Source organism: Myxocyprinus asiaticus, chromosome 5 (genome assembly GCF_019703515.2).
Source record: "Myxocyprinus asiaticus isolate MX2 ecotype Aquarium Trade chromosome 5, UBuf_Myxa_2, whole genome shotgun sequence".
Lineage (NCBI taxonomy): Eukaryota > Metazoa > Chordata > Actinopteri > Cypriniformes > Catostomidae > Myxocyprinus > Myxocyprinus asiaticus.
This window is the reverse complement of record NC_059348.1, coordinates 11,099,696-11,243,874: the sequence shown is the minus strand read 5'-3', so window position 1 is coordinate 11,243,874 and position 144,179 is coordinate 11,099,696. Positions and strand designations below refer to the sequence as shown.

The 144,179-nt window shown below is 39.5% G+C and overlaps 4 protein-coding genes across 4 annotated transcripts; 3 read left to right on the top strand and 1 right to left on the bottom strand.

Annotated features, from left to right (window-relative positions):
* The first annotated feature begins 69,957 nt into the window (after positions 1-69,957).
* LOC127440915 (cAMP-dependent protein kinase catalytic subunit beta) lies at positions 69,958-87,065 on the top strand. The gene is made up of 10 exons (XM_051698017.1): positions 69,958-70,276; positions 75,375-75,436; positions 78,238-78,366; positions 78,689-78,787; positions 78,893-78,975; positions 82,573-82,699; positions 82,876-82,971; positions 83,258-83,380; positions 83,483-83,647; positions 85,421-87,065. The coding sequence occupies exons 1-10, from the start codon at positions 70,231-70,233 to the stop codon at positions 85,544-85,546; spliced, it is 1,056 nt and encodes a 351-aa protein (XP_051553977.1). The 5' UTR covers positions 69,958-70,230; the 3' UTR covers positions 85,547-87,065.
* A 12,937-nt stretch (positions 87,066-100,002) lies between these two features.
* Positions 100,003-102,384, top strand: exosc4 (exosome component 4). The gene is made up of 3 exons (XM_051697999.1): positions 100,003-100,250; positions 101,192-101,398; positions 101,579-102,384. Exons 1-3 carry the CDS (start codon positions 100,080-100,082, stop codon positions 101,936-101,938), a joined length of 738 nt encoding a protein of 245 aa, XP_051553959.1. The 5' UTR covers positions 100,003-100,079; the 3' UTR covers positions 101,939-102,384.
* A 1,074-nt stretch (positions 102,385-103,458) lies between these two features.
* gpaa1 (glycosylphosphatidylinositol anchor attachment 1) lies at positions 103,459-120,431 on the top strand. The gene is made up of 14 exons (XM_051697549.1): positions 103,459-103,524; positions 103,630-103,699; positions 104,415-104,519; positions 104,627-104,806; positions 107,577-107,688; positions 108,000-108,147; positions 111,559-111,660; positions 112,829-113,025; positions 113,111-113,307; positions 114,798-114,951; positions 115,283-115,354; positions 115,634-115,830; positions 116,496-116,666; positions 118,901-120,431. The coding sequence occupies exons 3-14, from the start codon at positions 104,446-104,448 to the stop codon at positions 119,142-119,144; spliced, it is 1,848 nt and encodes a 615-aa protein (XP_051553509.1). The 5' UTR covers positions 103,459-103,524; positions 103,630-103,699; positions 104,415-104,445; the 3' UTR covers positions 119,145-120,431.
* Positions 120,432-120,567: 136 nt separating this feature from the next.
* Positions 120,568-132,019, bottom strand: LOC127440864 (gastrula zinc finger protein XlCGF8.2DB-like). Its single transcript, XM_051697897.1, has 2 exons — positions 131,717-132,019; positions 120,568-126,899 (listed from the first exon to the last, which is right to left on the bottom strand). The coding sequence occupies exons 1-2, from the start codon at positions 131,781-131,783 to the stop codon at positions 125,986-125,988; spliced, it is 981 nt and encodes a 326-aa protein (XP_051553857.1). The 5' UTR covers positions 131,784-132,019; the 3' UTR covers positions 120,568-125,985.
* Between the last annotated feature and the right edge of the window lie 12,160 nt (positions 132,020-144,179).

The following is a 144,179-nucleotide window of genomic DNA, read 5'->3' as shown; positions in this document are numbered from 1 at the left end:
ATGGTGTAGTGTATGTGATGTGCATATGCTGTGACATTTCTATAGATGTCATAACCAAGATGCATCACTGGAGCTGTTACCGCTGTTCTAAGTGCTATGGTTAATTATAAACCTGGAAACTATTTCAGTCATGACACGTTTTTGTTATGTCAGGTATGTCTCCATTCAAATATCTCCCTGTGTTGGCCGGGCAGCTGGCTTGCTCTCTGACAGTACATAATCATACTGACAGCGCCAGAGACATATTCATACAGCTGACAGAAAACATAATGTTCTGTAACTGTGGCATTTCTGTATGCCACACATTTTCTTGTCATTGTCATTGTCTGACCTACTAACAGTATATAGTGCATGTGTTGAATACATAAGAGTCCAACAGGTTGTTTGACAGACAGACAAACACAGACAGACAGACAGACAGACAGGTAGACAGGCAGGCAGGCAGGCAGACAGACAGACAGACAGACAGACAGATAGATAGATAGATAGATAGATAGATAGATAGAAGAATTCAACTGAAGAATTTTCTTCTGGTCACAAGGTTTAAACAAGTGAATAATATTTGCAACAAAAATAATGTAATTAAACAAAAACAGAAGTCACTGTTCATTTTTGATGCTGATGAAAATGAAATGTTGACTTCTATTCCAGTGTAATTCACATTGACTTGAGCGGTGTTAAATATGAATTTAGTTTGCTAAATATGTTTGTTTGTTTGTTTGTTTGTTTGTTTGTTTGTTTAATCGCCAAAAAATAAGACAGTAGAACGTTTCCTTGTCATTGCTAAATCTTAAAAAAATAAAATAAAAATAGATCAAATTTAGAAAGTAGTCCTTAGCCAAAAGTCAACTCCAAACTCCAGTCCGATGAAGTCACAATCTGATCATCACATCTTTTGATTAAACGATCAAGCTCAAGTAATTAGACTTAATTCAATTAATAGCTGTGTATGGTTGGGTAACACTGGGTAACAGGCCAGTTGTGTTTTCTATAACGCTGTAAAATGTTTCGCAAATGAGCTTCAGAAGATCTCATAACAGATGATTGCAGCTTGATTAGGGAACACAAGGGGCCTTTTCAGGATAACTGGATAAAATGCACCACTCTTAGACTTTGTTTATGCAGAACTGCCTCAGCTTAAGAACAAAATATAATTTGCATCACTGTTTGTAACTCAAGAACCCATTTAAAGCATTAAAAAGAGAAGATTTTTCCAAACATTCATGTACAGCTAGCAAGTGCCTAGTTGTCTTTAGAGACAACATGAAAAACATCACACTTTCAAAGGGCTTCAGTACACAAAACAATGAATCATTAAAATGCCTTTCCTTTATTCACAGACATATATTGGATTGGACTGGAATGGAATGCAGTACATTGTTTTGTTCAATATGTTAATTCAATCAGTTCAATCAGTTAATGTCCCCAAGAGAGAGAAAAATAACATTCAATATGTAATTAGTGTCGTTTCTGACAGCTGATGAATTCGTATAATGACTCATAAATGGATTTCGCATTGGTAGAAATCCCTTTCATTTTTCTATTGTCGAGCAATGGTGTCCGTGTTAGCGTAAACAAATCCTCCAACAAGCACAACTGTATTATGTGTGAAATATTCTCGGCTACAAACAGATGTTAGGGATATTAGCGCAAAATCCAATTCTCTTAATATCTAATATGTTGTATTAAGCCCAAGTGGTTCTTCACGTATTCAAACGGGAGATGTGATATTGTACAATTCATCAGAACATCGCATTATCCCCCGAGTCATGCGCACATGAAAGCCGGCCACTTCTAAAAGCTGAGCAATGCATTCTAAGTGTGAGGGTGAGAAACTAATATCGCTTGCCACAATTTATTTCTGCATCATTATATTCAGAGAAATCACTGTCAGAGATTGCTATGAGAATTTGTGGTGTGTGTCAATTTCAGGAAGGCGATGTTCCTTGTACATTAAATTACAGGGCACATACACACACATCTTTGTTGTAGATTATAATGCTGCCTTTATGGGTACATAGTGGAGTTGAAATACAAAGAAATGGAAAGGGAACAAGTTTTGTTTATTATAGTCATAAAATTAACAAAATAAAACTGTCTGCTTGACAGAATGTTGCTGAGTAATTGCGCTTTCTCTCTGTTTCTTTCTGTAAAAGGTCACAGAAAGGCCAGGATAACATCCAATGGAAAAATTATTTCAATGAATTATCATGTAATGTTATTGTATTGTGACTGAAGGAATCATATTACATGCATTCAATCAGCAAGCGCTCGTAGCAGGAATTTCGCATGTGCATGGCCTCTAATACCTTATTGCATAAATGTATTATTATTTAAGCATTAGATTGATCTCACAGTGAAATCAGAAACAGTAGGTTCATTTTTCTTTAGCTAAAATTGGTCTGTGCTTACTGAAATTCGAAACACTGCCCCCAGTGGCCAATTCGTTAAATGTTGTTGGGTGTATTGCTGGGTTTCCTTTAGCTGGTAATTACCGGATTTTGACCGTTAAAACGTCCCATTGTTCAACAAATAAAAAAATGGTCTGACACAATGTCTGGTGAAAATATCAACACGATGCATCAGCAACCCCTTTAGTTGATTCCACAAGTGTACAGCGTGACATCCAAGGGCGAAGCCAGGAAATTACTTTTGGGTGGGCCTCAATAAAAATAGGCACACATTTTTTTAAACCAAATTTTCCTTAACAACAGAGAAGCAGCGCATTAAAACAGTTCTTTCACACTTTCAGAAATCAGAATTTATGCATTTTTAAAACTATTTTACAAATATAGTTGAAGTCAAAGAATGAACTCTAATATTCTGGGTAGGTCTGTGTCTAATCTGGGTGGCCCAGGCCCACCCCGGCCCACCCTAGGCTACACCACTGGTGATGTCATCCCAGTGATGACAGCGCTTTGCTGCCACTGAGGTTTAAACTTTCCCGACAGCTTGCGAAGTCCTAATCCACAACTACAGTGGGTAAAAAGCAGCCTTCTCACTTCAGAATCGCATTAAAACAGCCTTGCATTGCCGTCTTCTGGAGGAGAAGGACACCAAGCCAAAATGTGCATCTCAAGCTGTAGAGAAACACTGCACACATTTGACTTCACATCGGCAGCAAACTGCTTCTGTGCTATGTCAAATCGGAGGAAAATATTCATAAAAAATAAAGAAAGAAATTAGCCAAGGTGAGAAATTTTGTAACGTAACCTATTTTTTTTTTTTGTGAATGAAAAGATATTTGGCAAAATGCAGTTTAGCTTTATGATTTGTTCTCTGTTTTGGTTTTGAATGTTTTTTAGACGCTAATTCCATGACTGCCAGTTTTTTTTTTAAAGGAAAAGCTATAATTAACTTGATTATATTTGACTTGATTGTGTCATTATTTTAGTGCATATTATTCATAGTCACGTTACAGCACAAAATAAACACCGAAATGTGATTACCGGCTTTTTTCCAATTTGCCTGGTAAACTTTATAATTCCCGGACACGTTGGTAGGCACCAACATTTCTTAGTGGAAACTCTGGTACATGGGCAATTGTGAGCTCCATTTTCTGGGTGAAATATCCATGGAGGGGCGCCAAAAGCGAGTTGTGTACAGTGAAAAGGAATGTCTATTTTATATAATTTACCCCCCCAAACCTAAGCCTAACCATCAGTGGAGTAAAAATTGAACATTAGATGGAAAAATGCAACCTTCGAATCACTGATTATGCATACACGATTACTTCCTTGTTTCAAAGTGGGATTCAAACCGGGGTCTCCCATGCTGTTGACGCAACATGCTTCCGGACACCCCACAATATAAGGTAAACATACTGCAGCCAATACAAAAAATATCTGATTGGAGATGGTGCTTGTAAGTGAGTCGGCATAATGTGACCGATCCTAGGGTGCCAGAACTCTCGGATCAACATGCCAACTTCCCATGTGATTGTGTTGGAAGCGTAGAGCGCCTTACTGATTTTATATAATGGTTATTTGATAACAAGAAATATTAAGGACACAAACTGTTGTTAAGTTTTAAGCAAATTAATTCAGTTGGAAGATCTAGTCCCTGACAAGTAAACTAAGGTTAGTATGTGCTGCGCTGTGAAATACACAGTAGCTGGTGAACAGGTTTCTTGCGTCATTGCTGTTACTGTATTTTGTATTTTAGCACAGCTGGAATGTTATTGTCCAATCAGCATCCAGGACCGCAACTTTTTGTAAGAACTTGCAAGATCTGCACTATCCATACGGCCATATAACCTCATAGAAATGTTTGAGGTTCAACTAACAAGAAAATGTGAAACATTTATATATTAAATATTATACCTCCATTTCTCAAACTTTATTCTTTCACAAATTGTGTTTAAGTGTATTTTGAACTTTTGAGTGATAAAACATGGTGTCATCTACTGTATATGTAAATTCAGCATGATAAAAACATATGTGATAATTGTTTTACAATAGCTGATATTACATTAACATCAAAAGTTCCCCGACTACCCTTGAACTCTCTGTTACCAATGAAAAGTTCAGCCCAGCGATGCTTTTCATGAAACTCTACCGTGCACCGTTCTTTCAAAGATTCTGACCTTTTTAGTGGATGTGTTTACATTCGTTCTATATAAAGGCTTTAACAGTGCTCGCAGGGCACCACTCCATTGATATTCCTCAAACATTTTGGTTTGAGTTTATTTGAAACCCCTAACCCAGGGCTCCTTAACTACATTCTCGCAGGGAACAGATTATCCAGATGAAAACTTGGCAGGGGCCAAACATTGTTTCAGTAATCATCTTAGCAAACACTTTCACCTTTTCAGCTGCGATTTCTCAGAATAGGCAAGGGAGGTATTGTCTCCTCAAAAATTCAGGTGAGCAAAATAAACGACTGTACATAAATAAAACAATTAAAATACTACGAAATGTGAACTTCAACAGTGCGTTTAGCAGTCATCTTTCTGCAGTCATTCTGTCAAACAGCGACACCCAGTGGATAACGTTTCAGTGGGAGGCAGCGTCTCTCACGCCTCCCTTCAGCTGATTGCAATAGGCCAATTTCACACTTCCGGGTTTGTTGCTTCCGGGGTTGCCCCTCGCAGGTTAACTTACTTCCGGTATCAACAACGGCCATTGACGACCATCCAAATTAAATAGCGTGTAAATGTTTGATCTGACTTTTTGCTTTGTTGCCGACTCTTAATTAGGATCTTGATTGTGGTAAAAGAAGATTCTGACAACTTTGAGGAAGGCATAATGTGACTGAACCCAGCATATTCAGTGAGAAATTCGAGCTGCTACTAGCCCTAGACTACACCGGTAATAAATAACTTGTGAATTCGCTGTCATTTCATTCTCCATCTCTACATTATCACAGGTGATAACAGCACACTGTGTGTGTGGAGAAAATCATCGGCAGCCAGTTCCCCTCCCTGTACAGCTGACTGCTCGCACCATGGACACTTTCATTAACAGGGACACTTCTGTCATCTCTCTCCTGATATTTTATCTCATTCACATGCTTCTGACACCATTGAAATTAATGTTCAAATTGACAATCGGGATAAAATTCATTTTCACATCATGCAGCCAAACCAACTCAGATATAGAACTACATCTGCCTTTTTATAGCACACGGCTCAAATGTCAAAATAAGATATATATTTTTATTGTAATTTTATCATCCTTAAAAATAAAAGAATGGAACCTTGACTGAAATGTTCAGGAAAATCATCCATTTCTTCATGAGAAGTTTTTTATTTCTTTTAATTTTTTTATCATTTTTGATAAATGTAGCTAATATTCTTACTCTGTTAAACTGTAATGGCTCTTCTGGTTGCTCATCATCATCTTAAAGTCTGTAAACCTGCTCTGTAATATTCAATGTAGTGCTTATGCCACGCTGTGTACACGTTGTTATAATTAGTATAAAATACAGTGTTTATTGCGCAGTTCCTTATTGCTGTCTGTTGTTCTTTTACTGGGATGGCAGGGTTAATGTACATTGTATATAATTGATGAAAATAGGTAAATACGTTTTAAACGGGACAAGATGACTAACAAAATCTTATTATTTATACTTTTAAAAACTGCATTTAATATTTTTGGGAGATTCATACAAAGTTCAGACATATCGAATTGTATTTGTATTTTTGCATCTGTGCTGGGAGTATATATAGCATTTTATTATTTATTTTCTGTGATACGGTGAATAGAGGAGGGAAATGGTTGAATGAATATTCCTGCTGAGACGGGAGCTGGAAAAGAAACCATCGCAGCACAGCGTTTGAGCACATAAACTCAAAAGAGACTGCGGCCTGAATAGACAAATCAGTTGGGAAAAGATTATAAATAATTTGTGTATAACAGACCATGCAGAAGAGCTAAGAAGCATTATTAGAGGCAAATATAAACTACAGCAAATCGCCAAAAACCTGTAGGGGAAGTAGCTTTACCCTGCGGTGATGTAGTTTGCGATTTTTGGGAAATTGGCATATTTAACTGAAGGTGTGCACACTTCTGCACTATTCTACATTATTTTGTATATTTAAGTACCCATAATCCATTTTTATGCATTTGGCAGATGCTTTTATACAAAGTGACTTACAGTGTACTTATTACAGGGACAATCCCCCTGGAGCAACCTGGAGTTAAGTGTCTTGCTCAAGGACACAATGGTGGTGGCTGTGGGGATCAAACCAGCAACCTTCTAATTACCAGTTATGTGCTTTAGCCCACTACGCCACCACCACTCCATAATCCTTTGAAACATGAAGAGCCAATCAGAACTCAGAACAAAGTTTAGCTGGGACACTACAGTACTTTAAGTACCCGGATAATGATGCACTTTTTCAACCGTCAAAATTGAGAGTGGAATGTTGGACACTTCGTGCACTCAGCACACGCAGCTTGCCGTACATAGCGGAAGGGGCGGAGTTACCTGGCTGTGCTCCTGGTCTGACAAAACATTTGTTGGTGGGGGGGGGTGTCCTCCACAGTTTTAGCAATAAATGCATTGAGTTAATATGTGTTATTAATAAAAAAATGTATATCCTTTCTTATATAACCACTAAATAGGCCTTTTTAACAGACTGTGATGAAGCGTTTATGCCTTATTTAACTTTTTTATCATTTTTTTAAAAGTTGAGTGTACGTTTATAACATAATGCTTTGTGTTATATTACCCTTGAATTAGTAAAACAAATTTAAAAAAATTAATTACCACAGCTGCAAGGGGTGTTTCGATTACAGCTGCTGAGAGAGTGACAGTAAATTTGACAATTTTCTTAATTCACCGCTCTCTATTTTTTGTTTCTTCTGGAAAGTCATTCAAACGTAATAGTGGATGGATACTTAATGCACTATTATCACCATCACCAGCCCACTGACTGATCTCACTAAAAAGGGGGCACCAGATCCGGTCCAGTGGACGGAGCCGTGTCAGCAGGCGTTCAGGCGGGTGAAGGCTGCACTTTGCAGCCGGCCGTTATTGCACTCACCTGACTTCACTCTCCCCATTATCTTGCAGACGGACGCATCGGACAGGGGGTTGGGAGTGGTACTGTCCCAGATGGTGGAGGGGGAGGAGCGCCCCGTGCTGTACATTTGTCGCAAACTCTCGCTGAGGGAGACTAGGTACAGCACAATTGAGAAGGAGTGTTTGGCCATCAAGTGGGCAGTCCTCACCCTCCAATTCTATCTTTTGGGGTGTGCTTTCACCCTCTGTTCAGACCACACCCAGCTCCAGTGGCTCCATTGCCTGAAGGAAACCAACACACAGATCACCCGTTGGTATCTAGCTCTCCAGCCTTTTAAGTCTGAGGTGGTCCAGAGGCCAGGGGTGCAGATGGCTGTGGCGGATATATGACTATGGTCAAATAGAAATGTGATGTTTGCTTAAGAATGCATTTTATTAAATTTTCTTTTTGTAAAAAAAAAAAAAAGAGATAAAATACCTGTTCTTCCATTTTCTCTATAAAGTATCATCCTATTCAGTGAGTAAAAAATGTGTCCTGCAGATATTGTGAATTTGCACACAATAGCCAAATAATTGTGCAGATAATCATTGGCAAAAGAAGAACAAGCTGAGTTGATTTTGTTCGTAATTGAGAGAGCTGACTCACAGCTGTATAGAGCCAAATATAATCAGGATATTTGCAGGTTCCATTTCACATTATCACTTGTTTTTCAAGCCCTACAGACTCTGAACAGATGAGGCATGCCAGTTTGACACTTCAAGAATAGTCAATAAAAGTAATCTTTTCAGCGCATTTTCATTGAACGATTTCTCTTTTGTTGCCTATGTGCATTTGTGCTGCTGACAACATTTCTGTAACAACTGCGGTGATAATTTTTTACATCAGTATGTTTGACCGCACTCCATACAACTAAGCAATTTATATAAATACAAATTATATACAAATTTAATAAACATAAATTTTATTGAAAAAGACGCGATCAAATGCTTACCTAAATGGTGTGATCCATGTTTAGCAAAGCAGTGGTGTAACTAAACTATCGGCAGAAAAGCTTAAACACGCGCTCTGGTCTGGTCAACTGATGATGGCTCAATGCTGTTGCATGCGCCATTGAGCATTGTTAAACTCACCGCTGATTGCTGAGGCTTGCGCCTATTAATGCTGAGTTTTGCACAGACAGCGCTCTGGTATTTCAGATGGTGAAGCAATTTTATAAAAATCAGTCAGAGGGCCAGACAAAGATGATTGGCGGGCCGAATTTGGCCCATGGGCCACCAGTTTACTAGCCCTGCCCTAACCTACCATATTGAACTGCAAATAATTGAGACGAGACAATTAAAAGTGCTATAAGCGAAATACACTCACCGAGCACTTTCATGGGAACACATATGCACCTTCTTATTCATGAGATTTTCTAATCAGCCAATCATGTGGCAGCAATGCAATGCTTAAAATCAAGCAGATACAGATCAGGAGCTTCAGTTAATGTTCACATCATCCCTTAGAACGGGAGGGGGGGGTGTGATCTCAGTGATTTCGATCGTGGCATGATTGTTGGTGCTAGATGGGCTGGTTTGAGTATTTCTGTAACTGCTGATCTCCTGGGATTTTCACACACAACAGTCTCTAGAATTTACTCGGAATGGTGCCAAAAACCAAAAACATCTAGTGAGTGGCAGTTCTGCGGATGGAAATGCCTTGTTGATGAGAGAGGTCAACAGAGAATGGCCAGACTGGTTCGAGCTGACAGAAAGGCTATGGTAACTCAGATAACCACTCTGTACAATTGTAGTGAGCAGAATAGCATCTCAGAATGCACAACACATTGAACATTGAGGTGGATGGGCTACAACAGCAGAAGACCACGTCGTGTGCTTTATTAGGACCTTAGAGTTCCTAATAAAGTGCTCAGTGAGTGTATAAGCGATATACCACACATAAAATGTTCATACGACCTGACAGATATCACTTGTCATTGTGAGAAATCAGTGTTACCAGAAGGACATTTTGTCACTACAACAACAATTTGGGAGTTGGGAAAATGATGGTATTGTGTGTTTTGCATTGCAGTATTGTATATGTTATTTGTGGTGCTCCCTAATGACACTGCCCTGCTTTACTGCTAAAAACTGGCAACATCTATATATGATTTCAGAATAATAAAAATGCTTAGTAGTTGACATTACATTAACATCAAATAAACATCTGACTACCCTTGAACTGTGTTTTGCCAATCAAATGTCACACTATTTAAATTAACACTGCTGCCTTGCAAGCACCAGTATTTCTTTCATGAAATGGAAATCTAGTTATATTCTAAATGTGCATTTCATATAGCAGCACAGTGTGCTAGCTGCTTCCTCCCTGTCATGCCTGTATTTCAAATGATTCTTCAGCTCTAAAGAGGCTAGCAATGATGAACAGTTTTTTTTTTTCTCCCTGGCAAATACTCTTTCCACAAGTAACTGCTGCATTCAGAAGATGCCAACAATTTACATAAACACATGAATAATTCTGGTCTGAGAGATGTTCCCCAGAATGTCACAGCTGTGGCCTTTACAGCACGATACATGAGCTTATGAGTGTGAAGAGACCCCACATCCACTACCACATGTGAAACGTCCAAAGCGCATATGTTATTTCTGACTGTCGCTGAATGCCGATAAATAAATTGAAATGATGTGAGTATATTTGGGCTAGAAAATTTTTTTGGGAATTGGTTATAACAGATTTTACATTGAACTCCAAGTGGAGACCCATAAGTTAACAAAAATCAAACACTGAAATGTATTGAAATGATCATTTTCGAGCATATAGGCATGTCAGGCAAACCTGTCCATGTTGGAATGTGGATATTAAGAACCACTGATACCTGTAGTATTGTGTGTGATTTGAGTTCAGGCATAAATGGCTTGAAATACTTTATAATGCTCAACGCGCAGGCCTTTTGAGATGCAAACCCCTTTATATGGGGATAAAATAAAAAATGACTTGAATCAATACACTCATGCAGCTCATATCATGCAGTGCTGCATTGCACATCTGTCTCATTGTTTTTGTCACAGTGAATATAAACAATGCCATATTCTCATAATGTGTTTAAACCATGTTTTGTCCAACACATATGAAAATCGCATTTAAAATGCATGCCACGCACATTGTGTTAAATATTACACTGTACAGGGAATGTGGCAGGCTAGTTTTAGTCTATTTATGAATCCATTTACATGTGTGTCTGACTGAGGAATTTAAACATGGTTTTCTCTTGTATGTGGGCTATAAGTAGTTTTGCTGGTATGTGCTGTGCATGTTTGCATGAGTGTGTTTGGAATTCTGTATGCCTTCATCAGTGTATCATGGCCTCTGTGGGAGCTATTATCACTATTCACTGTTAAGAGCAGAAGCCGAAAGGCCACAGAGAGCGTCCAGCAAATGATTTCAGCTGACAAAGACTAACACTTCCCCCAACTGGCTTATACTGAAACTACAGCACATCTTTCCCCATTGGACGCTTCATGCCTTTTACTTTCTTTCTTTCTTTTTTTTTTTTTTTTTTTCAGAAAACTGTGTATGAAAGTGCACATGAAGTATTAAATAATTTGTTAATTTTGGAATTAAAATGCAACTGATTGCACTTTTGGACACTATTTTACTAGGGAGCTATTACTATTGTTGTCTTTCCTTATCTCATAGCTCAGTGGTGCTTGAGTTGGATGAGTTTTGAGTTTAAGTTTTTGCTGTTTTAGGGAAGCATAAGGAATTAGGATGGCATTATTAACAAAAAATTAAAAGATAAAAAAATATAAACTGCCTATTTTGAGACTGTTATGGTGCGAAACAGTACAGAAAAATATAGGTACGAATAATACAATATGTAGGAAATTAAAAAACAAAATAAATATAAATAGCGCTGCAAATATTATCAAATAATAGCTTAAAGTAATAGTTAATTAGCTGCATTGTAATAGTTGACAAAAACAATTAAGAATTAAGAAAAAAATTGTAAGTACAAATACAAGTACAAAATAACTATATTTTCAAGTGTTTAAAGCAGAGCTCACATGCCTGATTCACCCTCCTGTGAGTTCGGGTCATTTTGACCCGTTTAAGATTTGTTAAAAATATGCAAATCTATAAACAGTATCTACTAATCCTAATATTGTATTTGGTCAAAATGCCTTTCTCAACAACAATAGAGGGAGAGTTGTAACAATGCTATTTACTCCAGTCAGGAACAAGTGATGCAACTGCACATGCACATCCACAATATGCTGAAGATCAGCAGCCCCTTCACACCAAAGCACATTTTATAATAATAAGTCTGTTTTGGGGTTACGAAAGTAAAGTTAAAAATCTGCAGAACATTTTTTAATGTGTCTTCAGTTTTCTTGCAAACGAAACAGAAATAGCTTTGTTTTGATCACTGTTGACTATTAGTTTGCATAAAAAGTAACATTTAGTTATAGTGAACGTACAGTAAATGCTGATTAAGCTTGGATTAATCTGATTAAGCGTTGCTATTTATATTCTTTCATTTCCATTATTTGTCATTTTGTATTGTGTGCATGAGAGCAACACTCATCCTGTGAGCAGTGTTGATGTTCCAAACAACGAACACACAAATGATATATTAATGCCAGTGCAATATATGCATGTAAAAAAAAAAGAAAAAAATGATCGAATATTTATTCAAAAAATCTCTCTCTATTTTGTTTTCATAAATTGGCCAACAATTCACTCCTGTTGGAAACATTGGTCATTGAGTTAATCCATGAAAATAATTTGATTGAAAATGCACCTTTTTTATGATTGAAAATCACAGCTTGCAGCGTTCATGACATTTAACTCGAGCTATTAAAGGACATTGATGTTAGCAGGTCTGCAACTCTGAATCATTCAAAAGCAGCCCCTCAGTGTGACATCTGTTAAGAACATCCACTTGAGTAAGAGTGGACTGAAGCAGAGAAATCCCTGTGGGAATGTTCACATCGGACTTTTCCTTCGCTTCCGCCCTTTGAGTCTAGAGTGGTTTTATATCCACCTGTCATTCTTGCAGTACTCATTTCCAACAATGATTACGGGGTTAGTGATATACTGTATGCATGAGAACACTTTTCTTATTGGTGATTTTGGGAAGAAGAAATGGTAACACTTTATTTTGATGGTCCCATATAGATATTTAACTGACTATAAGTGACTTATCAACTGGCTTGCTATAGCTAGTAAACAGTGTTTCAACAAACATTCAGTAGACTTTCAGTAGCCTGTATATACTGTAGATCTCTATTAATGACCTACTTACATTATTGTTGAGAACATCAGTTCATCAAAAGGTCATAAATATGTTTATTAGCTATAGCAAGTCAGTTGATAAGTCACTTATAGTCAGTTAAATATCTATTTGGGACCATCAAAATAAAATGTTACCAAAGAAATGGTTAGTGGTTAAGAACTGTAAATTTCTGCAGTGTTTTACATTTTTCCAAAATTCAGTTATGTTAATCAATCTTTAAGGCAACATGAAATCAAAATGGACCCTTTTCGTAGAGGTTCATGTATATTTCTGTTTATGGCATGCTGACATCTACCATTGAAGAAGCAGCATCACACAAAAACAAAAGTTCTTACTGTATGTTGTTGTACAAATTTGGTATCCAAAGATTTCTGAGTACTGATTATGTACATTACATGTCAATACAGCCCTGCAGTTTCTGGACTCTTTAGGGGCCATCAGTCTGTTATAGCCAGCTAACAGTGTATAGAAACAAGACAGATTAAGTGTGTAAGACATCAGAGCTTTGTCTGGACCAGACGGCCTCTGATCTCAGTCTGCAAATACGTCTGGTTAATTAAAATGACTCTGTGGACCACAAACTTCCCTGGACAGACATTCAGTCACAAAAGCCAGGGAACAATGAGAGAGGAAAATCATTCAAATCTAATGTGGCATCCAAAAGCCTGAGACCACATTGAAAATCTAGGCATTAAGCAAAGATTGGGTATTTTGAAACATTTAAAAATGAAAAAGAAATATTTATGATTCTGCACTCACGAGTAAAACAGCAGATTTTCAATTCATAAACACTTTCTTTTCACCCTGTTCCTCACACAATGCTATCTTATGACATCTAAACATTTTTACAATAGCACATGCCTTGAATTTACTATAGCGCAAGATGGCGCATATGTTTGGAGACAGCACCATATATTTTTCAAAAGAAAATGTCTGGTTAGAATGGTTAGCATGCCACCCACATGCTATGAAAGCTTAGCATGCTACACTTTAAAATTTAATAAGTGAGGAAACCAATTGTCTTAAAAAAAATCAAGTAAATATACTTATTTGGCTCAAGTAAAGTGGACTATTCCTAGTTCACTTTACTTGAGCCAAATAAGTACATTTACTGCCAATTTACTTAGATTTTTAAGGCAATCCGTTTACATGCTTTTGTAAGTAAGGTTAACCAATAGATTTTACAGTATAATCGGTTAGCATGCTAACAATAGAGTAGCAGATTTTTAAGGCTAATTGTTTACCATGCGATCCGTAGGAAATGTTAGCTTAGCATGCTAATCAATTAGCATGCTAACCAACACGTTTGTGTGTTGACGCTTGGCATGTCTCTTTGCCATTGCTTAGACATGTCAATAGAGTGGTGCAGTGTGTTAATCTCAGGACTAGCATCCTAAAGGATGGGTGTTCGAAACCCATTAAATGTAGTTTTCAAAATTGTACTTCTGTTGACCACTGAGTCTTCAGATTGGACTAACTACAATGTCGGCCATTCTTCACTGCATAATTCCTGATTCAATTCAAAACCACTTAGCTGTTCCAATAATATTTCTCAGCAATAATTTTGTACTCTCAACATGGTATCTTTTTAGCACCTTTTAGACTTGTCAATTGTGTGGCACATTAGATAAGGCTCTGGACTATGACACCAATGTTTGGGAGTTTGGACCCTGCCTCGTGTTTAGTGAATGATAGCAGGCCCTGATTATTGCTGTATAACAATATGTTTTCATAATACATCGAAACTTTTTATTTCAAGGAAAATTTTATTTCTCATGATATGACCCCTTCCAGAAATATCTGGTGACTTCTGGAATACATCACTTCACATCCACAAACTCAATGGTGTGTTCTGTGAGCAGTATTTATGTTCTACAATCTTTCAATACTTTCTCCATTGATACTAGACGATAGCAGGGAAACTCTATTTTATGACTTGCCACAGATGAATATAATTTACTTAGATGCCGTCCTATATGGTTCCCTAACGACTCAGTACACTTGACATTGCATCACTAAGCTGACGCATCTGGGGAGTGTCCTTCTACATTACCTAGTTGAAACCTTTCTACAATAACGGCAATTCTAATATTGGCTATGGTGTTTGAGCCCTGGCCTTTTAGGCGCGAAGCTGTCCACTCTAAAAGCAGGCGTGCAAACGCCATTCCTCAGAATTTTCTTCTTTCACCACAGCGATTCATCTCTCGTCTAGAAGCCCTCTACTACTTCGTCGTCGACATACACGAGTCAGCGGCACATCTCTGCCCATCGAGTATCAGGGCGTGGAACTCACGCCCCATTCATCTTTCTAAGCAGTGTCGACTAATGTCCGCAATGGCTGGAAAAGCATACTCATCGGTGGGCCAAACTGATTCAGCACTCACGCGACGACGGTGCTCCAAGTTTTCCAAGCTAAACTCCTCAAACAAATGGACTGCTCATCCATTTGTTTGAGGAGTTTAGCTTGGAAAACTTGGAGCACTGTCATCGCGTGGAGTCCAGAGATGTTCAAGGCTACGATCCAGAGATGTTCAAAGAGCTCCGCACTGCTACGGACTTAGCGCTGCAAGCCACAAAAAGTCACTGCACAGGCCATTGGCTAGTCAATGAGCAACCTGGTGTTTTTGGATCGTCACATCTGGCTGACCCTCACGGAAATGTGTGATGTGGGAAAAGCCACTCTATTTGATGTTCTGGTGTCTCCAGCTGGCCTTTTCGGAGGTTCTGTGAATAGATTTGCTGAGCACTACGTCACGACTCATTAACACTCAAGCTATGAGACATTTTACACAGAATGGAGCAGTGCTTCGTCTCAACCGTCTTGCTCCCGCTCTGTCTCGGGCAAGCACCTGGCTAAAAACCCCACACCAGCTGCCTCAGCATCGCCAAATGTCGCTGCCGAGCCACTGGTAAAGCCACGTGAGCCGTGACCCAAAGGAAGGCAGCCACCTCATCGAAAGCCCCGCACTAACGCAGCCAAAGCGCTCCTGACATAAATTATGTTACCTTCTTTCCCACTGCTGTTTGTCAGGAAAGGAATATTGTTGTTCAAAATGTTGTTCAATATGTTGTTTTCTGTGTCTCATATTAATCGCATGCAATAAAGTTTGCAAAAAAGATCTAGTTGCACATGCACGAGACGCTCACACTTTTACAATAAGGGCTTTCCCCACTTCAAAGCCCACAAATTATGCACAACCGCTTCCCAGTGGTGAGCGGCGCATTATATCATGCAATGAACATACAAAGGTTGAAAAAAGAGTACAGCACTCATTGCACATGCATGAGACGCTAACGCTTTTTCAATAAAGGGCTTTTCCACTTCAAATCCCACATATTATGCACAACTGCTTCCCAATGGTGAGTGGCGCATTATATCATGTATGAACATACAAAGATTGCAAAAAGAGTTACAGGCCTTGCATGAGATGCTCACACTTTTTCAGTAAAGGGCTTTCCCACTTCAAAGCCCACACATTTTGCACAACCACTTTCCAATGGTGAGCGGCGCATTATATCTTGTAATGAATATACAAAGATTGCAAAAAGAGTACAGCGCTCATTGCATTTGCACGAGATGCTCACACTTTTTCAATAAAGAGCTTTCCCACTTCAAAGCCCACACATTTTGTGCAACCACTTCCCAATGGTGAGCGGCGCATTATATTATGTTATGTCCCGTTACCATGTTATGTCCCGTTACGCAGACACTTTTCCCTAGAAAGTAAATCTCCTTTTTAGGAGTTCATGCGTGAATACATCATGAACGAGCACATACAGACCATTCTTCGGTGTCTGTTTCAGTTCAAACTGAAAAAACATTACCACTGAAGTCATTTCATTTTCATGAGTATCGCTGTGACTCAGCACTGTCTGGCTCCTCTAGCACCATGGACAGCGCCAGCCTTCTACCAACAGGGTGTTATGCTGGGTCAAGTTTTCAGAAGGAAATTGCTAACCACAAATGCATCCAACAGGTTGGGCCACGGTGTATGATGGATGCCTGACTTTCGACACCTGGACATGTGCACCTAGAGCTGCTGGCTGTCTTTTTAGCTTTGAGAGCTTTTGTCTTTGTCTTTCTAGCTTTGAGAGACGGGCTTCCGTGGGAAATACCGCTGATGAAAGATCTTCTCTCTCAAACACAAGGAATGGTTTGGCATCCTCAGTTAGAGCTGTGAAGCCTACACGTATGCCCTTCGAATGGAGCACAGCAGACGAGCCAGAATTGGCTCGGTCATTTATGAACACCATATTACAGGCTAGAGCACTGTCCACGAGATGCCTTTACGCATTGAAATGGAATGTGTTCACTAATTGGTGCTTTTCACACGGCAAAGACCCACTGAACTGCCCCGTACCTGAAATTCGTACATTTCTTAAGAGCAATTGGATGCAGGGCTCACTCGGTCTATGCTCAAAGTTTATGTGGCAATTATATCTTCACCGAAACCTGTACCTCTATAGGAAAAAATTATTTAATCATAATTCCTTGGGGGTGGGGCAGCTAAATCCCCCTCGCCTGGCTACAGCCCCGACTTGGGACCTAACTTGGTCCTAAAAGTGCTTGCAGGGCCTCCCTTCGAGCCTCTAGACTATGTTGAATTGCGTGTGCTTTCTCTTAATACCGCAATACAGCTGGCTTTGGCCTCAGTAATACGGGTTGGTGATTTGCAAGCACTGTCAGTTGACAATTCATGTCTGGAGTTTGGTCCGGGTCTTTCAAAACCACTGTCAAACCCGGAAAAGGCTGTGTGCCTATGGTTATAACCACACCCTTCAGAGCGTAGGTGATTCACCTTCAAGACCTTATCCCTCCTCCATTTAATTTGGATGAAGAACAGTCGTTGCATTTGTTATGCCCTTTGCAAGCGCACCACACATGCACATGCAAGTGCACACGCTAGTTCAGACTGTTTGACCAACTCTTTGTGTGCTATGGAGGACTCACAAAAAGAATGTCCATCTCCAAGCAAAGACTTTCTCACTGGATCGTTGATACGGTCACACTGGCTTATGAGTCGCAGGGTGCGAATTGCCCAATTGGTGTTAAAACACACTCAACTAGAGGCGTGGCCTCTTCATGGGCATGGACAAACAGTGTGTCCTTACAAGACATATGTTTTGCAGCAGGATGGTCTTCTCAAATCACATTTGCAAGGTTTTACAAACTAGACATAACGTCTCTCTCAAAACAAGTCCTCTCTGTCTATAGCGCTTGCTATTTTATTGGCCAAATATATACTTTTGCCCCTCTTTTTAAGTACGGGCTCCCTGTCAACCGCCTGCATTCAGACCGTTGTGTTCCCAAAGTTACAGGCACTTCATTATAAATAAACGTTCTTTCTGAATGGGTTCGTGAAGGGGTTAATCCATACTATATGACCATAGTTCATATATATATTCAGAGTGTTCCCCTCCTGGATGACCATGAGGGTCATTCACTTGCGGCATACTCATGTCGTTGCTGTCCCATGGGACTGCGGCATCATGTTTCCTCTTTGGAAGGTTATGTCGTGTAGTGCAGCGTGATGGAACTCTGTTCCCCATATGCATCAGCTTAGTGATGCAATGTAAAGTGTACTGAGTCGTAAGGGAACGTCTCGGTTACGTACGTAACCTTGGTTCCCTGAGATGAGAGAAACGAGACATTGCATAAGCTGGCTGCACTACAAGACTCAGAGTTCTTTGAGGTGCGAGCGATGCGCTCTTTGTCCCTCAGTCAGAAATTTCTGAGGAATGGTGTTTGCGCACCTGTTTTATAGCAGACAGCTTCGCACCTATAAGGGTGGGGCTCAAACACCATAGCCAATATTAGACTTGGCGTTATTGTAGAAAGGTTTCAACTAGGTCGTGTAGAAGGACACTCCCCATATGCATCAGCTTAGTGACGAAATGTCTCATTCCCCTCACCTCAGGGAACCAAAGTTACGTACGTAACTGAGATGTTTTGCTGACCTGCTGCCATTGAACAATTTCTGCTGTGCAGTAGATTGATCGAAGACAAAACCCCAGTCATACTGTACCAGACATGGAGACAACTGGGGCCATAATATAAAACAGCTGATTTAAAATGGATGAAACAGAATGATGGAACAGCAGAGATAAAAATGCATTTTTCCACTTGGAAGTGGGAAAGTAGATGTTTATCTTGAAGGTTCAGATGCACTTGCAGGCCACCAGAGGCAGATAAATAATGTTGAATGGAAAGCCTTCATTAAAGCCATCAAAACGTACTCCAATATCAGATTTCAGCCTCAGGTCGCACAGGAATGCGTAGCACAATATTATTTAATATTCTACTAGAAAACAACTTCCTGCATTCTACTAGTACCAATTTGTACTATCATATCATCAACGATATCAATCATCGTGAGACCAGCTTGTGCAGTTTCAAAATGGCTCAAAAAAGTTGGTAACTTTTCTTTGAAAATATTTATTACATGTTGAAATGATTATTAACCAAGATTCATGTGTACTGTAAAAGCATCTTTCATTTTTAATTCATGTTAATGAATACAACCTTATTGTAAAGTGTTATCGAAAAGTTAGTTACCGAGGAAAGCTCTAGCATCATTTGTTTGCAGACACCACCTGGTTTGATCTTTTGTTCTCTAATACAATGAAATTCATGCATTTTTAAGAGTAATTTAAGTGTCATAAAGTGTCCAAATACTTTTTGGGGCCACTGTGTTTACACTCTGAGGCTAACATCTTAGTTCATTCATCTGAATGTAGTGTCTGTGGCCAATAAAACAATATATATATATATGAAGCAACACATCTTCCCAAGTGAGTTGAAGAGAAGCGTGTGAAATATTGATTGAGAATATTCGTGTCATGCTCAGCATGTAATTGAAGCACTGTAGAGTTCATCACATGTGTTTGGCAGTGAGGTGATGTTGTGTAACGATCTTTGTAATTGCAGACGCTCAGAGGCCAAAAAAGTGAATTTGCTGCAAGCCAAGCAAAACTGTATGGAGGGCCTGACTTCAAAGGTCTTGATGAAATGTATGATCATCAAAGAGCAGAACTCCCCAGAGAACACTTCTCCTCTCTTGCAGCTTTACCACAACACCAGCCTCAGCTTTTCCAACACGATTCGCCTCTAATAGCAGAAGTTTAGCAGGTGTTTCAGAAAGCTTTAAAGGGATAGTTCACCCAAAAATGAAAATTCATGTCATTCCAATATCCCGCAGGAAGTCAACAGGTTGTTTCAGAGAGTTCCAGTAACCTTAGATTGGCCACATTATGCAAACTAACCGACAACCGCCATCTCCTATCAGACATTTTTGCATCAGCTCCATTATGTTCACCTGTGGCACAACCAGAAGCATGTTGCATCAGCAGCATAGAAGACCTGGGTTCAGATCCTGTGTTAAACCTGCTTTCCATTTTTCCCTCTAGGTTTGGGGTTTGGGGTACAGTTTATAAAATAGGCATTCCTTTTCAATGTATTACAGCTTGTACAGCTGAAAACAATTTGCTTCACAACTCGCTTTTGGCACCCCTCCATGGACATTTCACGCAGAAAATGGAGCTCACACGTACCATACACCCTCCAACACTGCTTTGGCCACTGGGGGCAGTCATTTAGAATTTTGGTTGGCACAGTCCAATTTTAGCTAAAGAAAAGTAAGTCTACCATTTCTGATTTCAATATGTGATCAGCCTGGTGATTCCAAACCATTTGATTTTCTTAAAGAAATAATTCATGCGTGTGTGTTTTCAAACTAAGATCTTTTTTATTACAGTAACAATTCATGGTAATGGCAAATGTCAAGCTTAAGCACCATAGAAGTTGTTGATATAAGACATACGCTATATCCAAGTCTTCAGAAGTCATATAACAGCTTTATGTGAGGAACACACCGACATTTAATTTCAGAAAATCTTCCCTTAGTATTGCAAAATAATAATAATAATAATAAGGGATAATATTAAAGGATAAACATAGTTTGTGCGGACCACAATTTGTTTACTGCCATTAATTACTGACTTTAATGAAATCATTTCAATTTAAGAGACATTTTGAGAACAAAATTGAAAAAACCTATTGTCTTGTTAATAGTTTTGGGTCTATCAAGTTAATGATTGAGCACATTTATGTTTACTTTTGTATGATAAACAATTCTGAGTCACCATTTAAAATCCAGCCCCTTAAGCAATGCTAGTTGAGAACCACTGATCTGGAGGACATTGGCAGTATAGGTAGAACTGAATGGTCTGGAGTGGATTTGCATGGACATCTGGTATAAAAATTTTGTTTTGGTTCCTCGCTCTCTTTTATTGATCACCTGTTCCATAGAGATGAGAAACTTTGAGGAGAAAGTTTTAGATGTTTTAAAGATGTTCTGGGCAGTAGTTGTGGCTCTCTGTGGACCTTTGATTGCAAAAGCTTAAATCAGACTGTCTGCCTGAGTCAGACAACAATGTCATGCAAAATTATCTCCCTTTCTTCTATGCTAGCGATTGCAGAGGATGGCGGCTGCACACTGAACCTTTTCGTTGTTAAGCAGTATAACATTTTGTCTACACTATATGGCCAAAGGTTTGTGGACGTTAGGCATCAATTTCCCCCTTTGCTGTAATAACAGCTTCCACTCTTTTGGGAAGGCTTTTCACTATACTGTATGTAGTAACATGGGTGCAGGGATTTGCTCTCATTCAGACACAAGGCTATCAGTGAGGTCAGGAACTGATGTTGGTCGATGGGGCCTGACTTACTGTTGCTGTTCCAGTTCACCCCAAAAGTGATCAGTGGGGTTCAGGTCTGGGCTTTGTTCAAGTTCAAGTGTTCACGTTCAAGTGGTTTTTTATTGTCGTTCAACCATATACAGTTAGTACAGTACACAGCGAAACGAGACAACATTCCTCCAGGACCATGGTGCTACATAAAACAACATAGGACAAACACAGAACCACATGAGACTACACAGACTGAATAAGACCTACACATTCCTACATATAGTGCACGTGCAAACGTGTGCAAAACGTACAGGACAGTACAATAATTACTAAAAAGGAAACAGGACAATAGGCACAGTAAGAGTCAGTGAGAGACAGTGCAGTGCCGGCCAGTACACATTTCTAATCTGAGTAGTGCAAAAAGATGACACTTTCTAAAAATGCAGAATGTAAACATAACATACTATGAAATAATGTTCTATGGACATAGCAGTTATTGAGGTAGCAGCCAGGTATAAAGTGACAATGAATTAAGTGCAACTCTGGACATGTGCAAAAGTGGGGGGTGGGAGATGTGCTTTTCTCAGCCTTCGAAGAAAGTAGAGATGCTTTGTGCAGGCAAGTCAATTTCTTCCACGCCAGACACAGTAAACCATTTCTTTATGGACCTCACTTTGTTCACATTGTCATGCTGGAACAGAAAAGGTCTATCCCCAAACAGTTGCCACAAATTTTGAAGCACACAAAGCCCAAGCCATTACATAAAGAAACATTAAGATTTTCCTTTACTGGATTTAATGGAGTAACCAAATTCGTTAATTAGAAGGGGGTGTTCACAAACTTTTGGCCATATAGTATATATAAAGGTGCATAGTGATTTGTGCAATCAGCAACAGTAGCTCTGTTCTGAAAGCCTAAAGGAGAGTTCTATTGGCAGCATCCTAACATTATGGAACCTGATTGATTTAGAACAGTCTACATAGGCAGCAACTTTAAGTGCCACACACACAGGTTTGTGGAGTAACGGAATACATGTAACGGGATTACGTATTTAAAATACAAAATATAAATAACTGTATTCCACTACAGTTATAATTTAAATCATTGGTATTTAGAATACATTTACATTCAAAAAGTATTTTGATTACTGAAGAGATTACTTTGCATTTTATTGTCATTTGTTTCATTTAATATTTAGTCCTTTCATAAATGATGTGATCCAAAGTGCATTTGAACAGCAGTGAAACACTTTCTTATGATATGTTACATTCATACGAGCAGACAGAGAAGTAAGTCTGAAGTAAGTTTGGAGCAGAAGAAATAGAAATAAACCTTGTGTAAATTGTCAGCTTTACGCTAAGCTAAAATGCTATTTCTAGCCATTTTACATGCACATGTTACAAGGCACGATCATATTTTTTTATCAAGAAAATTCACGTTGGATCATAATTTCTTTTTTTCTAGTAAGACCTTTGATATTAGGGCAAATATTATATTTTTGCAAAAATCATATTCTTGATAATAATTTTTGTTCTGTTTTCCTGTAAAAATATCTAAAAATCCTTAAAACAAGATCAATTTGATTTATCTTGTTTTAGAAACAACACTGCAGAAGATATTTAGATATTTCAGAGAATGTATTTTTAACATGTGTATTTTGTCTTACTGTACTGGCAGAGTTTTTATAGTCAAAACAAGTGAAAAAATCTACCAGTGCTGAAGAAGTAATCCAAAGTATTTAGATACGTTACTGACCTTGAGTAATCTAATGGAATACATTACAAATTAAATTTTACAGCATGTATTCTGTAATCTGTAGTGGAATACATTTCAAAAGTAACCCTTCCAACCCTGCACACACTTAATGCTCTGTACTGGACTGGCATCTGATTTCAATGGAATTTGACATTAGCATTTTGATAAGCTAAATAGCATTCTTAAATGAAAGTTCAGGAGGAGCTTGTTTATAATCTACCACTCAACCTGCAGGCTGCAGAGTAAATAAGTCACCGCTTACATCACTAGCAATAGTGTTTCCAGCATTTAGCCCCACCCACTTACCCACGACAGATCTATGCAACAGACTTGGATGTCTTACTACTCTGTGCGAAGCATTTGCCCTCATCAGATAAGCTCTTTCATCACAGTTATCATGTTATTCAACAGAAGCTGCCACAGCGGCTGCCACTTTAACTGTTGTTCTCTGCCCTGTCTTTCCTTCGTTCTAATCTCACCTCAATGAAGCAGACCGTGGCGTCATAGCTGCCAAATCCACTTATTATAAGCGACTTTGGGCATGTTTCTTCAGAAAGTTGCTTGCAAATATGCGTTTTTTTTGGGCTTAATTCCAGTATTTAGTCGGTGGTTATTAGGCTTGCTGGGGCTTAACACGTAGCACAATAAAGTATAAACCACCACTAAATAGCAGCTGTCAAACATCCCCACCTACTATTCAAGCCGCACTCTACATCAGGTGTGTCAATCATACGGCTAGTAGAAGAGTCCAAACCTTGTCCAAACCAACACGCGCAGCACTTGTGGCCTTGCGGAAAACGCGCATATTCACGTTTTACACCGAAAAACTGGATCAGTGAGTGACACTGACAACATGATAGGAAAAAATAAAGGTAAAAGGTTCGTTTCTCCATTGTTTCCAAATGTTCACAATTGATATGATACTGCTGGAGTTTGACTGAAAGACCTGTAATTCAAATTACCCATACAATTTACGTTTATTTAGGCCTTACGTTGTGTTAATGTTCACTTAAAGTCCCTCTCCAGTCATTGGTTTAACCCCTAAAAAGTCATCTTGGCTTTACATCAAGAAGATATGATATGCCAGTATTATTTTTCTATGGTATAATATCAATAATGTATTCATTGAATAGACTGAATGACCTAATATTTTCAAAATTACAGTAAGGCAGCGTTTAAAGCTGTAAAGATAATTATTAAATTGCAAGATTATAGATTAGGAGTCTTTGTAGTCCATCCAAAAATTAATGTAGGGATGCAGGCATCTCACTATGAAGCTCCACTAATCATGCAACAAGCGTTTTTGTCAAGAAACTTTTATTCAGATGTGTAACAATATGGATTGTCGTATGACTTTCTCTCCTCCCGTCGCCCAGGACAAACGCTTCACACAGGTCAAATCAAACCATCTCATTTCAGTCTTGCAGACAAGGCTTCTCTATTTTCTGTTTGCCACATGTTATTGGTTATTGCATTTTGCTTTCATCCTCAGAATATTTCAGTTATTTAGTTGTAGGGCTGTCATGCACGATTATAAAATTTGGCTGACGATAAATTATCAGACAAATAATTGCGATTATGACGATTAATTGTCTCTTTTAGGGCTTTCACTATTAAGTCAAACAAATTGTCATATTCCTTAGGGTGTGCTTGTGCTTCATACACCTTAAAAAGTCATTTTTTTATATATTAACTTCAAATATATAAATCAAATAATAAAATGGGGATATTTGATTTCCTTTTAAGGCCTTTGTGACGAGGAGGAGGGCATGGCCGGGCCGTGATGGAGCACGGCTGGTGCTGAATCAGCTGATCAACGGGAGAGCGAGATAAGGGGCAGCTGGAGACACCGGTTGGTGAGAGAGTGACACGTTGCATGTGTGTGTGTGTGTGTGTGTGTCTGTGTCTGTGTCCTTATGGTATGTTATTTTAAGGCTCTTTGATGAAACCCACAAGCCCTTATTGCTCTTGAAGCAAAACCTTTGAGATTTCATTTAATCATTTTATCACTCCACAGAAATAGTGTAACTGTGCGTCTCCTCCTTTGTCTCTGCATCTTATTAACACTGCATGTATGAACCCCTTATGACCAGGAACATTTGCCAATACATGATCATTAAATTAAAGTGAAACCAGAGCACTTTACGTTCACTATCAAAGTTATATTTCTTTGTTTAAATTTTCACGGGAGTTTGCAAATGCAGTGTGGACTCTCCCTTTCCAAAGTGCAGTGAGATACTTCATGTTCTTCACCATGGGGATCTCCCATTCGGATGGCAGTGTGAGCTCTCCCGTCCGAACACCTCGCGACTGGAGGTGCCAGGATTTCGTCACCTGGAGGCAGCGGGCCCTAACATCCTTCCGTGGTTCGGGGGGGGGGGGGGGGGGGTTTGCTTGGGTGTCATCGGGTCCATTCCTTCCAGGGTTAAAAGCTTTCGCCCCTACTGCATCATTTGCGAGCCTCATGTTCTATGATTCACAGGCTCCATGTCGTGGATGCAGTGGAGGGAAATGCTTCATCTTCAAGTGCAAAAATTTTCCAGTCTGATTACAGCTCCAGCAGGAGCTTGATACTGCGGCTGCAATGCCCCGCCCTTGCCCCACAGGATCCATGCCACCCCCATTCCTTTGATCTAACCTATTCTAATCTGCTTCTGCATGCCAAGCCTAATCATTCCTACCAATTACATGCTGTAAAATGTAATTTGTAACGTATTCCATAAGATTACTCAAGGTCAGTAACGTATTCTAAATACTTTGGATTACTTCTTCAGCACTGGTAGATTTTTTCACTTGTTTTGATTATAAAAACTCTGCCAGTACAGTAAGACAAATTACACATGTTAAAAATACATTCTCTGAAAAACCTTTTTAGATATTTTTAGATATTTTTACAGGAAAACAGAACAAAAATTATTATCAAAAATATAATTTTTGCCCTAATATCAAAGGTCTTACTAGAAAAAAGGAATTATGATCCAACATGAATTTTCTTGATAAAAAAATATGATTGTTCCTGGTAACACGTGCATGTAAAATGGCTAGAAATAGCATTTTAGCTTAGCATAAAACTGACAATTTACACAAGGTTTATTTCTATTTCTTCTGCTCCAAATTTACTTCAAACTTACTTCTCTGTCTGCTCATATGAATGTAACACATCATAAGAAAGTGTTTCACCGCTGTTCAAATGCAGTTTGGATCGCATCATTTATATGTAGAAATGTTTTCCATTTGAAAGGACTAAATATTAAATGAAACAAATGACAATAAAATGCAAAGTAATCTCTTCAGTAATCAAAATACTTTTTGAATGTAACTGTATTCTAATTACTAATGATTTAAATTGTAATTGTAGTGGAATACAGTTACTTATATTTTGTATTTTAAATACGTAATCCTGTTACATGTATTCCATTACTCCCCAACCCTGTTCAATCCCCTGTGTTATTAACACTCTTGGTGTCTCCACGAGACCACTCTACAGGAGTTAAAAACTAACACTGAGCATTGTTGAATCTACCCTGTGTTGTGTTAAATGTTCAGTTAGCCAAACAGTTAATGAGATCGAGTAGATACACTCTCTGAGTGATGATGAGCAGAGTCTACTGAAGGAAAGAGGAACAACAAGAACAGAAAAACAAGAGAACAGACCAGCAAACTTTTACATCTGCCTAACTGTACATCAGCTGTAAATAAAATAGATTATTGGACAACAATCTCTTAATATATTGTGTAAGGATGCATAAGAAATGTGGGTTATTTTGTTTTTCATATGTGTACAAAAGTTCTTTATTGAGAATTAATAGAGGTTTGTCTCTATTTAGTGTTGCTGATTATTACTCAAATGATCCAGAGATTCTATCCAACATCAAAATTAAAACATTTCTCTAGCTTAACTTCTCCATGCCAGCTTTAAAACGTAAGCAAACAAGGACTATTTTCCACAAACGCAATTAAGCTTCTCCCTTCTGTGTCGACCCAGTGGCCACAATGGTGGCTGTGCCATACTTTTTGTCACTTGTATTCCTTGTCATCTGCAGTTTGAATGCAGTATGGGCCCTCCCATTCGAATTGTAATGTTTTCCACTTTCATTTACTTATTAAAATTCTAGGGTGCCAGACAGGAATTCTGTCATTTATATTAAGTTTCAGTTTCTCCGTAGTTTAGTCAAGTAAATTAAAGGAAAACACACAAAGGTTGCATGCATGAAATACCATCAATACTTTCAAATAAACATCAACAATATACATGAACCTTAAAGTAGGTAAAGTAGGCTGTTTACATGTTCATGGAATATTTATTTTATTAAAGTTTATTTTAGAATAATATTTTGAGATGACCGTCACAGAATGCAGTGAGCTTTTGCACATTTGGTCGCAAGCTCCCCCGTTCAAATCACAATGCAGGCTCTCCTATTCAAATGCAGTAAAAGCTTTCATGTTGTTCATTTCGTAGGCTCTCCCGTTCAAACGCAGCGGTGGTGCAGTTGTCTTAGGAGCCTTGGTCCCACTTTAGCACTTCCCGTTAGCCTTAACATTGGCATTTCTTTCTCTCATTTGGGGGGGTTTAAATATTACGTCTAATAACTATCTCTTATTAGATTACACTGGGACTACACTGATTTTTCCTTCCAGCATTTTACGTCATGTCCGCATACACGTTTAAGTATATAATATCTTAAATATTTATCTAAAGCACTTATGATCCATTTAAGTGCTTGCTGTCCTTTAATTCATTTAATAATTTTTTTAACTTAAGTCGAGCTCTTCCTTGACCTCCTACTTTATGGACAGCAAGCCACATACGTTTACCCTTTATCACTCAAAGTTTATATGGACGGGCAAACTCGTGAAATGGAGTACTTAAACAAAAGTTTGGGAGGAGTTTGCTCATCTAATCTGCCAATCAACCTGCAGGCTGCAGGATATATAAGCCACTTACCTCACTCTAGCGACAGTCTTTCCCTCCACCTCCCCATTTCCATCCTCAATCTAAGAGTTCCTGTCATATAGCTTCCTCCATATATAAAGTAAATTTACAACTCAAGCCCAGCCTCTTCCTTGAGCTCCTCCTTTGCAGATAGCAAGCCACATGCATTTACCTTTCATCATTCAAAGGTTATATGGGCAGGCGAACTTGTGAAAGGCACTCTCTCTGAAAACCCAATTAAGTTGACTCGAATTGATTGAGTAAACTTGTTCCCTCAGTTGAACTGTGCAATTAACATAGCTGTCGAAATTAATGTATGCGATTCATTTAAAAAACATTTAATGCGTACATTTTTCTTAATCGCGATTAACCCATAAACTGATTTGACATTTCATTCAGCTCCATGTGAGTTCTGAACATTGGTTGGAATAGGGCGGAACCTTTGCGATGTGTCCGCCCGGTGTCATTACACTGACGCACACACACCACAACCGTGGCAGTGATCAATTGATAGATAAAGCACCTCTTAACTGTATGTTTTTGTTGTTGTTGTTGTTGTGCAAAACAAACCCAGATGTGACCTGTGAAAAGACGCATCAGTGTCTCCTGGGGCCGTGTTGCGCTTCCGTCTTAACGGACATTTTGAATAAAGTATCATTTATGTGCACAGTGCTGGTATGTTCTCTGCAGTGCTTTTCATGTGGAGTTCAAAACGGAGCAAATCATACACATGCTGCTTCTCAATTAGTGTAGCCAAGTGGATAGCCTTGATTAATATTGTGGGGCAAGACAGTTTAAGAGATTTAATGCCGACTGCAATCAATACTTAATCTTTTTTTTTTTTTTTTTTGTCAACTTCCCTAAGAACGTTTAATGTTATTTGAATTGGTGCTGTTTTAGTGCATTTCTAAAAAAAAAAATAATAATTTTTTCAAAATTCCCCAAAAAATGAAAATTCATCATTTACTCACCCACATGCTATCCAAAATGTGTATGACTATCTCTCTTCTGCTGAACACAAATTAAGATTTTTAGCTCTGTAGGTTCAAACAATGCAAGTGAATGGTGACCAAAACTTTAAAGCTCAAAAAGCATATAAAGGAGCATAAAAGTAATCCATAAGACTCCAGTGGTTAAATCAATTTATTCAGAAGTGATATTATAGGTGTGGGTGAGAATTAGATCATTATTTAAGTCCTTTTTACTATAAATCTCCACTTTCACTTTCACTTCCACATTTTTCTTCTTTTGTTTTTTTATCGATTCGCATTCTTTGTGCATATCGCCACCTACTGGTCAGCGCTGGACATTTATAGTAAAAAAGGACTTAAATATTGATCTGTTTTTCAGGACTCCAGGCTGATTAACCCGGTTTTGTCTTTGTCTGTCCTCATGTTTCCCCTGCCTCATGTGTTTTTGTGTTTTTGTTTGACCATGCCATATGCTGACTGTGATCTTAAGTCTAGACTAAAGACTCATCTCTTCAGCCAGGCACACACCTATTTTAAGCATAAGCATTCTTCCACAGAGCGGTGAATGCAATTTTGTCTGGACGGACGATAAGGTTGCTTTTTTTACTACAAGTGACCCTGGACTATAAAGCACGCCACTTTTTTAAGGACTCCAACTGGTGATCTCATGTTGGTCTGTTTGCCCTGGAGGTAAGGACTAAGTTCTCGAAGTTCATGCCTATAGACTGAACACATAATACGTGTGCGCATGACGTCATCGTTTTCACAAATTCGCGTTTTTGTATGTTTACATGGAGACGATAACCGACATCGTTTTCAAAAACTTGCACTTTGAAACTCGTTTTCAAAAGTTTGCGTTTTCAGGCCCCAAAGCGCCATTGTCATGTAAACAAACAGCCAATGCATTAAAAGTTTTCAGTTGAAAAACTCTGTGTTTAATTGAAAACATTGTCGTGTAAACAGCCCCTAAGTTAGGTTCTCATATTATATAATAAATGTATTTGTTTCCCTGTCTCAACCTTGGGATACATATCCTGACATTAACAAAAACCTGCCAGATCCAGCTCTGGACCTATTTACATTTACACATTTGGCAGATGCTTTTATTCAAAGCAACTTACAGTGCACTTATTACAGGAACAATCCCCCTAGAGCAACCTGGAGTTAAGTGCTTTGCTCAAGGACACAGTGGTGATGGCTGTGGGGATTGAACCAACAACATTCTTATTACCAGTTATGTGCTTTAGTCCACTACGCCACCACCACTCATTATTTAATGTCTGACTCCCACTGCTACGTGACATATGCCTTAAACCTGGTCAGGCTCAGGACCCTCCCTCAATGTTAATCTATTGTATTTTTTCCCCCTTTTACTATCCAGATTGCAAAAATCACAAGTCTATTCAAATAGGAAAGTAATAGCACACCACTCCTCAAGAAGCCACATGATTTGAGGTAAAACACATGTCTGTAGCACAAATGTTACTTCTTAAGTTAAACAATTAGGGGTAAGGGGTTTGATTAAATCCCTAACTCTAAGTATAAGCAATAATATCAAGGATACTTGCCTTAGTTATTATTATTCATGGGGATTTTAACAAAGCAAATCTCACACGTGAACTGCCCAAATACAAACAGCACATCACATGCCCCAGCAGAGACTGGAACATACTGGATCATTGCTACACAGCAATAAAGGATGCATATCGCTCTGTCCCTAGAGCAGTTTTGGGACTCTTTGATCACTGTCTGGTTCAGCTTCTTCCAACCTACAGGCAGAAAATAAAATCAGCTAAGCCAGTAGTAAGGACTATAAAGAGATGGACACAATGAAGCAGAGCAGAAACTACAAGCCTGCTTCGACTGCATGGATTGGAGTGTTTTTGAGGCTGCAGCCACAGACCTGGACGGGCTCACAGATACTGTTACATCATATATCAGTTTCTGTGAGGATATGTGCATTCCTACTAGGACTTATTTAAAGTTCAACATCGACAAACCGTGGTTTACAGCAGAGCTCAGGCAGCTTCGTCAGGCCAAAGAGGATGCTTACAGGGGTGGGGATAAAGTCTTGTACAATCAGGCCAGGAACACACTGAATAAGGGAATCAGAGTGGCTAAAATGAGATACTCTGAGAAGCTGAAAAACAAGTTTTCAGCTAACGACCCTGCATCAATGTGGAGTGGCATGAAACAACTCACAAATTACAGGACTCCTACCCCCCACCCTGTGGTGGACCAACAACTGGCTGACAACCTGAATGTGTTCTATTGCAGATTTGAAAGGCCCAATCTCACACCCCACACCCACTCTGACCTTCACTTCACACAAACACCAACACCTCCTGCAACCCCCCTCCTCCCCCCTCCTGCTACTCAACCTGCACTTAAGATCTGTGAAGATGATGTGAGCTGCGTCTTTCGGAAACAAAAGACGAGGAAGGCTTCAGGACCAGATTGCGTCTTACCAGCGTGTCTTCGATCCTGTGCTAACCAGCTGGCCCCCATCTTCACACATATCTTCAATAGATCACTGGAGCAGTGTGAAGTCCCATGCTGCTTCAAACGCAAAATCATTATTCCTGTCCCAAAGAAACCAAAAATCACAGGATTAATGACCACAGACTTGTCACCCTGACATCTGTCGTCATGAAATCATTTGAGAGACTGGTGTTGGCCCACCTGAAGAACATCACTGGACACTTTCTAGATCCCCTTCAATTTGCTTATTGAGCAAACAGGTCTGTGGATGATGCAGTCAACATAGGATTGCATCATATCCTACAACATCTGGACAGACCAGGGACATATGCAAGGATCCTTTTTGTGGACTTCAGTTCAGCTTTCCACACCATCATCCCAGCTATACTCCAGAATAAACTGCACCAACTCTCCGTTCCCATGTCTATCTGTCAGTGGATTACCAGCTTTCTGATGGACAGGCAGCAGCTTGTGAGATGGGAAACTCACATCTAGCACCTGTACAATCAGCACTGGTGCCCCCCAGCGATGTGTGCTCTCCCCACTACTCTCTCCCTCAACACCAATGACTGCATCACCAAGGACCCCTCTAGTCAAGCTCCTGAAGTTGGCAGACAACACCACTGTCATCGGCCTCATCCGAGATGACGATGAGTCTGCATACAGAAGGGAGGTTGAACAGCTGGCTGTCTGGTGCAGTCAAAACAACCTTGAGCTGAACACGCTCAAAACGGTGGAGATCACTGTGGACATTAGGAGAAACACCCCAACACTGACCCCCCTCACCATTCTAAACAGCACTGTGGCAGCAGTGGAGTCATTCAGGTTCCTGGGCACTACCATCTCACAGGACCTGAAGTGGGAGACCCACATTGACTCCATTGTGAAAAAGGCCCAGCAGAGGTTGTACTTCCTTCACCAGCTGAGGAAATTCAACCTGCCACAGGCGCTGCTGATACAGTTTTACTCAGCAGTCGTTGAGTCTGTCCTCTGCACTTCAATAACTGTCTGGTTTGGTTCAGCTATGAAATCAGACATCAGAAGACTACAAAGGACAGTTCAGACTGCTGAGAGGATTATTGGTTGCCACCCCCCCCCCCCTTCAAGAACTATACACTTCCAGAGGAAAAAGGCTGGGAAAATCACTCTGGACCCCACTCACCCTGCCCACTACCTTTTCGAACTGTTGCCTTCTGGCCGATGCTTCAGAGCTCTGAGCACCAGAACCATAAGTCACATGAACAGTTTTTTCCCTCAGGCTATCCATCTCATGAACAGTTAAATTGCCCCATTGAGCAATAACCATGTGCAATACACAGTTTAGTCTTTTTTATATTTATCCAACACATCCAACCTCATCTGCCATTTCATTGCTCTGAAAAAAAACAAAAAAAACATTTGCACTGTACATAACAGATTTGTATTTGCACTGTACATAACAGATTGTATTAGATTTGCACTACCCATGTGTATGTGTGTATGTATATGTGTGTGTCTGCACGTATGTGTATAATTAGTTTTATTTTTTATTATTATCTATGTCTTGCTGCTGTTTTTTTATTGTTTTTGTATTGTTGTACACTGGAAGCTCCTGTCACCAAGACAAATTCCTTGTATGTGTAAGCATACTTGGCAATAAAGCTGATTCTGATTCTGATTCTTAACAAACCTCACAAATAAGATCTACAGCTGGGAATGTGTTTTATATATATATATATATATATATATATATATATATATATATATATATATATATATATATATACATATCAGTTTGAAGATGCACCACTTTTAAGTTCCCACTTTACACCAGCCCAACCCAAACATAAAACCTTACACAACCCTTGAAGCTCCCACATATTTCAGATCAGCGTCAAGGAGTTCGTCCACAGTGGGAGACTATCGGAATGAGGGGCTGGTAAGTTTATACCCCAGGAGGGGATTTACAGCTATTTTGGTATCATGTAAAGTACTTAACCTCTTTTGCCTCTGTAAAATATCCAGCTGAGACTGAAAATGTATGGACGTGACTTCAGAGTGTCTGTAGAATGAGTAATGGCTCGAGAGCACTGGGAAAAGTACACAGAGATTAAAGTGTAAACCTCAGCACGGAAAGAAATCTGAAAAAAAAAGAACACTTTCTTGATTTGCTGTTGATAAGCCTTGAAATTTATTACCCCTTTGTGTTTGAATACAATGTGTATGTGTGTGTAAAAGGCAAAATGAGAAAGTGAGCAGTCTAAAACTTTATTTTCATGTTTATAATTCAGTCTGTTTGACGGGACAGCGCTGGTCTTAATTCTCAACAGAAAATAACATTTGGTGAATTAAAGCATCAAACTGCTGTTGATAAAGGCCAAAACATCTCTATGTAAGTACGTGAACACAGATGCTTCTAGCTACACAAGTTCGATTTTGTAGTTTGCATTTCAAATGTCTCAAACCGCAATTCATACACAACGCAAGTTTGCGTTGCATTCTCAACATCCTGCCTAGGGTGCCAAATGGGGCAGGACTGGCACTGAATATGCTTGTTGCTGTATTATTGTATTGAAACAATGTAAAAGGGTTAAACATTTTTAGACTTGATAAGGCTTAGATTATAATAAACTGAGGGCCCCTGCACACCTCTTATGAAATTTAATAATGAACTTGTGTGATGTCATTTAAAACCAAATCTGGGCAAAAAGAAGCTGTTTTTGCATGCGTTTCAGTGGTTCATAACAGCTTGCCTGGTCGAACTTTCAGGAAAACTTCTTACCGGCTGTAAAACACCTTCTTATTGCCATTGGTCCACATCATTAGTAGGTGTGACCTGGAGCTCCACCTACTTTGAGACCGACAGCTTCCTGTACAGTAAGTTAAGATCAGTCAAGTTGAACACACCGGCATTTAGAGTGAGCTGGTGCAAACTTACCTACATCTGTACAGTCGTTCACGAAGAGACATCTTCCAAAAACATGTCATGCGATTTGTTTTGTTTAATTAGTCAACAAAAGGAATCAAATCTACTCAAATATTCTAAAGTGTCCATTCACTCTTTTGTTTTTTATGCTGTTTTACTCATGTGCTGTCTGCAGACGAAAGCTAAGTAAGATATGCCTATCATTCTTTTGTCTGTATTCTACCCATTAACACTTTATACACCCATATTTGCAGTAGTAACAGTGTCATCATCAAATTACTATAACAGAGTGTTATCAGTGTATATATTATAGTGTGTTAGTGTATTAGCGCCATGAATTCACAAGGTAAAAATAACAAATGACACATTTTCTACTGCATATATATTACTTTAAATCATCAGTGAATAGTACTACAGCTTCTTATACTTACCTTGTGTGAATTCTAACGAGGCATGCAGTCATTGACAACACATTTTAATGTCATATTAGTTTATTTTTTACATGTATGTCTTGAGTGTCTTCATATTTAAATGTACCTCTAAACGCCATCCCCAAGCAGCATTAGGGATGGGAAGTCAGATTCTTTTCTGCGAACCAATTCTTTCAGATGGTTTGGTTCAATGAACCAGTTCAAAAAAACGATTGACCAGTTCATTTACGTCATCGCTTAATGACGTAAATTAACTGGTGAATCTTTTTTTTAACCACGTGTTGACTCAAGAGTTGCTGCAAATGACTCGATGTACTGCTGACTCAAGAGCTGCTGTCCCGGGATCAGTGTACTGTTGACTCGAGAGCTGCTGTCCCAGGATCAGTGCACTGTTGACTCGAGAGCTGCTGCGAGCAACTCACTGTACTGTTGACTCAAGAGCTGCTGTCCCGGGATCAGTGTACAGTTGACTCAAGAGCTGCTGTCCCTGGATCAGTGTACGGTTGACTCAAGAGCTGCTGTCCCTGGATCAATGTACTGTTGACTCGAGAGCTGCTGCGAGCGACTCAATGTACTGTTGACTCGAGAGCTGCTGTCCCGGGATCAGTGTACTGTTGTCTCGAGAGCTGTTGTCCCCAGATCAGCGTACTGTTGTCTTGAGAACTGTTGCGACCGGATCATCATCATACATTGATAAAACGGTAATACAATCAAGTCATAAACTTATTTCCAGTATATTATATTTGTTATACTTTCTGCTGTTCAGCAAAATACACCAGAAACACACATTTCTTTCCTTAATCACACATGATAAGAATCAACAGCTCATCAGTTCTCAGTATGACGGACACCTCCGAAAGAGGTGATTCTCAGTTCAGTGTACCGTTGACTCAAAAACTGTTACGAGCGACTCATTGTACTGTTGATTCGAGAACTGTTGCAACTAGAGCATTCAGTCCGATATGCGAACTAGTTGAAGCGGTTCATTGCAAAGAAGATTTAGGAAAAGCTGATATCACCAGTTCTAAGATCATATTACTCCCAGTTATTGGCTCATTTCAAGTCATAGAGTCATGCACGTGCAAGAGACAGGTTAAGATAGAGTAACTTTGGATCAGTGTTGACTCGAGACACAAGCTGTTTCAAACAATTCAGTCCGATTTGGTGAACTGGTTCAACTCGTTCACTAAAAAGAACAGGTTCAAAAGAATATTTCATTCACGAACACGGTATATGAATGTTCGCAAACAGTATGTAATTGCTCAGCTGTTTCAAACTTCTTAATGGCTCTGAGCAAAGAACGAAGGAGCACTTCACCCTGAGTGTGCTTGGGCCTTTAATAAAGACTTGGTTCAGGTCTTAACTGAGTGGGACATTAATTTCAGAAATCCACCACAGGTATACACCTCTGTCTATTTAGTTACATTTTGATTTTGACCAAATTCTCCAGCATGCAGAACTGAATAACCAACAGCAGGCCATGAAGATCCTCCAATCTTCCTCCAGTTTAACAAGAAAACCAAATGTGTCACTGAGTGTCAGCACTTCACAGCGAGACCCAGCAGCTGCTGAGAGCCTTCAAGGCCACAGCTGTATACATGTCTCTCTGTACACTAACTCAAAAGTTTCCTTGTGCTCATCTGGAAGCCATCAGGACAGCATTCACTGGTGAAGGGTAGCTTTGATATAAAGCAGAGGAAATGGGTTATGTCCTGCATCCACTTCCAACATCATAATCCAATGTGTTAATTGATTACGAAGCCATTGCCAGATCATCTTTCAGATCACACTGTATCTGTGATGATATCTTTCCTGTCACACATACACACACAAATGTGTGTTGATGCATGTGTATTAAAGCTCACATTGTGTTTTGGGCATGTCTGCTGTGTGGAGCAGCTGGTGCACTGTTTTGTTATGCTTGTGTTTATTTGATCTGCTTTTAATAAAAAGCTCAGCACTGATAAACAGTTTCAACCGTCTATATGGTCTTTTTCAACACATGCTGTATAATGGCTTTCTATGGGAAGAAAAGTGAAAGTAAACAGTATACATAAACACATTGTAAGGTTAACTAATTGTGGATGGACATAAAACAAAACACAACAGATGATAAAAATGACATTTCGAAAGAATGTGCTCAACTGGAAATCAATCAGCATGCTAAAAATTATCTTGGCTAAAAATAGTTTCACCAATTCTTATATAAATATTATATATGCCACATCTACAGTTGTTATACATTCCTGGTTTCTAATCATTATACGTTGGTCATGTTTTTGACCTCTGGAAAACTTAATTCTGATTAGTCAATTGCGCCATCTAGCGGTCATAATAACAACCCTTAATATTAATATAGCCTTCTAACACTATTAGGTTTAGAGATTTTTTAGGTTTAGGGTAAGGGGTTAGACTTTAGGGTTAGGTTTAGGTTTGGATTAGGGGTTAAACTTGGTTTATTTTTCTCAATGGGAGTAAAAGTTGTAAATTTTTGTACAAGCCAGCTTTTTACGATTTCGTACAATTTTGTTATCTCTTTCTGATTATTATGACTTCGCTTCTTACATAGTAGTCATGAAGATGCAACAGACATCAAGAATTTCACTGAAAAATTACATTTCGGGTTGTTTCTTACCAAAAACTATTATATGCCTTTGGAAGACTTGGAATACAGTATGACGCACAAGCCACATGGACTACTTTTAGTAGTCCATGAACTGATGTCACTTTGCTTAAATTAGTTCACATTTACTATATAGTCTAGTCAAAAAAGAGTTAATAATGTTGACAAATTATAAAGATGTATAATTTGTCAACATTATGAACAATTTTGAACAGCACACTATATAGTAAATGTGAACTAATTTAAGCAAATTTAAGTCAAGCTCATGGGTGGGGTCAATGAGCATCAACAGGTTAAAGTGAGTCACTATCAACTGTCCTTGTACTGAAAAGACCGGGGCTGTGATATTCATTAAAACATCTATTGTGTTCTGCTTGAGAAAGAAAGCCAGATTTTTCATTTTTGGTGAACTATTTTAACAATTTTCTACAGTTGCATGATATACCACCATACCATTTAGCCCAACTTATTATCTGTATTTTTAAAAAGAGTGATATTGAATATATGAAGAGTATCCCAACCACAGATTCAGCCTTAAAAAGAAATGCTCCTCTATGAAAAAGAACGTTTCTTAGTAGGTATTACTGTTTACAGTGCAATTAAATCTTGGACATGAACCAGCTTTGTGTTTGGATGCATATGTCACAGAGCAGTGCAGATATGCTTCATAATTTGATGTCATGTCAGTCACTGGCGTGCTGTAGATGAATTTGTGCAGAAACACAGATGCGAGTGAATCAAAACAACATACTGCGCCCAACAATTTGTGTGCCTGGGACAGAAAGCCAACTGGCCCGCAGGCATACCGACCCCATCCTTCATTCTACTCCATCAATCAGTGGCTTTGAAGCAGGCCTGCCTCACACTGTGTGAAGCATAAGAATGCCAATATGAGAGGCAGCTGGACAGAAAGGTTGGATACAGTGTTTATTGGTGGAAGGAAGAGGCAGGCAGTTCTTACTCTATCAAATTCGTGCCCATTGGTGATCGTATGGAGGGCATCTTGGAGTTTTCATTGAAGTTGGCAGTAGTTAGAGTATATATACATACAAGTTTTGGCATAGTCAGCAAACTATTGTAAAAATGTAAACATTGGCTCCTTGAGCTAAAAGCTTGATCTATGGTGTGCTTTAGTTTACATCTCACCATGGAGCTGACATGGCATCCGGCCTGAAAGTTTCCCAGCTGAACAACCCATTCAGAATTACAGTGGCTTTTCAAGATATGCCATGTAATTTGGATTTGACACAGAGCAGAGCAATTTCAGTGGTGTTTGCCTAGACAAGCATCAGTATTTCTTATACTTAAGTTTAGTAATGTGAACAAATCCTTTAACCCGAAGCATTAAATTCTGGCACATAGCTTGTGTGCTATTACATTTCTAAGCAAATAAAACTTCCCATTAGGTAGATTTCCATTAAAAAAATCCCATTACATGACTGTGGCGTCTTTGCTAAATGATATAACATGGATCAGAGGTGAAATTTCCACTGTGTGGTGCTAAAAGCTAGTTAAATGTTCTTCCAAAAAGAGAGTTTTAAGTTTTTAATGTTAATGCTCTATCAAGTTTTTCATCAACAAAACCTTTCTCCTTACCCTAAACTGTAAACCTAACCAATAGTGTCATAAAAGCAAATGTGAGATGAAAAATAATATTTCTGAAGCAACCACATCATTTGGCACTCCTATGACACTTTCGCCTCACATGTCGGCTCACATGCTCTTCAGGACTCGTATCCCGGTCCTTTGTAATTCCAAATGCAATGCTTTATCTGTTGAGCTATGTGTAATTTGATCACACTCAAACAAGCTTGAAAATGAGGTTGGTTATGCTGTGCCAACATGATCACACAGGAAGTCGGTATGTTGTTTCTGAGAGTTTCAGTACCTAGGATCGGCCACATTATGCCGACTCACCAACAAGTGGCATCTCTTTTCAGACATTTTTGCTTCAGCTCCAATGAGTTTACCTTCCCTTGTGGCGTGACCGGAAGCATGTTGTGTCAGCAGTGTGGGAGATTTGGATTCTGATCCACTGTTCAAACCACTGACGGTTAAGTTTAGGTTTGGGGTTTAGGTTAAGGGTTACAGTTCATAAAATATTAGGCATAGCAATATGTATCACATATATCTGAGCAAACTTATAGAAAATAACCTGAACAATCCTAGGTGTTTATTCATATAGCATATAGCATATTTTAGCCAACTCATAGAAAATAACCACAACAATCCTAGGTGTTTATTCAGTACTGTGACTAAATTGGTTAGGAATAAAGCCTCGACTGAACCAGAAATTCCATCGCAGCACAATAGTAATGACTTCGTGAATTTATTTACTGATAAAATTGAAATCATCAGAAATAAAATTGGAATTATGCAACCGTCTGCCACAGCACCACAGAAAACAGTGTCTCGTAATTTTCCCCACGGACAACTTCACCCCTTCACTGTCATAAGTCAGGAAGAGCTAACAAAACTAATCGAAACACCAAAAGTACCAACGTGTATGTTAGATCCAGTACAGACTAAGCTGTTAAAAGAGATGTTTCCTGTGAGCTCAGAACCTCTCCTTAATATTATTAACTCATCATTATCCTTGGGCATGTCCCAAGAAACTTTAAGCTGGCAGTTACTAAACCACTTATCAAGAAACCACAGCTTGATTCTGGAGAGTTGGCTAATTATAGACCGATCTCAAATCTCCCATTTATGTTGAAATTACTAGAAAAGGTAGTGTCCTCCCAACTATGTTCATTTCTACAGAGAAATGGTATATATGAAGAATTTCAGTCAGGATTTAAGCCCCATCGTTATACAGAGACTGCACTTATCAGAGTTACAAATGACTTGCTCTTATCATCTCATCGCAGCTACATTTCTCTTCTAGTGCTGCCTTCGACACCATAGATCACAACATTCTCTTGGATAGGCTTGAGAATTATGTTGGCATTCGTGGACAGGCATTAGCATGGTTTATGTCCTATTTACCACTTAGTTTTGTGTAAACTATGAATTGTCAGATCAAACTAAAGTTAAGTATGGAGTGCCAGAGGGATAATTTTTAGGGCCTCTGCTTTTCTCCTTATATATGCTTCCCCTGGAAGACATTACCAGGAATCGTGGAATTAGTTTTCACTGTTATGCTGACGATACCCAACTTTATATTTTCACTGAATTAAATTTCTGTGTTTTCAAATACAATGAAATTTCATAATTCTCCAAATTAGCAGAGTGTATCAGTGACATCAAAGATTGGATTGCTATGAATTTCCTTCTACTCAATGCTGAAAATACCTCTAAAAATAAGCTGCTAAAATAATTTTGATGCATGTACTGTTACGTCGTCTTCTACAGTGAAGAATTTAGGTGTTATATTTGATACCAATCTGTCCTCTGAAAATCACAATTCCAATGTTTTTAGAACAGCATTCTTCCACCTCAGGAATATTGGCAAGTTACGTCACATGCCCTCTGTTTCTTATGTCAAAAAACTAATTCATTTATTCATACCTCAAGACTAGATTATTGTAATGCATTACTGGGAGGATGTCCTGCAGGTTCAGTAAATAAACTTCAATTGGTTCAAAATGCAGCAGCTAGAGTGCTGACTACAACCAAGACAAATGATCATATTAGCCCCATTTTATCGTCGTTACATTGGCTACCTGTTAAATTTCAAATTAATTTTAAAATACTGTTAACTATACAAAGCTTTGAATGGTCTATCTCCACAGTACGTAAGTGACCTTCTATCTTGCTATAATCCATCACGTTCACTATGCTCACAAAATTCTGGCCTGTTAATAATACATAGAATGTCAAAATCCGCTAAAGGTGGTAGATAATTTTCCTATTTGGCTCCTAAACTACAGAATAGTCTTCCTAATACTGTTTGGGTCTCAGACTTATCTATTCAGCCCAGCATACACCTAATTTATCCCTTAACTCATAGTTATGCTGCTTTAGTTAGGTCTGCCGGAACTGGAAACAATTCTCTTATTCTATAACCCTGCTTTAAAGTGAATGGCATCTATGCTAATACTATTCTGTCTGTTTTCTTGTCTCAACCATACATATTAAGAGGTTACCAGAGCCTGCCTGATCCAGCTCTGGTCCTGCTTGATGTCCGACTCCCACTGCTACGTGTTTCTGAGTGATGACGACTAACTGCAGCCTGTGCCAGCCATATATCCCTTCAGTCTACTACGATGGACTACACAGAGGATGAACTGATGCCAACTCCAACTGTAAGATATAGGATACTTCATGTGCCATGGACCTCACCAAAATGACCTGCCAGTTGAACTGCGATGCACCTCACTGATCTCTGCCTGCATCACCTTGGTCTTATGATGGACTACACTCTTAAAATGGAATACATAGACTGTCAATGAATTGCCAACAAAAGCTTTCAACAGCCAATTAAAAAAATTACAATGCATCAGTGTGAACTTTTGCAGTTAATCCAGGATGAACTTCAAAGATATTAGTCATTAATCTTACAGTTTATACAAACACTTTTTGTTTAAACATTGGCCATTAACACTTACTTAGTTTACACATTTTAAACCATGACTTGCACTACACATTAATAACTAATATTGGCATTATATTCATGCTGTTTAGCCAGAGGGGAACTGGCCCCCACAGTGAGTCTGGTTTCCCCCAAGGTTATTTTTCTCCATTAATAAATCATCTTATGGAGTTTTGCGTTCCTTGTCACAGTCACCTTCGGTTTGCTCACTGGGGTTCTAAATACAATTATTATTTACTTATTTAATTCATTATATATTTTAGGACATAATTTACAATCACATTTTTATCAAACTGCACAATGATGACTCTAAGACATTACAGATATTACTGCTTCATTTTCTGTTAAAGCGTGATTTCTGTAAAGCTGCTTTGAAATGATGTGTGTTGTGAAATGTGCTATACAAATAAAAACGATGACTTTGCTGTGAATCGATTATGTTTGTACTAATGAAACACAGTTTTCTGTGATTAATCGCAATTAATATCAATTAAATTATGATACATGATACATTTAAAAAATCATCATAAATATATTTACTTTATACTTTGTCTCAAAGAACTTTCAAGAAATTGGTTAATGTAATGAATGAAGCTGGTATCCCTTCAGCCAACCACCAGAGGGAGCCCTCTCCCGAATACTGACACTGTACCGTTTCTTTTAGGGTGACTTCCTGTTTGCATCATATAAATAGCCATGCTTTTCCATTGTTACTTTGTGAAGTATTGCCAGTTTCACTGCTTTACCAAGCGTTATTCCCACTGCCTGTTTATTGCCTTCTTGTTCCCAATCTGTCACTCACTCGACGTTGTGTCGATGTAGTGACACTAGGGGTCACTCTTGGTAGCTGAAACACCTCTGATCTTTGAAAAAAGGCCAATGAGAATTGGCAAGTGGAATTTGCATGCCACTCCCCAGGACATACGGGTATAAAAGGAGCTGGTATGCAACCACTCATTCAGATTTTCTCTTCGGAGCCGAGCGGTTGCATTCAGTGCACTGAATACAATTCCTCTTGAACAACTCACCTCACTAAAGACTGCTGGATTTGACGGCGCATTTCAGCGGCTTCTCCCCCTCTGTGCCTGTGCAGTGCAGAGAACGCCCCTGGGCGCTTCGGCAGAGCAAAAAAAAAAGAGTATATTCTAAAAAGAGTATATTTTCCATTCATAAAAGAACGGCACACACGGAATGTCTTTTTAAAGATGCCTTTCCGTTTATGTGTTATTCCTGGTTGCGGTCGCTATCTCTCCCCTTCCGATGGCCACAATCGCTGTCTTACGTGTCTGGGCGCTGCCCACACGAAGACATCATTCGTGGATGGATCACGTCGTCATTGCGAGAACATGACCATGGCAACGTTGCGGTCGTGGCTTGCATTCGTAAGAAAGCAAGCCACCCCAGCAGCTCCCCGCCTCGGCCCTTCTACCTACGGGTATGAGGCTGTGCCGGTTAGCGCTGGGGCGGTTTGGTTCTGTTCAGCTGCTTCATGTACACCAGGGTTCACATTCTGCAGCTGACTTTGCCATACACTTCAGGACATTAGCAGCCCAAAGCGGATGGAATGAGATCGTACTCAGGACTGTGTTCAGAGAGGGACTGAACTACAAAATGAAGGCCGAACTTGCATGCAAGGGTGAGGATTCAACGCTCACTGAATTCATTTCATTGGCTGTGAAGATTGATCATTTACTGCGCAATTCACCACACTCAAGGATTAGCTCCAAGTCACAACCATCAGTCCATAGTCAAGTCCAGGCATGCCCCGAAGCTCCTGAACCAATGCAGATCGCCTATGCTAGAGTTTCAGATGAAGAATGTGATTGTCGTCATAAGGAGGGACTGTGTTACTACTGTGGTGAAAGGAGCCATCGAAACTCTGCATGCCCTCACAAAGGCAAGAAATACCAAAACTCTAGAACAAATATGAGTACCAAGAATATCTCCTCTCCCATACACCACAGTTTTTCTCTTCCCATCAAACTCTCCTTTGATGTTAAAGTAAATGTGTTTCTGCACTCGTCGACTCGGGCTGCTGTAAATTTGATTTATCAAGATCTTGACAAGAACTCAATATCCCTACAGTAACGTGCATACCCACTATTAACATCACTGCTGTGAATAATGCACCCATAGGCACAGGCATCACTCACCAAACTGTTCCAGTGACACTACGAGTTGGATTATTTCACACAGAAACAATCTCTCTTTATGTCATCAACTCACCCAAGCATATCCTCATCCTGGGTCATCCATGGCTGGCTATCCATGATCCCATCATCTCCTGGAACCAGGGTGAGCTAAAATAATGGTCAGACTATTGTCAGTCAAATTGTCTTCATGTTACTGTCACCATACCATGTTTAACCACTAGCATTGAGAGTCCTGATATTCTAACCCAAATCAAAATCCCCAAGGAATATTCAGAGTTTTCTGAAGACTTCAGCAAGATCAAGGCAACACAGCTACCTCCTCATCGTCCATGGGACTGCGCTATTGAGTTACTGTCCAACATGGCACACCCCAGGAGCAAAGCCTATCCATTATCAAGACCTGAGACCATGGCCATGGAGACCTACATCGAGGAGGCACTAGGATCAGGTTTCATTCGTCCATCCACCTTGCCAGCTGCAGCAGGCTTTTTCTTCGTTGAGAAAAAATATGGAGGGCTTTGTCCATGTATTGACTACCGAGGGCTGAATACAGTAACAATCAAATACAGGTACCCACTCCCTCTTGTTCCATCTGCCTTTGAACATCTCCATGAAGCACGCATCTACACTAAGCTTGACTTGAGAAGTGCTTACAATCTAATTCGTATTAGAGGAGACGAGTGGAAAACCGCTTTCATCACCACTAGGGGGCACTATGAATACTAGGTGATGCCTTATGGCCTGGCCAACGCACCAGCTGTGTTCCAATCATTCATTAACGAGATTTTCAGACAACTCCTCAACAAGTGTGTCATCGCCTACATCGACAACATAGTCCTCTACTCCCAAGATAAAGCACAGCACATCAAGGATGTCAAGATGGTCCTCTCATGCCTACAGAAACACCAACTCTACGTGAAAGCAGAAAAATGTGAGTTCCACACTACCCATACAACATTCTTGGGGTATATAATCAGTAATAGAGGTGACGAGATGGATAACTCCAAGATCCAGGCAGTCACGGAATGGCCAAGACCCAATACTGTTAAGGAGCTACAACGTTTCCTGGGCTTTGCTAACTTCTACAGGATGTTTATCCGCAACTACAGTCTCATCTCTGCCCCTTTAATGTCATTGCTCAAAGGTAAACCATCCTAAATACCATGGAGTAACTCTGCTCAAAAAGCCTTCAAATCCCTCAAGACAAGTTTCACGACCGCCCCCGTTCTCAAGCACTCCGATCCTAACCAACCATTCATCATGGAAGTGGATGCATCAGACTGTGGCATCGGGGCGTTTCTATCTCAATGCCATGGTAACCCTGGAAAACATTATCCTTGTGCTTTTCACGTAAAGTGAACTCAGTTGAAAGAAACTATGATGTTGGAAACAAAGAGCTACTCTCCATGAAGGCTGCGTTAGAGTGGCGCCACTGGCTTGAAGGATCTGTTCATCCATTTCAAGTAATCACCGAACATAAGAACCTTGAATACATCAAGGGAGCAAAATGACTCAATCCACGACAAGCCCGATGGTCACTCTTCTTCACAAGATTTCTATTTACTGTCACCTACCACCCTGGCAGTAAGAACTGCAAAGCCGATGCTCTTTCCCATCGTCATGATCCTCCTCACAACATACCTCAAAATGTATCCATATTACCAACTTCAGTCATCATCACACCCATAAGCTGGGACATCATGGAAGAAATCCAAAAAGCCCAACAGACAGACCCTGCACCATCAGAATGCCCTGAATACTGTTTTGCTCTGTTTGCCTGGTTGGACTGATTACCTGTTAATGACTACTTTGCCTGCATCAACGATTATATCTCTGCCTTGTGTCTTGGATTTGTTTGCTGTTTGTTCATAAACTTCCTGCATATGGATTCTACCTTCGCCTCCATGTTGACTCCCTCACAGTTAATCATTTAATTTATTTAAATATGTACATGTTAATGTTCAGAGTTTTTATTTTTGGCTGATAGTTAATTAGACACATTTTTACAAGTATTAATCTTTGATACAAGTATATGTATGCATGCCATAAAATCAGCAGACATGTAATTAAGATTTGGGCAAATTCTTCCAGTGGAATTTTTTTAATAATAGGATCAAATGGGAAGATTCAATTCATATTAAACTTTACTGGCAAGAGAAACTTAAATGTACATTGCCGATGTATTACAACACACATACAGATTTTAAAATTACTGAATGCTTAAGTTAAATATGTAGAAAGTTTAAAATCTCAAAACTATTATTCTCTCTGGCTGCCGTTCAGTCACTTAGGTATACCTGTGTGCAGCTTGCTGAACAGCCAGGTCTTTCTCAGTCTCTGTCGTGCATACGCTGGGTCTCTCTTTCACGGTTTTGCTTTTGACAGTGGTACGGATGAAAGTTAGCGTTTTCAGGCGACGTGAAGAGATACATCAGCTTACCTGTATCTCTCGAACGCACGTAATAAGCGTGTACTGCTCCACACAGTCAGTTTCTGTGAAAGGATGTGCAGTCGAGTCAAGCGTGTACCTCCTGAAAATGCACAGTACTGTGCAAACCTTTTAGGCACTTAAGATGTTTCACAAAAACATTTGTCTTAAGATGGTTATTTATATCTTCAGCTTTAGTGTGTCAATAGGTAAAATACATTTTAGACTCCCAAACATTACTTTTGCAAATAGAAAAGATTAGAATAGAAGAACAGAGCGCTCTGCAAGAGATGGCATTGCCCCCACAAAGCCCCCCACTAAACATTGTGTCAGTCTGAGATTACATATAGAGACAGAAGCAATTGAGACAGCCTAAATAGAAGAACTGTGGTGAATTCTCCAAGAAGCTTGGTACATCCTATCTGCCAACAACCAAGAAAAACTGTGTCCAGGTGTACCTAGGAGAATTGGGGCTGTTTTAAATGCAAAGATGGTCACACCAAATATTGATTTCGCTATTTTTTATTTTATTTTATTTTTTTTTTATGTTTATTGGACTTTGTATAACATTAAGTGATAAATGAAAATTATTTATGTCATTATTTTTGAAGACATCCTCACTATGCAACATTTTTTACAAGTGCCTAAAACTTCTGCACAGTACTGTTTATATGCCAATTTTAGCCACAGAAAGTGAGGAAAAACATTAGTGAAGTTACACCCATTGTACAAAGGTGCCTGTGTTTGTTCCTGGCAGGCAGTGGATGCCCTAACCCCGCCCCACCCTAATCCTAACCATATGGTGCCTGTGGCTAAGCAGCCTGCCAGGAAAACTCAAGACACTTTTCTGCCATTGCTTGAAATTTCAGGAATTAAAAAAGAAAAAAAAAAGAAAAACGGTTCTGCGTTAATTGCGTTCATTTTTCATTGAACCAAACCGTTTGAATGAACTGATTCTCTAAAATCAATTGCACTTCTCAATACTTGTCAATCAATTGCACTTCTTTCTTTAGAAGACTTTTAAACAAAGATGCATACAAGCCTTCAAGTTGACCTATAAAAAACAAACAAATAATATATCAGTCTATTCTGCTCTGTTACCATGATTATATTTCAGAGGCCAGAACAGAGGGTTTCAGTCATCAGCCTTGAATATAAAAGCATCAAAATGCCACAAGCAAGAAGACTGGATAAAGAACAAACACTACCACATTTCTGTTCACATTATTTGTTTGATTCACAGTTTTTATTTCCCAACAGTCAACAGGATATTCAAATATAAACAGAGAAATAAACAATTAAAATGTTGCATCCCACCCATCATCTTTCATCATTTCAAGACGTTTTTTGACAAGCTGCTTATCCCGTTCCGTATGTTGGTTGCTCAAACTTTATGCCTGTTCATCCATGTTTACAATCATGTTTTCCTTAAATATGTTTGTGTCATGATATATTTTGCAGAATAAACCATATCTGAGCTACAGTAATTAAGCTAATATAAACAAATACATTGCTATGCTATGAAAGCCAGACCAATGCATTTTGAAATATTATTTACTCTTCCAGTTTCAATGCAGAAGCCTGCTTGCCATCTTGTACAGTTTTTTATTTTTCTTTTTATTTTTTTAACTCAAAGTGTATTGGTTTAATCTTGTTGGGGTGGTTAAACTAGAAGAGAGAGTGGGGATGATCTTCCTGGATCAAATAGAGCTCTTATCAACCCCAATGAACTACAACTACTGCCAACACCCAGTCCAGAAAAGCAAAGACGCTTAAAGACAATGTTGTATCGCATAGGTAATGCAAGTCTCTAAAAACGCATATACTTTTCTTTCGTTTTTTATTTTAACTTAAAAGTAGGCTGTACAATTACTGCAATTGCTGCACAGCTAAATAATAAAGTTAGAATTGATAAAGAACAATCCAGATGAAATTAGCCCTTGAACTGTTGCTGAACGTCCTGGTTACTTGCGTAACCTCCGTTCCCTGATGGAGGGAACGAGACGTTGTGTCGATGTAGTGACACTAGGGGTCACTCTTGGGAGCCCGAAACACCTCTGGTCTTTGAAAAAAGGCCAATGAAAATTGGCGAGTGGTATTTGCATACCACTCCCCCGAACATACGGGTATAAAAGGAGCTGGTATGCAACCACTCATTCAGGTTTTGTGCTGAGGAGCCAAGACCAGGTCCCGGCCATTTCAGCGGGTAGTCCAGCGTTGTGGCAGGAGGGACACAACATCTCGTTCCCTCCATCAGGGAACGGAGGTTACGCAAGTAACCAGGACGTTCCCTATCTGTCACTCACTCAATGTGGTGTCGATGTAGTGACACTAGGGGTCCCTATACGAAATGCCACAACTGGCTGAACTGTGTTACGTGAACTGGCGGTGTGTGACGGGCAGACCACTGTGTGCCTCGTAGCCAGCGCACCAGGCCGACACGTAACTTCTCCCAACGTGTGTCGAACAGCCCTTCGGGGACAAGTCGACTGCCCAAAAGATAGAGACAGGCTAGCCCAGTCGTGGCCTCTTATCCTCTCTTTTTTTTTTCCTCTCCCGAAAAAAAAAGAGTGAAATTTGTTAACCGACTGGAGCCACCAGGTCTACGTGGGGGGGTGTGTCCTTCCCAAGGGGAAGATACCGCAGAGACCACACCCCGCCCAGAGAGGAGGGGGTATTTTGAGTGGAAATACGTCACATGGTATTGCCGAGCTTTGTCGGAAGTATGTCATGTGGAGAAGTCCCATGGTAGGTCCTACCCTACGGGGGAGGAGTTTCTACAAACATGGTGACTGGGGCAGAAGGGCCTCTGCCCAAGGAAGACGCAGTTTACCAACAGGGAAACGAATTAGCGGAAGATATACGTCGCATGGGGTTACCTATGGGGAACCAACACATGCAGAGCACCTACCCCAGTACAGGGCTTAGTGTACTGAGCCGGCAGCGAGTTTCTCCGCAAAATCATCTGCCACAGGGCTCGGAGGAAATCATCCAGGGAACACAGTTTGTGAACACTACTGGGAGTCAACAGCATACGTCTTTAGCTCAAGGGAGGTGAAAGGTGCTATGCGCAAGCGATACACCCGGCCAGCTGTCCCGGACTTACCTGCTTGTGCCTGCCACTACACGGGATGAAACCGGTTCCACCTGGAGATTGTAGAACCTTGCAAAGGTGTTGGGTGTTTCCCAGCCCGCTACTCAGCAAATGTCTGTAAAAGAGGCGCCACTGGTGAAGGCCCAGGAGGCCACCACACTCCTGGTAGAATGGGCTTGTAGCCCTGCTGGAGGCAGCACGTCCTGGGCGTGATATGCCATTGTTATGGTGTCAATGACCCAGTGGGCGATCCTCTGCTTGGAGACAGCACTTTCTTTCCGCTGTCCACCAAAGCAGACAAAGAGCTGCTCAGAGACTCTAAAGCTCTGCGTGCGATCCAAATAGATGCGTAAAGTGCGCACCGGACACAGCAATGTCAGGGCTGGGTCTGCCTCCTCCTGGGGCAGCGCTTGCAGGTTCACCACCTGGTCCCTAAAAGGGGTCATGGGAACCTTGGGCACATAGCCCGGTCGGGGTCTCAGGATCACGTGAGAGTAGCCCAGACTGAACTCCAGGCACATTTTGCTGACAGAGAACACTTGCAGGTCTCCTACCCGCTTGATGGAAGTGAGCACAGTCAGGAGGGCAGTCTTTAAAGAGAGTGCCTTAAGCTCAGCTGACTGCAGGGGCTCAAAGGGGGCTCTCTGTAGACCCTGAAGAACTACAGAGAGGTTCCATGAGGGCATGAGGTGCGGTCTGAAGGTATTCAACCTCCTGGAGCCTCTCAGGAACCTGATGATCAGGTCGTGCTTCCCTAAGGACTTACCGTCCACTGTATCATGCCGCCATAGCGGCTACATACACCTTCAAGGTGGAGGGGGACAGCCGCCCTTCCAACCTCTCCTGCAGGAAGGAAAGCACTGATCCGACTGCACATCTCTGGGGGTCTTCGTGTCGGGAAGAACACCACTTAGCGAACTAACGCCACCTCAGGGCATACAGGCACCTCATAGAAGGGGCCCTTGCCTGAGTGATCGTGTCAACCACCACAGGTGGTAGGCCACTCAAGTCTTCCATGTCCCGTCCAGGGGCCAGACATGGAGATTCCAGAAGTCTGGTCATGGGTGCCAGATGGTGCCCTGTCCCTGAGACAGTGCGTCCGATGCAGTGTTGAGGTTGCCCGGGATGTGAGTGGCTCGCAGCGACTTGAAGTGCTGCTGACTCCAGAGGAGGAGACGGCGGGTGAGTTGTGACATACAATGGGAGCGTAAACCGCATTGACGGTTGATGTATGCCACTGTTGCCATGTAATCTGTCCGAACTAACACATGCTTGCCCTGGATCAACAGCCAAAACCTCCGCAGGGCGAGCAGAATTGCCAACAACTCCAGGCAGTTGATGTGCCAACGTGGCCGCGGGCCCGTCCAGGAGCCGGCGGCTGCATGCCCATTGCATGCAGCACCCCAGTCCGATTTGGAGGCGTCTGTTGTAACCACGACACCTGGAGACCTGCTCTAGGGGAACGCCTGCCCATAGAAATGTGAGGTCGGTCCAAGGGCTGAAGAGGCGGTGACAGACCGGCGTGATGGCCACGCGATGTGTCCTGCGGCGCCATTCCCATCTCGGGACTCGAGTCTGGAGCCAGTGCAGCAGGAGAGCAGCTTGCTCTTTCCCCAGTTGACCCGAAGCCCTATTCGGCTGAGGTGCGAGAGCACCAAGTCCCTGTGTGCACACAACACATCCCGAGAGTGAGCTAGGATTAGCCAATCATCAAGATAGTTGAGGATGTGAATGCCCACTTCCCTTAACGGGGCAAGGGCTACCTCTGCGACCTTCGTGAAGACGCGAGGGGGCAAGGACAGGCCGAAAGGGAGGACCCTCGAATGCAAACTGCAGGAAGGGTCTGTGTCGAGGTAGAATCGAGACGTGGAAGTACGCGTCCTTCAGGTCTACCACTGCGAACCAATCTTGATGCCGGATGCTCGCTTCAATAACACACAAACGGAAAGGCATCTTTAAAAAGACGTGTCTTTAAAAAGACGTTCCGTGTGTGCCGCTCTTTTAGAGAAATATACTCTTTTATTTCTGCCGAAGCGCCCAGGGGTGTTCTCTACAGTGCACCAGTGCAGAGGAGGGAGAAGCCGCTGAAATGCACTGTCAGATCCAGCAGAGGTGAATTAACAGCCGTGGGAATTCAGCTCAGTGAACATCGACCGTTCGGCTCCGAAGAGAAAATCTGAATGAGTGGTTGCATACCAGCTCCTTTTATACCCGTATGTTCGGGGGAGTGGTATGCAAATATCACTCGCCAATTTTCATTGGCCTTTTTTCAAAGACCAGAGGTGTTTCGGGCTCCCAAGAGTGACCCCTAGTGTCACTACATCGACACAACCTCGAGTGAGTGACAGATAGGGAACTGAAATTATGAAGCAAGCTGTCTGCTACAATTTACTGTGTATTAAAAGTATATTTACATATACATAAAGCCTATGTCAGTCCAATATGTATAAATAACAGTGGACACAGTGATGATAATAACAACTAAGTAACCATTGTATTTAACTGCATAATGATAAATAGCAAGGTCATATTAGGCATCACTGATTGCTGTGCATACAGTGTGTTCAAGTTGTGTGTTGCACACCAGTACAACGCCTTCACTAAAAAGAAGATCGGAGAGAGGCTGTTAAAGGGAGTGTTTCTTTGCAAAGCTGGATTCAAAGCACTTGCAAGCAAGCCTGTAATTCATGATGAAAATATATAGCAAAAGATCCTTCACATTGTGTCTGCAGTAAAGTAGTTTTTCCTCAAAATCAGAGAAAGATTTCCATGTGAGAATGTAATTCATAACTTTGTGAGGGAGAGTGAGGGAGAGGGAGGGAGGGTCCTCTGAGCATCAGGAGTCAGGTACTAATGAGAGGATTTTAGTGACTCACTGTAAAGGCACATAATACTAAGAGTTTGATAAGGAGTAAGATAGACATGGGAATCTTTAAATGGGACACTATAACAGCAACAACAACAGTAGTACAGTAGTATTAGCATGATGCCTAATTATTAACAATATGACTTTTACAAAGTTTGTAAATCATTATCTGTAAATGTATTTAGGGGCTGGAAAAAAGAGAAAGGGGGTGCCCGTTTTCTCAGTTTTAGCCGCTGCCCCTTAAAATGTCTGTGCACGGCCCTGGACTACATAATAAACAGTACTTACAGTAAGTCCTGTTTTACTATAAATTGTTCTCCCTGCCCAGTAGGTGACGATATGCTCTAAGAATGTGAATTTCCAAAAACAAAAGAAGAAGAACTCTTAGGAGAAAAGAGCACTTAGGCGTGCAGTTTGAAGGTGGAGATTTATAGTAAAGAATGACTTAAATATTGATCTGTTTCTCACTCACACCTATCATATCACTCCTGAAGACATGGATTAAACCACTGGAGTCATATGGATTACTTTTATGCTCCCTTTATGTGCTTTTTGGAGCTTCAAAATTCTGCCCAGGCTTTACTTGCATTTTATGGAACAACATAAAAAGCTAAGATATTTTTCTAAAAATCTTCATTTGTGTTCTGCAGAAGAAAGAAAGTCTTACACATCTGGGAGGGCATGGGGATGAGTAAATGATGAGAGAATTTTCATTTTTGGGTGAACTATTCCTTTAATACTATTGATAAAAACTGAAATTGAAATAATTTTGCAAAACCATTGCTTTCTACTATGTTAACATGCCCCTTCCAACATCACAACTTGGCAACTCGGGTCTCATCTAGAATTCTGAGTTTCCCACTTGTAAATACAACTTTGCTTAGTCATTCATGTGCTTGGAACTTATAATTACAATATTTCCAACTCCAGTTGACTTGCTGAGCTTCATTCATTATAATGGGAGCTATAGTCACTTTTAGAGCTCTACCTATCAAACTTTGAACAAACTCAAACAATTATTTGGCTCAAATATCACTCACCTACCAGAGATGTGTGTTACAGTTGTTATTACTGCACATATCAAGCTCTCAATTCACTGCTGCAGTTCATGCGTCCATTTGTGGTTGTTATTTTGGAGATCTAAACACTTTAATTTCCGTTAGTTCCAGGCATCCAGCCAATGAACAACATGGTCCACATTTTAATAATGACATTTTATGACAATCATGCTAAAGTCATTATGAATAAAGCGCCTCCTGCTTTTGTTTTGATTGAGGGTGCGTTATGTTTAGAAGTGATCATCCCTATGTCCTATTCGCTTTGAAGAATTTACAATACACTGCGAGAGCTTTGAAAGGCTAAAAGGTGTGGGGCTCAAAAATAAGTGGCATTCGTAACTCACTTTTTAAGTCACTTTTATTGGAAATTCTGACTGAAGCGATCTTACAGCATGACTATCATAATTGTTCTCCCTTCAAAGTGCCCTTCAGAGGGTGATTTATCCCGTATGGAGCACAGTCTGAGTTCGACAAATAGCAGGAAATGTTTAAGGAACAAAAAGATGTCACTTCCTTAAACCATCTTAAAATGGTCTATATTGATTTGTCAAGAAATATCCTCTGTAGCCATTGCTTAAAAACAGCAGTAATACTGTCGCCAGGCTAAAACACACACACACACAAAGAGTAGATATTAAACCACTACACAAAGTAAACATTAAACTAGTGAACTTAACACTTAACATATTCCACTCCACTAATCCCGACATACCTGCATAAAGTCATTCTCAAATGCCAGCTGCAGCAGCTGAGCCTGTGATCGTAGCATTACAGGCACCAAATGCAACACTGAGTTTTGGTGCCATCAAAACTTTTTTTCCCGCATTTTCCATTTCCCTTTTTGATTTGTAACTAGTAGCACCTAATAAACAAGCAAAAAATAATAATTCTAGAGCAAATAGTTTTCCTAAAAATGTATGTCCACATATGTGGACAGTAGGACAAAGATGTGAAATTTTAAATAAAACCAAGCTTTTTATAAATTTTTATCATGTTTCCAGGAGTGTTGGTGATTCATGTTTTTGAGACGTTACAAACATTACAGCTGATTTTCTATAAAGCTGAATAAACAATTCTTATTCAAAGTAATGACCAGCATCATCAAATCACCGCCAACCATGTTAAAATAAAATTTAGCATTATAAATTCTGAATCTATGTACTGTTGACCATTGTCCCATGTCTACCAAACATGTTGAGTGGTCCAAACATCATCTGCAGCCTGAAACTGAACTTGTAGTCTGATTTTTGGAGTGAATGCACTTAGCTGCTTAGAAAGCTATAGGATGTTCCCTTGCTCCCTGTTTAGTGAATGACTTAATCTCCAGTGTGCTGTCTGTCTGCACTGGTCTCAGAACAGTTCGAAATGCACTTTATTTTCATCCTAAGTCCATATAAAGCCTCTGAAAGCATTTTTATTTGTTTTTTTCAGCTTTTGGATGAACCCATTGATTCTCAATGTGAAAATGCACAGCAAATATACAGTAGGAATGCACTTACTAATGTTAATGAATAGAACAGTATTGTACAATGATAATAAAATAAAATATAACAAAATTTATATTAAAATGAAGCGAAATGACAGATGTTTTAATGTTGAAAGTTATTAAAAATAACGAGCAGGGCGTGGCCGAGCGATAAGGATGGACAGCTGGGGGAGAATTATTGCAATCAGCCCAGAGAGAGATAAGGAGGAGCCAGAGCCGCAGTTCCAGAGAGGGAGAGAGCCCAGCTGACAAGCTGTTCGTGTGTTACTGAAAGCTGCCCTGATTTGTTTCCACCTTTGATTTATTTATATTCCCATTGGTTTTCTTTATCACTGTTAAGCAAACGTTTTTGTTTGAATAAACAAATGTTTCTGCATTGGAATCGCCGTCTCCCACTTCCTCATACCCTGGAGCTAAAGGTCTTGCCACATTGGTGCCGAAACACGGGAATTGGAGGAAGAAAGCACTGTCATGGAGTCCTCACTGCTGGCTGAAGATTGCAACGCTGAGGAGTTGGTGCTGGAGATCTGGTGGTGCTGGAGCAGTTCGTTAGCTGGTGACCAAAAGGGATGGCTGAGTGGGTCCAGTGCCATCGCCCGGCATCGCTGACGGAGGCAGTCCAGCTGGCTGAGGACTGTTTGGCAGTGTATTCGGGGGCCGGCAAACCCTCTTCTCTCTCTCTCTCTCTCTGCTTTCTCCCACAACCCCCCCCCCACATCCTGTTCCTGTTCCCTGGAAACAGAGAGTTGTGACCCCGGAGGCCATCCTGCAGCTGGTCGGCCAAAACGGCAATGCCTTTTTGGAGGGGGGATTAGGTGACAGGTCGGATGGGGGTATGTGGCAAGCAGGGCATGGTTGAGCGACAAGGATGGATGGCTGGGGGAGAATTATCGCAATCAGCCGGGAGAGAGATAAGGAGGAGCCAGAGACACAGTTCCAGAGAGAGAGAGTGAGACGCACAAAGCTGTGTCAATATGTTTCCATGCTGCTGAACAGCAGTGTTTTTGAATGTGAGTTGTGACACTGAAAAGTGTTGTGTGAAATAAATGTTTTATGTTTGGATTGTCCACCCAGCTCCCGCTTCCTCCTTCATAAAAAAGGCAGAGGCCTGCCACACTCACGTTGATTCAACTTTTAAGGGAATAAGGTCCCATTTTCCACATATGTGGACTTCATCTTTATCAGTGCGCTGACGTGAATGAATGGATTTTTTAAAGTGGCATATCAAATGAAACTAGAGTCGCTACTCTTTACAAACAAATAGGTTTCAATAAAAAAACCTAGAGGTTTTTTTACCAGAGGCACTTTTGTTGGCACTGTGCCCGTAGGAGCACTTCACAAAAACCGATGTCATGCTGTTGTGTCACGTGATTATAATAAAATATAAGCAATAGTGCTTATTTCAGGACACATAGTCTGACATTGTAGGGCACAACTGCTCAAAATTAGGTTTTCCATCTAATTTCAAGATGTTTTTTTTTTTTTTTATCTAAGTATTTGTTTTCAAAATCTTAAAGGAATATTCCAGGTTCAACAAAAGTCAAGCTTTAATCTTAATTACAGTGAGGCACTTACAATGCAAGTGAATGGGGCCAGTCCGTAAATGTTAAAATACTCACTGTGTTTGAGAAGTATAGCCACAAGGTGTAAACAATATGCATGTTAACATGATTTTACTGTGATAAAATCACTTACTAATGTTTTCTGTGTGAAGTTACATCCAATTTTACAACTTTTGTTGCCATAAACCCGAAAACCCGAAAATGACCATAAAACAGCGATTTAAACAACTTTGCATCTCTAATAATACACAAGTTTTAACAGAAGAATTAATGTAAGTGCTTTTATTAAATATTAAGCTTCTCAGTTCTGCCTTTAAACACTTCAAAAACTGGCCCCATTCACTTCCATTTTAAGTGCCTCACTGTAACCTCGATGTTTTGGATATTTTTTACTTGTTTTAAGCATACTTCAAACCTCACAAAATGTTTAATTAATTATAATTTTCTATTCTTCTTTCTTCTAACTTTTTTTTTTTTTTTGCAGTGTAGACAGTATATGAGCAATAAAATAATTCTGCAATTATGTTTAAGCTTGTGGTGCCTGGGGAAATTTACAAGAGCAATCTTAAAGGGATAGTTCACCCAAAGATTTAAATTCTTTTAAATTCATTCATTCATGTACTCACCCTCCTGGCATCCCAGATGTGTTTGACTTTCCTCTGCAGAACACTGTAGAGGGTTCGAGTAGGAAGGACATGGGAGCCGGTTTCACAGTCCACGTGAGTCAACTTTTAATGCAATTGATTTCAGCTTCACAACAAAGTATTGGCTTTTCAGCATCATAACAATGTATTGGCTTTTTAGCGCCACAACAAAGTATTGGCCTTTCAGCGTCATAATAAAATATTGCACAGAATACTCATTGCGTCTCTGGTCTCTCTCCCAGTATGTCGCTCAGGTGGCCTTTTAAAGCCCATCTCCATCGTCCCTGAAACAAGACACAGGTGTTTAATATCAATAATCACCAGGTGATGGCCCTTACCGCTTCCTCTCTCCCCAGTGACATACACACGATCACGTCCCATACCACATACCCCCACCGCCCGACTCAGGTACGGCCCTGTCCGGCCTGCTAACCCATTCCTGCCGAAGAAATCAGCTACAACCATCTGCGGCCCCGGCCTGTGGACCACCTTAAATTTGAAGGGCTGAAGTGCCAGGTACCAACGAGTGATCCGCGCACTGGTATCCTGGTAGCCACTGAAGCGGGGCATGATCCGAGCAGAGGATGAAGGCCCGCCCCAGCAGGTAATAGTGGAGGGTTAGGACCACCCACTTGATGGCAAGGCACACTTTCTCAATCATGCTGTACTTTGTCTCCCTCAAAGAGAGCTTGCAACTGATGTACAGCACAGGTTGCTCCACCCCCTCCACCTCCTGCAAGAGCATGGCCCCCAACCCCCTCTCTGATGCATGTGTTTACAAAATGAAGGGGAGGGAAAAGTTAGGAGCATATAGGAGCGGCCCGCCACAGAGTGCAGATTTCACTCTCGTGAAAGCCTGTTGGCATGCCTCTGTCCACTGGACGGGATCTGGCACCCCCTTTTTAGTGAGATCATTCAAGGGGCTGGTGACAACAGAAAAATTTGGCACAAACCTTCTGTAATAACCAGCCAGCCCCATGAACTGTCTCACCTCCTTTTTGGACTTGGGAAGTGGGCAGGCCGCTATCGTTGCGGTCTTATCAATTTGGGGCCGTACCTGCCCATGACCCAAGTGGAAGCCCAGATACCGAACTTCCACCCGTCCAATTGCACACTTTTTCGGGTTTTCCGTGAGTCTCGCCTGTCTCAGCGACCTCAGAACGGCTCTTAGATGCTGCATATGCCTCTTCCAGTCATTACTATATATAATAATGTCGTCCAAGTAGGCAGCGGCATATGCGGCGTGTTGCCGGAGAATCTTATCCATTAGGCGCTGGAATGTGGCAGGAGCCCCGAACAAACCGAACGGAAGAGTGACGAATTGGTGTAATCCAAAGGTGTGGAAAAGGCCGTTTTCTCTCGGGATAATGTAGTTAAGGGGATCTGCCAATATCCCTTTGTTAAATCCAGTGTCGAGTGAAATTGAGCCACACCCAACCAATCGAGCAGTTCGTCAATTCGGGGCATAGGGTATGTGTCGAATTTAGATACCGTGTTGACTTTCCGGTAATCTACACAGAACCGGACTGACCCGTCACTCTTAGGTACAAGAACAACCGGGCTGGCCCAATCACTGTGCGATTCTTCTATTACCCTCATTTCGAGCATTGCCTCTAATTTGTCCCGAATCACTTTTTTCTTATGTTCGGGTATGCGGTATGGCCAACTATGCACAACCACTCCCGGTGGGGTCTCGATATGGTTTTGTATGAGATTAGTATGACCGGGAAGAGGAGAGAACACGTCCGCAAATTATTTTTGCAACTTGGCCACCTCCATGAGCTGGGATGGTGAGAGGTGGTCTCCACAAGGGACCGGGGTGAATGGAACGACTTTGAGCTTCACCTCCGGCCCGAGCTACGCCTTCTCTGGAACTACCGTCACCATGGCATGGGGACTGCCTCTCTCCATAATTTAAGGAGGTTGAGGTGGTAAATTTGACATGCTCCGCATCTATCCGTTCGTTTAACCTCATAATCGAGATCCCCGACTTGCCGTGTAACCTCAAAGGGCCCTTGCCACTTATTTGATTTGTAATTTTGAGCTCGATGTGGGGAGTAATACGAGTACTTTGTCTCCCGGTGCAAATTCCCATAGCTGGGCACCGCTGTTATAGAGCTGGTTTTGTGTCTCTTGAGCTTGGAGCAAATTTTGTTGTGACAAATGACCCAGAGTGTGTAGCTTTGCTCGAAGATCAAGGACATATTACATTTCATTTTTGCTTTGGGAAGGTTCCTCCCACGCCTCCCATATGACGTCAAGCACCCCACGGGTCTGGTGTCCATACAGGAGCTCGAAGGGAGAAAAACCCGTGGAGGCTTGCGGGACCTCCCTGACTGCAAATAATAGGGGTTCCAGCCATTTATCCTAATTTCTAGCATCTTCATGCATGAACTTGCAAATCATGTTTTTCAGGGTTCTATTAAATCGTTCCACCAGCTCGTCAGTTTGCGGGTGATAAACGCTGGTGCGAATCGATTTAATCCCCAGCAATTCATAAAGTGAATGAATGACCGGCCAATAAAAGCGGGCCATTAACCGGTGTAGTGTTCTCTCTTGTACTAAGTGACACGCCATAGGATTATGGTGAGCCGCCTGGAAAAGTGTTTCCCGACGGCTCCTAGGGACTAATACCTGGGTTGTATTTTCATGGGTCTGAGTGTCCTGAGTCACTCTGTACAACCGGTCCCTAATAATTGAAAAATACAGATATGTGAGGGCGACATCAGGCTTAGCTGCTGGCCATCGATTACTCTCACTTGGTCAAAGGCGTGCCTAAGGGTTTTGTCACGTGACTGCTCTAGAGGGAAATCCCCCTCCGGGAACTCCCTAAGGGTGGGAATGCTGGAGGATCCCCCCCCCATGTCTGATGCTGAGCAGACGTGGACAGCCCCAGCTCCGCTTCCCCAGCCTTTTTAACCCCAGCCAATTTGTTCCCAGAATCAGTGGATGGGTGAGGTGGGAATTAACCACGGCCTCCACTCTATGTTTTACCCCCCGAAATTGAATGATGGTAGTCACTACCGGGTATTTGTGAATATCCCCATGCACACACCTCACCATCACCTTGTGGTTTGTACCCAAGCCCTGTCATGAACCAAACCGTGGTGAATCGAGGTTTGATTGAAACCAGAATCCACCAGGGCTTGGTATGTATGGCCCTTAATTTTTATCGGTATCCTGTATGTCCCTGCTTGATATGGGGAAAGTCAATGGCGTGTCAGGGACCCGAATCCACGTCTCCACCTCCATTGCTGGACACGTCTCGGCCTCCCGCCACTCCGACAGACCATGGTGGCGGAGACATCAACCTGGGAAGGATGACGGAGAGGGGTAGGGGAGGGGGCCGGCACATAGTGCAGCCCACGAAAGCGGGGTGCCGGTTTGGGTGGAACCACTCCTCGTTTCCGGGGAGCGGGTATAGGGCGAGAGGGAGGGACAAGAGGAGTAGGAGAAGCAAGAAAGAGAGAGAGAGAGAGAGAGAGATATGGACTGCTGCTTGCCAGCTTCCAGGTAGGCCCTGGACCCATTCCGCAGTTCCTCGGGGCAGGCGAATGGTTAGCTGCTCCAGCTCCATCAGGTCGATAACATCCTCTATGGCCAGCACCTCATGGCCAGGCAAACGCGAACGGGCGGCCGGCGTTGCTCAAGGTGAGGGAGCAGAATCGCCGATGGTGTTGTTCGGGGCTATGGCCAACCCGTTGCAGGACAGCAATCATCAGCTTGATGTAGTCCAGGCAGTCCTCAGCTGGTAGTTGCTGTGCCGCAAGCTGGGCCTCCCCGGAAAGCAGCGGCAGCAGGTGGAGGGCCTATTTGGTTTGCAGCCAGCCAGAGGTGGTGGCTGACTGCTCAAAAAGTTTCACAAACACCTCCGGATCGTCCTGGGGACCCATCTTGGTGAGCAGGAGGTGCGGCTTCATCGCTGCCTTCGGGGTCATGGTGGAGGATCTGCCTGGAGCTAGCCAGCTCCATAAGGCCTGCTGATCCTCGGCCTGGGCTTGGAGGAGCACCTGGAAGTGCCGTTCCTGCTCGAGGAGAGCTTGCTGGTGAGACTCTTGGATGCTGGCCAGGGCATGGATTACTTTGTCCAGCGGTGAGGTGTCCATAGCGGCCCTTCTTCTTCCTTAAATCCCGGGTTTCGGCACCAGTGTAGAGGGTTAGAGTAGGAAGGACACCATAGCTGGTTTGACAGTCCACATGAGTCAACTTTTAATGCAATTGATTTCAGCTTCACAACAAATTATTGGCTTTTCAGCATCACAACAAAGTATTGTACAGAATAAACATTGCGTCTCTGGTCTCTCTCCCAGTATGTCGCTCAGGTGGCCTTTTAAAGCCCGTCTCCATCGTCCCTGAAACGAGTCAAAGGTATTTAATATCAGTAATCACCAGGTGATGGCCCTTACCACTTCCTCTCTCTCCAGTGACAGACACACGACCACGTCCCGCTCCACAAACACAAATTATGATTTTTAGAAGAATATTTCAGCTCTGTAGGTCCTCAAAATGCAAGTGAATGGGTGCCAAGTGAAGCTCCAAAATCCACATAAAGGGAGCATAAAAGTAATCCATATGACTCCAGTGTTTAAATCCAGATCTTCAGACACAATATGATAGGTGTGGGTGAGAAACAGATCAATATTTAAGTCATTTTTTACCATAAATTCTCCTCCCTGCCCTGTAGGGGGCAATATGCATAAAGAATGTGATTCACCAAAAACACAAGAAGAAGAATGTGAACGTAAAAGTTAAAGTGGAGATTGACTGAGCAGAAAGATAATTTATAGTAAAAAAGGACTTAATATTGATCTGTTTCTCACCCACACCTACCATATCACATCTGGAGATATGGATTTAACCAGTCCTTTGGAGTACTTTTTTGTTGCCCATATGTGGATTTTGGATTTTTCTGCAGAAGAATGAATGTCATACACATCTGGGATGGCATGGGGGTGAGTAAATCGTGAGAAATTTTAATTTTTGGGTGAACTATCCCTTTAAGGTCTGATGGTGAACAAAATGTTTCTCACACAATAAGCACAGTTTGCAAAACCCAGTAAAAGCAAACTAGATATTTGTCAAACACTTTTTTTTTTTTTTCTTCTTTTTTTTTTAATCTTTGCATACATTTTTACAGGAACTGCCCTCATGTGCAGCAAGGTCAACTAAACGATTCCAAGGCGAATCAAAAAGTTGTCTAGCAGCTTTGAAGAAAGCAGGACAACATCAACCCAGTCATCTGTTTTTGATGTGAAATTAGTAATCCCAACAGTGGTATAAAAAATAATAATAATAATAATAATAATAAAATAATAATTGAAAGAAGAAAAAGAAAATACTTACTTACAAACAAATCCATAACAACAACCCCATAAGCATATTTACAGTTTATATACACATTGCCATCACATTTGATTAAATGCATACAAACATCATAGTCCCTTCCTCAGGCAACATTGATGCAGGGTTGACATCACTGCCTGTGTTTAACTTACACTCACAACAGTCAACAAAACTCTGAATGGTATTTTCCCATTGGCACATCTCGAATTTGAAATAAAGCCAAGACGTTTGTTAATGAACAGTTTGAAAATCTTTGTAAGAAGAATCACCCCATTCAACACAGTCACAGATCAACACACACAGATGTTACCCTGTCATAACAGGGGGGATAATGTGAAGTAATAGACTCCAATTCCATATGACAACCTTCCTGGAACTTCTACCCCAGTTGAGTTGGATTTATTAGCCCCACATGTCCACAGATGAAAGGGTTCGTTAACATCGGTACGTCTCCCGCATTTAGGACAGGTCTCAAAATGTCTGAACGGCGTTTAAACATTCATGCTTTGTTGGGCCAGCAATCAAAATATCATCCTCATATTGCAAAACAGGCCATCCCTGTTTCTCAATTGAACCACGAAGAGGGTCAATAGCATTAGTCAGAGCTTGATGAAACATTGCTGCAGCAAACAAATTCATGTACAATGCTGTCCTCTACAGGTGCATGCAAGCTTAAAGGAACAGTTCATGCAAAAATGACAACTATCATTATTTACACTACATAATAATGTATATCCTTCTGAAGTCATATGCTGTTCTTTTTCTGTGAAGCACAAAAGGAGAAAGTTTTGAAGGATCTTAATGCAGCACTTTTGTACATTAAACAAAAGTGCAAAGTGATAATGTACTGTATGTACAGTGCTGGTTACTGTCATTATGACATTCAAGTTGACACTTCAGCGTGCCATTTTTTAAATGCAAATGAGATTCCAGAGCTTCGGTGGAGGCCATGATCATCAGTAAATAATGATTAAAATTTCAGTCTATTCCTCACAATATGCTATAGTGCTAAATTAGTGCACTAGTTAGTAAAGACTACTACTTTTGCCCTTTTGGGAGATTGCCAGTCACTATGCACTGTTGTTGAATGGACAAGGGCTTCAAAACTTTCCAACCTCATAGAATGAACGTTACAATAACTACATTTTTGCAAACGGACTTTTACGTGCCGTATTCTTCTACATTTCGCTGCAGTTTCCTGGAGACATGAACAGGCGCTACAACAACTGTGCGTTTTATTCACTTTCACACAAATCATGAGTCCAGTGGTTGATTATGACTTTCTAAACACTTTGGACTTTGGATTCAGAAGACCACGGTTCGGGCCCACCAAGCACACAAGCTGACACTTGAGACAAAAGTGACATGAAATGATGTGGTTTCTTCAGAAAATGTGCTTTTCATGTCACATTTGCTTTTTCCACACTATCAGGTTTAGTTTTTGGTTTTGGGGGAGGATGTCTGTTTTGTTTACCTTTCATTTGCTTTTAAAACACTTTTGGTTATATTTATGTTAATGTTTTAGGTTAGGGAGGTGTGTTTTACTCATTAAAAACCTCCATCTAATATTCAACTTAAAAATCTCATCTGATTACTGATTACGACACCATTTCACTCTCTTTTGGCGCCCCCCCAATGGACATTCACAGGGAAACTGCAGCCAAACGTGTAATGAAGCATGTAATTACGTATTGCAAAAATTTTGCTGCGGTCATGCAATGTTCATAAGACCAGGCTGAAATGTTCTCCTTTTGTGCTCCACTGAAAAAATAACAGCATACAGGTTGGAAATGACGTGAGGGTGGGTGAGTAAATAATGACAGAAATTTTTATTTTTATTTTTCAGTGAACTGTTCCTTTCAGTTGATTCTCATGAGCTATTGGGCGTGTCTAAAGTCTAATATAAATTCCCAAAGCAGTCAAATAGTGGTATGTCTTAATCAAAATAGTACAGACCAGAAGGAGTGCAGTCTGGAACAATAATCTCCCATTTATACTGTTCTTTCACAACTAGCTCTTTTTTATTAGCATCATTCTTCATGGAGAGTTGGAGACAAGTGATGAAAACAAGTAATAGTGCTTACATTGTGTTATTTATTTATTATTTGGCCCAGAAATTTCATGGGTTTGATTCCCAGGGAGCACAAGCACTGATATACAAGTAATCCTTGAATTTGCTTTGGATTAAAGCATCTGGCACATACATATTTATTTGGTGCTGCAGAGGCCCTTTGTATTATTATTTAACTGTTTATGACACCAGATAAGTGCATTTCCCTTCAAAAGTGCACCCCATGAATCAATATGAATGCCACTGGGGTCTTGGATCTTCTGAAATTTGCTAGTTAATGCAGAAGACCAGCTCTTTCAGCTGGAATGAGACGTCATTTAAAAGTTAAAAAATATTAAACCTAACATGTTACCAGCATAACTAGGAATAACAAACCGCAAACTAATTGGGCACATGCTACTGTACATAAGTAATAGCCAATAATTAGCCTGATTTTTTCCCTTGAAATTCATGATAGATTGTTATATGAATTATGATTATTGCTATAAAATATACATTTACCATTTTTAAAATAAGATTGTGAACTTGCATGCCCAAAGCAAGCCATCCCATGAAAAAATTCCAGCCGTCTTTTACTGTAATCATGTGACTCAATGTATTTTTTATCAATGCCCTCAGCATCAGTGAAAAGAAACAATACTATTCCAATTGCATTGAGAGAATAAATATGATTAAAATACAATTTAACTATACATATTATTACTTAAATTGCTATGAATTACATTTTGAAAAATGTGAGGGAAAAATAAGGTTCATTTACACTCTTTCATACCGAATATGGATTAAAGGTGCTGTAAGCGATTTTTTCATGGAAAAGTATGCAAAAAATTTCCCTACTCCCTTAAGATATTAATGAAATAAGTGTCCTGAGATATCTCACCAGTCTCTGGGACAGCTGTAGACTTTGTAAATAGCAAGCAAATATATGTCCACGGACCGCTTTTCACCTGTCAATCATTTTGCTCGTTCTCATAGTGTTGTATTTGAAGTGGATCATTGAGGCTATGATTCATAATGTTTGTCAGTTGAGGACAGCTACAGGAACAAACAATGCTGCTCTTTTAATCGGTTTTGGTCTCAAAATTATCTATGGAGGGCGAGGTTTTGGGATGAGGGGGTGTGGCTAATTCATCAGCTCAGTTAGGTGAAAGCTATAAAATGATAAAAAATCGCTTCTCTTCAGTCGTGTTTCTCTTTTATGGTTATATACACTCCTATTCTGTTTACTTTTTGTGTAAACAATCCCTCAACTTATTATTATGACTTAATATGCAGCATTCATGAGATACATTTATGGAGTGTATAAATAGTGATTTTACTGTAACAAAACATTTAATAATTTCAACAGATTGTTCATTCATGAATTTATTTTGTAACTGATCACACTCTTAATTTCAGAAGAAATTTAACAGTTCTTTAAAGCCCTTGGTAGATAATGGTTCTTCGGTGTTAAATGTGAATTAAATGAAAATCAGAGTTTATAATCAGTCTGTTCAGTTCATTATTTGTCCAGCTGGAGTCACCAGTAAAAGAGTGCATACGCACAGTCAAGAGTGTCCGGATGGAGCGCAAATATTTACACCAAGTTTATTTTTTATAAATCACGATATGTGTGTGGGAAATTGCGTACATTTTAATGCCCATTTTGTGCATACGCAATGTTTATACATAAGGCCCCTGGTGTTCATTTGGGTCTCACCCACTGGTGTTAAAAACTAACACTGAAGCAGTGTTGAATCTACAGCAGATAATTCAATAAAGTAGATACACTCTCTGAGTGATGATTGATCATTAGTGACGACACCTGATGTTAACAAGCAGAGTATACTGAAGGAAAGAGAAACAACAAGAACAGGAAATCAAGAGAACAGACCAGCAGACATCACAACAATTGAATCTGTCTTACAGCCACACAGCATTAGATGTACATCAACTGCAAATAAAATATGCTCTTGGACAACAAATTAAATGTCTCAACATCTCACGGGAAAAAGCTTGAAAATGCTCAAAATGCAACATTGTCATGTTCTATTATTATAAGTAACTTTGGGATTTTTTTCATGTGTGCAAAAGATTAAGAATGAATAAAGTTTTAGCTTCTTTTAGCGTTGCTGATTTTGTGTTATTATTATTTATTTCTATTTTTTTATTTGAAGTCACCATTACGGTGATTAGTGTTATCTTTGTTTAGGCACTTGAACCTTCTTCTGTATTATCAAGTTCTCTTCTAACAGAACTATAATATTTAATCTTATGAAGTATTATCATATTGTAATGAGAGAGAATACAAATAGTTGAAAGCAGATCATTCTCATTGCAAAAAGTGTATGATAACTGTGTTATGTACTGATTGCATTGGATAAATTATTATACATAAACTCAAAGCCACATTAATCATTTCAATGTAGGCAGATTATGTGAAACTGTTACTTCAACAGATATTTGTCAAATTGCGTGGATACTGCCAGTGAAGTCTGCAGCAGCCACTTATGGAGAAAAAAAATGAAACTTTTGCACAATTAGACATACAGATATTAACACTTGGCGTACAAAACTCATCAGTGGTGACAATCAACAAACTAATTTTTAGATTCATGCCGCAATGCATGCTGGATGCCATTGTTGAGTTTGTACTATGCAAACACCCATAATGCATTGTGGCATGAATCTGAAATTGAGTATGTTGATTGTTACCATTGATGAGTTTTGTATGCTGAGTCTTGATGTCTGTGTGTATCATTAATGGCTCATAAATTATCCTTTTTAAAAGACGTTTCTGTTCACCTTATTACAGTATTGAAGTCATTCTTTCTATTAATACATTTGAGTAGTGTTACAAGATTATATTTCCATAATAATTCAGGATTAATTTTGATAAATTAACTTTTAATAATGACACCTCAGGTGAGAGCTCACATAAATATACCAGATAACATCCAGGTGAATCCTCTCAATCAAAGTGCTTTGTGTTTGCTCTCTTGAGCAATACTGCACTATTCAGAAAATCATCATATTAATTTAGAGCAAGGTTCAATTGTCTAACCAAAGAGAACAATAATCACAATAATGGTGACAACAAAATGACATCAGCAACACCTCTATTAATTCTCACTAAAAAAAACAAAACGTTTGCACACATATGAAAAACAAACATCCTCACACAACATATTGAGAGATTGTTGCCGCATATGCGCTCATCTAAAGGACTGGGATGCTCCTGAACACATATTTCTGTATTTTGTAGTCTAATCCATTTGTTCCCAATGGCCGGTCATTTTTGACCGGGAACACAACAAGTGTAACTAAGTGAGAAAAAATAAAAATGTAAAGAAAATGGTCCAAAGAAATTGTTTTCAGATACTAAAAGTGAAGAAAGTCAAGGAATTTTATTCCGTTTGGATTAAGTATAAATATATATGGTTGCAATCGAAATTATTCAACTCTCCCAAGACATTAAGGATTTACAATTGTAAACTTTTCTGATGACCCAGAATTTTAACTTTACATCTATATCAGTTGAGTGACACATTCAAAGTCATAGTGTGAATATATAACCTAATATTTCTAAATAGCAGGATTTTTTTAAAATACAGCCATGTCATAATTATTCAACCCCTATTGCATGTAGCTGTTTCTTAAATATGTAAGGCTACACAAGTAATTGTTTTAAAACAAAATTAAGTCATCAATCTGCAATGGCACTTATTTAAGTTTTAAAATGTAAGTTTAGCGTTGTAAGCAAAAATGTATTCTATGCAAAAAATGCAATTAAAAAAAATCTGTCTCAAAAGCTAATAGAGGAGATTATTTCATTACACAAGAAAGGTCATGGCTAAAAGTACATTTCCAAGGCACTTCAATTTCCAATAGTCAAAGTTGGCAGCACCATTCATACATTTTATAAATATGGTACAACAGCAACCTTCTTGGGGTGTGGAAGAAAGCAAAACTTCACCAAGGGAAATGTTGACAGTTGACTGAATATTCAAGAAGTAATTAGGAAAGACCTGTGGAGTCCTGGAAGAAGGTTTTATAGATGTATAACACTAAACTGAAAATGAGTTTTAGACCCATGGGTCAGCAGTACGTCTGGAGTACGATGACAAGGTGATGACAAGAACGACACCATCCCCACAGTCAACATGGAGGTGGGTCAGTCCTATTATGGGGTGTTTTGCGGCTGCAGGAAACGGCTATCCTGACTATGTGACTGACACCATGGATTCTTTCAGGTATCAGGCCATTTTGGCATTAAAAATGTGATGCCTTCAGTGTGTAAATTGAAGCTCGGTGATCAATGGACTTTCTAGCAAGACAATAACACCAAGGATACATCCAAGTTGTCCAAAATCTGGTTCAGGGATAGGTTGTGGAATGTCCTTAAATGGCCCTTTCAATCCATCATTAAAATCCCATTGCAAACCTTTATTGGGATTTCAAGGAAGCAGTGGCAGCACAGAAACCAAAGAATGTCAATGAGCTGGAAGCTTTTGCTCAAGAGAAATGTGTAAATATTCTAATAGAAAGGTGTCCGAAGCCTGAGAACACTTACCTGAAACATTTATTTGCTGTTATTAAGGATAAAGGATGCTCCACAAATGATTGACTTTGGGGGTTGAATATTTTTGACATGACATTTGTAGAGATAATTAGTTATTTTTATTTAAAAATTTGTTCAAACACTTTGTTCTCAAAATCACTCAAATGTGTATTAAAAACTTACTTTGTTTACTGAGGTTTTAGTTGATGTGTTTTAATTCACATCACCAGAATATATATATATATATATATATATATATATATATATAAACTTGCATTGCTAGAGGATTCTTGGATGAACAGAAAGTTTGAATAATGCTGCATTTATTTAAATAGAATCTGTTATTTGTAATATTATGTCTTTACTGCGATTCTTGAACAATTTAACGGATCCTTTCCAAAGGATTCCTTGGTGAGCAAAAGCATCAAAATGTTTTAGTGTGTAATAGTTTTCCCATTTGATTTTCTGACATAAACAAAAATAATTACAAAAACAAATTGAAGAAAAAAACACAACAAAAACAAATCTATTCTTGGCTGCTCTGTAATCTTTTCCTGAGATCAATGGAGTCTGATCTCTCCTCAAGTCCAGCAGGTGGCGGAATGAGCGCAATCTTCATGTCTCCCCGCCAGTAGAAGAAGAGTGTCCGGCTCAGCGAGTGAAGAACGCGGCAAGAAAGTCAAGAGACTCCGCGATCACTGGCGGAGACCAGCGCTGCCATCTGCGGCAAGGACGGGTTACTATCCTGCGACACATTTCTCTGTCTGTAGACCATCGTTTGTGTAAAGTGTTGATCCATAAGACACGCGCCGAGGTGTCGAGTGCAGGGATCCTTCATCCTCCAAGGACTTACTGTCGTCGAGTCCGCACTCACGGCCGAGAAGCGTCCGGGTCTCCCGCACGATGGGCAACGCAGCGACCGCCAAGAAAGGCAATGAACAGGAGAGCGGTACGAGCTGGCGAACTCGCGACTGTGCATACTGTTATTAAGTGTTGCATTACTTTACAAAGCCCATGCTGGTCTTGATAGTGTTAATACATTACGGCTAATGTTAGTGGGTTAGCTTGATAGTGAGCTTGTATCATGCAAATGTGAAATGGATCTGGAAGGTTGGTGCTTTCAAACTACAATGGCATGGAAATGAGTGTTAATGTTGTGTTGATCACAACCAGCACAGGTTTTTTATGTGTAAATCACACTACAGCAGTTGCTTGTCGTCTAGACACCCGTAAGTGAGTCAAACTAGCTTCACTGTAGGCCTAAGACAAGCCGTGTCATTTATTTATACATGAAGGGAAGCGATTTAGTGTCTTCTTCTTTAATAAGAGAAACCAGGGTCATGCAAAAGCCTTTTGTTTTCATAACTACTGCTTGAGGTTTGTAATAAAGCCTAAAGGTTGGAGGTTAATAGGCCATCTGCTCATGTACAGGAGGCCCAGACAGATAGACGAGCTGCTCCGCCTGTATCGGGAGAAGCACCCGCGATCTCTTATCGTTCACACATATGTTTTCTTCATTTACGTCGCTTTAGTCGCCATTAGGTAGTGCGATTGAAATGATCAGTTTATCTGGTTGTCTAGAATGAGCATAAACTGTCAGGTCGGGCCTGTTGACATCAGTCTGTCTCTAGTAAACAACACAGAGCTACTTAAGTTAATTAAACGCTTGTTGTAGCCGCTCGAACAACTACTGACTAAAAACGGCTTCATTTATCAGTTCGTTTTACGAATACAAAGGCATACATATGAGAGGATTTGTTAGCCTAGAGTTGGTTTTTACACTTCCATGCAGAGTTATACCGATTTTCAAACATTTTATGCAGCATTTCATGCTTTGGTATGTTCTGTTTGTCAAAAACTAATAAAAGTGATAAATTATTAGGATTTTATAGTGTTTAGATATCTGTCATATACTTTTTAACACCTCAGATAAGTCGTTCTTCGCTGATAACATGTAAAAGGCGGGAAATTGACTGTGAAGTTGACTCCTGAGGTGTCATTTCAGGCGGTGTGTATGTTAAGAGGAAAATATTTGAAGGAATAGTTAACACATATGAATAATCTGTCATTTATTCACTCTCATGTATGATCTTTTTTATTTCTTCTTCTGTGGAACCCAAAAGGGAAATTTTTGAAGAGTCTTTATGCAGCTTTTTCCACCATACAACGACTGTGCGCATACACAGTGCGCTCTGCGACTGTTGTTGTTTTTACCTTCGTCTCCTGTTATTTAACGGTGATTACATCTTTTAGCGTTTCTTAGTGACAACAACGGCTCAAATGTGAGTATTCCCATCTTGTGGGTACACTAATTCGTGCGCATGCGCATTCTCCGCGTTCAAAGACACGCGGTTAGAAAAATCGGGCTGCGCATGGGCAGTGCTCGCGCACTCTGCTGATGACGAGATTTGTGTCATGCGTCCTGTACGTTTGACAGAAGAATACTTTTGGCTTAATAGGGGTGGTCTAATTCAGTGCCTAAATCCCAAAGTATCCACCTTTTTCCTGAACGCGGAAGTGTTCCATGATTCGACTGTTTTCACTTTCCGGTCTCCAGTGTTTTCACGCATCAGCATATTCTTAGCAGGTAATGTGATGTGTATTATATTTTTAAAAATTGTCAACAACAAAAAAAAAAAACATGTTGCTCTATAGTGCTGATACTTCACGAGATTTTTTATTGACAGTGCCTCACCAGAGTATGTAAATGTCATGAAGCAATGGTCCCAGGTATGGCTGGGCAATAAGTAAAAATTATTTTATCGATAATCGGTGAATTTTTTACTTAATTGATTTTGCTTTCAAAATTTAATTCATTTATTGAAACACGAAAACCACAAAAGGCATTTCTAAATTCAAACTGTACTTTAAACTAAACGAAAAAAGCTATAAAATAACGAAGTAATCAAAAAATCTTATTTAATCACCTTATTTAAACATTTACCGTCTCCAACGACTCCATTTGTCATCACGCAAGTATCCGTCAACGACAACAAGTGGAAAATTACTAATAGCCTACAGATTAAGAACTAAAACAATTATAAATATAAAGACAATAGTAATCATAATAAATAAGCCTAATAAATTCCTTTGTGTTCCCAAAGTAATGCTGCCAAATGTGTGTTCTTATCGAATTTATGTTTGTATTGCATTTTGGTAATACAGTTAATGCTGCCTAAAGAAAATAAGTTCCTGCATTTGAACGAGGAGCTTGCGGACTGGATTCAGCCTCGTCGCATTTTACGGGTGCTATTTTCACACCCTGGGCTTCTGTTTAATATGTTTATCGACTTCCCAGATCCATGGTTTTGCCAGTTCCCGATATTGTCGATCATCGTCTGTCAGTGAGTGTTGCAATCAGCATCGGGATCTTTGTAAGACATCGTCGATATCCAATAACATCATCCTACCGCCCAGCCCGGCTAGTCCCATGTTAGAAACGCTGATATCTTTAACTGCTTTGAGTTGATATGACAGCCAACAACAGCACAAGTTGAGCCTGAAATGTATTTTTACTCCAAAAATATGTAATTGGCTGTTGTTCTCTGTCTGGATTGCTCATTTTGGTAGTTTTTACATCACGTCTCAAGACTAGAAACAGCAAACAGGCAATTAGAATCATCATGGCGCCACCCAGTGGTTGCTCAGGAAAACTGTGGATACTGTGGTCAGATGCGAATGCTAGGCGTATGCATACAGGACACGTGACACAAATTTTGTCATCAGCAGAGACCTCGAGCACTGAACGTGTACGGGCCGATTTTTCTAACTGCACGTACTCTTTAAGGCTTGGGTATACTTTGTTTTTGTGCTTTCTGGATCATATTGTGCCTGATCGACCATGGTGACTTTCTAAGTATACCCTTATGACCGCAAGCGAATACAATGGTTTCGACACCCACGATGTGCACAGATGAGGACTGTCCACATGTTGAGAAAATCTGGGCCACATGCAGACAGTCCATCGAAATGTGCGGATGACGAAATTTGCGTCACACATACTGTGCGCGTTCCGATCAGCAAAGCGTACAAACAAAGTATACTTTGGCCTTAACGCGCAACATGTGCTGGAATTATTTGCACTAATTAGTAGGTCCACTAAAAAAACGATCAGAACACATCATCAGATTCCATGTTGTTGTACACCTTTACTGGCATTGTTACCAACTTGTCACATATGCGATTAGGTTATGCTCATACCGGTTTACATTTCGGCACTTCCAGCCTTTGTCTAACTAGTTATACTGAGAAGGAGGTGTACTTTACAGAACGGCCTATTCCAGGCCTGCACATACTTGTGGAAGGAGAACATACCATAAAAGGATGTGACAGTGAGAAGAATCCTCCTGCAGACATCCACTGTTGTAAAAAATCTTCAGTCCAGTCAGAGCGACAGAAACTAGCTGTTAGAAATTAAGTATACGTAAGCTGCATGGCAATACAATGCCCAAAATAGTTTTTTGCAAGCATTACAATAAGCCTAGTTAAATGTGATGTTTGTCATGTACAGATGACTCTGTGTTGTGGCTAAAATATCCATGAATATCTATGTTGTCTAGTTATCATGCATAAACTTCTAAAACATATTTAAAAATCATCTTGGTATATTGTCTTTACTCTGCATAAACTGTCGAATCTTTCTATCCGCATCTGCTTCACGTCTAGTTGCTGTTTTTCTTTCATTGTCTAATTTGTTAGACTTGTATTTTTGTCATGTCTTGCACAGCTTAACTGATATGACTGTTTGACAGAAAACTTTCTTTTATCTCTCTCTCTCTCTCTGTGTCTCTCTCTCTCTTTCTGTGTCTCTTTTTGTCTGTCTGTCTCTCAATCATCCCATCCATGTGGGTGAATGTTCCTGAAAATCCTTGGTGAACTATAGAGACTTTTGGTATGATCATAATTACATTAGGTGACCGCAGTGACGGAAAACAGTTGCAAAAACTCTCTTGGCCACTGCAAGAAAAAATGCAGGAAATTCTAAATGATTAGTGCTCTTTTTCCTCATTGTTTTTCTGTCACTGCAGTCAGCTGAAGTCTGCTTTGGTGTTTTTTCACTTTAAATGGGATTGTCTTGAGTTTAAAGGGATAGTTCACCCAAAAATGAAAATGATTTTATGATTTACTCACCCTCCACCAGATGTGTATGAATTTCTTTCTCCTGCAGAACACAAATGAATATTTTTGGAAGAATATTTCTGCGCTGTAGGTCCATACAATGCAAGTGAATGGATGCCAAAATGTTGAAGCTCCAAAATTCACATAAAGGGAGCATGAAAGTAATGTATATGACTTCAGAGGTTAAATCCATATCTTCAGACACGATATGGTAGGTGTGGGTGAGAAACAGATCAATATTTAATTAATTTGTTATCATTAATTCTCCTCCTTGCCCGGTAGGGGGTGATATGCACGAATTATGTGAATCGCCAATAACAGAAGGAGGTGAAAGTGAAGGGAAAAGGACTTTAAATATTTATCTGTTTCTCACCCACACCTATCAAATCACTTCAGAAGATATTGCTTTAACCACTGGAGTCGTCTGGAGTACGTTTCCAATTTGGAGCTTCAAAATGTTGGCACCCATTCACTTGCATTGTGAGGACCTACAGAGCTGAGATGTTCTCCTAAAAATCTTGAATTGTGTTCAGCAGATGAAAGAAAGTCATACACATCTGGGATAGCATGAGGGTGAGTAAATGATGAGAGAATTTTAGGGTGAACCATCCCTTTAATAACGTTAATATCGTGCTCCTCCTGTGTTTGTTAATTACAAAAGAGATGCATGCATCGCAAGAACACCTTTTCACCACTGACGTCCATGTCAACCCTTGTGAGATTGCCTGATTTTGATGACTAGTATAAAGAAATAACTAGAAAAATTTTCCTTCCATTTAATTCAGTCTGATTAGTTATTTTGACTTGATACGCAGCGTCTTTTAATGCTTGATAGCATTCACATACATTAAAAGACCTGTAGTGTTAGTGCCTCAGATTAAACCATCTGTTTTTAAGCTTACAACTGTGTTTCCTCTTTTTCCTTGCAGTCAAAGAGTTTCTAGCCAAAGCCAAAGAAGATTTCTTGAGAAAATGGGAATCTCCACCACAGGTGAGCGCAACATGAAACAGCTTACGTAACCCGTTTTACTGCTGTAAAAGTGAAACAGATATTTAACCAGAAAAAAAAAAAGTGTTGAGCAGGACATAATTTTATCCAGCAGAAATTTATTGGATGTGTTCGACTAGTCAAGTAAAGTCAGTATGCTCGGTGGCCATCTTGGAAAAGCTCCCTTTTCTTATCTACTTAAATGGCAAAAGACAAAAATCTCCAAAGCTGTTGGTCAAGATTGCAATCAAAGAACATATTTCAAATCAACAGAAAAGTCTGACACCAATGGTATCATAAATTGTACTTCTTTAGCTCAGATCATGCTAAAAAAAACTAAATTTTTCATGCTGATCCATCGAATGCATATGCGTGTTCTCAAGGTGACCGCTGCATTTTGTTCCATTCTGTTGCACTCAGTCTAGCTGGTATTGAACACAAGAACATCTGTATGTGAGCAATGCATGTAAACGTCCCCTAAGAAATGGGTTTGATCGGAGTGAGGTGAACCCAAAACCAACCTAATTATTTCAGGCTACCATAAGTCTGAGGAGTTGACAAACCCACCGACTAGGCGAGTGAAAGTGAGTGTTACAAACCAATTGGTGGGGGAGATTGGTGACATAAGCCGAAAAGGAAATTTATTTCAGAGGTAGATTGTTTTGATTTCTTGTATACTTCCAAGGCAATAAAAGCTCTAACCACTCTAATATCCTTTAAAATGCACAAAACAGAAATGGGATAATATATGAAGATTTCTAGTGTTTTTTGTGATTGTCAGGAACTGATAATAATCAGTTGCTGTTGTCCTAATGTTTTTCCATCTGTCCTGGGTTTTCAGTTCTGCTGTTTGTTAGAATTACATTTAAGACACTTTTACTGCTCTGTTTGAGTGTGTAGTAAGAGTAGTGTATATAAGAATAGTGTATGTGGGAGTGGGTGATTTAAGCTGAAATTTTCACTCACCTAGCACTTTATTAGGAACTCTATGGTCCTAATAAAGTGCCTGACGTGGTCTTCTGCTGTTGTAGCCCATCTGCCTTAATGTTCGATGTGTTGTGCATTCTGAGATGCTATTCTGCTCTCTACAATTATACAGAGTGGTTATCTGAGTTACCGTAGACTTTCTGTCAGCTCAAACCAGTCTGGCCATTCTCTGTTGACCTCTCTCATCAACAAGTTTCCATCCGCAGAACTGCCGCTCACTGGATGTTTTTTGTTTTTTGCACCATTCTGAGTGAACTAGAAAATGTTGTGCGTGAAAATTCCAGGAGATCAGCAGTTACAGAAATACTCAACCAGCCCATCTGGCACCAACAATCATGCCATGGTCCAAATCACAAAGATTTTTCCCCATTCTGATGGTTGATGTGAACATTAACTGAAGCTCCTGACCCATATCTGCATGATTTTATACATTACACTGCTGCCACACGATTAGCTGATTGGATAATGTCATGAATAAGTAGATGCACAGGTGTACCTAATAAAGTGATCGGTGAGTGTATATTGCAATATTTATTTATTTATTTTTTTCCCAATTTGGAATGCCCAGTTCTCACTACTTAGTAGGTCCTAGTGGTGGCGTTGTTACTCACCTCAATCCGGGTGGCGGAGGACAAGTCTCAGTTGCCTCCGCTTCTGAGACAGTCAATCCACGCAACTTATCACGTGGCTCGTCGTGCATGACACCGCGGAGACTCACAGCATGGGAGGCTCACGCTATTCTCCGCGATCCACGCACAACTTGTCACATGCCCCATTGAGAGCGAGAACCACTCATCATGACCACGAGGAGGTTACCCCATGTGACTCTACCATCCCTAGCAACTGGGCCAATTTGGTTGCTTAGGTTGCCGGAGTCACTCAGCACGCCCTGGATTTGAACTCGTGACTCCAGGAGTGGTAGTCAGCATCAGTACTCACTGAGCTACACATTGCAGTATTCTTGAAATATAATTTTTTTTATGAAAAGTGATTCACATAAGTCTGAAAACAAAAATTAGTTCCTTTTTTATTTAAGACTATATTCAAGTAAAGTTGGACACCCAAAACATGTCCATTTTTATTAATAAATATCAGTTTGTAATCACCGCTAAACAACAGTAGAGGATGGTGGAAACAACAACATTGGATGTGCGTGTCAAGAGCGTGTGTGTGATGAGGTCAAGAGCAATTGTATAACTGGAGTCTGAAGGACTAAAAAACATCTCCATGTGTCTAAACCCCTGAAGAGAAATAGTCTGGTGTCCCATTGCAGTCGTAGCGTGCATGCTCTAACTGCTTGTGTGTGTGCGCACAGTAAATGGAAGTATACTTTGGACTTGCGTTCGACTGAATGAAGATGCTAGTGTTTGCATCAAGGCCGAAGTATACTTTGGGCTTTATAGCGGAGGGTCTGTTCCACCCCACAGAGGTCACTGCTCCTCGTTTTCTCTTGGAATGTAAAGTGATTGGAAGCAGAGGTGGAATTGACCAGAAAGTTTTCGTTATTTACATAATTTTAAAACATTGATCATTTCAAAATGCTTTCTGTCATTTTAACAGGTTAAAAATAAAATAAAAAAAATACAAAAGAAAGGAAAACATTTCAGAGGCAAGAACTAGCGTGTCAGGTTGCATTTGAAACTTCTTCATGAGTCCTCATTGCATCATTTTGCACAACCACGATTTAACCGTATTTCGCCCATCTCTTTGTGTATGAATTGATTTTTTTTTTTTTTCTGTTATGTTAGCAATATTGTAATGGAGTATCTGAATTGTTGCCTGAGAACTTTTCTTCTAATGTTTGTTGTATCCTGTAGAGCACAACTGGCCTAGATGACTTTGACAGACTGAAGACGCTGGGCACGGGATCGTTCGGGAGAGTCATGTTGGTAAAACACAAGGCTACAGAGCAATTCTATGCCATGAAAATTCTGGACAAACAAAAGGTGTGTGGAGTAGTGAGCTGTTACTTGTGTAACCTTCTGTTTCTAAAATTTACCACCAAAAAAAAAAAATTAACCAAAATGTTATTTCTGTGCCACTTGTGGCAACCATGATTTTTGCATCTTTTTTTTTAAATAAACAAGGGACGAGACTAAACAAATGTTTGTGGTAATCAACAATATGTCACAAATGCTGTAAATTGAGCTTAATTTGTTTCGAACCCAGAACATTCTTTTGAGGCAAAATTTGCATTGTCATTGTGTTTTTTATTTTATTTCTCTGATCGTATGTCAGCTCAAGAATTGTCTTTTTTTTAATTTAAAGGTGGTGAAGTTGAAACAAGTGGAGCACACGCTAAATGAGAAGAGAATATTGCAAGCAGTATCCTTCCCATTCCTTGTCAGATTGGAATATGCTTTCAAGGTATCCTACAGTCATTCCCTCTGTGTCTCTCAATGTTAACTTAAATATGTTGATATATGTTATTATATAAATTATATAATTGCATATAATAATTTCTTTTCATAGGACAACTCCAATTTATATATGGTGATGGAGTATGTACCAGGAGGGGAGATGTTCTCACATCTTAGAAGAATTGGAAGGTTCAGGTGAGGGTGAAGATGCGTTCAAGCTGTCAGAGCGATTCATTCATTTCTCCTGACTCAGTTAGTGTGACACTGCATTAACGTCAGCTCATGAGAAGGATGCTAACGTTTATTGGATTACTCCTTGTTAGGGATGTGCAAAACTACATATTTTTCTGATCGGCTAGTCAGTGGGTTGTCTAAACGACTAGTTGAGTAGAACACCAAACTAGGGTGGGGAAAAAAAATCTATTCTGTTACAAATTGCGATTCTTGAGCCAAACAATTTTAGATCGATTTTAAGATCGTCTTCCCTTTATTTATTAAAAAAATATGTTTATTTTAATGCTACAATGATTAATAAATACAGTAAATATAGGAAGCTATATTTGTGCAGAGTTCCACATAAGTTTTCTCTCTGAGAAGTTTTGTCTCTTTAATTCTTTACATTCAGTCCTTTAATGCACCACTGCTACAGCCATCAAAGTGCCATAGATGCACTCTCTGAGTGATGATTGATCATTAGTGATGACACCTGATGTTAACAAGCAGAGTCTACTGAAAGAAAGAGGAACAACAAGAACAGAAAAACAAGAGAACAGACCAGCAAACACCACAACAATTGAATCTGTCTAACTGAGATGTACATCAACTGTAAATAAAATAGATTATCGGACAACAATCTCTTAATATGTTGTGTGAGGATGTTTAAGAAATGTGGGTTATTTTGTTCTTCATATGTGTACAAAAGTTATTTTTAACAGAGGTTTGTCTCTATTTTAGTGTTGATGTCATTTTGTTTCATTTGAAGTCACCGTTAAGGTGATTAGTGTTCACTTTGGTTAGACACTTGAACTTTGGTTAATCATTGTGTGATTTTCCTTTAGCCAGTTCAGTATTGTTCAAGAGGACAGTTGTGCTGCATTATGAAGAGGATATTTTTTGATGAGGTGAAGTACCTCATTGAGACATCATTCAAATTGTAAAGAATAAAAGACATAGCTTAACTTAATGTTTGCTTTTACTATGGAAATATAATTTATAAATAATGAAGATGGGTAATTATGTTTTAACAAAGTGAGCATATAATTCCTCTTAGGGATAAAGTTCTTGAGTTATTAATGATACACACAGACATCAAGACTCCGCATACAAAACGCAACAATGGTGGCAATCAACAAACTCATTTTCAGATTCATGCTGCAATGCATTGTGGGTGTCCACATAGTACAGAACTCAACATTGGCGCCCAGCATGCATTGCGGCATGAGCCTGAAAATGAGTTTGTTGATTGTCACCGTTGTTGCGTTTTTATGTGAAATGTTGACGTCTGTGTTTCTTATTGTCAGCTCAAATGATTATCTACTCTAATGACAGTCACAACAGTATCACATTGACCCATCTTTATTACCATATTCAGTCTGAGTTTTAAAATTATTTTCCACAGATCACATTAGAAAACCAAATAATATAAGTCTTAGAGATATTTGAACTTAACCAAATATTTATTTTTCTGTCACGATGCATTATTGTTTTTCTCATGAATAATACTGCATTGGCTGGAAAGAATTTGATGTATGATAAAACAAAGTTCAAGTGTCTAACCAAAGTGAACACTAATCACATAATGGTGACTTCAAATGAAGCAAAATGACATCAGCAACATTAAATTCTCAGAGGTCTGAAGTAACATTACACAACAGTAACAGTTCCAAAAACAGTTTAGACTGTGTTCTGTTATCTAATGTTGTACTTCAAGCAATTGAGATTTCAATAGTTCTTGTTTAATTTCGAGTTGGACATTCATAACTTGTGCATCAGTATAAGATTCATACTAGACCAGACTAGACCGGAAGTGCACTGTAGATTCAAAAGAACCGGCTCATATGAGTCACATTTGGGAATCAAAAATCACCGATAGTGCTGTGTGTTTTACACTGTAGAGTCAGTAGAGAGCAGTGTTGCTGCTGAAATGCACTGCTGGAAACACTGTCAGAGTATTTTAGTACAGTGTTCCATCCGCATTGGCATAAAATTCATGAAAGGGAACCGTTAACGAAACCGAAAGTCATGCAGATCATACGATTCCAGCATTTTGTTCAGAACTGGTTCTTGGTTCCCAACCCAATTCCTGACACAGTTGAATTTGAAATAATTGGGTAAATGTATCGGATCATTGAAATATCATAGAAAATTTAAGTTGTACCTTGAAAACTTTTAATGAAAATTTCAAGAAAGCTGAAAACCGTAGGGGGCCTGGGTAAGCTCAGCGAGCATTGACGCTGACTACCACACCTGGAGTCGCAAGTTCAAATCCAGGGCGTGCTGAGTGACTCCAGCCAGGTCTCCTAAGCAGCCAAATTGGCCCAGTTGCTAGGGAGGGTAGAGTCACATGGGGTAACCTCCTCGTGGTCGTGATACGTGGTAAGTTGTGCGTGGATCGCGGAGTTTAGCATGAGCCTCCACGTGCTGTGAGTCTCCGCGGTGTCATGCACAACGAGCCACGCGATAAGATGCACGGATTGACTGTCTTAGAAGCGGAGGCAACTGAGACTTGTCCTGCGCCACCATCAGGACCTTCTAAAGTAGTGGGTATTGGGCATTCCAACAATGGAAGAAAAGGGGGTTTAAAAAAAGAAAGCTGAAAACCGAATTTATTTTTTTTTCAGGACTCGGATTCTTCAGATTTGTATTTAATGCTGTTGAAAACATTTACAGTAGGCCTACAGACAAAAAGGCCATTTCCTTATTAACATTGTGCAAGAGAATGTACATTTCCACTTTTCTGTACTAAAGTTGTTTACCAAACAGAGAACTTGACGGATTTTTAAGTCTTTGAATGTTTAGCTAGAGTGACGACTTGCCAGGCCTTTAATCCAATGAAAGTAGAAAATTTGTTGTTGGTTGCCTCAATCTCTTTCAAATGGTGAGCACTCATTCCTACTTGCACTGTTTTCTTTATTGACGATCTACAACCTGTTTTATATGATTATTTGATCTTCATGTAGCTGAAATATGCTTGAAATGTGTTGTGTAATGTAAATCTCAAAACAACCAACAGGCTGATAAAAAATTAGGTGCAATTACACTAAATTTATTCCACTTTAAGTGATGGCGGTTCACTTTCACATCTCAAGTACAAGCATTAATGTGTGTTGGATGAATAAACTTGAATGATCATATTAAAATATCTAAATAAGAATGTTGTTGATCTTCCAAAAAGCAATTAACATCTCCTTTAAACGAATAACATTATATCAACATGAAAATAGCACATCATGACTCTGCCGGTGAATAACTCTGAGTGATCGCATGCAAAGCAGATAACCTCAGACCATGAAATTCATCCTCACAGAAGAACAGTGCGGAAACACCACTCGCGTAAAATGTTCTTCCGCAAGTTACCTGCAATTTTAGGTTTCAACCACAGATGTCGCTAGAGAGCCCAAAGTAATACTCTTTAAACCCATACCTAGATAATAAGCCTTTTTGCCATTTTTACCCCATGACCTTATTAATATCTGACACTTTTTTGATTTTACATAGTATGGTAAAGTTGTTCTGTGGATTATGTCTCTTGTTTTGAGTCTAACTCTCTGTCTTAATTTCTTGGGCCCATAGTGAACCACATGCACGGTTTTATGCAGCGCAGATCGTCCTGACCTTTGAGTACCTCCACTCACTAGACCTCATCTACAGAGACCTGAAGCCAGAGAACCTGCTTATTGACCAGCAAGGATATATACAGGTAACCTGAAGGATTATATGAGCAGATAAACACTATACTAATAGTATTATATTAAATATTATATTAATAGTGAAGCGTCCCAATGCTGTTATATTAAATATCATCTTTATGGGTTAAAAACGTAAACTTTCTGACTTAAAAACATAAAATGCACTAAACTGTTATGTCCCCCACAGGTAACGGACTTTGGGTTTGCAAAAAGAGTAAAAGGCAGAACCTGGACATTATGTGGAACTCCAGAGTATTTGGCCCCAGAGATCATCCTCAGCAAGGTCAGAACTATTCACTTGCTTTGAATCTAATGCTACATTCACACTATAGGCCAGTGTGACCAATTCTAATTTGATCACATGATCACTTATCTGATTTATTTCCATGTATCACAGTGGCCCAGATTGGAATTGAAAAATATCAGGTTCAGTGTGATTCTTACTGTTCACGCTGTTATCCAAAAAATAGACCTGTGAGAGGAAAAATAATTTGGGCTACATTCAGCTGCGGTTTGATCACAGCTGATTTACAATTGGTGCAAATTACTTATTTATTGTCTTCATCCAGGGATACAACAAAGCCGTGGACTGGTGGGCTCTTGGTGTCCTCATATATGAAATGGCAGCTGGATACCCCCCGTTTTTTGCAGACCAGCCCATTCAGATCTATGAGAAAATAGTGTCCGGAAAGGTATGGGCAAATTTTATTGTGTTTACTGTACTTATACAATTTCATTCATTTGTACACACAATAAACACCCAATCAAAATTCCAACTTGACCATGTTTTATAGGTACGATTCCCATCACACTTCAGCTCTGATCTGAAAGACCTGCTGAGGAATCTGCTTCAGGTGGACCTGACCAAGCGGTATGGCAACCTCAGGAACGGTGTCAATGATATCAAAAACCACAAATGGTTTGCCACAACAGATTGGATAGCCATCTATGAGAGAAAGGTAAGGGATTGTCTTCAGTTATTGAGCTTATCTGTTAGATCCCATCATGTTTTTTTGTTTTGTTTTTTCAAAACTTCTGTTTCCAGACTAAGTGAGCTATCTATGCAAACAGCATCTTAGGTGCACTCCCAATGAGAAGGATGTTCCAAAAAGTAGGCAGCAAAATTATGATTGCATTGTGTCAAGCTTTGCTGAAAAAAGGAATCCATGATGGCGGATGGTGTAGAGCGATATGTTGATTATATATATTTGTATTCCATTCAGTTAGTGCTTGAACAACTAATCAGTAATTAAATTAACTGACAATTAATTTAATTGATTTTCTGCATATATTTTTTGATAAGTAACAAAAAAAAAGTTTGAAATATACAGGAGTGAAAAATGCATTTGCATGATGAAATTCATTTGAAAAATGACGAAAGTTGAAGTGTAAAAAACACAACCAAAGTCCAGCACACGAGAGCACTTTAAACACTTGAAAAGGTTTTTAACAAAATTAGTCCAAATTTAAGATGAGTTTTTAGTAAAAATTCATCTTAAACATCTCATTTAGTTTTACTTTTATTAGCTTAACCTGGTTTTCGCCATGAAAATAGCTATCAAAGTTGGCATGTCATTAAGAAACAAGCAAACAAAGTTTTTTAGTCCCACTCCATCCCTGCTGGATCATTTTACTCTTTAAAGAACAGTACTTTTTAAGTTTTACAAATAAAGGAACTGTTTTGCATATGTCCTGAAAGTAATAATAATACATTTAAACTTAACTTTTCATGATTCAGGCTGTGTTCAAAGTTTTGTGAGAGTAGAATCGTGAATTCTGTACCTTAAATCAAACCAAATTTTTACGCCCTTTATCATTTCTGTTTTTTGAAAATCACATTTCAATAAAATACAGGAAATAAATTGTCGTTTTTTTATCCGATTAATCGATTAAACAACTAATCAGATTAATCAATTATCAAAATAATCGTTAGTTGCAGCCCTTGTAATGTCTTTATTCTGAACAGTAACTGTATAAAGTCCCTTATATTTATAGAATAAAACCACTCTGCAAAGTGACATCACTGACAGTTTCTCTGTGGATGCCGTACATATCCAACTAATCGACAATGAAATTTGCTATTTCGTCGATCATTTCTTCAATTTTATTTTCAAAGTTTGTTGATTTTCATTATCGATTAACTGTTACAGCACTAAATAAAATAATTGTATTAAAATAAAAGGAAATAAATGTTGCCTTTTTAATCTGATTAATCGAAGAAATTGTCAACTAATCGTTTTTAAATATAATTGCTAGTTGCAGCACTACATTCAAAGATAAAAAGTATTGATAAAACATTTTAGAAATATTAAAAATAGTTAGTTGAGTCCCTTGTGCACTTTGCATAATGAATGCTACTTGTATGTCGGGCAGAGTTGTTGCCAATAAAGAGTGCCTTAAATCGTTAACATATGAATTCCACTTAGGTTTGGATGATGCCTTTGAAGGTAGCTGCCCATGTAGACAGTAGACAGTGAGCTCACAAGGTTTAGGAACAGAGCCAATGTATTATATATAATAGGACTGTTGATTTAATGCATTCATTCGATTAATTAATCAGCATGTCATGTAATTCAGTTGAAAAATGTAATGGATTGACTCTACTTATAAATAAACAGATATTTATGACTAACATATGGACCTGAATTACATATATAACTGGTTAGAGTGAATAGTTATTGAAGAAGATGGGTAGACTTGCTGAAACACCATTCTCTCCTGTCACTCATCAGGTGGAGGCACCATTCATACCAAAGTGCAGAGGCCCCGGGGACACAAGCAACTTCGACGACTATGAAGAGGAGGACATTCGCGTATCTGTTACAGAAAAATGCGCAAAAGAATTCTCAGAGTTTTAGTTTTTCAGAGTTATGGACACTAGAGCTAGACATATGCATATATACGTATATATTTAATTGTCAATATATGTATATATGTGTGTGTGTATCACACAACACATCAAATAAGGGTATCTTTGCACTCTGAAGACATGGGATGAGCAGAGAGCACATCATTCTTCAAAGTTCTTGTGTACCTCCTTCATTCCATTTGGCTTTAGAGAGGTCACCAGGGTTCTCATGCTCCACTGCGCCAACTCCCAACCATAATATACTGACATATCACTTACTCATTCAGTTCACTCTTTCTTATACATTTTTTTTTTTTTGTCAAACAACATCAGAAAACCGTTCTTGATGTGGTGTTCCCCAAAGTTTTGTTTGCATTCAAAATATGGACTTGAAAGTACTGCAAAGGGGAATTGAGCATTGTTACATGTTATGACAGTATGACTATTTTGTTTTTTGGCAGCATCACACAGTGTTGTGATTCGAAAGGTAGGTGTTGCCTTTAGCTGTCGCCATTTTTGCATGTTATGCGTCCACATTTGTTCACGTTAGTTGCGTTTGTTTTCTTTTTACCTCAGACCAATATACTGACAACTTTTTCGGCTTTGTTTGTTTGGTAGTTTTCGTTACTTGTACATATTTGTTGATTTTTGTAATTTTATTTCAACCATCCCGTGTGTTGAACGCATGACCAAAACCAGCGTGTTGTGGACGGCAGAGGAGGAGGTCTTAACTCTTAGAAAACCCAATAAGAGCCAACAAAATGATTGAGTTACAAGTGTTACCATGATTGAACACACTTAACAAATGTTACAAATGCACAATATAGGTCAATTTTACCACTTTTGTGCATTTTTATTTATTTTTCAAAAGATTTATTCTAAAATCTAAGCAACTACTAGGGATCATTTACACGCCCTCATGAGGTGGTAAATGTTACATTTAAATAAAAAAAAGTTACATTTTGGGTAAACTAGACTTTTAAAGATCTCGCTTGAATTGTTCTAACTGTGCTGTTTATTTAAAATGACGAAAAACTGGCCAGAATTGCTGTAGGATGAATTTGATTATCGTCACAGTAAGGCACTTATCAGTTACATGTCACAACAAACACTTTTTTTGGTCACCGTTTTTAATTTGAAAGTTGACGCTGTTTTGCAAAGTTCTCTCTTAAATGAAAATTGTAAAACTGCCAAGATTCCATGTTCTCTCCTCCATTGTTGCTGTTGAACTTCTGTCATCGTTTCTTTTATTTGTATGACCGAATGTAGAATTGAAACTTCTTGGTATGCATATTGTTTGAAAAGTTTGAAGTTTGAGGTACATTCTCACAGACATATACTAAGAAACTGAAAATGTTAAAAAGAGACAACAAAAAAAACAAAAAAACAGAGGTTAATAAGCCTATGCTCCTTTGTATCACATATAATCCAGTTATTGTTCCGCTCATAAGGCGTATATGCATTATTTCTTATAAATGTTTTTATTTATACACATATTAGAGAGATGCTAATAAATTTTATTTTTAACATTTGTTGTCTCTGATTTCGAAACTTTCATTATTGTCTGAACTTAGATTCACAAACAAGCATTTTATTCAGGGATTTATGTATAAATGATTAAAAAAAATCTTTGAGTATTTTTTTGTTGTTGCCTTAAATATACAGTCTAGAAGAGATCCAAAACGTTTAATGTTGTTTTATGACTAGGGTAAGTCTACAAAATGGGTGCTGTTGATTTTTAAAGTACATTTTTATCTAATCAGCCAATTGTGTGGTAGCAGTGCAGTGCATAAAATCATTCAAATACGGGTCAGGAGCTTCAGTTAATGTTCACATCAACCATCAGGATGGGAAAAAATTTGATCTCAGTGATTTGGACCGTGGCATGATTGTTGGTGTCAGACGAGCTGGTTTGAGTATTTCTGTAACTGCTGATCTCCTGGGATTTTCACACAAAACAGTCTCTAGAATTGACTCCGAATGGTGCCAAAAACAAAAAACATCCAGTGAGCGGCAGTTCTGTGGACAGAAATGTCTTGTTGATGAGAGGGATCAACAGAGAATGACCAGACTTGGTTGAACTGACAAAGTCTATGGTAACTCAGATAACTGCTCTGTACAATTGTAGTGAGAAGAATGTCATCACAGAATGCTATTCTGAGATGTGGGTTGGCGCTGTTTTAGCGGCATGAGGGGGACCTACACAATATTAGGCAGGTGGTTTTAATGTTGTGGCTGATCGATGTATATACAGCTCTGGAAAAATGATCAGTTTCTCTGGATTTACTGTTTATAGGTTTGAGTAAAATGAAAATTGTTGTTTTATTCTATAAAGTACTGACAAAATTTCTCCCAAATTCCAAATTAAAATATTGTCATTTAGAGCATTTATTTGCAGAAAATGACAACTGGTCAAAATAACAGAAAAGATGCAGTGTTTTCAGACCTCGAATAATGCAAAGAAAACAAGTTCATATTCATTTTTAAACAACACAATACTGTTTTATCTTAGGAAGAGTTCAGAAATCAATATTTTGGTGGAATAACCCTGATTTCCAATCACAGCTTTCATGCGTCTTGGCATGCACTCCACCAGTCTTTCACATTGCTCTTTAGTTGACTTTATACAATAAAACAAACATGTTAATTTTACTCAAACACATACCTATAAATAGTAAATCCAGAGAAAATGATACATTTGCAGTGTTCTCTTAATTTTTCCAGAGCTGTATATATTGCATGATATAGTAATAAATAAACTACTTAAATGGGCTGTCATTTGGTTGTAATAGGCCCTTTGATGCTTGCAACTACTGATTTAGATTTGCATGCATTTAGCAGTCACATATGCAAAGTAACATACAAATGATGAATAGAATATAGGGTCAGATCATGTCAAATCAGATAAGGCATTTGCTCCACAAACTTTGATTTTGTTCATAGCTTGCTTAGCTGTTGGTGACCTACAAATAAGGTTTATAAATTATTTCTTACAGATTCTAACATTCTGGTATTTTGTTCATCCCCCCGAAGTAGCAAAATACAAAAGACAATATACATAGACTAACTTGTTCCCTTTAATCCAAATGCTTCAGTCTCATCAGGGCACCTGAAGTTGGAAAGAAATAAAACATTTAGAAACCTGGGTGGTATTGGAACCTTAATTACTCCGTAGAAAGACCAAGAATACTAATAAATGCATTTTGATCTTAAAACAAAGATGACTTGATTAACTTTCTGTCCTTCTGAGTTTTGTCCCTGTGATGATCAAAATTGTAGATTAACATTTAAGGTCCCGATATATATGTAAAAAAAATGTTTTACTGTTTTCCAACTGAAGGGTCCATTTATAATTATTTACCAATATGTATGAGGCCAGCAATGAAAATTCTTGAGATATCATTCAAGACATTTTGGGCTGAAAGGAATAAATATTTCAGAGAAATGAAAAAGATATGAAAATATTCTGTTTTACAGAATTTAGTTATAAGTTCCAAATAAACAAAGAATGTACAAAATCTGAGTCAATGCAACAACACGCTTCTTGAATTTTGTCTGATTTGACAGTAACTAGAGTTAGTATTTATAGATCAGCATTTGCCTTCTTGTATTTTAACGATGTGATACACAACTTGTAAAAACAATCTCACATCATCTACTATGAAATGATAGATTTTCATTAGAATTGTGTAATACAAGTACTTTCAAACCTCATGTTGTATTTTAGCATTGTTTCTTTTTATTGCAAACAGCATTTTAACACTTGACATTTCGCAACATTTAAACAATAAATCAGGTCATTTCTACAATCAATACAATTTATCTACAGGTGTCTGTGGCAATTTTTTAGTGACATTATGCTAACAGCCTACAAGGTGGTAGTATTGCATTGCTTTTTATTCAAGAACCAGGGAAATTATTTGGTACATACTGTGACATTGGAACACTGATTTTCTTCAAAAGAATCTGTGTAATAAAGACTACTTTTTCACTGAGATGATTCTAGAACATTGAAAGTTAACATTAATGCATTGCTTGTTGCAAAGTGAACAAAATGAAGGGGAAAAAAACTGTTTCAGAGAACATATTAAAAATATACAAATTATATTTCTCTCTCTCTCTCTCTCTTTTATACAGATTGCAGATAAATTATTAAAAATTTAAGAGATATATGTTCTTTAAATCTTACTTTGCATTTGATATTTCTGGGGTAATACTAATGTACTTGTAATATAGTATTACCAATATGACAACATATGGTATTCTTACAGCTGTCTTTTAGTAAAAGAGCAGAAATGACTGTATTGGTTTTTTTTTAATGACAAATTCTTACCAACTGAATTATCCACTGGATCAAAAGAGGGCATTAATACACTGAAATACAACAATAATTTAAAACAGCTTGAGAATACCATAAGGAGTTCTGGGTTGAATAATTTAAGTATAATGGGTATAATAATATTAACATTGTGATTGTTTAAACATAAATTTGATCAATGTAAACATGATCAATGTTTTATTAAGATGATTTGTGCACTTGTGAGATTAACAGTACACAAACAACAGTAGGCAAAACAAAATAATTTAAAAAAAAACTATCGAACCTAATAAATCATCTATAAGTTATTGATTGAACTGTATCCTGTCTTGCACATGAGATGATTCTTCTGTTTTGCCGTTGCTAAAAAAGCCCAGAATGCAATGTTGTTCACAGTGCTGCCTGTATTTTGAAATTCTTTTTTCTTCCTGGTCGTAATACAGCGTCTTCATCATGTGACCTCGCTCATCCATGATGTATATAGGACTCCGTGGGATGACACGTTGATTTAACATGTATTATTGATGAATTACACATGGTTTTGTAGGTGCTTAGGTCACCATTATACTGTATGTTTAATCAATGTTATGCAAATTCTTAAGTTTTCTAGTTCATCATTGGCCATATATATGGCCATTATATGGATGCCTGTACACAAAATGTTGTGTTTAGACGCAATTACATGTACACATGTTATGCCATCTGTACACGTAATGTGTAAAGACAAATTAGATTAAACGTTGTGCGATACTGTTTGCACCAGTACTGCCGCTGAAACTGCAGCACTGTACACAGAAAATAAAGTTATAAAATGGTTGTCAGGAGTGAACTGTTGTTAAGTGTTACAAACATGATCGTCATGAAATTGTATTTACATGATGCTGGTGTAACCTAATGTAGTCTTGTAGAATTATATCATGTAGTGACAACCAACACATTGAGCTCATGCTAGGGTCTGCTTGGGGGATAGGAAACTGGGAGCTACAGGATAGGTAGAGAATGAGTAGAGTGACAATAGACGGAAACACTGAAGAAACGGTGGTGGTTTCTGCCGCATGGAAATGAGCTCTCATGGGAGCTGCTGTTGAGCTGGAGGACTCGCAATGAGTTAGCACACACAGCATTCACACGGAAGAACCCTCACTGCGATTCGAACAGGAGAGCCCTTGAGTGTATATAAGTGGGTGGGCCTTCACAGCGGTATGAACTGGAGGGCTTCCATTCTAGCTGGGGGACCCTTGCAGCATCCGAACGGGAGGGCCCTCAATGTGTAGGGGCGAGGCTGTTGTCAGGGTTGTATGTGTTTTGTTCCATGCCATGTTTGTTCCTGTTTCCTTGTCATGTATTCCCCTGGTCATGGGATTTCATATTTCCCTCCATGTTCATGTGTCTTGTTTTCATTGGTTTATTGTCTAGTTACCTTGTTATCAGTTCTGTCTTGTCATTGGTTATCATTGTCATGTTTTTCCCTTGTCCATGTATTTAAGCCTCATGTTTGCCATTGTCCATGGTCAGGTATTGTTTGTTTGTGTAACATCGTGTTATTGTTTATGCCAAGTTCATAGTCAAGTCATGTTAAGTCAAGTCAAGTTCCTGTTTTTGTTTTGTTCATGTTTGGAGTTATGGTTTTTGGATATCACGTTTGTAAATAAAACTGTACTTCATCACACATCATCGTCGTCTCTTTGACTACATTACAGCTGTTTGGAGCGAACTGGGATTTGCTGGGATGCCAGATTTAAACATTTCCAGGCTGTCCAGTATGTTTGGAGGTTTCGCGGAGAGATGGCTTTGAGAATGGAGTCCAGAGATGCTTGAAGGAGGAGTTTGAGTGGGTGGTTTAGTGGAATTTCATCTCTGAATATGGAGGATCTGGGGTTGGAGTCGGGTTTGCCTCTGGAGCCAAGGTTCTGAATCTCTGGAAGCGAAAGCCAGAGAGAGAGTAAGCCATCAGATTTTTTGAGACTGGAACGTGCTCGGCCTTAGTTATGAATTAGTTGTGGATGGAGATCCAATATTAGGCATCTAAGAAATGGTGCAAATTCTGGAGATCGGGATCTGCCTTTGTTAACGCACTGGACGGTGGTTAGGTTGTCGCAATGGACTAAAATGCTTTTAGCGGACCATTCTGGCCCCCATAGGGGTTCAACAAGGCGGAGGAAGCTGAATGAGGAGGTAATTTAATCAGATCAGGGGTCAGGTGGATGCGAACCAGCGGCCCTGGTAGAATCCTCCGAATCCGATGGAAGGGGCTGCATCCGTGTACAAATGGATTTCGTCGGGGGAGGAAATTAAATCCTTATAAAACAAGGTGAGACCGTTCCAGTGGTTGAGAAATTTAGCCATAGTTGCAAGTCTGCACAGAATGATTTGTCTAGGGTTACAGGGTCGATTAGTGAATTGATGGATGAAGCTAATGAGAGGAGATGAGAAATGAAAGGCATTATGCGCATGGTGAAATTTAGATGACCAAGAAGGGTATCATGAAGCCAGATTTAACTTCTTCACTTAACTTTGGGTTCAGCGAGCACTGATTGTAAGTTATGACAGTTGAGATTTGAGGTAGAAAGACTCTCTAACCTGAGGTTGAAGCCATGTTTTAGCCCAGCCAATAAAAATTGGGAGATACATGTTTCAGGACAGTTAGCCAGTTCTTTGGCTAGGACAGAAATAATGACAGGAGTGCTAAGGTACTTTTTGAGATTTGAAGATTTTTGAACAGGGCATATGGAGCAAGTGTGAGCACCTCCACAGAAATTACAGATGTGCAGGAAAGAGCACTGAGCTTCGGTGCAGCCGAAGTCATTGAAATTGTTACAGATTTGTTTACCTGCCGGTAGCTCACTGTTCTACCTTTGAAATCTTTGAAAGAGGAAGCAGAAGGGCCACTGCTGGGCTGAGGGACATAATTTGTTGATTTACTCATAACCGGGACGTCGGAGCGAGGGGGCGTAATTGTGGGCAGGACTCAGTTTGGTGTCCGATAAATCTACAGTCTGCGCACAAAATGCTTCTGCATCCCAGGAACACCCTGTTATGTAAATCTAGAGCTAGTGCTCCCCAGTACTGACACTGATTCCACTGCGCTACTTTCCCAATGCATTTTGCTGAGAAGAGACTATTGTGAGTGTAAAAATGACTACCACCAAAAGAGAGTGAGAGTTCAGCAATTATTGACAGGTAGTCATTCAGCTCACGCCATCTGTGTGGAAACATTGAGCAAATGGTGTCAGTGTAGTGTCCGAATGTGGTGCAGAATTCGGCGAGAGTGAGTGTGCGAGAAGAGTTGGGCGAGGGGTTTTTGAGTGTAATGGAAAACTCGACGCAGTCTACAGATTGGACTGCATTACTGTGAGGGACAGCTGAAAAGAGAGAAAGAGAGAAAAGAGATCTATGTCTGCACCTGTTAGAATTTGAGTGTGAAGTTGATTGGAGACTGGCAGAGGCTCTGTAGTGGAAGCATTTGAGGGAATGGTGAGAGGTATGGCTGTTTGAAGTGTAAACATGGGAGGATGAGCTGGAAGAGGAGTGTTGGGGGGAAAGAATTTGGAAACACTGTCGCTTGCGGAGGCAGCCTCATGCTAGGATCGGTTCTGAAGAGAGGAAAGTTGGCTTGGTAGTTAGAAGGGGGGGTATAGCATAGAGGGGAATGGGTCAGGAGTGGTATCTCCGGCGGAGGCAGCCTCACGTGGGATTCCACTTCAGTTGCCCATGGATAGGGAGGGATAGAAGAAAGAACACTGGTCGAAAGAATAAGCAGAGATATTTAGAGGAGCTGTCATAGAAGAGAGAGAAGGATGGCCGGTATGTGAAGTGGAAAATCCTGAAGACAGAAGATGATCTGATTGAGAATTGAGAGGTAAGTTTGCTGAAAGCTCTCCTGTTGAGCGAGGATCTGTGTTGGGAGGTTGCAGGGGGAGGGAGGAGGGAGCTAGGCAGGGGTTGGATATAGTGACGCGTGTTTACTTCGGGAGAAATATTATTTCCACCGGCGCTAGTTGGTTGAAACAGATAGATTGTGGGTGTTTTGGATGTTTTTTGGCTAGGAGCAGCCGATTTGGAGCACTTGGAGTGTTTAGGTGGGTTAGCGGATGGAGTAGGTGTTGACGGGGTGAGTGAATCACCATGTTTTGTTGAGATGTACAGATCGTAAAGCTTCGTTTTGTTTGAATGGTGAGAGAACGTGATGTCTGTGGCTGCTAAAGCGTGTTGCAAGCCATTAACGGTCCACATGGAAATGTTGGGAATGGCTGGGTAATTGGACATGTTGAAGGCGGCAGTCGTGGAGGTTTGAAAAGATCTCAAGGAAGGAGGAGAAGATGCGTTCCTGCGGCAGCACCGGGGGGTGGATGATTCCAAGTGAATAGCTTGGCTACCCCGCTTTGGATCTGGAGGTTGAGAAACAGCGTTGGGAGAAGGAGAGATGATCCCGGACTCATCAAGCTATTGTAGAGAGTCAGGAACAGTTGAGAATTCCTCACTGGAGGTGAAGAGTTTGAGGGACATCTTCAGGTTAGAGCGGGGCCGAATGCCAGAAGAATCGTTGCCACCATGGAGGTAAGCAGCTGTTTATACATGCTTACTCTGGCGATGAGATTGGTCAGATTAAATGAACATGCTCCTCCCGAACTTTGTTATGAAACTCCATTTATTGGAAGGGGGAGGACGATGAGTCTGAATGCTGTTTTGCACAAGAGAAGACAGTTTGATCACTCGGTTTGGCTCAATCACACTTAATAATATAGTCATAAATAATTAATTATGAGTAGCGATTTCTCTTTGTTCAAACAACAGCAAAAACTTTTTGTGTTGAGTTCTTTCCTCACAAAAACGATGCACTTTTCAGTATGTTAACTCACCATCTTCACCAGCATCCTGCAGGTACAGCATTCCACGTTTTTCCTTTGTTAATTAAACTTTATACTGTAAAAATTTGAGGGTAATAGAGCACCTCAATACAAGTGTCTTTCACTATAAGACTGAGGTAATTTCTGAATTTACTGACCACGCGTGCTGTCGCATGCATTTGTTTACCTCAGCTGTTCGCACTTGGCTGTGCATGTGTATTGCTGTTAACCCTTTAGACCTGCTCTCTTATTTAATAGTAAATAATAATAATAATAGTAAATACAGTAGTTTTATTTTGTTTGTTTAAGGCTACGACTTGTAGTATACTGTAGTTTTAAATGATAAAACCTTATGCCTGCTTAAGCTAAATCTTCTTCTTCTTTTAGCTGCTCCTGTTAGGGGTCGCTACAGCAGACCATCCGTGATCCGCATATTTGACTTGGCACAGGTTTTACACCAGATGCTTTTCCTGACACAACCCCCAGTGGCTGAGGGACTGTCACTCACATCTGCAGGGCAATTTAGAGTCTCCAGTTCATGTAACCTGCATGTTTTTGGACTTGTGGGGGAAACCGGAGCACCTGGAGGAAACCCATGCGAACACGGGAAGAACATGCAAACTCCACACAGAAAAGCCCAGTTGAGCCAGGAATTAAACCCGGGACCTTCTTGCTGTGAGGCAACAGTGCTAACCACTGAGACACTGTGCACCCCCTGTCTGCTTAATAATTAAAATAATTACATTTTGTTTTTGTCATTTTTTTAATTATTATTATTTTATTTTGTTTTCCTACGAGATGTAATCAATACAAAAACACACTAGACTACAAATACATGCTCATTCTGTGCAATATCTGTTTTGTTTTTTTTGTGTCAACTCATCTTCATGATGTCCATCAACAGTGCAATGTCACTTTAATTCAGCATGAGCAGCGCAGCAAAAATAGACTCCACGCTGAAACTCACGATGCACTGCCACTCACGCGCAGCAAAACTAGACTCGACCAGATATTACTAAGCAGAGATGGGCCACTTCTATTAAAATGAATGGGCAAAATTGGAATGCTCAACCAATGAGCTCTGAGCACCCAACAGTCAACAGATGTAGAAAGGAAGTCCCGCCTTACAGTTGAAAGAGCCAGTCACCTTTTAGATACAGACATCACCTGTCAATCGACTCTAGAACGCGCATGCGCATTAGCTATACAAGCCTTGAAAATTGAGTTTTTTAGCATAATACAGTATGAGGTAAAGAATCACAATTTATGATACCAGTATTGTCAGATTTTATTGCTGATCTTGAACAATCGTTTCTGAGATTTTGGTCTTTCTCCATTCAAGTACAGTAGAGAGGAGCTGCACTGTCATGAGTGGAAGTAGTCCTCCTGAAAGCATTCCAAAGATGGCCGACAGTGGACTGACTTGCTAGAAAGACTTTGACTCGACGCCAAAATTCCTGTTGATGCACTGCGATGCAGATTTGAGCAGAAAATCAGATCTGGGCCACATTCAGCTGCGGTGTGTGTGAACGAAATGTTGGCTGCATCCAAAACCAAAGGTAGCTGTCTTTTTGCCTCACTACCCTATCATTCAACGACTCAACAGACAGCGTTTGCGAATGAAGGTACCTCCAGAAACTGTTTTCGGACAGGCTACTGAGGCAGCATAAGGTCACATCGTTGCTAGGATACCAGCAACTGATTATCGCCATCTGGTGTCCACTAAAGGTAACGCATCTGCTTCATTCATCTAACCGAACCACAATGGTCTAATAATCTAGAACAAAATCAAAATTTTTTGGTGAAAACCAAGTGTATATTTCATAAGTACAATACTACTTTCTCACTAGAAATGGAATCAAAAGTGGGAAAAAGTGAATAAAAATATACATTAATACACAAATTGGCTATCAACTGCCTCTTCGGCTGCCATTTCTTTCTTCAGCTCAACTGCCGTGGATTCAGGAGCACAGGATTGTGGGATTTCATAGGCAGTGAAGGATACATCTATGCTGCCTTCAAAAATCGATCAGATGAAGGTATCTCAGTAGACAGGATGTGACACGAACATTGCATTGGGACGTGCCTTCCTACCTCCATAAACAGCCTCTGAAGGCAGCATTTTCCTGGTTTCGGACGCAGCCGTTGTCTTGTGAGTGAAATTTGATCTCAGTGTTTTGCAGCAATCAGTGTTTTGGCCTACTCACTTACTGATGTCCACTTTACTACTGACTATATCATCTACAAAATACTTCACAATTAATTTATTGTTTCAGACAGATTTAAGTTTAATTTTCACTTGAGGAAATCTGAAAAGGCAAACAACATTTAAAGGTGCAATAATTGTTTCATGGTCTGAAAGTTTATTAAAGTGCTGTGATCATGTGTGTGATGTGAAAATAAAGCCTAAATGTTCCAGTAAAGTCCAATTAAATTAATTAATTACAAAAACATATGGTCAAGTTTGCACTGAAATAAGAATATAATCCTAAAATGTTTCCAAGACAGTTGCGACCTTATTGTGACATGACTGTGACCTTCACAAAGCAAAAAGGAACAAAAGAAAAACATGTAAGTAAAAATCAACCGTACATACTGTATCTAACAGTAGCCTAGTTTCCAACCACCTTTCATGCTATTTTGTTATCGACAAAGTGAAAATGCGTAAAAAAACATTTGTCGTCTTCTGCCCATTTCGATGATGTCTGCCCGTGATGACGTCATGCCTAAAAAACACTTTGTCGCATAAGTTTTGGTTTATCGCAAAAGAAATCCGTTTCCATACAATAATGTTTGTTTATCGCTAATTAGCCTCCCAGATGTCCCTAATTGTTTTCCTCCGAAATTTTGGTAAAATGGGGAGAGTATTGAGACAATTCATTGAAATTAGACAGCTTAATAAAATAAAGCAATCAGAAGAGGAGGAATTGCAATCTAAAGGGAGCAGTTGCCCTTCTGATAGGACTGTAATATTGGTCCTGATGTTGCGCCTATCGCAGGTTGCCACCGGTTCCGACCTGAAAGCATATCGTCATGGCCCTGTTCAAGCTGGCAACCTGCACCAAGTAATAGGGGAAACTTTCAGTCTTAGTATAAGGACCATCCATCGATGTATACAGTTGTGCTCAAAAGTTTGCATACCCTGGCAGAAATTGTGAAATTTTGGCATTTGGTACCTGTGGCTTATTAATTTGCAATTAGAGTCTTTGTATAAATAGTCAATGAGTTTGTTAGCTCTCACGTGGATGCACTGAGTAGGCTAGATACTGAGCCATGGGGAGCAGAAAAGAACTGTCAAAAGACCTGTGTAACAAGGTAATGGAACTTTATAAAGATGGAAAAAGATATTAAAAGATATCCAAAGCCAATGTCAAATGCCAATCAGTACTGTTCAATCACTTATTAAGAAGTGGAAAATTCAGGGATCTCTTGATACCAAGCCAAGGTCAGGTAGACCAAGAAAGATTTCAGCCACAACTGCCAGAAGAATTGTTCAGGATACAAAGAAAAACCCACAGGTAACCTCAGGAGAAATACAGGCTGCTCTGGAAAAAGACGGAGTGGTTGTTTCAAGGAGCACAATACAACGATACTTGAACAAAAATTAGCTGCATGGTCAAGTTGCCAGAAAGAAGCCTTTACTGCGCCGATGCCACAAAAAAGCCTGGTTACAATATGCCCGACAACACCTTGACATGCCTCACAGCTTCTGGCACACTGTAATTTGGAGTAATGAGACCAAAATAGAGCTTTATGGTCACAACCATAAGTGCTATGTTTGGAGAGAGGTCAACAAGGCCTATAGTGAAAAGAATACCATCCCCACTGAGAAGCATGGTGGCTCACTGATGTTTTGGGGGTGTGTGAGCTCTAAAGGCACGGGGAATCTTGTGAAAATTGATGGCATGATGAATGCAGCATGTTATCAGAAAATACTGCCAGACAATTTGCATTCTTCTGCATGAAAGCTGCGCATGGGACGCACTTGGACTTTCCAGCACGACAATGACCCTAAGCACAAGGCCAAGTTGACCCTCCAGTGGTAACAGCAGAAAAAGGTGAAGGTTCTGGAGTGGCCATCACAGTCTCCTGACCTTAATATCATCGAGCCACTCTGGGGAGATCTCAAAATTGCGGTTCATGCAAGACGACCAAAGACTTTGCATGACCTGGAGGCATTTTGCCAAGACGAATGGGCAGCTATACCACCTGCAAGAATTTGGGGTCTCATAGACAACTATTACAAAAGACTGCACGCTGTCATTGATGCTAAAGGGGGCAATACACAGTATTAAGAACTAAGGGGATGCAGACAGGGGTGATTTCATTTTTTTCTTTGTTGCCATGTTTTGTTTTATGATTGTGCCATTCTGTTATAACCTACAGTTGAATATGAATCCCATAAGAAATAATAGAAATGAGTTTTGCCTGCTTAAAACGGTACATATATTACCAATTCTCCAAGGGTATGCAAACTTTTGAGCACAACTGTAGGTTTAAATATATATATTTTTTAGTTTGGTAATTTATTTAATTTAATACAGGGAATTTTGCCGGCATTTTTTCAAAAGTAAGCTAAACAATAATTTAACACTAAAAATTTTTTAGTGTTCCAAAAAAGCACACTAAAGCTTTTCTCCTAGTATTGTGTATTTATTTTTAATATAAAACATCTTTATGCACAGAAATATGTTTTTTGTATTGTGGGCTAATTGCATGACTGCTGTCTATTATTTTGAATGGTGTGGAAAAGCAACTTTAATAAATAAACGGATTAAATTAATCACAAACAGTGGCCATTAATTTGTTCTCCATGCACTTGTCGATGTGCATGTCTTGATACGAGATATTTGTGTTGACACTCCTGAAAGTGTCATGTTTGCAGTGATCGGATCTATATGCCGTTCAGATCGATCCATGATCACGTACAATAAATTGGCTCTGAAGGATGTATACCGTCGTCATGATTAACACAGGCTAACGATTAGGGCAAATTCTGTCATGCGACAATATATTTTTGCGTTAATGCCAATTTTCTCGACAAAAAGTGTTTCCAAACCAGTTTTTCGTGACATATTGAAGTATCGACATAGAGTTTATGCGCTAGATGTTAAACGGAAAAATATTATGTCGACACTTGTGAAATTTTAGCGATAATTTGTGTTTCCATCAGCTTTATTTTGATGCGCTAAAACTTTCTTCGCAAAAAATCCTTGGACGGAAACGTAGTTAGTGCCTGTGGTTGAAGATGAAGTGATGTGTGTGCAACAGTCCAGCAGGTGGCGGTATTTTCACACTGAGACTGAAGTCAACAGCAGCAGAAGAAGATTTGTGAGTCCACGAGTTTGTGTGTCTTGTGTTGAATAAAACTGTGATCAATGGCAGGTGTTGAGTTGTTGTCAGATCAGGGATACCGGCTGGATGGACGAAAATCCTCCGAGCTGCGTAAAGTTCAGGCCCGTATGAGTGTGTTTGCTCAGGCAGACGGATCTGCTTATCTGGAGCAGGGAAACACTAAAGCTCTGGCAGTGGTGTATGGACCACATGAGGTGAGAAATGATGGTGATGATCACTTATGTGTGTCCCAATATGTGTGCAGCTTATATGAACGTGAAGTAAACAGTGCTGGACGCTGTAGTTTTTTCTATAATTTAGAAAAATTATATTGTAGTGTCGATATGTATATGTATTGGATGTACTGTATATGTGCAAGAAGAATAAAATTTAGATTTGTTATTAAAAGCTAACTTTTCTTTACCAATAACGATGGCATACAATGCAAAACATTACTGATCGATTTTTTTTAATTTCGTTTCGTTCTGAGCAAAAACTGTATTTCTTTTCGTTCCGGTTCAGACGTTCTGTAGCCTCATTTCCAAATGGTAACAGGTCAGAACAAAATAAAAGGTTAATAACATTCTTTTTAAAATGACAGTAAATAAGCCACTTGCCTCACTTTCAGTTTCACACCTCCGCTGTCTCCGCTTCTGAGACAGTCAATCTGCACATCTTATCATGTGGCTCGCTGTGCATGACACCACAGAGACTCACAGCATGTGGAGGCTCATGCTACTCTCCGCAATCCACGCACAACTTACCACATGCCTTATTGAGAGCGAGGACCACTAATCGCGACCACGAGGAGGTTACCCCATGTGACTCTACCCTCCCTAGCAACCGGGCCAATTTGGTTGCTTAGGAGACCTGGCTGGAGTCACTCAGCACACCCTGGATTCAAACTCACGACTCCAGGGGTGGTAGTCAGCGTCAATACTCACTAAGCTAACCAGGCCCCTTATATTTACATTTCTTTAGCATAAAAACACATTTACAATATCAACAATTGAGTAACATTCAGTGACAACAGCACTGGCAGTTCCGTCAACTGTTCCAAAACATTCTCACACTAGCCAGCAGGCCATCCTTATTGTTGAGCCCTGATATAATCACAGTTTTGACTTTTCTTTTTTTTATTAATCTCTCCCTCTAGACACGAGGTTCCCGCAGTAAATCATTGCATGATCGTGCAGTCATTAACTGTCAGTACAGTATGGCCACATTCAGCACAGCGGAGAGGAAGAGACGTCCACACGGTGACCGCAAGTCCAGTGAGATGAGTCTTCACTTGAAACAGACTTTTGAAGCTGCAGTTCTCACTCAGCTCTACCCACGATCACAGATCGACATCTTTGTCAAGGTATGAGCATTCAACTCAACCACACAGTACAGTAGATCAAGCTACTTTATCAGCCAACAAACTACAAAGCCCCAGTCCCTTTTGTGAACAGAATCACTGTATTAAACCATTTAGAAGAGAGACATTAGTGTGCATAACGTGTATGAATATAAACCATGAGTCTCTTATGGCGTCCTGTAGATTCTGCAGGCGGATGGCGGGAACTACAGCGCATGTGTCAATGCTGCTACTTTGGCTCTGGTGGACGCTGGAATCCCCATGCGTGACTATGTGTGCGCCTGCACTGCTGGCTTTGTGGAAGACACACCACTGGCTGATCTTTGTCATGCGGAGGAGAGTGGAGGGGGCACTTCACTGGCACTGGCGCTGCTGCCCCGCAGTGGGAATATCGCCCTGCTGCAGATGGACGCCCGGCTCCATCAGGACCACTTGGACACATTAATAGAGGCAGCCATGACGGCATGCAAAAGTCTTAGTAAAGTCGTGGATACTGCTGTGCGGCAGCATCTGCAGGAGGTTTCAGTTCTTACCAGCGACTGAAAAGCACCACAGCTTTCATGTGACAACTGATGCCCTTTTAAAGAGAAAGTTCACCCAAAAATGTAAAATACTATCATGATTTACTCATGCTCATGTTGATCCAGAACTGCATTGCTTACTTTCTTTGGTAGGGCACAAAAGGAGATTTTTGTGTTTTTAGTTCCACAGAAGAAAAAGAAACTAATAGGGGGGTTGAAACAACATGAGAGTGAGTACATGATGACTGTATTTTTATTTTTGAAAAAAGTATTCCTTTAACTACACCCTTGGCTCACTGGAGCTAACTGTTTAGTATTTTCCCATGGCAGGAAGAGTGTACGGCTGAAATGGCACATTACACCACAAAAAATTACATTTTGCCTGGTGGAGACATAGAGACTCTCTACAATAATTATATTTACATCATTTATATGAAAATAAAGAAATTCTCCATTTCAGTGATGAGATTTGTTATCTTGTGTTTTGTATATGTAAATATCACACATCAGGTAAACACATTCAAAATCATAAAATATTCAGAACAGGAAAAGCAGTTTGATGTCATTGATAGCTCATAAGATTGAACAACTTACTCTAGTGAATTATGTTGAGGAACAGACTGAAATTTTAAAGGAATATTCCAGGTTCAGGGTTTGGGTGTTTTAGCATTATGTCGTCATGGCAACAAAGTTGTAAAATTGGATATAAGGTTAGTAAGCTATTTTATCACGGAAATCATGTTAAAATGCATATTGATTGTGTCTTGTGGTTGGACGTTTGAAACAGTGAATATTTTAACGTTTGGCCCCCATTCATTTCCATTGTAAGTGCCTCACTGTAATTCAGATTTTTGCAGGAATTTGAAATGAATGTTTGTGGTAATCAACATTATGCCACAGATGTTGTCATTTGAGCTTAACTTGTATTGAACCCGGAATATTCCTTTCATTCAGTGAATGAGCTATCATTCACTGAAAAAGACTGAACAGGTGATAAAGTTTGATTTATTGACATTAATGAGCCCTCGGGTTTAATCAACTGCAGACATATTTGTATTTTAAAACAAAAAAAATCAAGTTCCTGAAGTCTCACGTTATTGTTTTATATTCTTTTTTTCTTATTTGAGACATTTGTGTATTCATTTTAAGCATAATTACTTATATCTAATAATTCTAAATATTGACATAAAGGGAAATCTGGACCGACATTCACAATTAAATATTTTATTTAATTTTTTTGTAATGAATCATTAACAGGTCTCAACAAGCTGCGACTCTCATTGGTCCGTTTTGAACAGCGCTGAGAAAAGTAACAAACACCATGTGACTACACCGTCTAGACGCTACTTCAGCACTTTAGCAGCAGTCTGGGAAATATTTTACACCTGAATAATGACTTTAATACACATTGCATAAACGAGACACCGAAATAGAAAGAGTATGACTTTAAACCTATAAAACCCAATCGTTTTGAAAACTCATGGGACATAAGCCCCGCCCATTTAGCGGAAGTTGGTCCGCACCGTTTTAGTTTCGACCAGAAACACGGAACAAAACTGAGAATAAATGAATATACTGAAGCTGCAGTCTAATGCTCGATATTTCACGGTAAAATTCAGACACACAGACGTGTATATTTCTCTGTTTTTACTAAATGATATCGCAGATGTTGTGATTGATTTAACAACATGCATTTTATGTTCTCTTTCGCAGATGATGTGCTGAAGTGTGCATTCATACAGCGGATCAGCATAACGCCCAATAAACCACACTAAGAATTCAGGTAAATTAATCTCAAATTAATGCTGATGATAATGTCTTGCAGTTTAGTGTATGTCATTTTATTAATATGACTTGCTACCCTGCTGGCGTGTTTGATAATCGACACTCGTCATTTTCTTATAGATCCCTTTTTATTTTTGTATTTGTATTTATTAGTCATTTTTATTTAATAGATTTGGTAACACTTCCTTTAATGACATTAACAAACAATATTGTACACTACAACTACTCATCTAAAATTAATGTAACGTGTTCAGAACAAGTAAAAAAAAAAAAATCTGGGTTCCAGTGTTCCCCGTGTTCAAGCCAAATCTACGCCCTTGATTGCAGGGTTTATTGCGTTACATCGTTATGACAACATATAATAATGTATAACGTTACACAGAAGGTTTGTATGCAATTTCATCGCACCAAAATAATTTTAACACATGTAATTGTTTCGTCTTGTGGCTATACTTTTGTAACGGTGTGTATTTTCATGTTTGCGCACTGGCCCCATTCACTTTCATTGTAAGTGCCTCACTGTAACCGCGATTTTTGCTTTTTTTTAATAAACAAGGAATGAGTCCAAATATTTGTTTTTTTTCTGGTATATTATGCCACAAATGCTTATTGAGCTTAACTTGTGTTGAGCCTCAAATATTCCTTTGTAATGCTCAAAATGCTCTTGTGTGGTAAATATTCCCATTTTGAATTGTGTAATCATCTCATCACAGGTCTTTTGGAGTAGAGCAACAGGTTATCATCATGGGTCTGTTGTCTGACCCGAATCGCAGAAAGGCCCTGACCAACCTCCTGACCCGCCTCAACACACCCATATGGTAGGTGCTCATTGTCCATTGAAATGACACCACACAACTCGTAAACCTCCGGTTTGACTGTTCCACCTCTTTCTGTTCCTTATATGGTTCTCTGTTCATTGTTTCAGTATGGTGTGCTATCTGGCAGCCATAGTCTGGTTCATGGGTCTGGCGTTTGAGCCCTTCACGCTGCGAACGTACATGTCAGAAAACGCCATGGGTTCAACCATGGTGGAGGAACGGTTCCCATCTGGAGAACGAGCACTGTCCACTGCCAGAGAGTTTGATGGTCACAAAAGAAAGGCTGGGTGAGTTAAAACCTCTCGCTGTATCTGAGCAGAATAAGTGCTTCTTGGATAATAAGGTCTATTTAAGTCTTTATATTTAAACTTTTTTTTGTGCCAGAGTTCTACCATGATGTTTATATACTTTTCAACTTAAATACAAATTTTAGTTTTTTTGAATGAGATTTTTGCTTTACAGCAGTGAGGATATATTCAGAAGTAATGAGAAAATAATGTCACTGTACAAGAAACCTTACTGGTTCTAAAAAAAATGCTAAAAAATGTTTTTATAAAAAATAACCAAATATAATTTCTGGTTTCTTTTGATTTTGGGGCAAAATATGACATGGACATGTTGTTGACAGGTTTCGTGAGGCTCCCTTAAAGGCCAATACCTTTCTCTGGGACTCTTTAAAGGGGTTATGAAATGGAAAATCACTTTTTCCTTGATATCTAGACATATAAGAGGTAACTGTACTATAAAAACATAATGTAAATTTCAGAACTCAAAACTAAAAAGAGCATGTATAATTCCCACTCTATTGAAACGTCTCCTTTTGAAAACTGTTTGTGATGTCACAAGACATTGCTCATTTGCATTTACATGCCCCACAACATGTGTCATTGCAGCCTTGGCCCCGCCCACTGCCGTTCAGTTCATATCGTAAACAGAGGGAGAGAGACAGGCCTAGTGTGTAGAGGTCTGCAACCAGACCCGAACCCGACAGGTTTCAGGCCAGGTTCGGTCAGTTTTTCAAATAGGACTTAGGGTTCTGGTTTGTTCGGCCTACCGAACTTGTTTCGCACTCTTACTCACAGACACACGCGAATGGACGAGTTAGGGGCTGTTCACACTGAACGTGTTTTTTCGCACATCTGTTCTGTTTTCCCCTTGTTTTCCTATGTAAACACATGCTGGACAAAAGTCTTTGATGGTTGCACCACGTCTCGCTATTTCTTCAGCGACTCACGCAGGACCAGCAATTTTTAAACACCGTGTCAGGTTGTTTTCTCCCAATTTGGAATGCCCAATTCCCACTACTTAGTAGGTCCTCGTGGTGGCACGGTTACTCACCTCAATCCGGGTAGCAGAGCACAAGTCTCAGTTGCCTCCGCTTCTGAGACAGTCAATCCGCGCATCTTATCCCGTGGCTCGTTGTGCAAGACACCGCGGAGACACGCAGCATGTGGAGGCTCATGCAACTCTCCGTGATCCATGCGCAACTTACCACGTGCCCCATCGAGAGTGAGAACCACTAATCGCAACGAGGTGGTTACCTCATGTGACTCTGCCCTCCCTAGCAACCAGGCCAATTTGGTTGCTTAACACCGTTTCAAGTTAAAAAGAACTTCAAATTGTCAAAAACGCTTGTCGAGACACCTGCACTTTGTTTCATTCTTTGTGCTTCGATTATTTTTAGCACAGGTGTCACAAAGATTCAACAATCTGAACTAGTTCAGGCTGCATAGAGGGGACTGTTGCATTGTTTCATAATATTCCAGATTGTTCTGCACCAAGTGAAGTTTCGGCAAATAGACGGTACGGCAATGCTTTTTTTTCCCCTTTTGCTCTAGTGTATTAAGGGGCTGCTGTGCCTTGTTAAAACTGTACATTTACTGTTTCAGTACTGTTACGAATGTTGTCTATATGCTTACATAAAATACAGTCTACTGCAACAGTACTTGCTAGGAGAAGGAATTAGTAAGCGATTTCGGGTCGGGTTTGGGCTTATACTCTTGACAATATCATTCAGGCCGGGTAAGGACGGGCCACACGGTCTCTGGTACGGGTCGGGTACGGGTTTCATTTTAAGGCCTGTGCAGACCTCTACCAGTGTGACCAACTATTCTTAAACTACAAAGGGGACCCATCTGGACTATTTTGAAGTTTTTTTTGTGCATAAAACATGCATTACACAGACATCTTTGATGATTGTCATGTATATCACGCCGCTTTTAAAAGATGCAGTGTCAAGTTACAACTCAGAAAAGGAGACTCAGTTCGGCTTCATTCAGCTTGCTGTTCTTGCGGCCATCTGCACTATTTTTAATTGTTGGTGTGTATATACAAGCACTAGCTGGACGTCTTTGACCACTTGGATGCGTTTCTGGCGATCTGCGCCTCAGTGCACCTATGTGTGTGCAGCATGTTTTACCGTGCTATGGACTGTGTATGTGCGGCTCATATCAGCGTGGACTGCTTGTGAACCAGTCATAATACGATTCAAGTGCTGCAAAGGAACTGTTATTGAAGAAGAATGGGGCAGTTAAAAACACTTGGATTTGACTGCAAAATTGTGAGTCAACAGTTTAATTCATGAATATTTCTTATGTCATGACTGTTTAATAGTTATGGTGCTAATGTGCTTGAGTGAACAGTTTAATATATTCAGATGCGATGTGCGTTATGTGTAAACCCTGAAATTTAGTTTTATAAGGTTGTGGAGAGCTTGTTCATTCTCTTCCATTTGATTTTCAAATATGGCTGAATTTGAGGGGCTGCACGATGTTAGCCAATCAGAAAAGTGGGCATTTACATTGAAGTTTAAAGAAGACGCTGAGGCCAAAACCAAGCATTTCAATTAGAGGGCCAGAGACAGGGTGGGAAATGATCTTTTATTATTAAACTATGACAGTTTTGGTGCAAAAAAAACTTTACTGACATTATCAGTGGACCTCAGGGAAGATAATACAATTATTTAAAAAAATAGCATTTCATGACCGCTTTAAGATGCAGGCACAAGGAGATGGATATTCTTCCAGTTTGTTTGCTCACATCTCTTTCTCTCTCTAGTGGCATGCCGGTGGAGTGGTTAGTTAAGACGATGCAAGCAAGAGGACTGGAGGTGTTCACTCAGAGTTTCTCCCGTATGCTGCCTTTCCCCGATGAGAACAAAGAACGTTACGTGAGTCTTATTTTTTATTTATTTTTTTACAAACTTTTTTATGTCTATATTAGAAAATTAGAAACTTAAGATGGCATGAATGTAAATGTGAATTTTATTATACACAACACATTATGTATATACATTATACATTTAGATTTGCTGACATTTTTTGTTTGCTGTTTTGGAGAGAGGGCATGTGGTTGAAGGGACTAGGTGTTATATTTATCTTTAACAGTTAGCAAAACGTTTGCAATTGCTTAACGCATCTTTATTTGTTCTTGAGAAATGTATGTGCAAGCCATTTAAAATATGTTTTCTCATTTATTCAGATGGTTCGAGGCACAAATGTGTATGGGATCTTGCGGGCTCCTCGCGCTCCTCGGACAGAGGCACTGGTGATAAGTGCGCCATGTAGTCCTGGCAACAGCAACAACCAGGCGGTCGGGCTCCTGTTGGGTCTTGCACATTATTTCAGGAGTAAGATACTTCACTCTGTGAACGTACTGAGATTTCAATTTTATTTCATGTTGCAATTAGTGTTGCAACAGCTAATCAATATAACTGATAATAATAAGGAAATAAATAGAATTATTGTTTACTTGAATATATGCACAGAGAGGCTTTGTAACTTTACAGTTGTGAGAAATGCATTTGCATACATAAACTCATTTGAAAAATGACTGAGATGAGCTGGAGTGATGCAGAATGCACAACCCAAGTTTCCCAAAGCCCAAGCAGTAATTTGTTCCTCATTTAAAAAAGTTGTACTCCTAATGAAATGAAAAGTCATATTGAAACATATAAATCATGACCACTCATGTGAGATGAAGAGTTCAGTCATATCAGTAACCTTATAAAAATTGTTTTAAACACTTCAGTAAGATCATCATAAGCATATAGATTAATGCGGCCAGTTAATGTGCACTTGAGAGTTGTTTCTCTCCAGCGCATAACTTAAAGGAATATATTCCAGGTTCAATACAAGTTAAACGCAATCGACAGTATTTGTGGCATAATGTTGAGTACCACAAGAATTTATATCCACTCGTCCCTCCTTTTCTATAAAAAAGCAAAAATGTAGGTTACAGTGAGGCACCTACAACGGAAATGAATGGGGTCAATATTTTGAGGGTTTAAAGGCAGCAATGTGAAGCTTATAATTTTATAAAACTCATGTATTATATGAGCTGTAAAGTTGTTTGGATCGTCATTTTTAGTCATTTTAGGGTTTTAAGGTTTGTTGACATTACATCGTCATGACAACGAAGTTGTAATATTATCTATAACTTTTCAAAGATAAGGTTAGTGAGTGATTTAATCACACAAATATCATGTTATCATGCATATATTGTTTATGTATTATGGCTCTACTTTTGAAACAGTGAGTATTTTAACGTTTACAGATTGGCCCCATTGACTTCCATTGTGCTCTCACTGTAACCCAGATTTTTGCTTTTGTTTTTTTAAGAAAAGGAAGGATGAGTCAAAGTTAATTTTTGTAGTAATCAACATTATGCCACACATGCTGTCGATTGAGCTTAACTTGTATTGAACCTGGAAAATATTCCTTAAAGTCTTGGCCTGGTCTTTGCATGCTTTGGTGATCTCCCAGAAATCCTTGACTTTTACTAATTATATTTAATCATTGTCCAGGAAACCAGCTATATAATCTAGAAGTTGACGGTTGACCAGTAGTGGATTATTTGGCCGATACCCATAACTAAGGTGGTGAAAAAGGCAGATAACCAATTAATCGGCTGATAGTTTTTAAAATCAGTTCATAGAATGTTAAAAAAAATATGACAGGCACAAACATGAAGGCTACAAGAGTCCAAAATGAATAAAATCCAAGATGTAGATTATTGTTGAACCAAAATCCCAGTAATAACCAGACAAAATTAAGATTTGGTGCATAACATGGGACTTATTCTGTAAAAAAAGCCATTTTATAGCCTATATATTCACCAGATGAAGGATTGTGTGTGTGTGTGTGTGTGTGTGTGTGTGTGTGTGTGTGTGTGTGTGTGTATATATATATATATATATATATACACACACACACACACACACACACACACACACTGGCAGCCAAAAGTTTGGAATAATGTACAGATTTCGCTGTTTCGGAAGGAAATTGGTACTTTAATTCACCAGTGTGGCATTCAACTGATCACAAAGTATAGTCAGGACATTACTGATGTAAAAAACAACACCATCACTATTTATCAAATCTAGACAGGCCCCATTTCCAGCAGCCATCACTCCAACACCTTATCTTTGAGTAATCATGCTAAATTGCTAATTTGGTACAAGAAAATCACTTGCCATTATATCAAACACAGTTGAAAGATATTTGGCTCATTAAATGAAGCTTAACATTGTTTTTGTGTTTGTTTTTGAGTTGTCACAGTATGCAATAGACTGGCGTGTCTTAAGGTCAATATTAGGTCAAAAATGACAAAAAAGAAACAGCTTTCTCTAGAAACTCATCAGTCAATCATTGTTTTGAGGAATAAAGGCTATACAGAGCTTGATATTGTCAAAAAACTGAAGATTTCATACAAAGGTGTACACTACAGTCTTCAAAGACAAAGGACAACTGGCTCTAACAAGGACAGAAAGAGATGTGGAAGACCAGATGTACAACTAAACAAGAGGATAAGTACATCAGAGTCTCTAGTTTGAGAAATAGATGCCTCACATGTCCTCAGCTGACAGCTTCATTGAATTCTACCCACTCAACACCAGTTTCATGTACAACAGTAAAGAGAAGACTCAGGGGTGCAGGCCTTATGGGAAGAATTGCAAAGAAAAAGACACTTTTGAAACACAAAATACAAAAAGAAAAGGTTAGAGTGGGCAAAGAAACAGACATTGGACAACAGATAATTGGAAAAGAGTGTTATGGATCTTCACCCCATTGAGCTTTTGTGGGATCAGCTAGACTGTAAGGTGTGAGAAGTGCCCGACAAGACAGCCTCATCTATGGCAAGTGCTACAGGAAGTGTGGGGTGAAATGTCACCTGAGTATCTGGACAAACTGACAGCTAGAATAACAAGGATCTGCAAAGCTGTCATTGCTGCACGTGGAGGATTTTTGATGAGTACTCTTTGAAATAGTTTAAGAAGTTCTGAACATTTATAATAGTAAGTTTTCACATTATTAATGTCCTGACTAAAATATGATCAGTTGAATGCCACTTTGGTGAATAAAAGTACCAATTTCTTTCCATAAGAGCAAAATCTGTACATTATTCCAAACGTTTGGCTGCCAGTGTGTGTGTGTGTGTGTGTGTGTGTGTGTGTGTGTGTGTGTGTGTGTGTGTGTGTGTGTGTATATATATATATATATATATAATATATATATATATATATAAAATATACTCGCACTACCGGTCAAAAGTTTAGGGTCACTTAATCATTCTTTATTATAATTATTTTTTCACATTTAAGGATAATAGTAAAGTCATCAAAACTATGGAATAACAGAAATGGAACTATAGGAATTGTGTTGTGACTAAAGAAATTCCAAAATAAATCTTTTTTTGTGGTAATTTTTTTGATTTGTAATGAAATAAATATGGTGGCATAGTTAAATTTGTATCTACAAAACTAATTTCAAACATTTAAGTATACACCTTCGAATCAAAAGGTTTTTAAGATCATGAGAAACATTTCAATCAAGTGACCCCAAACTTTTGAACGGCAGTGTATATCGGTCTTCCTCTAATACGATCATTAAAGAAACATGTTGCATGTTGGCATTAAAGAATAGCTACGTTTAAGACTCTTTATGCATGAGTTCTGACTTGCACTCAGCACATTTATGATGTACACTGAATTATCAGAATAAATTGATCTTATTTCTGCTCCACTTCTTCCCCACAGATCAGGTTTACTGGGCCAAAGACATCATATTCTTAGTAAATGAACATGACCTGATTGGTATGCAGGCCTGGCTGGAGGGCTACCATCACACTAACATTACAGGTGTGTACAGATAGCACTTCACAATGTGAAAATGAAAACCTGTTTTATTCCAGACCATGAAATCCCTTATTTCATAATTCCACTCATTAAAGCCCTACAGGCAACTGTGTTTATGCAATAAATGGTCAATTAGATTTTTTGTTGACTTTGTATTCTAATTAGGGCTTAAATGATTAGCCGATGTTTGTTGACAAAAATTTTAGTTGTCGAATAGTCGTTTGATCCCGTTTAACGTAACGTGAGATCAGATATGAAACAAATGACACTGCAGCTCACACCTGATTGAGAAGAGGAAGAAAACAGCTCACAGTCCAGATGCACTCCAACTTTCCAAACAGCTTCAGGTGAAGTATGAGGGAATAATACAAAATAAGTAAATACAGAAGCACTCTCGTTGTGTAATAAGCGCAGCTGGAGCTGCCGCTCCGCTGAAGCAAAACTTGCATGTCGAGCGTCTTTAAAGGATACACCCCGTTGCATCATAAATACAGTTATATTTAATGCGTTATAGCTTTATTAAATTTAAAATAATAAGGAAGCAGGTCATGTAAATTACTACAAACTCCAAAACAGTCATCTCTCTATGAGTTGCGCGATGTGTCCCGATCTAAGGGGGAGAGATTGAAACTGAAGCCGGCTGATGCACACACTGTCGCGGGGACAGCTAGATTATAACGTGATGGCTTGCGACTTATTGATTCATAATATATGTCACTGTGCATTTCTTATCCTGAAGAAAATTGGTAATACGCAGCTTTATTATTAAGAGAGAGTTTGTTTTTTTGTGAGTTAAAGATGGATTGAAGATTGCTTCTAAAGTAAATGTATCTTGTTTTAAGGATTTTTAGACGATTTTAAATGGAAAACGACAAAAACACAATGATAATAGGATTTTTTTGCAGTGAATTTTTTTAGTGAATTAAACTTAATAAAACGTTTTTTTTCCCTTTAATTCAGTGAATGTCATTTAGAGGTATTTCTAAAAGAGGATTTTTCCCTCTGTATTGTTAGCAAGCATGTTTAATACAACCTTTTAAAAAGGGGCACAAGCTGAATAGTCGGTTGTGAGCTAATGATTAATCATTGCAATAATCGTTCTAATAATCGTTAGATTAGTTGATTATCAAACTAATCATTAGTTGCAGCCCTAATTCTAATGTTCATGCAGGAATGGAGTACTCGCCCCTGCAGGGCCGGGCGGGGTCGATTCAGGCTGCCCTCTCATTGGAGCTCAGCAGTGATGTCATCACCAGCCTGGACTTGATTTTAGAAGGGCTCAATGGTCAGCTGCCCAACCTGGACCTGGCAAACCTCTTCTACGCATTCTGCCAGAAGTTAGGAGTTCTGTGCACCATTCAGGGAAAGGTAAGTCACTTTGGATAGAAGAGTCTACTAATGACAACATATTAACTTGCTAAACACTTCAGATATGCTGTTCAATGTCCCTCAGCTCCAGAGGAATGACTGGGACAGTGCGGAGGGCTACACTCATGCGGCTCAGACCATGTTGCTGATGGTGCTGAAACAGGCCAGCGGGCATTCTTGGGGTGATCATGGACTCTTCCTGCGCTATCACATTGAAGCTGCTTCTATTCGGGGCATCAACAGTTTCAGACATTACAAGACGGATGCTACAACCATTGGCAGGTTGGTTTTGTGTTGCCCACATGGCATTTGAAGTGTGACCAAGTCTTAGAGGTCTGTAATACCTAGAGAGAGCTATCCGTTTAGCATTTCCATTCGTCTCAATGGCAGTTGCATGGCTGCAGCATGAATCTCTGGAAGTGACCTACATGCTTCCATCTTTGCTCATGAGAACTAAAAATGTTTAGACATTCACCTGAGCCAGAACTGCCATCTGGAGCCACAGGAAAATAACGTCCTAATAACACTGATTAGCTGATGACATTACAAGAAGGTGGACAGTCCCAAGCCCTACACTAGCAACTATCCAGAACTGTGATTTCAAAAGGCAGCAAACGGGGGAAAACTTGAAAAAATTAATTTATTGGATTTAACATTCCTCCAACAATTGGGCTAAAACATTCTACATATAATTTAATGTAATGAGAGTTTTTTGATGTATATGATGCTTGCAAAACTATTAAATTGACATATATAGCTGGGATTCCATCCACATATTTTTATGCACATTTTAGGATATTGCATATAAATGCAGTATATAAATGAAAAAGAAGCAAATACATTTTTAATTTTATTTTTTTATTTTTTTATTGGAAAAGAAGACATGCACTTAAACTGTGATGTATACATTTCTATCCGATTATGGCGATTAACTGTCTGTTTTAGGGCTTTCGCGATTTATGCCGATTAATTGTCTGTTTTAGGGCTTTCGCGATTTATGCCGATTAATTGTCATTCTAATTGAGGTGTATGTGTGACTCATTCATATTTAACATTCATATTCACTTAATATTACCTTATTTGGACTGTAAAGTGTGATTGGAATTTGATCGCAGTTATCTCAAATCAGACGATTATTTAATAATTGTGACAGACCTACCTGTCATCAAAGTGATTGAAAATTTTTACCTCCCAGAACTGTTTGACATGCCTTTGCTTCCAGACATAAGGCATCTGCCATGGAACGCTAGCAACATGAAGTTCATCACAGCATTTTGTCTGTGTGCTCTAAACCCCAAGTTATTATTTACATTTAGGAGCCACAGTGGCTCCAACTACAATTTTTATTTTGCGCCAATTTCCCCAGAAGTGATGGTTTTGTTCTCTTAAGCACATGCGATGGAAAAGCTGCTTTATACCCAAATTATTTTCGCAATATTTCAATTTTGCACATAAATTAAATTCTGAGCTTGAAAACATGACTTGTTAAGAGAAGCTTTTTTGCCACACAATGGTGTAGTTGTGGCATTTACCAACAGGAGCTAAATGCATAAACGTCAGGCCAAACCTTGACCCCCAATGTCCCCTGGACATTGTTTTTTGCAATATAGTTTTTTATATTTTAGTCTTAGTTGGTTTTTCACTGGGAAAGTCACGTAGCCACTCTCATACATTATTATAAATGTTGTGCGATTTCTTGATCATCCATTCCTGTATTTCATTCATCAGTCCTTAATTTCTCTTCTCTTTTTCTCATCACTTCTGCATGACAGGTTGCTGGAGGGAATGGTCCGTAAACTCAACAATCTTCTGGAGCGTCTTCATCAGTCATACTTCTTTTATCTCTTACCATCACTCTCTCGCTTCGTCTCCATTGGCTACTACATGCCGGCGTTTGGCCTCCTGGCAGTCATCTTACTACTTCGAGTATCCACATCTGTCTGTGTGATGGCCCGTAAAATTCTTTATTAGACCTGGGCAATAGTTAAAAAAGAACTCAATATAAGTATACCGAGTAAATATTTGATATATTACCCAGCCTTATTCTTTATGAGAAACCATACAGCACTATCTATGGAAAAGACTATAGATTTGTATAATCTAGATTCATGACTTTGTTAAACTTCTCATCTGAACAAAACTCCTGGGGCCAGTAAGCCATTACCCATTATGCAATCCAGAATGTAACTCCATTTCAACCACTATATGATGATGTGTAACTCAGCGCTGACTGTTAGACTCCTTTACTTCAGCGCAGGCGTTGGACATCTGGGTTCATCTAGGAACACCAGCTCTTGCGGAGGTGGATGGAGTTAGTGAAGTGGAACAGGTAAGTCGCATGTCATCTTAAGGTGCACTACTTTTTAAGGTTTACTCTCAGAAATGAACATTACTTTTGAGATCACATGAATATGCCTGTGAATAGGCTATAGGCTAGAGGAGTCATTTGTTGTCTTTACAGTACAACTTCATTTTATTATAAAGTATCCATTAACACTTTTCAGTCTTCATTTCCTTTACAACAAAATGTGATAAATGCATCCGATTCAGTGTTGGATGCCCGGTTTCTCGTTACATATCATTTGTTTTCTCTCTTGTTTCCCACCAGGCGTCCAGTCTGGGGGTGTTGTCAGTGTTGACTCCGGTTGTCATCAGTCACCTGACTGGTGTGGCACTCTATCTGCTTCCTGTTCAGCTGCAGGAAATGGCCGTGGAACACTTCCCTGTGTCTGAAACTGAAGCTGTGGTGCTCACTGCCATTGCCATCTATACTGCAGGGCTAGCGCTACCACACAACACACAACGGTAGTGATTTCCCTATGGAGGCATCATTGGCTCGCTTCCAACGTTAAGGCTGTTTCTAAATGTAGACAACTTAATTATGCTGCCTTCTAACATATCTCATTTTGACCCAATTGTAAGGGGGCATCGCATCATGTATCCTTCAGTGAAGGCAATTCCTTAATTCACTGCGACAAGCTGAGAGAAAAAATGATTCCAAGATAACAAAAATAAATTGTATTGATAAAATATAGTTTGATTATTTAATCCATGTTTGTTCGTGCTATGTATTTTTGTGTTTATTAGAGTTTCGCACATTTAGTTTAGCAACATACTAACGACCATAGTCAGAAAATAACCAGGGCTCGATGCAAAAATGCTACCAAAAGTGACAAAAATGCCTTAAATGGTTTTAGATATGTAAAATGTGGGGGCAATGAGTGAATTCTTCTGAGTATTATCTAACATTTTAAATATGTTAGATATGTATTTGACAAAAATGGACAACATATTCCAAGGGCAAATATTGCAATTTCCTAAAACTGTTAATACATTTTCCCATGCACAGTGACAATTTGTTCACTTATGAGATTCCATGACAGTTAGGAAGGCAGCTAACTAGGTTTTGGAAGCATGCAATACAATCATTTTAATGTATTTTTGCATGATGTTGTCTGTGTCTGTGATAGGTTGTTATCTGGAGAGGGCACGGAGCAGGGCTGGAGAGTGCTGAAACTCACAGCTTTGCTGTATCTGGCTGTGCTGTTGGGCTGCACAGCCCTCATTAACTTCTCTCTGGGCTTCATCCTGGCCATCACACTGGTGCCTATCGCCGCTTGCGTCACGCCACACATGCCTAAGTATGAACCTCGTACTAACACTCACTGTTGCGTACTTATTGCAGTTCGACTGATATCTTGAGATCAGGGTGGCCGATGGCTGATCTTATGTACATCAGTGTTGGGGAAGCTACTTTCAAATTGTTACTTCCCATGCCACAAGCTACTCAACTTAAAGGTGCACTCAGTAATTTGTTGCTCATTAAAAATAGTGTTACTCCTATAGGAATTAATGGTATTTTATAAAATATGTATAAAATCATGAGAACTCGAATGAGATGAGGACTGTAGTCATATCAGTAACCGTATAAAAGCTGTTTTATTCTACATGGGGCAGGGGCGCCCTCATGGGGGCTGCCATTTTAGAATCACATGACCAGGTGAATACTACTGGCGTAATCTCACTAACCGCCTTGCTATTGGACACTTTCTGTGAATAGTGAATTTTCACAGTGGCATCTGTAATTGAAAACTATTACTTTTGAATGATGCTGCATCCAGGCCGTGTTTGATTACGCCCTTGACTCCATTGTTGCGTTCACAATACAATTTGACAAATATAGCGTTTTATGACACTATTCTGCTGATCATTGGAAAATGTTGCTCTTTACCGGAAAAGCGACACTATTGTGGAAGTAGCTGAGCTACTGAAAAATGTTAAGATATTAGCGTCGCTACTTTTAGTTAACTACTCCCCAACACTGACATACATAATACGTTTTATGAAAGCAAATTAGATCCACATGAAAAAACACGAATCAAACAAGCACTTACTGTAAACCATATTTATTCAGAATTCATTACAAATTGATGACAGAAAATTTTTGTCATCCAATGACAGTGCTGTTGCAATATTTTGGAACTACCACTACGAGATACTGTTATTTGCCAATGCCAATAATCTCAAAAATAATGTACAGAATGTAGAGGTGTGCTCTTGAATATTTAGTTTACTTGTTACTTAATCAAACTCTTGATTTTTTTTTTTTTACCTTTTGATGCTATGAACTTCTTTGACTTCGGCAAATCCAGTAAATGGATCTTCCTCTGAAGTGTTCATTGTAAAGATTACGTAAAAAAACATTATTATCAAAGATGCACGTGACTTTCTCCCTTCTGAATTATGTTGGTTGCAGTTGATACATACATGGGCGACCAAAAGTTTGGAATAATGTACAGATTTTGCTGTTTCGGAAGGAAATTGGTGCTTTTATTCACCAAAGTGGCATTCAACTAATCACAAAGTATAGTCAGGACATTACTGATGTAAAAAAACAGCACCATCACTATTTAAAAAAAGTCATATTTGATCAAATCTAGACAGGCCCCATTTCCAGCAGCCATCACTCCAACACCTTATCCTTGAGTAATCATGCTAAATTGCTAATTTGGTACTAGCAAATCACTTGCCATTATATCAGATACAGTTGAAAGATATTTGGTTCATTAAATGAAGCTTAACATTGTCTTTGTGTTTGTTTTTGAGTTGCCACAGTATGCAATAGACTGGCATGTCTTAAGGTCAATATTAGGTCAAAAATGGCAAAAAAGAAACAGCTTTCTCTAGAAACTCATCAGTCAATCATTGTTTTGAAGAATGAAGGCTATACAATGCTTGAAATGGCCAAAAAACTGAAGATTTCATACAAAGGTGTACACTAAAGTCTTCAAAGACAAAAGACAACTGGCTCTAACAAGGACAGCAAGAGATGTGGAAGGCCAGATGTACAACTAAACAAGAGGATAAGTACATCAGAGTCTCTAGTTTGAGAAATAGACGCCTCACATGTCCTCAGCTGACAGCTTCATTGAATTCTACCCGCTCAACACCAGTTTCATGTACAACAGTAAAGAGAAGAATATTTAATTAAACGAATTGATATCATATACGAGCCCCAAAAACCACCCCAGTGAGATCATATTGTAAGTCACCTTGGATAAAAGTGTCTCCTAAATATCTAAATGTAAATCTATTTTACGGTATGATTTGTTTAACCTTTTTAGGTTAACACTATCTGTTTAGGTATTATGCCTCTTTATCTCTACTGGGATTCAGTAATACAGAGAACTACCAAAAATACCCTTCATATATGGAACTGTACAGTGTGTCGTTTTATTATGGGAACCATTTCAACCCTATGTTCTACTGAGGCAACTGTTTTGATGCTTTGAATCTGTGACTGTGATTCCAGTCATATTTCCTTTAGCCTCTAATAATAAACCTCTTTCTGTCTGTGTTTGTGTCTCTCTGTCAGAGCTGTGAGCGTGCTGGCCATGGTGCTTCTCAGTCCTGGCTTCACAATCCTCTACTCTGTCTTTATCTACCAGGAGCTCATAGAAGCTCCTGTCACCATCAGCGAGGGCTGGATGCTCTTCCTGTCGGTCATCTCGCAGGGAGTTCTCGATCACGCCCTCTACGGCTCGCTCGTCTACCCACTTTTAGCCCTCTTCATTTACCCCTGCTGGCTAATGTTCTGGAATATTCTTTTCTGGAAGTAACAACATTTAAGTGTTTGCCGTAGCCGCTGTGGGTCAGCTATTCTTGATCCTAATACCACTGTGTGCCAAAGATTTATTGACCATAAGTGGACATTATCTGCCTTGAGGGGTTGAAAGAAAGAAGATCAGAGAGGATGTAAGGTGTAATGCAGGTCCAAATACAAAGTGGTTATAGATTAAACATTTAATAAAGAATTCTTTGGTCAAAGTATTAAGTGGCATGGCCAGTTGGGGGAGGGCTTTATTTCTTGCTTCTGTTGACACATTTTGGTTAGCAATTTGACAAAATATGACTATATGCATGAAGGCTAGGTATGTTTTAAAAGGATGGAAATATAGCAAGTAATGAATTAAGCAGAAATGCGATTCACTGGAAATGCACTGGAAATTCAATATTGATGGTTCTGAGTATGTATTTATAAGTTTTAAATGCCAAAACTTCAGGAATATGTTGTGTATGACAATACTGGTGGGCACTTCTTCAAAAGACTTAACATAGTCTGTCTTGATGAACATTGAGCATGAAGCTGAGAAACTTGATAGGGTACTTCAATATTATGGTATGACGTCCAGAAAGTTTACAACAGTTACTAGCTACGTTTCCATCCAAGTTGCGAATTTAATTTATGCGAAAAACCATAATATCGCAAAATCGATGCGCGAATAAAGCGGCTTTTCCATCCCATGGGTTTAAAAGTACAAAATCGTCACTTCTGGAGAAATTGTTGGCACTGTTACTCGTGGTTTAGAGAACACACTGGGAGCACAATGTGTGTCCATCCTTATGACTTTACCGTGCAGATCAATAATATATTTTTCAAAAGTGTCAATAAACCTGCTTTTTGGCACAGTTCAAGTTTGTATTCCACTTATTTGCTCTGCAAACGGATTTTCAGGACACCATTATTTCAGGATGACCAGAGCAACATTTCAGAAGTGATGATTGGTCCTCGGGTTCGTCCAGTTATGAATGAATTATTCAGTCACATGACTTTCTTTGATGCGCATCTTGCATTCCTGTTAAATTCAATTGGGGTTTATTCTGTAAATGTGTTTCCATCGTAGTTTATACGCATTTCTTCTTATCGAATAAACAATTGATCCACCAAGCCAGCATATTTTTTTTTTTTTTTTTTATATTTCATGTGAACAGTATCTGAAATTATTATTCTTTTTTATTTTTATTTTTTTGTACGAGGGTTGATGATACAGATGTTGTCACTTGATTGTGTCTGGTAATTGTGAAGAGCAGAAACAAAAGAATAAAACCTTTCCAAGTTTCCAATACTTACTTTCTCCAATATATTACATCCAGTTTATTGAATTATGTCTGTTATGCAAGACTGTCTTCATTTGCGCCAATAAATTATTTTGGCCCTTTTGGTTATTTAAGGTATTGATTTAACTAACTTTAAGTTCTAAACAAAATGATGTGGAAGACAGTCTGGTTCCTAATTATGTGCATGTATTAATATTTAAATTAAGATATCCCACACCTCAAATGTTAATAAAACAACAGGATTCCAATACCTTATCAATGAATAACATTTGAATGTGTTATTTTTGATATTTTTTCCCCCTCCGTGTATTCAAACACTAATGTAAAATCTGATGAACGACAAATTCTGCAATATTATCTGCGAGCTTATTTGCTAAATGTAGTTTACAGCGTTTGTTTATGTTGAAACATTGCTTAATGTACGAGTGCCCTGATATTTTACATTTTAACTTACGCAATGTGCACCGTAATTGTGGCTCACTTTGACACAGAAACACATTCTGAGTTATGAAAAAAAGTAATAAAAAAACAAAAAACTGAAGCAATTGTAACTGATTCAGCCAACATTTATTCTCCCACAATTTAAAGCAATTCCACACAAGAGACACTTTCACAGCATGAATTGTAGGCAAACCGTCAAACACATTTTTCCGCCCCCTTCTGACAGTATATAACATCTACCTTTATTTGCACCAAGGTGCAAATAGCATCTGCCATAATGTAATACATTTAATGCTATTGCTATTCCCTATCATAAAAGAGAATCAAACCCCTTCAAACACTGTGGACACTAGTTTACTGAAGTAATATTTTGATCTTCCCTTTAGCTTCTTTACTTGAACAAGCACAAACTTCTCTGCTACAGCTAATTACCTTCTTAGAAGACATCTCATCTTGTAGGTAAATTCATCACACTTGAAGGGCAGTCTTCTTTACAGTGTGCACACTATCATGTCCTTTCAGGGTTTCTGAAGCAGTAAAACTGTTTTCTTTTAAACTGATGCAGTATAAATGGATTATGAGAGTATATATAACACCCAGATTATTACCGAAATGTAATCCTAATATTCCTGATTATTGTGTCAATGTAATTCAGAGAAAGGATTTCACTGCTTATGGGAATGCCCCCTAATTCACCTCTATTTTGGGAAAAGGTGTTAAACTGTTGTGTTGATACAAAATATCCCTAAATGTCCTAAGCTTTGTATACTATTTTTCCAGTAACATCCACTCTAACTGGCTCTGGAAAGAAACTGTTAATCTTATGTTTATTACAAGCAAAACTTATAAATGCTAGACACTGGAGAAGTACGATAGCCCCAGTATAAACAATGGATACAGGAGTTGTCTTTGGAAAAGTTTATGAAAATATGCAAACAGTCACATTTCCATCCCAAGTGTTACAAAGAACAAAATTGTCACTTCCGGATGAATTGTAGCTACTGTGACTCTCTTATTAATAAAATATTTGTGGTTTAGAGCAGACAAAATTTCAACTTTGTCTCATGTCTGTGAGCGACAGCACGTCACACAGTTCTGGGAGTACCATCTGTGTGTGTTCCTGATTCCTTATGACTTTACCATGCAAATCTATATTACACCTGCTCTTCGGCACAGTTCAAGTTTGTATTCCACTTATTCACACTGCAAACACATTGCAGGCTTTGAATTTTCAGGACACCATTATTTCAGGGGCGTAGAATACGCGGGGGATGTAGGGGATGTGTCCCCCTCACTTTCAATAAAACCCCACACTTTTTCATGGGGCAAATGTTTTTATCAAACATTGTTTGATACGCATCTTGTATTCCTAATAAATTCAAAAGTAGTTTATTCGGTAAATGTGTTTCCATCGTAGTTTATGCGAATTTCTTTTTATGGAATAAAACATTTATTCGTATCTTGGTGTTTCCATCCAGCGGTTTTTATGCAATATCCCAAAATGCGCATAAAAATATGTGGATGGAAACCCAGCTATAGAAAATGTATTAATGCACTTTGTAGAAACTGGCAGAAACAGTAAGAATGTGTAAGTGTACGTGCATGCAGTGGCGTTCTAGCTTGTATGGTGCCCTGGGCGATAGGGCTTGCCGATAGGACGATGTAATCGGATATCAACTATGTCTTACAAAAATCCCGATGCTGATTCCGAACGGACATGATCGACAATATCGGGAAATGGCAAAACGATGGAGATGGGAAGTCACCAAATATATTAAACGGTGACCAGGGTGTGAAACTAGCACCCACCACCCGCCAAATGCACCGAGGCTGAATCCAGTTCGCAAGGTCCTTGTCCAAATGTATTTTATGCGCAGGTAATTTTGATCATCTACCCACAACAGGCGGGCAACCTGCTGCAAGACGTCTCGGAGTGACACATGACAAGAAATGCTGTTAGTCACAAAGACACGTACTTGAAGTAATACACTTTATTATATTTTTAAGAACAGACAAAAGAAAAGCCGTCAATAGCTGTGTTTCCAACAATGCTTTTTTTTATGCGCATTTTAGGATATTGCATAAAATCTGCTGGATGGAAATACCAAGATGCGAATAAAATCACCAAAATGCACATGGAAACTTATATGCTCGCTTGAAGTGGATACATTTTTTATTTGATAAGAAATGTGCATAAACTATGATAGAAACAGATTTACCGAATAAACTCCTATTTAATTTAACAGGAATACAAGAAGCGCATCAAAAAATCATGTGACTGAATAATTTATTCATAACTGGACGAACCAGCGGACCAATCATCGAAACTGAACCGTTGCCCTGGTCATTCTGAATCACCGGTGTCCTAAAAATCCAAAGCCTGCATAGAGTTTGCAGAGCAAGTAAGCTAAACACAAACTTGCACTTTTTCCAGAAGAGCAGGTTTATTGATACTTTTAAAGAATATCTTATACAGTGCATCTGGAAAGTATTCACAGCGCTTCACTTTTTCCAGATTTTGTTATGTTACAGCCTTATTCCAAAATTGATTAAATTCATTATTTTCCTCAAAATTCTCCAAACAGTACCCCATAATGACAATGTGAAAGAAGTTTGTTTGAAATCTTTGCAAATTTATTAAAAATCACATGTACATAAGTATTCACAGCCTTTGCCATGACACTCAAAATTGAGCTCAGGTGCATCCTGTTTTCACTGATCGTCCTTGAGATGTTTCTACAACTTGATTGGAGTCCACCTGTGGTAAATTCAGTTGATTGGACATGATTTGGTAAGGCACACACCTGTCTATATAAGGTCCCACAGTTAACAGTGCATGTCAGAGCACAAACCAAGCCATGAAGTCCAAGGAATTGTCTGTAGACCTCCGAGACAGGATTGTATCGAGGCACAGATCTGGGGAAGGGTACAGAAAAATGTCTGCAGCATTAAAGGTCCCAATGAGCACAGTGGCCTCCATCATCTGTAAATGGAAGAAGTTTGGAACCACCAGGACTCTTCCTACAGCTGGCTGCCTGGCCAAACTGAGTGATCGGGGGAGAAGGGCCTTAGTCAGGGAGGTGACCAAGAACCTGATGGTCACTCTGACAGATCTCCAGCATTTCTCTGTGGAGAGAGGAGAACCTTCCAGAAGAACAACCATCTCTGCAGCACTCCACCAATCAGGCCTGTATGGTAGAGTGGCCAGACGGAAGCCACTCCTCAGTAAACGGCACATGACAGCCCGCCTGGAGTTTGCCAAAAGGCACCTGAAGGACTCTCAGACCATGAGAAACAAAGATTGAACACTTTGGCCTGAATGGCAAGCGTCATGTCTGGAGGAAACCAGGCACCGCTCATCACCTGGCCAATACCATCCCTACAGTGAAGTATGGTGGTGGCAGCATCATGCTGTGGGGGTGTTTTTCAGTGGCAGGAACTGGGAGACTAGTCAGGATCGAGGGAAAGATGAATGCAGCAATGTACAGAGACATCCTTGATGAAAACCTGCTCCAGAGTGCTCTGGACCTCAGACTGGGGCGAAGGTTCATCTTCCAACAGGACAACGACCCTAAGCACACAGCCAAGATAACAAAAGAGTGGCTCTGGGACAACTCTGTGAATGTCCTTGAGTGGCCCAGCCAGAGCCCAGACTTGAACCCGATTGAACATCTCTGGAGAGATCTGAAAGTGGCTGTGCACCGACGCTCCCCATCCAACCCGATGGAGCTTGAGAGGTCCTGCAAAGAAGAATGGGAGAAACTGCCCAAAAATAGGTGTGCCAAGCTTGTAGCATCATACTCAAAAAGACTTGAGGCTGTAATTGGTGCCAAAGGTGCTTCAACAATGTACTGAGCAAAGGCTGTGAATACTTATGTACATGTGATTTTTTTTTTTTTTTTTTTTTTTTCTTCGTTTTTTATTTTTAATAAATTTGCAAAGATTTCAAACAAACTTCTTTCATGTTGTCATTATGGGGTATTGTTTGTATACGTGCTGTCATTTCCAGTCATGAAACGAGTTATTAAAGTGTTTTGTCTGCATTGTCCTAAACCATGATTATTTTATTAATAAGAGACATACAGTCACTACAATTTCCCCGAAGTGACGATTTTGTTCTTTTGAACGCAAGGGATGGAAACGCGGCTTTATCCGCACATTGTTTTTGCGATTATTCTGATTTTTCGCATAATTTAAATTCACAACTTGGATGGAAACATAGCTACTGCTTGCGTCTGATTCGCTGTTTATTCAGAGGCGTGCAGCGCGAGCTGGAACAGGTCTCATGTCTCGTGGAACAAGCGCATGTAAAGAGTTTTTACTCTTCTGTTTTATTCATCTGAAAACTGTTTGCAAGAATACTGTCGTCTATGAGAACGCTGCAAATTATCTCAGATCATCTTGGGAGGTGCTGTGAGTTTAATCCACTTTATTTAGGCTTATTTATTTTGATTATCATTGTCTTTACATTTATAATTGTCTGTAGGCTATTAGTAATTTTCCACTTGTCGTTGGCGGATGCTTGCGTGATGGCAAATGGAGCCGTTGGAGACGGTAAATGTTTAAATAAGGTGGTTAAATAAGATTTTTTGATTACTTCGTTATTTTATAGCTTTTTTCGTTTAAAGTGCAATTTGAATTTAGAAATGTCTTTTGTTTACATTTTTTTTAAATATATGAATTAAATTTTTAAAGCAAAATCAATAAAGAAAAATAATTCACCTACTCTCGGCAGGTGGGTTGATGTAAAAGGATTTCACGATATTTTTTAAGGCTATTATCGCTAAAATATTTTTTACATATCGCCCAGCCCTACAGGACAAATCCCCACTTCAACACCCTCCAACCCCCGGCCAACAAAATTTGTTAGCGTGGGTTGGGGTGCTGGGGGGTGTTGTCTATGTCACCCATGACAATCTCCCATGCCTAAAATCTAAATAATGCATATATATATTTTATTTGAATTTATTTTTCCTTTTTTATCCTATTATTGTCCTTTGCTTTAATTTCAAAATTAAACTATTAACTATTGTAAAAATGTAACAAAAAAAAACTTTCCTCAACGTGAGCCCTTGTCAAGGTGTTTCTGCAGTATACATTCCCTGGTATGGTTTTAAGTCATCATCTCTCTCCAGTATGAATTCTAATGTGACTCTTAAGATCTCCAGTACGTTTGAAACTCTTTCCACATTGAGGACACGTAAAAGGCTTCTCTTCATTGTGAATTATCATGTGACTCTGAAGGTTTCCTTTTTGATTGAAACTCTTTCCACAATGGTGACATGTGAAAGGCTTCTCTCCAGTGTGAATTCTCATGTGATTCTTAAGGTGTTCACTTTTTTTGAAACCCTTTCCACACTGAGGACATGTAAAAGGGCTCTCTTCAGAGTGAGTAATTGTGTGACACTGGAGACGTCCTTTACAAGTGAAACTCTTTCCACACTGATGGCACGTGAAAGGCTTCTCTCCGGTGTGAAGTCTCATGTGATGCTCTAGGTTAACTTTACGTGCAAAACACTTTCCGCACTGGATGCATGTGAAAGGCTTATCTCCAGAGTGAGTTCTCATGTGACTCTTAAGATACACTTTTAGTGTGAAACTCTTTCCACACTGATTGCATGGAAAACAGTTCTCTCCAGTGTGAATACTTATGTGATTCTTAAGGGTCCCTTTATCTGAGAATCTCTTTCCACATTGAGGGCATGTGAAAGGCTTCTCTCCAGTGTGAGTTCTCATGTGACTCTTTAAGGTTCCTTTCTGAGCGAAACACTTTCCACACAGTTGGCAGGTGAAAGGGCTCTGGCCAGTATGAATTTTCGTGTGACCTAAGAGGTGTCCTTCACGTGGAAAGCTTCTTCCACACTGATGGCAGGTAAAAGATTTTTTGGATCCTGTTCTTTTTTGTGGGAGTTTCTTTTCAGTCTGTGAGCAACTAGAAGATTGTTCTCCAGTAGTGACACAATCAGGTTTCTGATACTGACGTTCCTCCTCCACTTCATCCAGATCTTGACTTTGGTCACTCAGCTCCATCAGGTCTAAAATGAACATGGGAACACCACATTTTAAACCGTTTCAGCAGCTTGACATTATTTTAAATAATTGATTTTATTTGTAATCACTTGTTATTAATATTATAGTTTATTAATATTGGTAATAGTACACTTTTTGTATGCAGTTTGTATGACCTCATATAAATTGAGACAATATGAAATATTTGTACTTTTAAATTTCATTTGTGACACTGTAGGACCATATAAATGGACTAGTTAAGGCAAAAGTTGCAGTGAAGTGCCCTGACGAGCGCAGTTCTATTTGGTTTTTTGATGTATACTGAAACAGGAAGTGGGAGTGGGACATGTCGGACGGCTTGTCCCTTTTAAAAAACTAGCCAATAGGCTTTTAGTTTTCAGCCACACACACTGACATACACCCGTTGCCATTGATATGGTGCTGCTCATGTCATTATAAAAAAGATATGAATACACTCCAGCCACTTTATCTCCATCAGATGCACATTTAATCAGAAGTGATCATCTCTGGAAGCATTCATGTAAACTCACTGCTATTCCTCCTTCAAAAGTAGCTTTGGGTATGGAACATGGTTTTGGGAGGGAAACAGCTGAAAACACACCTCTCTGCATTTGCAGCTTTGACTGACGCCAGGTTTTTGTACATAACCGGCTGTTGTAGGGGTGGGGTTAAAACTGATTAAACACTTTTGATTTTTGGCTGCAGTCACATATTAAAATATATGGTATTAAATTACCATATATTTACCATTTAGCATATTTAACAAATTACCAAAGTATGTTTTAAAATACTTTCTGTGCATATTGGATACATGAGAGTGTATTTAACATAATCATTCATTTAAAAAGTTCTTAAACATTTTTCAAGGTGAAAATCTTTTTATTTTTTATTTTTATTTTTTTGCAATCGCAACATGATGGTTACAGCACATGACTAATTTGGTGGACAAACGTTTTAAAAATATTAATCATATTTTAAAAGAAATTTATTTACTGCTTTTTTTTTTTTTTAAGAAATAAATTAAAAGATTACACTGCACTACTCATCCCAACATTTCTTTTTTTTTTTTTTTTTAGGATTTCAGCCTATATTTTTTTAATTATCTCTGGTCGGTAACACCACATGACTATTTTTACTTTCAGCCACTGATAAAATATCAAAATGATTTTGAACTTAGTAACTGAAAACCTGTTAATCATAGAAGAGGTGTATTCAAGTAACTGTTTTGTGTGAATTGCATTTTTTATGTAGTTAATTTAATAAATAATAATTTATAATTTAATAAATATGGTATTGACGCTGACTACCACACCTGGAGTCACGAGTTCGACTCCAGGGTGTGCTGAGTGACTCCAGCCAGGTCTCCTGAGCAACCAAATTGGCCCGGTTGCTAGGGAGGGTAGAGTCACATGGGGTAACCTCCTCGTGTTTGTGATTATTGATTCTCTCTCTCAATGGGGTGCGTGGTAAGTTGTGCGTGGATCGCGGAGAGTAGCATGAGCCTCCACATGCTGTGAGTCTCCGCAGTGTCATGCACAGCGAGCCACGTGATAAGATGCGTGGATTGACGGTCTCAGAAGCGGAGGCAACTAAGACTTGTCCTCCGCCACCCGGATTGAGGTGAGTAACCGCACCACCACCAGGACCTACTAAGTAGTGGGAATTGGGCAGTCCAAATTGGGAGAAAAGGGATAAAAATTAAACTAAATTAATAGAGGTATCGGTATTGGTATGTAAAGAGATTGGCCTTATTAGTACTTTAGTATTGGACTGTAAAGAAAATAAGTGGTTTCACCCATCCCTATACTACACGACTGATCACAAAAAGTTTAATAAACAGATACCCTAAGACAGATCATGTTCATATGCGAGAATATGATTTAAAGTTAGTTCATATTGTGATATTAGTTTACGACAGTTATGCTAGTTTAGAACATTGCAAAACTAGATGCTAAAAGTGAAAAGAAATGCAACAGCACATAAAACATTACTCAATAATTCAACACAATTCAAGTTATTCATGCCGCAATGCATGCTGGGTGTCTGCATAGTAGGGATGGGCATTTTGGTCATTTTGTCTACTCGAGTACTTGGACTAATTACTCGAGGGGTAATGACATGCACATAACTGTGAATATAATAACATGTCTGACAAACGTCTTTGGCTGCTGCATTACATCTTGTTGTTCCAGTGTATCCTCTATTCATTATTATAGGCTGTTATAAAATAATCTGTTACAAAATGTACAAAAGATTGCATAATCAAAATATAATGCATCATATTTTTGTCATTATGTGAAGATTCGCTGCCCAACTCAATGAAAGAATGTGCACAACGCGCGTCTGTGTTCATCCTTCAGGTTACCGTAGTAATCTTAGTAATTGCGCACCAGTTTTTTTCATGACTGTCTGAAGCATCTATTTTCAGATTGCCTTTGGCTTAACAGGAGACGCCATAACCATCGCATTTTTAATATGCGTGTTAAGTTGTAGTTCAGTTTTGAAGACACTGTTCCATTTAGCTGCGCTCTGTCTAGCTGTTTGAAACACTCGCCTGCTGTATATGCATTGAGTTCACTGCCACAGGCTCCTGGTGTGTGTGTGTGTCCAAGTGTTTGCTTCTATGGGAAAGCCGCGATTCTCCGTATTGCTGTTGCTGTAATGATTCATGAAGCGTTCCATTCAACTCGGAGAGTCGGAATTTCCACCTTTCAGCTGGGGAAAGTGCAACGGAACAACACACTATGTGTAGGGATGCACCGATCCGATACCTGGATCGGTATCGGCTCCGATACTGATGTTTTTAAACGGATCGGGAATCGGTCCGACGAGCCCGATCCAAATCCGGTACTGTGTGTTAGTCATGTTTGTTACTGTCAAGCTCAAAAAATGACATAAAAGAACCATGAAAACACCATTAAAGCAGTTCATATGACTCGTGCATTTTATTCAAAGCCACTTGAAGATGTGCAATAGCTCTATGAATCACAAAAGGCTGTGTTTAATAAGTAAATATATAAAATGCACGCGCAGCTCCAGCGCGTCAATGAATGGCGCTGCTCTGTTTACACACACACTTTTAGCCTTCACGCCATGCGCAATATTTGAGCGCTACTCAAGAACAGCATCTCAGATGTAGATGCTCAATAGTTCAGTTCACTTATAATATGCATTTAGAATGGCACTGGAGGAGCATTTTACCAGAATTTGAATAAGAAGCGAATTAAACTACTGTGAACTTGCCTACAAACAGACACATATAGGACTTCCTGGAGAGTTCAGAATGTCAAAATAAAAGCGTGAGGGTTTAAAGTTAAAGGTGCACGATTGAGATATATTACTATATATTACTATATATTACTATTATTATATATTATTATTATTATTATTCTCATTTGTTAACTTCTAACTTGGAAACTCATGCAGAAATTTTCAACTCCCATTTCGTCCAGATGGAGGTGTGTTACATCACGCAAACATTTCGGCTCCCAAAGCAGGGAGGTTTAGTCAGTGACAAACATTCACTTTTATTAAATAATATCCATTAACGAGTCAAAGTTCTTACATTAAATGATAATAAAATGTGTTTAGCAAACATTCAAACCACGGTTAACTCTCTTTTGATTATCGTAACGATAGCATTGCAGCGTCGTATATCAGTTTGGTTGCTATGTGACGTCTCTGACAATCAATTTACCCCTCAAAATCACAACGTAGTCAATCTCAAAATTCAAAATAAGCTCCCTCTTTGACAAGTTTGTGTTTAGCTGTCAGGTAATTGTCACTGAATTTCAAATTAAGTGAGAAGTCACATCATGCGTGATCACTATCGATCATCGTTTTCTTGAACGATCATTGCTGCCATGTCCGAGTACCCGAGTACTCATGCCCATCCCTACTGCATAGTATTTAAATTAATGAAGTTATATGAATGAACACAAATCAATGGTTTGACCTGACAATCAGTATTAGGTTTGACAAGTCTGGGTAGCTCAGTGAGTAAAGACGTTGACTACCACCCCTGGAGTCGGGAGTTTGAATCCAGGGCGTGCTGAGTGACTCCAGCCAGGTCTCCTAAGCAACCAAATTGGCCTGGTTGCTAGGGAGAGTTGAGTCACATGGGGTAACCTCCTCGTGGTCGCTATAATGTGGTTCACTCTCGGTGGGGCGCGTGGTGAGTTGTGCGTGGATGCCGTGGAAAATAGCGTGAAGCCTTCACACACGCTATGTCTCTGCGGTAATGCGCTCTACAAGCCACGTGATAAGATGCGCGGATTGACGTCTCAGACGTGGAGGCAACTGAGATTCGTCCTCCGCCACCTCGATTGAGGCGAGTACTCGCCACCACGAGACTTAGACGCATTGAGATGGGCATTCCAATTGGGGAGAAAAGGGAGGAAAAAAAAAAAAAATATACTATATGTATGTACATATATACACATATATATATATATATATATATATAAAGTGAAATTATTGAAACAAACAAATGTTTAAATTTTTTTTTTTTTAATAATGTTCACTTTTTTTTTACTTCATATATTTACTTAATTTTCACAGGGAATGGGTTTCCTGGATTAATGCAAGTATAGAGAACTCAAAGACTTTAGTACATTAAATTTAGTAATCTTCACATTCTTCTGTACTTGTTGCTTAACTTTCTTTTATAAAAGCAAAATAAAGTAATTATACACTTACAATATTTTTATATTACAATTATATTTATAAAAACTTTAATTATATTTATATGTAATTACATTTTTCTATTACAGTCATCTTTTTACTGTAGTACCAGTAAGCATAATTGGAATGCAACACCAACCTCTTTTTCTTTCATTCTCTTCATCTTTTATTCTGCATGCTTCTGTAATACTGTCATCACGCTCCATCTTCACAGAGTTTTCTCTCGGTATCTAGAAACTTTTCTTAGTCACTTTTAAAATGCTAGAAATAATCGATAGAACGAAAAATAATTGCAAAGTAAATCTCTCATGTGTTGATTCGCTTTACTCACAGAAAAATATTACTCATAAATGTCGCGCCATTTACGAGAGACCAACAATCAGCGTTTGACATAAATCATTACAATATTACATCCAGTAACACTCTACATATATTTCACTTAACCGCGGCGCAGCACTTATGACGTAATAATTACAGCCGCTCTGCAGAGCAAAATAAAAGTCGATTTACACGCTGTGTCTAAAATCACAAAATGCCTAGAAATGAGCCTTTCTTCAACTATTTGCATTTTCAGCACTGTGGACTTCAATATATTAAAGTTTCTAGAACTCTCATTATAGTTTAATTTGTCTACTAACCGTGTCCAACAGTGATTATTACATGTATCACAGGAGATTTGTGCCTTTTTTTTTTTTTCTTTTTTTTTTTGGGTAGTATCCCCCGCCCCATAGCATTTTATGTGTATATATATATATATATATATATATATATTTAAGTTTCCAAATTAAATATTTATGAAAAGTGACACCCAACAACAATATTTTGCTTATTTGTGATATTTACTTTCTAGCATCACATTTGGCAAAATACACATTTAAATACAATCACTGATATGCTTAGAATATAGTATAATTAGTGTGCACTACACTACATCTGGTAGGGCTGTCAATATGGCTGGGAAACTTAACTAGAAACTAATTTTTCACTAAAATTGCCAAAAATCAAAATATATTTTAATTTAAAAGACATTATTCTGGGATAGTTCACCAAAAATGAAAATTCAGTCATTGTTTACTATAAAATTTCTTTCATTTTCTTAACAAAGGTAGAAATTGTGAAAACATGTGCTCAGTGATGTCATACAATGGCAGTTTATGGTGACTACCTCTTCAAGCTTCATAAACGACACAAAAGTATAATTCTAATAAATAAAGTCTAATAAATGATTGTATCCATCTCATGCCTTGTTCTGATGGCATATGATAAGTTTTGGTGAGAAACAAACCAAAATCTATTGTATTATTTAGTGAAACTCTTGACTGACCGTTGCTGTCCTTTGATTGTTCATGAGAGTGCACGAGAGCAAAATAATACACAGCCCCACTCTCGAGATGGGGCGTTCAAGCTAAAACTCGTTTTGTTTATGTAAAATCAGGTCACCACAGTGATAGTAACAACAGAATACAACACAGCTGCACACAAACCAGAGAACAGAACTTACGAAACATATCTGAAGACTTTAAAATAAAAAATAGTTGCATTTCTATGCCTAGCCTTATTTGTTTGAACCGGAGTACTCGTAAATCAAACAGAGAGATATTGAAGAGGCTGAAGGCAGGCAAGTCACATGCCCTATTCAATTTACCCGCAAGAGTAAGATGTTAGATTTTCAGAGGGTTGAAGGGTGTAGGACTAAAAAATAATGGTCAATAAGAATGCACTTCAACCGTTAGGTTTTGGCAGAAGAACCCAATGTAGTCTAGAGTTCTAGAGAAAATCTTTAATAAAGGAATAATCCAAAACTGGATGTGAAATACATTTAAAAAATAAATAAATAAACCGCCAAAATAAACGTATTATACTTAAACTGTGTCGTCAGCAAGTCCTTTTTCAGCCCCCAGTGTCAAACCTAATCTGGTCCCGACACCGTTTCTCATGGCAAGCAATAAAAAAACAGAAATTAAACAATGTCAGAAATATTCTGAAACCTTCAAAAACACTGTTTGAAAGAGGTTCCATATTAATGTATCATAACTTTACAGTGCTGACAAACTGTAATTATGCTATTTTGTTTGAAACTATGGTTACCATGGCTTATTAAGGGTTAAACTTTACCCTTAAATCTAAAGAGATCTATCTACTTTTGCAGTAATTATTTTATAAAATATTAGCATTATTTTTACCGGGGAATTTATTGAAGGTAAAATACGCTGTAATCTTTACCAACATAGGAATGCGTGGTCCGGAAAAATTACCTATATGAGCGATTCACATGGGATTACAATAACAGGGAAGCTCTGTTAATTTTGACATTACCCCACATTCCCATATAAAATGAATCCCGTCCGAATAGAGCTTATGTTCAATTAATAAATAAATAAATAATATTTCAATGTGTATGTTTTTATTTCAACTCAATAATAATGAATAAATCAAACAAATTTACTACATTAAATAACACATACAATAATCAGTTTCAAACAGAAAGCCAAGGGTTAAAAATGTTTTTTAAGAGTTCATTATACAGTAATAATAAAATACACTACAGAAATTAAATGTTGTCAAAGGTTGTCCAGTACCAGAGTGTGTTTGCAGGTGCAGCTGGTTTAATTTGCAATGCACTTGAAAGCCTTGTGCACATTTATGATGCATGAGCTGGTTCCGGATAGCTTGGGAGTTAAGTGTCCATCAGTTGAACCCTAGGAACACATTTGTTTGAGAGGCCCCCTTGAAGCAGTTATTTTTAAGCACTTTGGTTTGGAACGACCCTACAACATGGAGGCCATGATAATTCACCCTTCAAAGTGCCCTTCGGATGCTGATTTATCCTGTTTGGAACGCAGTGAAATACCAGGTTGGATCATGGGTTAAAAATATATTGGAACATGGAAATGCTGAAATGGAGCAAATATGGTGTGAATCTAACACTTTTACATTAAAGATACACTAAAGTCAGACATTTTAACAAGCAAAGGACTGGGATTTTTCTAATGTGAGTCCGTTACTTGCTCCTAAAATGTCCTATGAATTTTCATATGACTTTTTAGATCTTCTTGAATTGTGAAACTCTTCCCACAATTATGACATGTGAAAGGATTCTCTCTAATGTGAATTGTTATGTGACCGTTAAGGTTATATCTTTGGATGAAACTCTTCCCACACTGATGACATGTGAAAGGCTTCTCTTCAGTATGAATTCTTATGTGAGTTATAATGTTTTCTTTTTGACTGAAACTCTTTCCACACTGATGACATGCAAAAGGCTTCTCTCCTTTGTGAGTTCTTATGTGAATCTGAAGGCCTCTTTTACAAGTAAAACTCTTTCCATACTGAGGAAATGTGAAAGGATTCTCTCCAGTGTGAATTCTTAAGTGGCTCTTAAGGTTTTGTTTTTTTTATGTATGAAACTCTTTCCACATTCATGGAAGGTGAGAGAATTTATGGCTCTTGTTCTGAAATTCTATTCAGATTGTGAGCAGTTAAAATATTGTTCTTGTGATTTGACATGATCAGGTTTCTGATCCAGATGTTTCTCCTTCACTTCATTCAGGTCTTGACTTTCGTCACTCAGCTCCATCAGATCTGAAATGAACAAGGGAAGTCGACATTCCATTTTAAGCAGTTTCAGCAGTGCTCTACAGTGTGATTGTCTAATTAATCTAAAACAAAAGATATTATTTAAACAAAATAATTACATTTTAAACAACAATTTTCCATTTTTTCTCTACTTATGCTTATATACATGCGGTTTGTACGCACACATATTAATTGAGAAACTGTTACGATTCACTGTTGTTTGCCCTGAGTTTTGCCTCTGTCATCTGTTCCCCCCGGATTACACTTCCCATAATCCCCTGCTCTGATCACCTCCAGCTGTTCCCAGTTGTTCTCACCCATGTTCCATTCCCTCATTAGTCAGTGTGTATTTAATGCCTTGTTGTTTGCTTAGTCCTTGTCAGTTGTTTTTTGACCCCCTGTTCTTGACCCGTTTCCATCGTTCATGTTTTCTCTGTTCCTGTGTTTTTCCCATTGTGGATGTTTCTTTTGTTCCTGTGTTTGCCCCATGAATCTGTACTTTGTTTATTTGATTAAATACTGTTAAGCTGCATTTAGATCCCGCTCCTGTGACCTCCCTCATTGCAACAGAACAACTGACCCCCGAAATGGATCTAGCGGCTCCTTTAATTCGGCTGACCCAAGCAAACTTACCCGTCCCGGAATATTCCCGTCTGTTTTGTGTCCTTGCCAAGTGCACTGACTTTTCTGATTCAACCCTGAAGTCCATGTATTCTATCGGCGGAGAAAGGCTTCTGTCCCCTAGTCTCTGCCTATGCCCATGACCACAGAGGTTGTACCCGAGTCTCTGTCTACGCCCACGACCACAGAGGTAGTTCCTGAGTCTCAGTCCATGCCCACTACCACAAAGGTCGTTCCCGAGTCTCAGTCCATGCCCACGACCACAGAGGTCGTACCCGAGTCTCTGTCTACGCCCACGACCACAGAGGTCATTCCCGAGACTCTGTCCATGCCCAAGATCACAGTGGTCGCTCCCGAGACTCTGCTCATGTTCACAACCGCTTAGGTAATTTCCCAGTCATCCTGAACTCTTAGCCTCGAGCCTGCCACGGCTTTGCCTTCTACGGCTTCGCCCTTCGAGCCTGTCATGGCTCCGCCTTCTATGGTTCGCCCCTTGAGCCTGCCATGGGTCCACCTTCTACGGCTTCGCCCCTCAAGCCTGCCACGGCTCCGCCTTCTACGGCTTCGATCCTCGAGCCTCCTACGGCTCCACCTGCCACGGCTCCACCCCTCGAGCCTGCCACGGCTCCGCCTTCCATGGCCTTGCTCCTCGAGCTTCCCATGGCTCTGCCTTCCATGGCTTCGTCCCTCGAGTCTCCTACTGCTCCGTCTTCCACGGCTCTAGTCTCTAGTCTGTGGTCACCACCCAGGCCTCCTGACCCTGTTTCAGCCCTGTGGCTGCCAACCAGGCCTCCTGATCCAGTCCCTATCCTGAGGTGGCCTTCTGGATCTCCTGGCCATCTGCCTGTTCTGCTCTGGTCTTCTGGGTCGCCTGGCCATCTGCCTGTTCTACTCTGGTCTTCTGGGTCTCCTGGACATCTGCCTGTTCTGCTCTGGTCTTCTGGGTCTCCTGGCCATCCATCTGATCTGCTCTGGTCTCCCTGGTCTCCTGACCATCCGCCTGATCTGCTCTGGCTCCCTTGGTCTCCTGGTCATCTGCCTGGTCTGCCCTGGTTTCCTTGGTCCCCTGGTCATCTGCCTGATCTGCCCTGGTTTCCTTGGTTTCCTTGGTCCCATGGTTGTCTGCCTGATCTGATCTGGTCTCCTGGGTCCTCTGGCCACCAGCTTGATCTGCTCTGGACTCTTTGTTCTCCAGCTCCATCTTGGCCCTGCCTCCCCTTCCTGCCCTTCTTGGGCGTCAGGAGCCGGGGGGGGGGTTATGCTATGATTCAATGTTGTTCGCCGTGTGTTTTGCCTCTGTCATCTGTTCCCCCCGGACTACACTTCCCATAATCCCCTGCTCTGATCACTTCCTGCTGTTCCCAATTGTTCTCACCTGTGTTCCATTCCCTCATTAGTCAGTGTGTATTTAATGCCCTGTTGTTTGCTTAGTCCTTGTCAGTTGTTATGGGTTTTGACCCCCTGTTCTTGACCCGTTTCCATTGTTCATGTTTTCTCTGTTCCTGTGTTTTTCCCATCGTGGATGTTACTTTTGTTCCTCTGTTTACCCCATTAATCTGTACTTTGTTTATTTTATTAAATACTTTTAAGCTGCGTTTAGATCCTGCTCCTGTGACCTCCCTCATTGCAACAGAAACTACATGTAATATTTTGTTACGGCCCGGCTCATGATAGATAGACCATAACATAAAGGAGGCAGAGACAAGAGGGTTCAGATTCAGAAATACATTTTATTGAATGCGTCTAGGGTTTCCATTAAGGAGTGAGTGTGGAGCTCCATATGTGTACCCAAATACACCTCAAAGTGCTGTACGGCAAGTATTAGTGCCATTGCCGCCTCCTCCACAGTAGAATTCGCCTTTTGGTGTCGGTTGAACTTTTTAGAGAAATAACAAACTAGATGTTCAACCTCATCAGGACCAACCTGGAGAAGGACAGCACCACCACCACAATCACTATAATCAATGGCCAAGCAAAGCGGCTCATCTAACTCAGGACCAGTCCAAACAGGAGCAGTGGCTAGCAAGGCTTTTGCTCCATCAAATGCCTGCTGACAAAATTCTGACCACTTGAAGTGGACTTTTGGGCTAAGGAGGTAAGTCAGTGGAAAAAAACACTTTCAAGTGAAAAACAAGTTCTCATAGAACCCTTTGTAATGCCCTGCCATTCAGAATCAGAATCAGCTTTATTGTATGCTTACACATACAAGGAATTTGTCTTGGTGACATGAGCTTCCAGTGCACAACAATACAATACAGCAACAAGACAGAGATAATAATAAAAAATAATGAACAAATAAATAAAAATAGAATGAGAAATAGAATAGAAAATAAAGTATATATAGAATACACAATAAGACAGTGTGTGTGTGTGTATGTGTGTGTGTATATATATATATATATATATATATATATATATATATATATAATATACACTGCCGTTCAAATGTTTGGGGTCACTTGACTGAAATGTTTCTCATGATCATAAAAATCTTTTGATCTGAAGGCATATGCTTAAATGTTTGAAATCAGTTTTGTAGACAAAATATATAATATATAATATAATTGTGCCACCATATTAATTTATTTCATTATAAAACAAAAATTGTATAAAAAAAAAAAATTTAAAAAAAAAAACAGTTTTTGAAATTGTTGACTTGGACCAAATAATAAAGAAAAGCAGCCAATAAGTGCCCAACATAGATGGGAACTCCTTCAATACTGTTTAAAAAGCATCCCAGGGTGATACCTCAAGAAGTTGATTGAGAAAATGTCAAGTTTACATGTCTGCAAATTCTAGGTAAAGGGTGACAACTTTGAAGATACTAAAATATAACAAAGTTTTGATTTATTTTGGATTTTGTTTAGTCACAACATAATTCCCATAGTTCCATTTATGTTATTCCATAGTTTTGATGACTTTACTATTATTCTAAAATGTGGAGAAAAAAATAAATAATAAAGAATGATTAAGTGTTTCAAAACTTTTGACCGGTAGTGTACGTACATACATACATACATACATACACTATATTGCCAAAAGTATTCGCTCACCCATCCAAATAATTGAATTCAGGCGTTCCAATCACTTCCATGGCAACAGGTGTATAAAATGAAGCACCTAGGCATGCAGACTGCTTCTACAAACATTTGTGAAAGAATGGGCCGCTCTCAGGAGCTCAGTGAATTCCAGCGTGGTACTGTGATAGGATGCCACCTGTGCAACAAGTCCAGTCGTGAAATTTCCTCGCTACTAAATATTCCACAGTCAACTGTCGGTGGTATTATAACAAAGTGGAAGTGATTGGGAATGACAGCAACTCAGCCACGAAGTGGTAGGCCACGTAAAATGACAGAGCGGGGTCAGCGGATGCTGAGGCGCATAGTGCGCAGAGGTCGCCAACTTTCTGCAGAGTCAATCGCTACAGACCTCCAAAGTTCATGTGGCCTTCAGATTAGCTCAAGAACAGTGCGTAGAGAGCTTCATGGAATGGGTTTCCATGGCCGAGCAGCTGCATCCAAGCCATACATCACCAAGTGCAATGCAAAGTGTCGGATGCAGTGGTGTAAAGCACGCTGCCACTGGACTCTAGAGCAGTGGAGACGCGTTCTCTGGAGTGACGAATCATGCTTCTCCATCTGGCAATCTGATGGACGAGTCTGGGTTTGGTGGTTGCCAGGAGAACGGTACTTGTCTGACTGCGTTGTGCCAACTGTGAAGTTTGGTGGAGGGGGGATTATGGTGTGGGGTTATTTTTCAGGAGCTGGGCTTGGCCCCTTAGTTCCAGTGAAAGGAACTCTGAACGCTTCAGCATACCAAGAGATTTTGGACAATTCCATGCTCCCAACTTTGTGGGAACAGTTTGGGGATGGCCCCTTCCTGTTCCAACATGACTGCGCACCAGTGCACAAAGCAAGGCACATAAAGACATGGATGAGCGAGTTTGGTGTGGAAGAACTTGACTGGCCTGCACAGAGTCCTAACCTCAACCCGACAGAGCACCTTTGGGATGAATTAGAGCGAAGACTGCGAGCCAGGCCTTCTCGTCCAACATCAGTGTCTGACCTCACAAATGCGCTTCTGGAAGAATGGTCAAAAATTCCCATAAACACACTCCTAAACCTTGTGGAAAGCCTTTCCAGAAGAGTTAAAGCTGTTATAGCTGCAGAGGGTGGGCTGACGTCATATTAAACCCTATGGATTAAGAATGGGATGTCACTTAAGTTCATATGCGTCTAAAGGCAGATGAGCGAATACTTTAGGCAATATAGTGTATATACACACACACACATATATACATACATACATACATACACATACATAGTGCAAATTTAAATACAAATCTGTTATATACAGTGTAAGGGAATGTAATGGCAGAAGAGGTAGGATGTGTTGGATAAATATAAAAACATGAAACTGTGAATTGCACATAATTATTGCTCAATGGGGCAGTTTTAACTGTTCATGAGATGGATAGCCTGAGGGAAAAAACTGTTCCTGTGCCTGACTGTTCTGGTGCTCAGTGCTCTGAAGTGTCAGCCAGAAGGCAACAGTTCAAAAAGGTAGTGGGAGGGTGAGTGGGGTCCAGAGTGATTTTTCCAGCCTTTTTCCTCACTCTGGAAGTGTACAGTTCTTGAAGGGAGGGCAGGGGGCAACCAATAATCCTCTCAGCAGTCCGAACTGTCCTTTGTAGACTTCTGATATCTGATTACGTAGCTGAACCAAACAGACAGTTATTGAAGTGCAGAGGACAGACTCAATGATTGCTGAGTAAAACTGTATCAGCAGCGCCTGTGGCAGGTTGTACTTCCTTAACTGGTGAAGGAAGTACAACCTCTGCTGGGTCTTTTTCACAATGGAGTCAATGTGGGTCTCCCACTTCAGGTCCTGTGAGATGGTAGTGCCCAGGAACCTGAATGAATCCACTGATGCCACAGTGCTGTTTATAATGGTGAGGGGGGGTAAGTGTTTGGGTGTTCCTCCTAAAGTCCACAATCATCTCCACCGTTTTGAGCGTGATCAGCTCCAGGTTGTTTTGAATGCACCAGACAGCCAGCTGTTTAACCTCCCTTCTATATGCAGACTCATTGTCATCTTGGATGAGGCCGATGACAGTGGTGTCATCTGCAAACATCAGGAGCTTGACAGAGGGGTCCTTGGTAATGCAGTTATTTGTGTACAAGGAGAAGAGTAGTGGGGAGAGCACACATCCCTGGGGGGGCACCAGTGCTGATTGTACAGGTGCTGGAAATGAATTTCCCCTGTCTCACAAGCTGCTGCCTGTCCACCAGAAAGCTGGTAATCCACTGACAGATAGACGTGGGAACAGAGAGTTGGTGTAGTTTAGTCTGGAGTATAGCTGGGATGATGGTGTTGAAAGCCGAACTGAAGTCCTTAAAAAGGATCCTTGCATATGTCCCTGGTCTGTCCAGATGTGCAGGATATGATGCAGACCTGTTTGCTCGATAAGCAAATTGAAGGGGATCTAGAAAGGGTCCAGTGATGTTCTTCAGGTGGGCCAACACCAGTCTCTCAAATTATTTCATGACCACAGACGTCAGGGCAACGAGTCTGTAGTCATTAAGTCCTATGATTTTTGGTTTCTTTGGGACAGGAATGACGATTGAGCATTTAAAGCAGCATGGGACTTCACACTGCTCCAGTGATCTATTGAAGATCAGTGAGAAGATAAGAGCCAGCTGGTTAGCACAGGTTATAAGACATGCAGGTGAAATGCCATCTGGACTCTGTGCTTTCCTTGTCTTTTGTTTTCAGAATACAAGGCACACCTCTTCTTCACAGATCTTAAGTGCAGGTTGAGTAGCAGGAGGGGGGTTGCAAGAGGTGTTGATGTTTGTGTGAAGTGAAGGTCAAAGCGGGTGTGGGGTGTGAGATTGGGCCTTTAAAATATACAGTAGAACACATTCAAGTCATCAGCCAGTTGTTGGTCCCCTACAGTGTTGGGGTAGGAGTCCTGTAGTTAGTAAGTTGTTTTAGGCCACTCCACACTGATGCAGGGTCGTTAAATGAAATCTTCTTTTAGTCACTCTGATTTCCTTATTGAGTGTGTTCCTGGCCTGAGTGAACTAGACTTTTTCCCCACCTCTGTAAGCATCCTCTTTGGCCTGACGAAGCTGCCTAAGCTCTGCTGTAAACCATGGTTTGTCATTGTTGAACGTTAAATAAGTCCTAGTAGGAATGCACATATCCTCACAGAAACTGATATATGATGTAACAGTATCTGTGAGCTTGTCCAGATTGGTGTCTGCAGCCTCAAAAATACTCCAATCCGTGCAATCGAAGCAGGCTTGTAGTTCCAGCTCTGCTTCATTGGTCCAAAGCTGTACATTCTTAACTACAGGCTTAGCAGATTTTAGTTTCTGTCTGTAGGTTGGAAGAAGTTGAACCAGACAGTGATCAGATAGTCCAAAAGCTGCTCTTGGGACAGAGCAATATGCATCCTTTATTGTTGTGTAGCAGTGATCCAGTATATTTCTTTCTCTGGTTGGGCATGTAATGTGCTGTTTGTATTTGGGCAGTTCACGTTTGAGGTTTTCTTTGTTAAAATCTCCAAGAATAATAATAACTGAGTCCGGGTATTGTTGTTCTTTGTCTGTGATTTGATCAGCCAGCTGTTGCAGTGCTACATTCACACACGTATTTGGTGGGATATAAACACTCACCAGAATAAACGTGGAAAACTCCCACGGCGAGTAGAAAGGTTTACAGTTAATAAAGAGCGCTTCCAAATTTGGACAGCACATCTTCTTTAACGTTGTTACATCTGTACACCAACTTTCATTGATGTAAAAGCATGTTCCACTGCCTCTCGTTTTCCCAGTTAAATCCACGATGCGATCCGCTCTGAACAGCTGAAAGCCCAGCAGATGAAACGCGCTGTCCGGAATGGCTTCACTCAGCCAGGTTTCTGTGAAGCACAAGGCAGCAGAGTTTGAAAAGTCCTTGTTTGTATGGGTGAGGAGATGTAGTTTGTCCGTTTTGTTAGGAAGAGACTGGAGATTCGCTAGATGAATACTCGGCAGCGCTGTTTGAAAGCCGTGCCGACAGAGCTTGACCAGTGTGCCTGCTCGTCTCCCTCACCTGCGTCTCTTGAACAGCACAAGTGCACCTCTGACTAAAATGTCCAGCAAAACATCCGAATAGTCAAAAACCGGGAAAAGATTGTCTGGTATATGCTGCCGAATGTGCCTGTACTGATTTCTGGGCAGCAGCGAAAGCTTCATAAAGACACAATCTGAAACACTTATATAATCAAGCATATTCTCTGGAGACTGTGAAAGTTTACACTCATCTGCAAGGACAGCAATAGGTAGACAAGGAGAGAAGGTAGCATTGCTCTGCTTTTGAGTGGAGCAAAGAGCCAACACAATCAACCAGAAGATATTCAAAAGGGTTAAAAATTGCAGGTATAGGCTGTAGGGGAGCTAGAGGCACTTTCTGATTGGGTTTACTTATAACCTGACAGGTATGACATGCTTTATATTTTGCTATGTCTTTAACCCAGGCCAGTAAAACCCACAGACCACCCGATTATAATGTATGAGCAAGCTCAACATAAGTGTCCTAATCTTGTTCAAAATGTGGAAGCTAGACTTTTTACCGTCACAAAAAAGAGGGATCATATTTCTCCCATTTTAGCAACTTTACATTGGCTTCCTGTAAATTATAGAATTGATTATAAAATTGCTGTCTATGTGTACATCAGTGACCTTTTGATTCCTTAATCTCCTCAGAGCACTTAGGTCATGTAATCAACTTCTTTTATCTGTCCCTCGTTGTCGCTGTAAAACTAAGGGTGGTCGGGACTTCTCTGCTGTAAATCCCAAACTTTGGAACAGCCTGCCCTTTCACGTGAGGTCTGCTCCTTCACTAGCTAGTTTTAAATCTGTTCTTAAGTCTTATCTGTATTCTCTGTCTTTTGATAATTCTTAGCTTAATTGTTTTATGTTTTAGTTATACAGACTGTATTCTGTTTATTGCGCTGTATATTTTGTATGCCGCATGTTGTTTATTAATGTTGTCACTTGCGCATTTGCTCCTGGATTGTTTATTTTATATGTTCTAAATTTTACTGTACAGCACTTTGGTGTAACTCTGTTGCTTTTAAATGTGCTCTAGAAATACATTTTGACTGAAAAACTTCCTTAGATCAAGGAACCATTGATGGTAGGCTTCAGGCACTAACTCATAAGTCTGCAATATTGCAGATTTTACTATGTCATATTGAGATGTCTGTTCTATGGTTAGTGAAGAAAAAACATCACCAACAACATCAAAAACTACCAGTCAACACACTGTAATAAAAGAGTCCACATAGTTGTTGGCCACTTTAAAGTGATTGCAACACGTTCAAAGTGTGAGAAGTATTTTTCTATTTCTTTCTC

What these genes read in the sequence shown, in the direction of transcription:
- LOC127440915 (XM_051698017.1), top strand. Translation starts at nt 70,231, where the DNA reads ATGGGCAACGCAGCGACCGCCAAGAAAGGCAATGAACAGGAGAGCG. An exon ending in AATGGGAATCTCCACCACAG is followed by an intron (nt 75,437 to 78,237) that starts GTGAGCGCAACA and finishes TGTATCCTGTAG; the next exon opens with AGCACAACTGGCCTAGATGA. An exon ending in AGAAGAATTGGAAGGTTCAG is followed by an intron (nt 78,976 to 82,572) that starts GTGAGGGTGAAG and finishes TTGGGCCCATAG; the next exon opens with TGAACCACATGCACGGTTTT.
- gpaa1 (XM_051697549.1), top strand. Translation starts at nt 104,446, where the DNA reads ATGGGTCTGTTGTCTGACCCGAATCGCAGAAAGGCCCTGACCAACCTC. An exon ending in TCTTGCACATTATTTCAGGA is followed by an intron (nt 108,148 to 111,558) that starts GTAAGATACTTC and finishes TCTTCCCCACAG; the next exon opens with ATCAGGTTTACTGGGCCAAA. An exon ending in GATGCTACAACCATTGGCAG is followed by an intron (nt 113,308 to 114,797) that starts GTTGGTTTTGTG and finishes TCTGCATGACAG; the next exon opens with GTTGCTGGAGGGAATGGTCC.
- LOC127440864 (XM_051697897.1), bottom strand. Translation starts at nt 131,783, where the DNA reads ATGGAGCGTGATGACAGTATTACAGAAGCATGCAGAATAAAAGATGAA. An exon ending in AGAGAATGAAAGAAAAAGAG is followed by an intron (nt 126,900 to 131,716) that starts GTTGGTGTTGCA and finishes TGTTCATTTTAG; the next exon opens with ACCTGATGGAGCTGAGTGAC.
- exosc4 (XM_051697999.1), top strand. Translation starts at nt 100,080, where the DNA reads ATGGCAGGTGTTGAGTTGTTGTCAGATCAGGGATACCGGCTGGATGGA. An exon ending in TGGTGTATGGACCACATGAG is followed by an intron (nt 100,251 to 101,191) that starts GTGAGAAATGAT and finishes CTCTCCCTCTAG; the next exon opens with ACACGAGGTTCCCGCAGTAA. An exon ending in AGATCGACATCTTTGTCAAG is followed by an intron (nt 101,399 to 101,578) that starts GTATGAGCATTC and finishes GGCGTCCTGTAG; the next exon opens with ATTCTGCAGGCGGATGGCGG.